The sequence below is a fragment of the Onychomys torridus genome, chromosome 5 (genome assembly GCF_903995425.1).
Source record: "Onychomys torridus chromosome 5, mOncTor1.1, whole genome shotgun sequence".
Taxonomy (NCBI): domain Eukaryota; kingdom Metazoa; phylum Chordata; class Mammalia; order Rodentia; family Cricetidae; genus Onychomys; species Onychomys torridus.
The window spans coordinates 39,873,080-40,015,628 of record NC_050447.1 but is presented as its reverse complement, the minus strand read 5'-3'; the positions used below and the strand labels follow the sequence as shown (position 1 = coordinate 40,015,628).

Genomic DNA, 142,549 nt, shown 5'->3' with positions numbered 1-142,549 from the left:
TGGAGGCCATTTTCATTCAAACCACCACAGCCTCCAAAACTGTAAATGTTGAAGGATGGACACGAGTAGTGGCACACATTTATAATTCTATCACTGTCAGAGGTGAGGTGCAGAAAGATCAGAAGTTCAAGGACTACCCTTAACTATATATATATCCACCCAGGACAGCCTGGGCTACATGAGACAAGGGTGGGGGAGAGATCGAGAGGGAGAGGGAGGGAGGAAAGGAGGGGAAGGGAAGTTCCAAGATGAGAAATATTTGATATATGATGAGAAAAATTTGTCTGTGATGATGGACTTAAAATTTGCTTATTGGGCCTGAAGTGATGGCTCAGCAGAGCTCAGAGTGCCTGCTGCTCTTCCAGAGGACCCAAGTTTGGTTCCCAGCACCTACATAAGGCAACTCACAACACCTGTAACTCCAGCTCCAAAGACTCCAACACACTCTTCTGGCCTCTGTAAGGCACATATCCACACACATCAACATAATCAAAAAGAAAATAAATACTACAAAAGAAAATATTTTTTTAAGATTATTGTTAGTCCTCCCATGATCTTCACCGTATTAAACCAAAAGAAAGTGCACCCAGAGTCAGTCACTCCGAGTGACTTAGGGACAGTTGATCAAAGTGATGATGTCAGCTCAAGTGTCAAGGTGGGAACCTGCACACTGAAAACCACGAAGAAAGCTGGAGACAAAGGTTGTCTGAATCAACTTTCAGAGCTTTGCAGATTAGCCAAAGGCTGATCGGAGTCGAAGAAGTATTTCTTTAAGAAAAACTAGTCACAAAAGCAAAAGGTCTTTGGTGGGTGTGGTGGTGCATGCCTGTGACCCCAGGCACTAGGGTGGCTGAGGACAGAAAAGGAAGGGCAGGGAAGGAGAGGGGAGGGGAGGAGAGGGCAGGGAAGGAGAGGGGAGGGGGAGGGGAGGGGAGGGGAAGAAAGGGCAGGGAGGGGGAGGGGAGGAGAGGAGAGGAGAGGGCAGGGAAGGGCAGGGAAAGAGAGGGGAGGAGGAGGGATATGGGAAGAAACAGCAAACCTTGTTATGGTGATATTTTATTTGTGCTGAAATGTGATTTTATTTGTATGTTAATAAATAAAGTTGCCTGGGGGGTCAGAGCTAATAGCAAGCCATAGCAGAAGCCAGGCGGTGGTGGCGCACACCTTTAATCTCAATCACATGACAGGCAGATCTCTGTGTGTTCAAGGACACAGCCAGCGTGGAGACAAAAGCCTTTAATCTTTAAAATACCAACCATAGAGACCTGGAAGTCTGTATAGACAGGCAGTGACAAGGAGGTCATGTGGTTGGGTTTACAACCAATGAGAAGGCAGAACAGAAAGTCAATAAAAAGACAGATACACAGGAAGTAGATCTCTTTCTGAGGGGAAAGATGGCAGTGGCAGTGAGGAGTAAGAAGTTGGTAAAACACTTGCCACAAAACCATAAGAACATGAGTTCGATCCCCTAGAACCCATGTTCTTAAGAGTTCAGCACACCAGTGGGTGGCCATAATCATGGCACAGGAGGCAGAGACAGGAGAGAGGGAAACTCTCTGAGGTTCTCTGACCAGCCAGACTAACCACAAAAGAGAACTCCAAGATCAATGAAAGAGACTGTCTCAAAAAAATAAGGTGGATAGAAATTGAAAAGATCCCCAGGGTTGACCTCTGGACTCCAGACACATAAGCACACATATGTGCACAAACTCATGCACCATACTATAAATATTCTCTACAGGAATAGGAGAAGATGCTTCAAGCCTTGTGTCTATTAAGTAAGGGAAAGTGTCTAGCATGAACAGTGGACTCTGAATTATAAGACAACACAAACAAAAAACTGAAAGAAGCCAGATAGGATAGCACATGCCTGTAATCCCAGCACTCAAAAAGCTGAGTCAGGAGGATGACCATGAGTTTGAGGCCAGCCTAGACTACATGGTAGGCACATAGTAAGTACTAGGGCAACCAGAGCCACACAGCAAGATCATGTCTCAAAAAAAAGGGAGGTATGGGGGAGGGGGTAAAGAGCTGGAGAGATGGTTAAGTGGGTAAGAGCAGTTCCTAACATCCATATGGCATCCCACAACAGCCTGTAACTCCAGTTCCAGGGGATCTGATGCTTTCTTCTGGCCTGTACTGCACCAGGCATGAGCATTATACACATCTTTGTGCTGGATGATTTTATGTCAACTTGACACAAGCTAAAGTCATCTGAGAGAAAAGAACCTCTATTGTGGGAAAGGCTAGGGGGCAGGAAGAGGGAGGAGACGGGGATCGGTGGCTGGTATGTAAAATGAATAGAAAATTTCTTAATAGTAAAAAAAGAAAGAAAATGCCTCCCTAAGATAGGGCTTCAGGCAAGCCTGTAGGTCATTTCCTTAATTAGTGATGATGGGATTGGGCCCAGCCCATTGTGGATGGTGCCATCCCTGGCCTGGTGGTCCTGGGTTCTATAAGAAAGCAGGCTGAGCCACTTAGAGATCTTTGGCAACAGTTAAATCTGCAGCTCTCACAAGATTGAGCCTGTATAATAATGAGTATTCAGAGACAGGTAATTCCTGGGGGGCACTCACCAACCTAAGACAGAGCCCCTGTGTGGCCTGCACTGGTGTCTCCATGATGGGTAAGGTGACCTGCTGACGTCCCACACAACCTAAGTCAGAAGCTCATTTTTTAGTAAAAGGTGGGGACCTATAGGGTCCTGGCCCCTGTTTTGGGTAACTGTTGCCTTGCTTGCTGACCTTGACTTTGATATCTTCCCTTTGCTAATTCCCTGCGAGATTCCACCCTCCTGAATCCTTAAAGGAAGTTCCTTGTCTGTGTATCCCGCATATTGGGCGTCAACAGCTTAGATGCACTTAGATGCAAGATTGTAAAACAATGGAAGTGAACTTCTGCCCTCCAGGGTTCTCACATTGTGCTGTAAGCCTATATTTAAGACCTCCTCTCTTTTTCAATAAAAGGCATTTGGCATTCAAAAATAAATAAATAAATAAAATAAAAAATTAAAAAGCAGGCTGAGTGCTTCCTTGGCAGCACATATACTAAATTTAGAACAATACAGAGAAGATTAGCATGGCCCCTGTGCAAGGATGACACGCAAATTCGTGAGTTCCAAGAAAGCAGGCTGAGCAAGCCATGGGAAAACAAGCCAGTAAGCAGCTCCCCTCCACGGCCTTTGCATCAGCTCCTGCCTCCAGGTTCCTGCCCGGTGTGAGTTCCTGTCCTCGATGCTTCTCATGATGGATTGTTATACAGAACTGTGAGCAAAATAAACCCTTTCCTCCCCAACTTGCCTTTGGTTATGGTGTTTCATCACAGCAATAGTAATCCTAAAACACACATAGGTTCGTGCAAACATTAATACACACTCTGAAGTATATACCCAAGAGAAGTGAAAATGTGTTCACACTAAAACTCGTACAAAAATGTTCATAGCAGTGTAATAGCCAAAAGACAGAAACAAATCAAGTATTTACTGAGTAACAAATGCATAAATGAAGCTGGGCGGTGGTGGCGCACGCCTTTAGTCCCAGCACTGGGAGGCAGAGGCAGGTGGATCTCTGTGAGTTCGAGGCCAGCCTGGGCTACAGAGCGAGTTCCAGGAAAGGTGCAAAGCAAAGCTACACAGGGAAACCCTGCTCAGAAAACAAATGCATAAATGAAATGTGGTACAACTGTGTCATGGGGCGTCATTGAAACATGAAAGGGAAGGGAACATGGCATGATACATGTGCCAGTATAGACGGCTCTTGAAACATTGTATTGACTGAAAGTATCCGACACAAAAGCCGGCTCACAGTATATGACTTCCTTTCTACAAAAGAACCTGAAAAGATAGATACACAGAAACAAGTTTGGGGCTGGAGCAACCGAGGTCAAGAGTGCTTGCTGCTCTCACAGAAGACCTAAGTTCAGTTCCTCACACTCATGTCAGACCACCTGTAACTCCAGCTCAAGGGCATCTCATGCCCTCTCCTGGCCTCCTCAGGACTGCACACAATGTGGCATACAGACAGACAAACAGACACATACCATACCATACACATAAAGAAAAAAATTATAAAATAAGTCTTTTTTTAAAAGTGTGGTCAGCCAGGCAGTAGTGGCACACACCTTTAATTCCCACACTCTGGAGACAGAGGCAGGCTCTCTGTGAGTTCAAGGTCAGCTTGGTCTACAGATCGAGCTCCAGGACAGCCAGAGCTGTTACACAAAGAAACCCTGTGTCAAAAAGAAGTAAAAGTATGGTTGTGGTTTCATCATTTTGAGTGCATGAAAATATTGTAAAATTAAATATTCATGACAGTTACATAACCTTGTAAAAGTATTCAAAATCACTAAATTGTGTACTGTAACATGGAGAATCTTAGAGCATGTGACCTGTATGTCAAGTTTAAAATTTTAATTTAATCAGATATTGCTACTGATTCTAAAACCCCTGAGCTAAAGAATGGGGCAAACATCAGTAAGAATGAGAGAGCACCAGCCCCCCTAATTTTGACACACATTCTCAATTCTTTGGAAGTCCAGTATTGCCATCAATGAAGGTTTTTCATTTTCAGCTCCATAATAAGATGGGCCATGGTTGTCATTGTTCCTCAACTGACATGTGATTTGCTTTTATTTCCACAACACAGTGAATTTTGATAGATCACAGTAATTTCAATCCAGAAGGATCTTTTGACTGTAGGAGTGAATTAGAAAGATATTTTTATATCGCCTATCTAAGATAACAGGTCTTAGCGCCACGCTTCAGGCAAAATACATCAAAAGAATGAACTGAAGGTTAAGTTTCCTTTTAGATCTTGATTTTTATAACATCACAAAAATTCTTGCCTAAAAGCAGTCGAATTATTCAACGGTGAGACATTCTATATTCACCCCATTCAGCTAGAAGGAAAGAATAAAGCCAGCGGTGAGATACCTCAAAGGTGAGGTGCCTTCTTCTTCCCATTGTGCCCCTGGAGGTCTCCGACCCCGGAACACCACACCAGAATCCCACCCCAGCAACGCAGGGAGAGGCTTTCTGGTCTCATGCCGTCTGTGCAAAGGTAATTCCCAGGTGAAGAGAAGCGATACAAATTCAAGTAATGAAGTGTAATTTGTGTCAAACAATTATTACCATTGTATCCTTACCAAATCAGTCAATTAAATATAACTGTGTGTCTAAATTAGTTTTAGATAGCTTTTAATCCCAACTTGGATTTTTTTAATTATCTTGTGCATATACTTATTTCCATGCAAGAAGTTCCTCTCTTTTTAATGCCGTGGGTTGTGCAGCAGTGTTTACACACAGTTTAAGGAGTGTCCGCGGGGATCTCTGCCCTAAGGTGTCTATTTACTGAACTACTCAGAGATCGTTACCGTAAGATGATTTCAAACATAAGGGAATCCACCGATGTATTGCCCAGAAGCAACGCTGTCGGCAAATTTCTGTTTGATCAGATCGTTCTTTGCTTGAACTTCTCCGGTCCAGGGCCTCATCCTGTACCACACAGGCAGAGCCCACAGGGAGGCTGCTGCCACCTGGTGCATGCTCCCGGACACTGATGATGATGATGACAAAGGACACGGCATGAGATTCTCCGGGGAATACTCATGTCATCACATGATCAAGGGTTTTGTATTTGATCACGCAATGTGTACCATGTCTTCTCTGAGCACGTGTGATGCAATGATGAACAAGAAAGACTGGGTCCCTGGCCTGGGGGTGTAGCTTGCTGCTAGAGTGCTAGCCCAGCATATGTGATCTCCAGTGACACACAGAAGAAGGAAGGAGAGGGAGGAGGGAGGGAGGGAGGTGGGGGGGTAAGAAAAGAAAGAAAGGAGGAGGTAAAGAAGGGAAGCAAGGAGAGGGAAGAAGGAGGGAGAAAAGAGGGAGTGAGAGAAAGAAGAGCGGGGACAAGGAAGGATAAAAGGAGGAAGAAAAAGAGAGCCCTGATCAGGCTGGCATACATTTGGTGAAGGGAAACTGCTGTCTAATTTCATGTCAACTTGCCACACGCTAGAGTCATCTGAGAGGAGAGAGTCTCAGTTGAGAAAATGCCACTATTTTGCAAGCCTGTAGGGCATTTTCTTAATTAGTGATTGATGTGAGGGCCCAGACCATTGTGGGTGGCGCTATCTCTAGGTTGTGGGTGCCATAAGGCAGCAGGTTGAGCAAGCCAGTAAACAGCATCACTCTGTGGCCTCTGCATCAACTTTTGCCTCCAGGTTCCCATCTGGTTTGCCTTCTCCATGAACTGTATGATTCAAGATAACGTGGCTCAAGCCTAGATAGGAGATTCCAGCCAAAAAACACCCTTTCCTCTCCAGGTTGCTACTGGTCATGGTGTTTAATCACAGCAACAGTGATGTTTCTAGAAAAAGACAGAAAGCAAATAGCATCAGCAAATAAGAGAATTTCAGAAACGGACAAATGATGTAAAGAAAATACAGTTGGTTGGGCATTTGTGGTGGTGGCGGTGGTGGTGGCAGTGGCAGCGTACGAATGCCTTTAATCTTAGAACTTGGGAAGCAGAGGCGGGTGGATCTCTGTGATTTCAAGGTTAGCCTGGTCTACAGGATGAATTCCAGGACGAGCAGAGCTACACAGTGAAACCCTGTCTCAGAAAGAGAGAGACAGAAAGAGAGAGAGACAGAGACAGAGAAAGAGGGAGAGAGAGAGGGAGAGAGAGAGAGAGAGAGAGAGAGAGAGAGAAAGAAAGAGAAAGAAGGAAATACAGCTGACTAGTGAAATGGCAGGGCTGTCTCCAAATGTTTACTAAAGCACAGGAAGAGAGCAGCCAGACTGTCCGGGCAATTGTGTGCCTCCAAAACCTAGTGAGGCTACTGTTCCAAGGCCCCTGAGAGAACATTAACTATCCCAGTCACTTCACTGTGGTCTGCTAAAACTGTGTGTGTGTGTGTGTGTGTGTGTGTGTGTGTGTGTGTGTGTGCGCGCGCGTGAAAACAAGTGTCCCCCTTATGTTTGGCAGGCATCCCTTCCAGCACACCCTAGCTCCATCCTGTTCAACCTGCCCCTGCATTTGGGGTGTTGTTCTGTTATATACTTCATGGTTTCTAGAAAACTCCACAGTACATTTAGCTAGAATTAGAGTCAGAAAAGCAACTCATGGCCTAGTGTTGCTCTTAAAATGGCATTTTAATATGGTGGTACACACCTGTAACCCCAGTACTTGGAAGGCAGAAACAGAATGGCCACAAGTTCAAGGCCAGCCTGGTCTACATACTGAGTGCCAGGCCAATCAAGACTCATAGAGAGACCCTATCTCAAAAAGCCAAGATTACGGAAAAAAATCCCAGTATTTGGGAAGTAGAGACAAGAGGACCAGGAATTCAAAGCCAACCTGAGACCTTGTCTCCAAAAGGAGCTGGTGCTGGAGAGACGGCTCAGCAATTAAGAGCACACATTGTTCTTGTTTGATTCCACATCAAATGTTTCACAACCACCTACAACTCAGCTCCAAGGGAAGCCAACACCCCCAGCATCCACAGGCACCTGTACATGTGTACTACCCACACACAGACACACACACATACCCATATATATATTTTGTTGTTGTTGTTGTTCAAGACAGGGTTTCTCTGTGTAACATCCCTGGCTGTCCTGGATCTCTCTTTGTAGACCAAGTTGGCCTCAAACTCATAGAAATCCACCTGCCTCTGCCTCCCAAGCGCTGGGATTAAAGGTGTGCACCACCATGCCCAGCCACACATACTTTTTTAAATTTTGTTTACTTAATCAATGCATATGATGGCCTGCATATATGTCCATGCACTGTGAACACACCTAATGCCCTCAGAGGCCATAAGAGATTCACCTGGAACTGGAGTTACAGAGTTGTGAGCTGCCATGTGGGTGCTGGGAATTGAACCTGGGTCCTCTGGAAAAGCTGCCAGTACCTTAACCTCTGAGCCATCTCTCCAGCTTCCATATATACATAATTAAATATAATAAAAATAAAACTTTTTTAAAACACTACAAATAAATAGATAAACAAATAAAGAAAGGTGGTTTACTTTGGTTTGGTTTGGTTTGGTTTGGTTTGGTTAGGTTTGGTTTGGTTTGGTTTGGTTTGGTTTGGTTAGGTTTGGTTTTTTGAGACAGGGTTTCTCTGTGAAACAGGCCTGGCTATCCTGGCAACTCACTTTGTAGAGCAGACTGGCCTCAAACTCACAGAGATCCTCCTGCCTCTGCCTCATTTTATTTTAATAACTAAAAGGGGACTGAAGTGGTGTATACTTGTTATTTATCATAGTCCTAACTGGGCTCTGCTTTTCTTAGACAAGGTTTCTTCCCCCTTTTTACCCTATGAACTGTCTTCCCTTGTATTAACTGGGATGGATGGATAGATGATTGCTAGACAGACAGACAGATAATTGATTGACTTATTTTTAAGTGTGAGGGTTCTATGTACCCAGAGTGACCCGGAACTTCTGTGCTCACAGCCCTCCCCTGTAACTGGGCCCTCAGGTGCATATAACCACACAGCATCAAGTCCCTGTCTCCCTCTGTGTGACACATGCATCCTTAGGAGGGCACTGTCACTGTTTCTTTGTCTTCGGGCTAAGACCAAGTGTAGAAAGACTGTCATTCACCTGTTTTCTCGAGTGGAAAATGTCTTCCCGAGCTTGCTCTGTGGTTACCCACTCTCAACGGCTTCCACATTCCTCTAGACAGTTGTGCTTTACGCTGTCGTTAGGGGACCACTCGTGTCTCCCCATGAAGACAGGCACCCACTTGGGACATGGGACACATTTTTTTATTCTGTATGTGTATATGCTGTGTGGAGGGTGGATGTATGCATGCCACAGCACATATGTGGAGGTCGGGGGACAGCTCTGTGGAGTCGGGTCTTTCCTTGCATCCTGGGGTGGGACTCAGGCTGTCAGGCTTGCCTGGCAAGTGCTTTCATCGCTGAGCCACCTGGCCAGCCCAAGGGACTGGACACTTATCATTCTTCCTGGGGTTGGTCTTATGCAACAGATCAGTGTCCTTGTAAGTAGATTTCAATCTCTTTGGAGGTTGGAATTTTCCCTGCAACTGTATCAGTTCTACTACTAAAGCCTAATGAAGAGTGAGTCATAAATCATTTCCATCTACAGTGTATATTATTTTAGGCAAAATATCTTAATAAATCTTACACTGACATTACAATCCCACAGACATAGCAATAAAATGGAGCTCAGCGAAACAGACCTGGGTACCCAAACCGAGACCAAATCTATCATCTCACTCAGGTATCTCAACCCAGAATCGCTTTTGCCACCTTCCTTTTCAGAAAAGTATCTCAGCTGTACAACACTGCCACCTAGTGGTTACCCTTCAAAGCGCGGTAAAGCAAACCAACTTCGCGGTTACAAAGATCAAGATTGGAAATAGGACTTAGCTGCTTAGCCTCTGTCCTGACAGAAAGGAAAATGGGCCCCAAGGGGAGTGGCACTATTAGGAAATGTGGCTTTGTTGGAGTGGGTGTGTAGCTTTGTTGAAGGAAGTGTGTCACTGTGGAGGCAGGCTTTGAGGTTTCATCTATGCTCAAAACATACCCAGGGTCACAGACCATTTCCTGTTGCCTGTAAGTCAAGATGTCGGACATTTGGCTACTTCTCCAGCACTAGGTCTGCCTGCATGCCACCATGTCACTAAGCCACTCCAATTAAATGTTTTTCCTTTATAAAAATTGCTATGGACGGGCTGAGCGGTGGTGGTGCACAACTTTAATCCCAGCACTTGGGAGGCAGAGGCAGGTGGATCTCTGTGAGTTCAAGGCCAGACTGGTCTCCAAAGCAAGTTCCAGGAAAGGCACAAAGCAACACAGAGAAACCCTGTCTCAAAAAACGGGGGGAAAAAAAAAAGCAAAAAAGCATTGCGATGGTCATGATGTCTCTTCACAGCATAGAAACCCTAAGACACAAGTTGGTACTGGGGATTGGAATATTGATGTGATGGGCCTGACCATGCTTTTGTTTGCAGGAATCTGGACTTTGGGAGTTTGGGTTAGGAAAGCAGTGGAATGCTTTAAGCACTGCTTAATGGGCTGAAATAGTAGGAGCATGGAAGACAGAGGTGCTAAGAGTGATTTGAACTGTGGGGGCCTGGGTCAAGAGGGTTCAAAGGAGAACTTTAGTGTGTTGCCTAGAGATCTTTCTTGTGATGTTTTGGTGAACAGTGTGGCTGCTTTTTAAGCCCTTGTCCAAAGAGTCTGCCTGAGGCTAAACTCAAGAGTTTTGGGTTAATTCCAGGAATTTGAGGAAATTGGCTTAATTTGAGGAAAATCTCAAAACAGCCTAGTATACAGACTCTGTCATGTGGTTATTAGTGGTCATCCTTATATAGATTTATAATGAAAAGGAGCAAACTGAGCAAATAAAATTACAAAATGTACAAATTGAGAAAGGAGGCATCAGAAAATGGAATACAGCTAAATCCTGTGTTCCAGGAGATAAACAGATTAAGAAATGAAATAAAGGGAGTGATGACCTCAGAGCATGATCCCACCCAGCTAAGTTTCCAACTTGTGAAAAGGAATTAAAGAAAAGCTTAGAGCCAGGTGTGGTGATGCATGCCTTTAATTCCAGCACTTAGAAGGCAGAAGCTGGCAGATCTCTGAGTTCAGAGCCAGCCTGGTCAGCAAGTTCCAGGACAGTCAAGCTTAGGGAGTGAAGGAAACTATTGAAAACAGAAAGCTGGTGAAGATGTAACTGAAGGAGGGGGCCATGTTCCAGCCCCAGCCAGCAGCAGAACTTGACAGCTTTGGCCATGTGGTTCTGAGCTTTAGAGTCAATGACAGAAGAAACGGGTTATGGAAGCTCCATCCAAGACTAAGGAAAGCTGCCAAGGCCGGGCATGTGTCAGGGGTGTCTCTGAATGGAGGCCAAGACAGGCCATTGTGTGAAGCTGTGAAGGTAATTCCTGGATTGCTTTGGAGACTCCAAAATATTAGAAATGCCAGGGCCATGGGCTACCTCCTGTGGAGAGCTGCTAACAGGGAGTGGAACCAGAGCAAGAGAAAGAAGTGTGTTTCATTCAACAAAGCTAAAAGGAGTTGCTGATCTCTGCAGAGCGTTTTGACATCAGACATAGAGATACAGGGTTTGAAGTTTGTCTAACTGGGTTTTCATCTTGCTTTGGTCCAGTATTTCCTCACTATGCTCCCTTTCCTCTATTTTGGAATGGTAATGTCTATCCTGTGCCATTGTTTATGTTGGAAGTATGTGACCTGTTTGTTGATTTTTATTTCATATGGGATTACAGTTAAGAGATTGCATGACTCTCAGAAGAGACTTTGAACTTTGGACTTTTAAAGATATTGAGACTGTGATAGACTATGGGGACTTTTGAAGTTAAACTAAATGCGTTTTTGCATTTGATATGGTTATAAGCCTTTGGGGGCCAGAGAGTGGAATGTGGTGGTTTGAAAGAAAATGGCCCCCAAAGGAAGTGGCACTATTATCAGGTGGGGCTTTGTTGGAAATATGTCACTGTGGAGGTAGGCTTTGAGGTCTCATGTATGCTCAAGCCACACCCAGTGTCTCAGACCACTTCCTGTGAGTCAAGATGTAAGACTGCTCAGCTCCCTCTCCAGCACCATGCCTGCCTGCAAGCTGCCATACTCCCAGCACCATGCTCTGCTCCCCGACATAGCAAGAATGGACTAAACCTCTGAACTGTAAGTGAGCCACCTCAATTAAAGGTTCCCCTTATTAAGAGTTGTGGTGGTCATGGTGTCTCTTCACAGCAATAGACACCCTAACTAAGACAGGGTTTCTATTTCTGTGATGAGACATCATGACCAAAAGCACCTTGGAGAGGAGAGGGTTTATTTGGCTTACACTCCCATATCACTGCTCAGCATCGAAGGAAGTCAAGACAGGAACTCAAACAGGGCAGGAACCTGGAGACAAGAGCTGATGCAGAAGCCGTGACGCGTGCTGCTTACTGGCTGGCACCTTAGCTTGATTTTTCTTCCTTCCTTTTTTTTTTTTTCTTGTTGTTGTTGTTTTGTTTTGTTTTGTTTTGTTTTTCAAGACAGGATTTCTCTGTTTGGTTCTGGCTGTCCTAGAACTCACTTTTAGACCAGGCTGGTCTCGAACTCAGAGATCTGCCTGCCTCTGCCTCTTGAGTTCTGGGATTAAAAGCAGGTGCCACCACCACCCAGCAGCTTGATTTCTTATATTCACCCAGGACACCTGCCCAGGAGCGACACCACCCACATCAATCATCAATCAAGAAATGCACCACAGGTTTGCCCTCAGGCTAATCTGGTAGGAGCATTTTCCCAAGTCAACATAAAACCAGCCAGCACACAGAGTAATTTAGAATGCCACTAACTTGTCATCTGGCCATTTTTCTTGAATAAACTGTCTGTATATCACTAGAGGCCTTTTATTTCTTTCTGGGGGTCTAAAAAGTTCATTCTAATAACTTTAATCATTTTTTTTTTCTCATTTCATTGATTCGTGGATGAGGAAAATTCACATTTTTGAAAGCTCTCGCTTTGCTAGTTCTGCTGATGCCATCCAAATTTTCCACAGGGGTCAGCCAGCAAAGCTTTCCGGAAAGGAGCTATGGTGACTAGTTTAGGTCAACTTGACACAGGCTACAGTGATTGGGTCAGAGGGAGGCTCCACTGAGAATAGAAACATTGACGAGGACACCCTGGTCCCGGCCCATTCTCCATTAGAAACGGGCTTTACAAAAACACTGGCCTGCGGGGCTCATGAAAGGACTCAGGGGGTTAAGGGTGCCTGCTGACCCATCTAAGCTGAATTCCAGCCCTGGAACCCACTTGGTGGAAGGAGAGAAGAGACTCCTGAAAGTTGGTCCTCAGCATCTACTGCCTGCGGGGCGCTCCAAGGAATCTGAGAAACCCACGGAGACTTGAGCAGAGATGCCGCAGTGGAGGGTGAGCGTGCAGAGCCCACAGTCTCTCCAGAACAACCAAATTAGTGACGTATTGGCTACAGGCATGGGAGGATGGCTGCAACAGACAAAGGAGCCTGCCGTTAATGACTGGGCCAGTCCCTGGGCCACCAGGAGGCTTGCCCACCTTGCGCCTGTCACCACCCGCTAAGCCGGTGCCTCCTCTTGACCTGCGGTAGTGGAGTTACCTCAGGGGCTGCTACCCGCTGCCCCAGCTGCTGGGGAAAGGGGAGCACTCAGGCCACTGAGCATCGAGTGATGGTCGTGCCCCTGGTGCCGCAGGGCATCCAATGCCAAGGACAGGGTGATGGACAGCAGCCTGGAGCTCGTCTAGGTCCTGCCCCCAACATGCCGCCAACCTCACTGACTGAACAAGATCTCTGAGATGAAAAATGGTTCATTTTTCTGGATTAAGTCTCCTCGAAAGACTTCTGTGGTCCTTGCTCCCATCAGAGGCAGTGTTGATATCTGTGATCCATGTTGCTGCCAGATGCCATGTTGATGTTCATAGCCTTGGTGCCTAGGATCCTTTTGCCTCTACATCTAGCTGGCAACTTCACCCTCCTTCTTCCAAGTGTTCTCAGTCTGGCTCTCCCACCTAACCTCTTCCTAGCTATTGGCCAGTTAGCTCTTTATTAAACCAATGAAAGCAACACATCTTTACAGTGTATAAAAGGATTATTCCACATCATTGAAGGTTTCAGTGACAACCTCTTCCCCACCCCACGCCCCAAAAAAGAAAGAAATAGCCAGACAGGAAGTTATTGAAGAGAGTCCTTTAAATCTGTGATAAAGATGCTGAAATGTAACAGTTTCAGAGAATGTGAATGCCCCTTCTGGCCTCCTCCTGTACTTGTGTGTTCCTAGTGCACATACAGACAAGCAGGCTCACACACACCTAAATAACTAACTTAATTAAAACATTTCTGGGCAGTGGTGGCACACGCCTTCTCAGCACTCGGGAGGCAGAGCCAGGCAGATCTCTGTGAGTTTGAGGCCAGCCTGGGCTACCAAGTGAGTTCCAGGAAAAAGGTGCAAAGCTACACAGAGAAACCCTGTCTCAAAAAACAAACAAACACAAACAAAAAAAAAAACACCTGTATGGAGGGGTTGGGGATTTAGCTCAGTAGTAGAGTGCTTGCCTAGCAAGCACAAGGCCCTGGGTTTGATCCTCTGCTCAAAAAAAAAAAAAAAAATTTAAGCAGAGAGTGATAAAATCCTTGAAATCCTTGAAGACCACTTGACTCCTCAGGAGCAGGAACAGGTGAGTCCACCTGCACACACACACACACACACACACACACACACACACCTGCTCATAGTTCACACTCATTTTGTCAGACAGTTTATAGTTTCTGGGGCAAGATATTTTCATCAGTGGTGTAGCCACCAGTAAGATGCCCATGTTATTGTAAACAGCTCCTCATCTAAGCTTCCTTAAGAAAGACTCACTGGTGAAGGAAGGAAGGAAGGAAGGAAGGAAGGAAGGAAGGAAGGAAGGAAGGAAGGAAGGAAGGAAGGAAGGAAACAGTTGCCTAATTCCCAGAAACCCCACAATTGTGTACAAAGGTCTAGGTAAGATTTCTCTTCATCTCATAAAAACCCCAGCTCCCTAAGAACTGGGGCTCCCAGCTACATAGCATATTACCCTCTCCAACCCCTCTGGGAGAACATCCAATGCCCTCTTCCATTTTTCTCAGGCACCAGACCCCCACATGATACACATACATATACACAGGCAAAAAAAAAAAAAAAAAAGCACTAAATCAATATAATTTGGGGGGGGGGTGTTTGTTTGTTTGTTTGTTTTGTTTTGTTTTTTGAGACAGGGTTTCTGTGTGTAGTTTGCGCCTTTCCTGGAACTCACTCTGAAGCCCAGGCTGGCCTTGAACTCACTCTGAAGCCCAGGCTGGCCTTGAACTCACAGAGATCCTCCTAGCTCTGCCTCCTGAATGCTGGGATTAAAGGTGTGCACCACCACCGCCTGGCAATAAATAGAATTTTTAAAAAGATAACATTTTGTCTTCATCATCTTTGGAAAGGGCCATGGTGTTGATGCATTCTTCAGAGTTCTCAGGACAAGACTGTGGAGTTTATTTTGTAGAATTGAGTTGGGGGAAGAATAACGGAGCCTCATTGCAACTGTCCTTTATAATTTGTATGAAACGTGTTATTTTCCTATGCCCTTGCTCCTGCTCCAATAATTTGCAGATTCTGTTTTTCTTTTATTCTGTGTTAGTCACAAAGTCTGTTATGCAGGAGAGGATAGTGTGATGTATCCATATACTAGCACATGCTGTAGTTACTAAACGAAATCGCTGGAGACAGAAAAAAAATTACCTCCCCTGTACCCCTCCCCCAAGGAGAAAAACATGTTAGCAACCACTAAAGCTAGTGTGTGCTTCCGCTGACATAAAACTGGAATATAGGGCTCTTTATTTCATGTTACTAAGTTTAAATTATCAAGTTTGGAAATAATATTACATCAAAGGCTGATTTTGCAATTGTATGGCTCATTTCATAGAAAATTAGGGAACTGGAACTAAAATATAAATGAGCTTCTTAATCCAAATATCAAGTAGAAATGTGTGGTTTCACATGTCCAAGGACCATAAATCAATCAATCCCATGTATCCTTCAACTCAGCTGAGGAACAGCAGCCAGTATTTATCATGCTGACTCCAGGAAAATAACTCCTCTTTCACGCAGCTTCCAAGAACATCTAAGGGGCTGGAGAGATGGCTCAGAGGTTAAGAGCACTGGCTGCTCTTCTAAAGGTCCTGAGTTCAATTTCCAGCAACCACATGGTGGCTCACAACCATCTGCAATGAGATCTGGCGCCCTCTTCTGTATACCTAGTAAATAAATAAATCTTTAAAAGAAAGAAAGAAAGAAAGAAAGAAAGAAAGAAAGAAAGAAAGAAAGAAAGAAAGAAAGAATATCTAAATTACACAGGACCTGACTGGCAATACAGTTCCACCAAGTAAAGATGCCTCCAAGCCTGACAGTCAGAGTTCGGTCCCCGGGACCCACATGGTAGAAGCAGAAAACTGACTGCTAGGAGCTGTCCTCTGACCGCCACACAAGCTGTGGCACACAGATAAATAATCTGGACGTTTAATTACACGGGCTAGGCTGGGGAAGTGGTTCAGTGGGTAAAAGCGCTTGCTGAGTGAGCACGAAGACCAGGTAAAACGTCAGCCATGGCCCCAGGCGACCCTGTAATTCCAGCACAGTGGAATTACACAACTCAGATACGGGAGCATTACTGGATGTAGTGCGGCCAGCCTAGTTCCAGGATCAGTGAGAAACCTAGGCAGAGAGTGCAGGACACCCTACATCCTCCTCTGGCCTCTGCATACATGCACAGAAAATGGATGTGCACATACAGCAGGAGGCGCGCGCGCGCACGCGCGCACACACACACACACACACACACACACACACACAGTATAATAAATAAATCACACATGGATTGTATGTGGCTTCTTTTAGTAAAATAATAAAATAATGCCAGGAGTAAATGGTGAGACGGTATTAGCACTGTCATCACACACACTGTATTGTGTTAGTGTTCCATTAACTACCACGAATTCAGCTTTTTTTTTTTCTTTTGTTTTTCGAGACAGGGTTTCTCTGTAGCTTTAGAGCCTGTCCTGGACTAGCTCTGTGGACCAGGCTGGCCTCGAACTCACAGAGATCCACCTGCCTCTGCCTCCTGAGTGCTGGGATTAAAGGCGTGTGCCACCACCACCCGGTGAATTCAGCTTTTGAAAATTGTCAAGAGCAGCTCCGATAATGAATGCCTGTAATCTCAGCACACAGGGGGCTGAACCAAGAGGACTGCCGGAGTTTGAGGCCATCCCAGGATATATAGTAAGCACCAGGTCAGCATGGGCTACATAACAATACCCTGTCTCGAATAAAAACAAATGTTAAAATTAAAACATCTCAGCCGGTTGGTGGTGGTACACGCCTGTAATACCAGCACTTGGGAGGCAGAGCCAGGTGGATCTCTGTGAGTTCAAGGCCAGCCTGGTCTCCAAAGTGAGTTCCAGGAAAGGCGCAAAGCTACACAGATAAACCCTGTCTCGAAAAAAACAAAAAACAAAAACCACAACTAAAACATCTCATCAGTACCCCACCAGTGTATGCAATTTTTCTTTTCTTTTTTTTTTTTCTTTTTCTTTTTTTTTTATTCTTATTTTGGAGACAGAGTGCTGTCTCCTGACAGCATCAGGGAGGGAGGCCTATCATCATTAGCTGTTGAGATCTTTTTGGTCCAGCCATATTGAACAATTATTAAAGAGAACTGCAATTATCTTTTGCTGAAATTTCCAAATGGTGAACATAATGAAAATTCCCTGGTTGTCTCTTCCGGTGTATTGTTTCTCTCCGGTCAGCTATTTCTGAGCTCTAGTTTGGTCTCTGGAAGCACGCAATGCAGGTGAGCCTGGGGTTTGGCCCAGAGTCTCCAGATCACCGCAGGCAGGCTGTGGCATTTTGTACCTTCCCGTAGCACCCTCCACTTGCTTGTCTCCTGCTCAGGTGGAGGATTCAGGTTTCAGAGAGTGTGAGTCTGATTCAGAGAGTTGGAGCATCCCGCAGCAACTCTGTGAGCGGAAGCTAGGAGGGAAAAAAACAAAACAAAACCGAACAGGTTTTAGCCCTGGATCCTGGCTTACTATTGACTCTAAGACAGCAGGAGTGGTTGATGCCCTATGGTCAGAGCCTCATTGCCAGCTAACCCTGCCCCAAGCCGAGAATCAGTGTATGCAATTTTTACACTTTATGTATCAATTTAAACTAAGTTTAATGAAAAAAAGCTTTTTTTTTTTTTTTTTAAACATCCCGGCCGAAGTTTCCCCTCCCTCCTCTCCTCCAAGTCCCTCCCCATTGAAAAAAGCTAAATTTTTAAATGTCAAAATCACTTTTGTTGTTCCTCTGACTTCTCACTTTTTTTTGTTTGTTTGTTGGTTGGTTGGTTGGTTGGTTGGTTGGTTGGTTGGTTGGTTTTTCGAGACAGAAAAAAAAAAAAGAAAAGACTTCTCACTTTTAACAAACAAAACCTAAAACGACAAGATGGTTGAGTGTGTACAGGCACCCGCTGCCAAGCCTGATGACCAGAGTCCCACATGAGTTCAAACCACAGGACTAACACAGTGAAGCTGACACTGAAAGTTGTCCTCTGACCCCCATTGCACTCCCATGAACACTGGCACAGCACTTCATACATATGCACACATTAGTAACAAAACACACACACTGTGAAATAGTGCTCTATATTGAGATAATTTTTAACTCTGTTAATAGTAATACCATCTGTTCATTTCATTAAAAAACATCAAGCTTCCACAAATAATGCATTTGTTCGCAGAAATCTAAACTGTCGTCAGGAAAGTGTGAAAAACAGTCCGGAGTAACTTGCTGTCATAAACAGAGCGAAGTCATGCCTCAGCCATGACCAGCAGGTGGCGCTAATACACTGACGCCATCAAGGAAAAAGCCATCAGCGACTGGAAACTAAGACCCCGCGAAGGGCACAAGAACTCCAGCGTCCCTGCCAGCTGCATGAAATTCCGCCCCAGGTGGACATGGTCTTGTGATCTTGGGTGGTATCAGAAGATATAGAGTGGAGTGTGAAAGGTTAACTAAAGAGGGGACTACATCTCTGCCTCCATGGGGAGGAGACTGTCGGTGACATGGTTTTTTCATATCACCCATATTTATTTTAACATAAAAACAGGTTATAATTCAAAAGTTCAGGGTTATTTGAAACTGGAAAATATTTTCTCTTTAGAAAATAGTAAAAATGATAATATTTCCCAAAAAGCCTTTTTAAGCCAAATAATAGCATATTATTTTTATATACATATAAATATTGATTCGATTCTGGGATACAGAAGAAACCTGTCTTCATCTGTTCAGAGAGCTGTGTTTTACTTAAGCTGTGTAAGTGAGATTCCTATTTATCTTCCCCTTCACTGTTTGATTTATGGTAGACATTTTTCTATAGGCTAATCCATAATCTAAAAAGATTTTAGCCTCCCCACATGAAAGTACAGCCAGCATATTCTTTCATCAGCTTGATACGGTATAAATTCTTATCCTAGGGCTGGAGAGACGGCTCAAAGGTTAAGAGCACTGACTGCTCTTCCAGAGGTCCTGAGTTCAATTCCCAGTCAACCACATGGTGGCTCACAACCATCTGTAATGAGATCTGGCGCCCTCTTCTGTATACATAATAAATAAATAAATCTTTTAAAAAAAAATTCTTATCCTAATAGTGAAATGTTTCACTGAAGCTTGCCTAGTGATTGGGCAAAACCAAAACTTATTATAAGCCACAGTCATCCTAGGGTCCCCCCTGCTAGGTATCCTTCCTGGATCTGTGGGTTTCAGTCTGATTGTCCTTTGCTTTACATCTAGTATCCACTTTTGAGTGAGTACATACCATGTTTGTCCTTCTGAGTCTGGGTTACCTCACTCAGGATGATTTTTTTCTAGTTCCATCCATTTGCCTGTAAATTTCATGATGTCATTGTTTTTCTCTGCTGAGTAGTACTCCATTGTGTATATGTACCACAACTTCTTAATCCATTCTTCAGTTGATGGGCATCTAGGTTGTTTCCAGGTTCTGGCTATTACAAATAATGCTGCTATGAACATAGTTGAGCAGGTATCTTTGTGGTATAATTGAGCATTCCTTGGTTATATGCCCAAGAGTATTACCCATATTCTGTAAACAAACCCTTATCCATACTATATAAGTAAGCCTAGTAAACTTATATAAATTATCTACCCACATCACTGGAATTCCAAATAATTGGCTCACTTGGCAGACTCATGTGCTGTCAATCCAAGACTCAGAAGGGGCTAGCTAATGGCAATATTAACCACATTAAGCCGGGCAGTGGTGGCCCTCCCAGCACTCGGGAGGCAGAGGCAGAGGCAGGTGGATCTCTGTGAGTTCAAGGTCAGCCTGGTCTACAGAGCTAGTCTAGGACAGATAAAAAAGACTGGTTTCTTACAATATACACCCCCATTGAAAAGACTTAATTGCAACTCTTCCTTAGATAATCTTTTTTTTTTTCTTTTTGGTTTTTCAAGACAGGGTTATGTAGTGATATATTGTATACCCTAATAAAAAACAGAGCCAGCCATAAAATTAGACATAGAGGTCAGGCAGGGGTGGCACATGCTTTTAATCCCAACACTTGGGATCTCTTGCTTTTGCTTGGGAAGCACACATGCATTTAATCCAAGGAAGTAATATGGCAGGGCAGAGAAAAGTATATAAGGTGTGAGGAAACAGGAACTCACTCTATTTAGGCTGAGGATTTCACAGAGGTAAGGACCAGTGGCTGGCTGTTCTGCTTCTCCCATCTTTCAGCTTTCACCCTGATATCTGGCTCTGGGTCTTTTAATAAAAGACCATCTAAGATTTGAACAACAGGCTTTCTCTGTGTAACAGCTCTGGTTGTCCCAGAGCTTGCTTTGTAAACCAGGCTGGCCTTGAACTCACAGAGATCGACCTGCCTCTGCCTCCCAAGTGCTGGGATTAAAGGCCTATACCACCACTGCTCAGATCTTCCTTAGAGAATCTTGCACTTGACCATCCCCCCTTCTTTCCTTTTCTTTGTATTATTCGTAAACCCGCTTTGCTTCATTCTTGCCTCACTCTAAAATTCATTTCTAGCCAGGTAGCGTTGGCACACACACTCGGGAGGCAGAGGCAAGCAGATCTCTGTGAGTTCAAGACCAACCTGGTCTAAAGAGTGAGTTCCTGGACAGCCAGGGCTACACAGAGAAACCCTGTCTCTAATTGAATAAATAAATAAACAAACAAATGAATAAACGTCTTTGCTGAAAGCACAAAACCATACGCTGCCTCCGGAGAGGTCTCTGAAAAGAACCCCTCCTCTGGCAGCTGCCATTGGGGCATGGAGCTGTGTTCCTGCTGCATGAGATGACACCAGGCACATTCATGAGAGTGTTGTGCAGGTTGCAAGACCATCACAGAGCCATTATCCTAGGCAAGCACACAGGTTTTTATTAACAAAACAAGCAAGCTTGGTCCCCATCCAATATCCCACACAGCACAGCGGGTGGAGGAGGACAGTCCTGAGCACTCACTTTAAGGGGTTTATATAGGAAAAGTTTACATGCATTTTGGGATTGGACGAGGGGGTTAGGGGGGTGAGGCAGTTCTTTGAAGTTACTGGCTGAACTATAAGCATGAGGTTACTGATGGCTAACAGGATTCAGGGTACCTTAGAGACATAAATTTTTACTCCCTATGTCCTGCTTTTCTTGAACCCAGGATAAATACATTCAGATTTATTATTCTAGTCCTGCTCTCCTCTGAGGTCAACTTCTGGTCAGTTGAGTCCATTACTCCCCTTATCTTGTTTTGCCAAGTCCAGGATACACAGATTGATTGTCCCAGCCTTAAATTCAACTTCTGATCACTTCTAAAACTGCTGCTGGTCAGCAAATAGCTTTGGAGGAGGGAAGGGGGAAGTGTATCTCAAGATGGCTACTGATTTTTTCCTTCATTCCCTCCTCTCCTAGTAACTTGAGGATACCCAATCATGGGTTGACAATACTTAGTTTGCAAATGTCTGCCTTGAGTCAGATTGCCCATTTTTAATATCTTGGTTGAGGATCTCATATTAAGTTTGAGTCCTTTGCACCATTAATTGGATGGTTCCCTACCTTTCTTTGATGATTTGCATCAACTTGTTGAGGCCTTTTCATACTTTGGTATAGAGTCCTTAACCAGCCCAGAGTGATCTACATAAAAACATCACTTTTTTCCCAGGGCTGCACATAGTCCCCCATGTCATAAGAACTGGAGGTCTAGCTCTAGCCTATTCTGTAACATGACCTCAGAAAGCGAGGTGAGGGTGTGGTGGGTATTGTGTTCCCTGAAATATTGTGTGTTCCCCGAAATAAACATATCTGGGGTCAGAGAACAGACAGCCACTAGAACAGAGCCAGAAATGGTGGCTAGAAAATGGGAAGAGCAAGCCATAGCAGAAGTTGGGCAGTGGTGGTACACACCTTTAATCCCAGCACTTGGGAGACAGAGCTAGCCAGATCTCTGAGTTCAAGGCCACTTTAGAAACAGCTAAGCAGGGTGACCCACGCCTTTAATCCCAGGGAGTGGGGGCAGAAAGGAAAAGGTATATAAGGAAGGCATGAGGACCAGGAACGAAAGAGGAAAAAGCATATAGTTAGTTTAAGCTTTGGAGCAACACAGTTCAGCTGAGATTCATGTGGAGGAGGACTCAGAAGCTTCCAGCCTGAGGAAACAAGATCACCTGAGGAACTAGCAAGGTGAGAAAGCTGTGGCTTGTTCTGCTTCTCTGATCTTCCAGCATTCACCCCAATAACTGGCCTCAGGTTTGAGTTTTATTAATAAGACTCTTTAAGATTCATGTTACATCTGGCGCCCAACGTGGGGCACAAATTCATGAAACAGCCTCTTGCCTGTGGCCTTGTGAGCCCTAGCTCAGGCCCGAGCTACACTGAGCTCGGCCGGTTGTGGTGGCACATGCTGGTAGGATTTACTGAAGAAGGCAGAGGCAGGAGGATCCTGAGTTTGAGGCCTAGGAGGCTTGCTAAGGAGAAGCTACGGCCGTCTGGGGACTAGTTACAAACAGTGTTGGTGGGACCATGGAGGCAGTGGCTGCTGCTTCGAGTTACCGGCTGCTTCTCATCATGTTGGTGACTTTGGTGATGCTGCTACCTGGAACAAAGAATTTACTGCTGCTTGTTCAGAGAAGAATCGCCAGGACCGGCATGTTACAAGAAAGCATCGGCAAAGGTCAGTTTGGAAACGTTTGGCAAGAGAAATGCTGGGGAGAAATTGCTGTGGAGATTTTCTCTTCTAGGGAAGAACGTTCATGGTCCCGAGAGACAGACATTTATCAGACTGTGATTACTCCAAACCACAGAGGAGGCACCAAAAAAAAAAAAAAAAAAAAAAAAAAAAAGGAACCATGATCATGCCTAACAGTGACTTTGAAATCTTCTAAAGGATGATGGGACTCCACAATGATGATGCCACATGGACTATGGTAAAGCCATTAACACCATGGAAAGATCGACTCTGGACTACAAACTGCTCAGGACAATTTCGAGATGACTGGCTGAGATGATCCAGCCTGACAGACTACTTGAACAAGGACGTGAAACAAGCCCTGCACTTTCTCATTATGCAGCGGTGGGACAAATGATACAGGACTTGACAATTAACCCCAAAATTTTCTTTTCAGGATCCTCTAAAGATGGAAGTAATTTTAAGAAGATGACGCCCACATCCCCAAAAAGTGGGATGGGAGGTTTTCGGTCGTTTAATGAGTTTTGGATATTGTCATGGTTTATGATGATTGGTTACAAGTTGTTAATTGTTAATGGTCAGGAAAAAAAGTTGAACATGAAGATTAGATTCAGAGGTTTTGTTAAAGAAAGAAAAGGAAAAAGAGAAAATAGATATGAGGTAGATCACTGAATCTACCCTGAGGAAAAAAAGACAAAGAAATAATAGGATAAATGGGTAGATCACTGAATCTACTCTAAAAAGAAAAAGGAGAAGATATAAAAATGACAAAAGGTAGACTACTGAATCTATTATGAAAAGAAAAGATAGGATAAGTAATGAAAAATTTTTGTCTGAGTTTTATCAAATGTTACTGGACTGGACATTATTATAGATAATGGAGTTTTTCACCTGAATCTGTCAAAAGTTAATGGACTAGACATCATTAATGTAATCTTGACTGTGTATATTGTATATACTTATTGGATATGATTTTTCTTGTATTAGTTATAACTTTTTTTTAATTTTAGACAAAAACGGGAAATGTGGTGGGTATTGTGTTCCCTGAAATATTGTGTGTTCCCCGAAATAAACATATCTGGGGTCAGAGAACAGACAGCCACTAGAACAGAGCCAGAAATGGTGGCTAGAAAATGGGAAGAGCAAGCCATAGCAGAAGTTGGGCAGTGGTGGTACACACCTTTAATCCCAGCACTTGGGAGACAGAGCTAGCCAGATCTCTGAGTTCAAGGCCACTTTAGAAACAGCTAAGCAGGGTGACCCACGCCTTTAATCCCAGGGAGTGGGGGCAGAAAGGAAAAGGTATATAAGGAAGGCATGAGGACCAGGAACGAAAGAGGAAAAAGCATATAGTTAGTTTAAGCTTTGGAGCAACACAGTTCAGCTGAGATTCATGTGGAGGAGGACTCAGAAGCTTCCAGCCTGAGGAAACAAGATCACCTGAGGAACTAGCAAGGTGAGAAAGCTGTGGCTTGTTCTGCTTCTCTGATCTTCCAGCATTCACCCCAATAACTGGCCTCAGGTTTGAGTTTTATTAATAAGACTCTTTAAGATTCATGTTACATGAGGGATTCTAGCATCATCAGTTTAGTGGAATTGTTATTTAGTTAAGACTTCAATGACATAAGAGCCAACAGTAATGAGCAGAAGCGCAAGGGCCAAAAGCCCTGTGATGGCTGACAGAGTTCCTTATCCCGACGGAACTTGGAAATGAGAATAGGGACCAGTTATTATTTTATCTCAGGTTCCCTATGATAGAAAATTTTCGTTGATCTAACATTTCAGGAATAAAGATGGCATTTTCACTTCTGTGATTACTTCCTGCTGATGTTGGGACATCATTTTCAGGACCCTAGGAAGTCAGAATGTTAGTCAAAAACAAGGAGGAGATTTAGAAGCATCTGGTTCATTAACCAGCTGAAGAAACAGCATTTATATTGGCTTTCTTGGTTTATATCAGCTTTCAGCAAGTCCATGTGTCACAGGTTGAAGTCAGTAGCTGATGCCTGGGTGTGTCTGCCAACCAAATGGAAGCCCACTGAAACAGATATAGACTAAACACAAAAGTTAGCTTACCTGGAATTTTTAGGCCCACAGCCTCAGTAAATATATTAGGGTTATAAATCAATAGTGAAATACATATTGTGAAAAAGCAGGTAACAGGTATCTGTCTATACATCTATATTCAGAAGATAACCAAAAGAAATCCAAGCTGGGCGGTGGTGGCGCAAGCCTTTAATCCCAGCACTTGGGAGGCAGAGGCAGGTGGATCTCTGTGAGTTTGAGGCCAGCCTGGTCTACCAACTGAGTTCCAGGAAAGGCGCAAAGCTACACAGAAAAACCCTGTCTCGGAAAAAAAAAAAAGCGGGGGGGGGGGGGGGGGGGGGCGTGGAGAGGAGAGATGGGTCAGAGGTTAAGAGCACTGCTTGTTCTTCCAAAGGTCCTGAGCTCAATTCCCAGCAACCACATGGTGACTAACAACCATCTGTAATGAGATCTGACGCCCTCTTCTGGCCTGCAGGGATATGTGCAGATAGAACGCTGTATACATAATAACTAAATAAATAAGTCTTTAAAAAAAAAAAAGAAAGAAAGAAAAGAAAAACCAAAAAAAAAAAAAGAAAAGAAAAAAAGAAATCCAAAATCTTGAGCTCATAATTCAAACAATAAGTAGTCATTGCTCTATCTACGTGTCAAAACTCTATTAATGTTAAATTCTGAACTTATTAAATTTTAATGAAATGACCCTGTGGTCTTTAATTAATTAATGCATTGATCAATGAGTTAATAAGGTAACTGCAACCTCGTGGAAGACTCTGATGTTTCTAAGCTGACAAAGCTAAAGCTAGCCCAGTGGTCAATGCCATCAGAGATCTGAGAAGGATAAATTTTACCTGAGTGTAGACTTTCAAATATATTAAAAAATGACATAGACTATCCATTGCCCAAACCGCCATCATCCCGGGCTCCTGTAGTCTTCATAGCATTGGCAGGACAGGTGTCAGGACAGCATCAATCTTGCTGCCGACCAGAATATGAAATTTCTCCCTGTGCAATTTGGTAAAGACTGATCTTATCTTGTCAGTGTCTCCATTCTGGGCCAGATCTCTGGCAGCAGGTGTTGAGTCGGGGCAACTTGCCCAGTGGTCGGTGTTGTCCGAAATTCAGGTGGCATCTTCTTGTCCTTGTTCCATATCTTCTTTGGAGACCTTGGGAGTCATTGCTAGGAGTTGGGAGTCTCTTTTATAATAAGCTTTTTCTCAAACAATTTAAATGCTATATTCATCAGATCTTTGAAGGGTTTGAAGACCAATATCTAGTGAATATATCTGAGCCAAACAAATCTAGGCCTAATTTTGAAAACATCTCTAAGTTTGGTAACAATAACCAGGCCAATTTGTTACCCTGTAGATATATTAGTCAAATGGACCTTCCAGGTTTTTTGTTTTTGTTTTTGATTTTTGTTGTTGTTTTTTTGTTTTGTTTTGTTTTGTTTTTCCGAGGCAGGGTTTCTCTGTGTAGCTTTGCACCTTTCCTGGAACTCACTTTGTAGACCAGGCTGGTCTCAAACTCACAGAGATCTGCCTGGCTCTGCCTCCGGAGTGCTGGGATTAAAGGCGTGGGCCACCACTGCCCAGCCAGGTTCTGGTTGTTGTTTTTTGGTTTTTGGTTTTTTTTTTAATAACTTATAATTAAATAAGATTTAACAGTTTATGATTTAAACTAGTATCTGGATAGCCAGATGACTATCATTAACTTGTATTCTTTAACATAGAGAACATGTAAACTCAGACATTCAACACCAAACATATATGTGGCCACATTTTCATTCATACCTACTGAAAGGACCAAGCAGATGCCATAACAGGCTGCTCAGTTTCTCTGAGAGATCAGGCCTCAATTTCAGTTTCCTGAGACTTGAGCAAGCAGTTTCTGGGAGGGCCGTGAACAAAAGACACAGTCCTTGCAGTAGCTCCCTTTCTGCACATACTCTGACTGCTCAAGGTTCAGACAGTTATTTACTGTCTGGGACCCCTCACTATGTCCATAGAAGCTCAAGGACAAAGCCTGAGACTTGTTCTGGACAACCCCCCCAAAATGACAATTGGAACCCCCAACCAATAAATTCAAAGGTTACATACCCTCACCCAATTAAAAGAGAACAGAGATAAAAATAAACCAATCCGGGTTGCACCCGTGCAAAACCCCCAATTCCCCCCCAAAACACCCTGAAGGGCTTGTGGTTTTTGCCTTTAAATAGCTAGCCTCACAAAGAAAAAGCAACTCCTCCCTGCCCCACTGTATTGGGTGTAGGAATGAGTTCCCTGTCTAGACTTGTATCTATAGAATAAACCTTGCTGTTGCATTCTGGACATCCACGGTCTTCGGTGATCTCTTTGGGGTCATGATCTGGGCATAACACCTACAGAGTAGACAGACATTTTTAAAACTGAACCTTTGGAGTTTCAGTGTAACAGCAGAGCAGTAAGAGGAAGAAATCCACAACATGTTTATCTTTTATAGTCACGTTCTTCTATCATTGCGTAAGCCTTTTTATCCTCAGACCTTCATAACTTGCCTTTACACACTCCAATAACTTGCATTTCACGTACTTCCCTTCTTTCCAAAACATGCTTTCTTTTATATTCCCATACCCAAAACTTTTACATCTTAGACCCCACAAAAACTTTACTTATGCCCGGTGGTGGTGGTGGTGGTGGTGGTGGTGGTGGTGGTGGTGATGGCACACACCTTTAATCCCAGCACTGGGAGGCAGAGGTTTTTTTTCTTATTTTACCCAATAATAATTTGTAACCAATTTTCTTAAATGATGGTGAGTATTTGTAACCCATTGAACTCAAATGGCCAAAATCAATGTATTTTTTTCACTGTGGAAACAAAAGCATATATTTTTAATTTATTTATTTTTATTTTTACGTGCGTTGGTGTTCTGCCTGTATACATGTCTGTGTGAGGATGTCAGATCTTGTAGTTACAGACAGTTATTAGCTGCCATGTGGGTGCTGCGAATTGAACTCGTGACCTTTGGAAGAACAGTCAGTGCTCTTAAGCGCTGAGCCATCTCTCCAGTCCCCAAAAGCATATTTTTAAACCTAATATATCTTTAACATTTTTAAAGTATTTCCAGGACAGAGATGGGTTAAAATGGGAAGCTAATGAGGACCTTGGCTTAGGAAGGAAGGAAGGAAGGGGGATTCAGATTCAAAGCATGGGGGCAGTGAACTCCCCACCCCACCCCACCCATCTCCCCCGTCTCTGCCTGCCTGTGGAGAGTTCATCTCTACCCTCTGTGGGAACCACCGGAGCCTCTCCTGCAAGCTAACACCATCCCTGCTTGTCCTGCTCCAAGCTCTCAGGAGGGAGGCATCTGCCCACCTAGGGCCCTCCAGCTTGGTCAGCCCACGAGTGGAGCCTTGCTCTCTGGGAACTCACCTCCCCGCTGGGGAAAGCCTGGTTAGGGCTGTTGGAGGTCCCAGTCTCAGATCTTCCCAGGGGCGGGGGAGTGTCGAGCACTCAGCAGGTGGCCCCGCTGAGGAGCTCCACCAATGCTCCAAGTGTGGTTGCAGTAAAGATAGCTGGCAGTCAGCAGCAGGTACATTTACATAGACATAAGAACCACTTTACTGGGGGGGGGGGGGGGCGGGAAGAGCGGCCCTTTATAGCCAGCTCTCCCCCTAGGGCAGAGTCTGCAGGAACCACAGGAAGAAGCTCTTCCTCCGGCACCAGGTTCCCTCAGGAGGCCAAGTAAACGTTGTTAGAGGCTCATTCTGCACTGTGAATCAATCATTCTGTTGTGAGCAGTGGCTCGCAGTCCTTCCAGTATGCTAGGCAAGGCTAGGAGAGAAAAAGAGGGAGACTATCCCATAGCATCCGTCTTAGTCAACAATAAGAACAATTAACACGCTACACATAAGACCAAGGGCACACCAAAACAAACTTTGATGTGCTCTAGGGGGAGTGACCCTCCAGGCTCAATCACACTAAAAACCGTTCAGACTTGAGGCTCTCAGTCCTCAGTTAAACAGACCGGGGGTTCCACAGCCCGTTAAACATTGAGACCCCCAAGATCCCGGCTCACCAACACATCTACTGGCTGCCTATCACAGGCACTGTCCGTTACCAGATCACATCACAGACCTTAGCGAGCCTCAGAAGATGAACATACAGAGTCACACAGAGCAAAGACAAAGTCACAGAAACTTACGGGGCCGTTTTGAATCCCTCGGATTAGGGTCTGGAGGAAGCAGGGGGATCCAGGATGAGCCCCCAAATGTTGTGCCCAGGACGCAAGACCCCAAAGCAAGACCACCACAGAGCCATTATCCTAGGCAAGCATACAGGTTTTTATTAACAAAACAAGCAAGCTTGGTCCCCATCCAACATCCCACACAGCACAGCGGGTGGAGGAGGACAGTCCTGAGCACTCACTTTAAGGGGTTTATATAGGAAAAGTTTACATGCATTTTGGGATTGGACGAGGGGGTTAGGGGGGTGAGGCAGTTCTTTGAAGTTACTGGCTGAACTATAAGCATGAGGTTACTGATGGCTAACAGGATTCAGGGTACCTTAGAGACATAAATTTTTACTCCCTATGTCCTGCTTTTCTTGAACCCAGGATAAACACATTCAGATTTATTATTTCAGTCCTGCTCTCCTCTAAGGTCAACTTCTGGTCAGTTGAGCCCATTACTCCCCTTATCTTGTTTTGCCAAGTCCAGGATACATAGATTGATTGTCCCAGCCTTAAGTTCAACTTCTGATCACTTCTAAAACTGCTGCTGGTCAGCAAATAGCTTTGGAGGAGGGAAGGGGGAAGTGTCTCTCAAGATGGCTACTAATTTTTCCCTTTCAAGAGGAGCTGTGTGTCCATGATCAAACCCACCTCTCAAGAGTCTCACTTCCTGTTATGATTGCCTTAGAGAGTTTTTTTGTTGAGTTTTGTTTGTTTGTTTTTGTTTGTTTGTTTGTTTTGAGACAAGGTTTCTCTGTAGCTTTGGAGCCTGTCTGGAACTCGCTAAGCAGATCAGGCTGGCCTCGAACTCACAGAGATCCGCCTGCTTCTGCCTTCTGAGTGCCACCACCACCTTAGAGAGTTTTAACAGATGATGGAAGCTCCATAAACACTCAGATTATGACAATATAGAATATTCCAGCAAGATCCAGGGAGTTACTAGGCAAGAATGAAGTCTGTATGGCAGGCCCTTGGAAAAGGCAGCTGGAACACAGGCAGGTGGTGAGAGTCTGTTGGTCGGAGCCATGCTCTATTTGGGTTTGGGGGTGTCGTGTTTTGTTTTCTGCTTTGAAGACAGTGCTTCATTAACTTTTCCTGGGGAGACAAAAACAAATGTCTTTTCTTCTCCCCTCCTCCCCCCCCCCCCCCCCGCTTTCTCCCCCCCCCCCAAGCTGAGGACCGAACCCAGCACCACTGAGCTAAATCCCCAACCCCAACAAATGTCTTTTTATCCCAGAAGGGCATCAATATCAGGCCAACATAACCATTCCACCAGAGATTTGGTGAACCAATAAACACTTTCAGAGCATGGCTGAAATAATGTGAGTGTCCCCACCCCCAGAAAACTGCTGCATCACAGCAAAGTCCCACCCCAGCATGGAGGATGACCTCAAGGAATCTGCATCTTGGAGTCCCCTCCCCCGCCCCTCTGCTAGCCAACCACTTCCTCTATACTCCAGTGTCTCCCGAGATCACTTACAGCTGGAGTAGGGCAGGAGGGAACATCAGCGTAACTTCCCCGAGGGTGTCTTGCCGCCCTCACTTGCAATGGCTTCATTACCATGACCACACACCTGCATATTGCTGTATTGTTATGCTCAGTTAGCTCAATTAGGTGTGTGGCCCACCTGACCAAACCAGTTTCCAAGATAGTGAATTTGGAGGGAAAAGCAAGCTACACTGGAACAGACAGGGCCTGTGCCTAGGCTGACCTGGAACTCTCAGTGATCCTCCTGACTCTTCCTCCCAAAGGGTAGGGGTTACAAGTGCAAGCTTTGCTGCTTAGAAAGGCTTATCACTGAGTATCAAGCATACTAAGATGATCCAGGATACCACCTTTTTTTTTTTTTTTTTGAGCTGAGGATCGAACCCAGGGCCTTGCACTTGCTAGGCAAGCGCTCTACCACTGAGCTAAATCCCCAACCCCCAGGATACCACCTTTACAGAATGTCCATGCTTAGATAAACCAACTGAAGCTACAAAGTGTCCTCTCCGATGATTGGGGGTTTTGTTAGCTTGTTTTATTGTTACATATGCAGTTATAGCTCTCACTTTTAAAAATAACTAAAAAAATTTTTTTGAACAGAACGATAAAATGTCTCCTCTAAACATATCCATGAACTTTAACTCAGACTATCTAGATATTGCAGAAGTAAAGACACTTTATTAGAGATGCCATTGCTTCAAGTTTCTCCCCTAAAGTGTTGAATATTTAAGGAAGAGAGAAACCCTACAAAAGGGGGCGGGGTCAACCTTTCTTAAACTGCCTGGGCCCCTCCTTTCCGATCACATTGCAGTCTAGGTCTTTTTAGGAACATGGCCTCATCTAGCCGCTCTCCCGGTAAGTGCTCACCGGTGTTTTCAGATTATGCCAGACACGTTCTGTTTAGAAATGGGAAGTGCAAAAGTGGTTGGTTAGGAAGGTTTTCTAGTGACCTATTGTTAGGGTTGGGAGGAAATGAATTTTACGTGTAAGATAGCAGCTGGGAGCCCACTAAGTTTATCTCTTACTTACCTAAACTTGGGTGTGTTTATTTCATCTCGTTGCTTTAAGTTTCAAACTTGTCACTTATAGTAAGGGGGGTGGGAGGGTGGGAGGTGCACAAACCACTTAATAGATTCGATACTTAATTGTATATTTTATTTTTATGTTTCATTAGTATCACCTCTTGCTTTTCATTAATTTTCCTCCTGCCTATTGTTTGTTTGTGATTTCTTTGTAATGTTGTGTGCTTTCTTTTTTTTTTCCTTTTTTTTTTTTTTTTTTTTTGTTGTTGTTGTTGTTGTTTTTAGAGACAGGGTTTCTCTGTAGCTTTGGAGCCTGTCCTGGACTAGCTCTATAGATCAGACTGGCCTCTGCCTCCCGAGTGCTGGGATTACAGACGTGCACCACCAATGCCCAGCTATGTTGTGTGCTTTCTAAATCCTTGTCTTTTGATTTTTTGAGATAGGGTTTCTCTGCAGCCTTGGCTGTTCTGTCTGTAGACCAGGCTGGTCTTGAACTGAGAGAGAATCTCTTACCTCTGCCTCCTGAGTACGGGATTAAAGGCATGTGTCACCTTGCCTGTCTCTAAGTCCTTTTCTTGATTATGTTTAGGGGTATGTGGTGTGTGTGTGTGTGTGTGTGTGTGTGTGTGTGTGTGTGTGTGGTGTGTTGGAAGGGCACATACATAGAAATCAGAAGAAAATTTACAGGAATAGTTCACTCCTTCTCTCATGTGGGTCCTGGGCTCGAACTCAGGTCATCAGGTTTGGTACTAAGCACCTTTACCTACCAAGCCATCCCACAGCCCTCAAATATCTTAACAATAGCTATATAGATCTTGGTGGATTCTGAAGTTACATTTTTCATAGGGTTTCCAAGTGATTTCCTCAATCACCCCATTTTCCACATTTTCCCCCCAAGACAGGGTTTCTCTGTGTAGCTTTGTAGCCTGTCTTGGATCTCCTCTATAGACCAGACTGGCCTTGAACTCAAAAAGATCTGCATGCCTCTGCCTCCCGGGTGCTAGGATTAAAGGCGTGTACCACCACCGCCCAGCTTTTTTTGCTTTTTTCTAAATGAGATCATAGCCTGATTCCTAGAGTATACTAGGTAGGATTGATTACAGACCAATAGGCTAATGAGATAAAAACCATACATTGAAAGGGTTGAAGAAACCCCTTCTACTATAACACGAAGGAGTTAGTTATTTATTTTTCTGTGAAAAGTTTATAGTCTTGTTTACAAAATTCCCAGAAAATGTGGGCTTACAGCTAGGGAAGGGCAAGGCCATACTTGAAGATCACACAAGCTTTCGGCTCTGACATTACATTAATATTCTTATTTGAAGTAGTTCTACATAAAAGTAATTTGGGAGCTGGAGATATGGTTCCACAGTTAAAAGCACTGACTGCTCTTGCAGAGGACCTGAGTTCAGTTTCTAGCATGCACATGGGGTGGCTCACAATGGCCTATAACTCTAGTTCCAGGGGACCTGAACCCTCTTCTAACCCCTAAAGACATCCACATGCATACACACCTGCATGCCACACACAAATAAAAAGCAAGCCCCGCCCCCTTTTAAAAAGGACTATTGTAATCTAGGCAGTATTCAGTATAGAATTTGTTAGTATCAAAATTCTCATCTCCACTAGCAAGAGACTTGAGTGAGAGAGCCTCATTGCCCCTCCTAGATCTCCTTAATTTCCCGTCTTCCTATCCTGCACCACTTCCTGTATGTCTGTGTTCAATTTAACATTGAACAATCACCAATGCCTAAGGTAAAAACATAGAATGGGATCTAAAGTGGTTTTGCTGGTGTTTTGAGACCAAGTGTCACTATATCTCCCAGGCGAGCCTGGAACTTACTGTGTAACACGGGCTGACCTCAAACATCATATCCTCATGTCTTCCAAGAGCTAGAAATGTGTTCAGACATCACAACACCTGGGTGATCTACTGGCTTTCAATCTGGAATCCGTATAAGACACATGCTCACAATATGATTTTTAACTTCTTTGCCCTTCTCCCCTACTCTCTTTTCTTTATCTGGTATACCACAAAAAGAATCCTTGCGACAAAGACAAAGAGTGAATTACACCCAGAGCCAAAAGAATATCCTCCAGGAATGGTATGAACGCAACCCATATCCTGATGCAGGTATCCTGAACCAGCTGTCCAAAACTATTGATGTTCCAGTAACTAAAATCAAGGTAGGAATCCAAACCAGAAGATGGTACATGGCAGTACCAGTGTTCAGAATGCTAGAGCAGGAGTTAGGAACTCATTGCTGGGTTCTAGGTCACTTGGGGGCTACATAGTGAGTTCCAGGCTAGCATGGGCTACAAAGGAAGTCCTTGTCTTTAAAAAAAAAGGGGGGGGGGCATGAAAAACCAGAGCCAGAGGTTGTGGTTGATGCCTGGAATCCCAGCAGTCAGGGAGACTGCTGACAGCTGAGTTGGCTTTGACTACTACAAACAGAGCTGAAGGCCATCCTGGGCTGCACAATGGAACTGTATCTCAAGATATTAATTCATTAGTCCAGGTAGACATTCAATCTCTATTGTCAGAATGAACAGAAAGAGACAGGCTGGGCTCAGAAGAAGGTGGTCATCTAATGTCAAGACTTCACTGGGCAGGCTTTTCCAGTTAAAACTGGAATTAAAAACAACCTGCTTTCTCCACCAGTGATGTGTTTGAGGGTAAAGGGAGACAGCTACACTGGCTCAGGCTGTCCCAGTTAGATCATATTTTGATATAGTGAAATGTCTTAAGATTTAGCAAATACAGGAAATTGGCTCACCAGCATGACAATGGTGTACTAAAGTAGTAGACTGCATACTACAGAATAAAGGCCTAATGTGTAACTGCAAGGGAACTGTGGGCTAAGGACTCATGCACAATCCTAATTTTTGAGGGAGGAGGGAGGCTGTTTCCACCTGCCTCTGCCTTCTGAGTTCTCTCTTTTTTTTTTCTCCTCGAGACAGGGTTTCTCTGTAGCTTTGGAGCCTGTCCTGGAACTCGCTTTGTAGACCAGGCTGGCCTTGAACTCACAGAGATCCACCTTCCTCTGCCTCCCGAGTGCTGGGATTACAGGCGTGTGCCACCACCACCCGGCTTGGTTTTATTTTAAATTACAAGTATATGTGTGTCTATATGGGTATGTGCACCTGAGTGCAATGCCTGCAGAGGCCAGAAGGTGGCGCCTGATCTGGTGCTGGAGATACAGGCAGTTTTCAGCAGCAGGACATTGGTACTGGGAAGGAACTCAGGTTTTATGCAAAGACCAGTAAGTACTCACTGTTAACTGTGGAGCCATCTCTCCAGCCTGTGAGTGTGTGTTTGTGGTTGGTTGGTTTTAACACTGGGACTCAAGTAGTCCAGGCTGGTCTTGAACTTTTTAAGTAGCTAATAAGAATAGCCTTGGAATTCTGGTCATCCTCCCTTTCCTTCCTCAGAGCTGAGATAATAGGTGTGCCTTACCATGCCTATTTTTTTGTGTGTACTGGGGACTGAACCCAGTACATGCATGCTAGGTAAGTAGTCTACGACCGAGCTATAATCCCAACCCCTAAATTACCAATTCTCAAGCTAGTGGGATTTTTTTTCAATATCCCAAATGTAATTCATATACATATGCAATGACTTTGATAAGAATTGCTTACATGAAAATGAAACCAAATGTCTTCATTTATCAAAAAGAATAGAATTAGGTGCAAAGAGTGATGGCTTAGCAGTTAAAAAGCATACTGCTCCTGAAGAAAACCCAAAATTGGTTCCCAGGAACCTTAACTCTAGCCCCAGAGGAGCAGACACTCTCTTTTGGCATCATGAGCACTTACACAGGTATACATACCAATACACATAATTATGTCATTCAAAATCTTCGACTGGAGAGATGGTTCAGCAGTTAAGAGCACTGACAGCTCTTTCAGAGGTCTTGAGTTCAATTCCTACAGTGGGATCTGGTGCCCTCTTCTGTCATGCAGGCGTGCATGCAAATTCAGCACTCATACATAAAATCCCTAGATACATCTTTAAAAAGTTTTTTGAAAAGAATGTACATATATTGGGTGAGAATAGTAGCATTATTCAAGAAAAAGTTTTGAAGGAAAATACTGAGTTTTGGGTTAAGATTTTTTTTTTAAGCTGAGGATCGAACCCAGGGCCTTGCGATTGTTAGGCAAGCACTCTACCACTGAGCTAAATCCCTAACCCTGGTTTAAGATTTTTAAAAAGATGGATGTGTGTGTGTGTGTGTGTAGAGGCAAGAAGAGGGTATTGGCTCCCTGGGAGCTAGGATTACAAGCATCGGTGAACCACCCAATGTGTGTGCTAGGATCCAAATTTTGGGCCTCATAGTTGAGCAGCGAGCCCTGTTAACTACTGAGCCATCTCTCCAGCCTCAAACATTTTCTTACACTTTCACAATTTCATACACATACATAATGTGCTTTGATCATAGGAGTTTTGGTCTTTATGTCAACTGCATGGTTTCAGATTTGGTGTACGGCCTTGGTCCAAGATGATATAAGAGAGGTACTGCATATTTATCTCGTGTATCTATACTGATTATTGTACAATATACTCAGATTGCAACAATAAAAATACATCCTGTGGGAATATCTGGTGACTGCTTTAGAAAAGAGGGTTTCATGTATTTGAAATAGCGGTAAGGTTGCTAAGTCTAAATAACAACATGGGGTAAGGCTGCCTGTGTTTGAATTTCCAGTTCCCAGCTAGGCTTATGATGTCTTACTGAAAACATTTTGATAAATTAACCTAGCGAAGAAGGTAGAACCTTCCAGCATAATTTCTGGGTTGTCATTAACAGCCTTCTGTAGAAGTATCAAGAATGTAGTTCCACTGGTAGGGTGCTTGCCTGCCTAGCATGCACACAGCCTCAGTGTCATCCCCAGCACTGCATCACTGTGGCTTGTAATCCTAGCACTTGAGAAGTGGAGGCAGGAAGATCAGAAGTTCAAGGTCATACTGCGAAAGGATGACTAGAAGGAAAGGGTGATGTGGGTACCTTTTGGTGGGCCCTGCCAAGATAACGCCACTAAGCAAATGCTTCAGGCACAACTACAGAGTTCCTGCAAGAGGTTTATTGGGGGAGGGGAGAGCAGAAGCGTGAAAGGTGAAAGGCTGAGTGGGGACAGGAGAGAGGCAGACAGACAAGAGGAAGAAGAAAGGTAAAGAGACCAAAAGCGGGCTGTGCTTGAAGGGTACACATAGCGACAGGTGATGATGTAACTGCTGTGGCAGCAGAGACTAACACAAACCCTGCTACACAGTGATTTCAAGGCCAGCCTAGGCGCTCTAAGATGCTGTCTCGAAAAGTACCAAATTACCAAAATAAAACACTTGGGAAAAATTAGAAACTAGTTTCCATTTTGACTCCAGTAACAAAGCAAACAACAAAGATCTGCTGTTTGCGATAGTTCCAGTGGAGACAGAGCGAGGTGTCTAGTCTCTTCGTTTACTGCTGACTCTGAAATGAAAACAACCCGCTCACATCCTCTCTTTCTATGTAGAATTGGTTTTGCAACCACAGAATGAAACAGAAAATCTTGGAGCAAGAACACTCTGAAGGTAAGAATCCACTGGACAAGCCTATTTCCAAGGGTCCCGCTGAGAGTAGAAATGACTCTGTTATCTAATTCTCCTAAAGTTCGCTCCATTGAGGAGCTTGTTATAGCTTGCTCTGGGCATAAGAGTTTCAAAGGAAACAGTAATTGTGGGGCATGATGGCTCACACCTTTAATCCTGGCACTCCTGCATCATCTCCGAGTTCAACATCAGCCTGGTCCGTGTAGCAAGTTTCTGGCCAGCCAGAGCTACAAAGTTAAGCCCCGCCCCCATCATGGCGCGGACCCTCCCCTCCCCCCAAACAAAACAAAACAAATCCTAAGCAATATTCCCCCAGTTGCCTGGAACTGGCAGATGCGCAGCAAGCTTAGCCTTGGATTTATGAAGAAGCCTTCTTTTCTCCCACGCCGGGGAGACTCAGAGAGTAACTGTGAGCGTGTTCTCCTGAGAACACGAAACTGACTGAAACGCCCCTTTTTGTTCCTGTCCTCTTAAGTCAGACCTCACCAGTCCTCCTTCACAAGAGCTCAAGTGAACTTCCTAAGTAAGGCCTTCAAGAAGAACGGGTTCCCTAGCCGTGCTGCCAGGACAAAAATGGCCATAAGACTGGGCATCAAGGCGTCAAAAATTCAAGTAAGTTGGGTTGGAGTAAGCAGTCCTGAGTCACTGTTGTTAGTAACACTGCCCCGAAAGACATAACTGAAACTTTGGGCGTCCACAGAAAGGGCAAACTTCTAGGTGGTTAACACACAGCAATAAATGTCACGTTCCAGCAAAAAAAAAAGAATTTTCAAAATTGAAATACATCCATATAGAATCACAAGCAAGGAAGCTGGTAAATGTGTAATTTAAAACTCTCCCCCTTTTTTTTTGACCAGGTAACTTTCTTTTGAGGGTTTCTGTTAAGGAATATTAACTAGGCAAAGATGTGTTACATTTATTTATGCTGCAGAATCTATTACTTTAACTGTGTAAAGGTGTGTTACTTTTGTTATGCTGCATTTGTTTAATTATGTAAAGATGTATTGCATCCATTTCACCTTGTCTGCCTAAGACACCTGATTGGTCAGTCAAGAGCTGAGCAGGCAATGGTGAGGCAGGAGAAAGGGTAGGTGGGGCTGCCAGGCAGAGAGAACTAATAATAGGAGAAATCTAGGTTTCAGAAAGAGGAGAGACTGAGGGAGATTACCGTAGCAAGAAGCCAGGCAGCCGCCTGCAGACCTTAGAAGCACTGAAAGTAGGATATGCAGCGAAAGGTGGATAAAGAGAGACAGTTTAGTTTAAGTTAAAAGAGCTAGCTGAAAACAAGCCTCAGCTAGGCCAAGCCTTCAAAACTAGTAAGTCTCTGTGACATGATTTGGGAGCTGGTTGGTGACCAAAAAGAAAAAAGCCTGGTACAGGTTTCTGTGCATGGTAGAATATTTTTCCCTAGAACTGGCCTCTGCCAAATGTATACCATGCCTACTTCCTCTAGCCTCTTGGTGACAATCAAGATAATTTATAGTCAAAATTGTCCCCATTATGCAGGGTGTGGTGGCACACGCCTTTAATCTCAACACTCAGGAGACAGAGGCAGGTAGATCTGTGAGTTAAAGGACAACTCAGGCTGTACAGAGACCCTATCTCAAAAAAAAAAAGCCAAAAACAAACCAAAACAAAACAAAAAGGTAGAGTGAAACAGGAAAAAGTAGACATAAGTATCTGACCTCTCTATGCCCTTGAATCCATCATACCAATACATGTGCGTACATACACACACACACACACACACACACACACACACACACACACACACCACGTGCACATGAAAGTTCACATGCACATAAAAGTAATATATGATCTTTTTACTTTGTTGTTAAATATTCATTTGTATATGCGTGTGTATGTGTGTGTATGTATGTATGTGTGTGTTATATGTATGTATACCCTATGATTCAGACTTCTGCCAGTAGCCTGACAGCTTACTGAATATGAGAAGCTGAGCTAGTGTCATGTGAACTCTCCTTAAATGCCAAATAGGACATCAACAGACCAAAGTACAGTTTCACCACAGTTTTGTCTGGGGAACCAGTGAGTTCGATGGGCTTACTTACAGAGCCTGGGTGACCCCAAAGCAATTGTTTTCCTGGGAAGTCTCACCCCAGAGTAGAAAACTCCCTGAAGCTGTAGTTAGCTTCCACAATCCATATAGCCTGACACTGCCTGAAGCCACAAGCCATAGCTTATCACTGCCTGAAGCCATGTGCAGTTAGGGCAGAATTGTATATAGCTGATTGGAGGTGCAGGAAGACAGGCTGGAGTCTCTGGTGAGGTTTTGCTGACCTGTCTGTAAAGGAATGTCAATAGGCCCAATCATGTGACTCTTGTAAATTAGTCACAACAGCCCCAGGAAGAGAATGACTTCTTCCCCTTCCCTAACTCTTCCCAGTTCCTCTCCACCTCCCCTCCTCCCATCTCAATCCACAAATAGAAGACCCAAAGAAAGAAATACAAGAGACACAAACACACACACAAACACACACACACACATACAAATCCCATAAAAACATAAAACTGGAAGCCACAATATATACTCAAAGTATTTTTGAGGTTAAAAAAATTGCCCTGACAGAATATCCTGAGACAGAAATGCCACTGAATTCCTTTTGTGTAGGCCACCACCTGCTCTCAGGAGTGGTTTGTACCAGGAGGTGGGTGGTGGTGGTGGTGATGGTGATGGTGATGGTGGTGGCGGCGCGCACGCCTTTAATCCCAGCACTCGGGAGGCAGAGCCAGGTGGATCTCTGTGAGTTCGAGGCCAGCCTGGTCTCCAAAGCCACAGAGAGAAACCCTGTCTGGGGGGGGGGGGGGGAATTTGTGTTCCCAGTGAGAGTCTGGCTGAAGAAAATTTTCATTTGTGACAGTTATGAATTGGAAATAGCTCCTGGGTTAGGGATGGGGACTTGGGTCCACTTCCCCTCTCAGTGCTTGGGACCCCATCTGGCACAGGCCTGTGCAGACCCTGTTCGAGCTGCCACAGCCTCTGTGAGTTCACATGTGCATCAGTCCTGCTGTGCTCAGAAAGCCTTGTCTCCTCAGCATCCTTCATCCCTGAAGATGCTGACGTCTATGCTTGTGGGACAGTTTTGCAACAGCTAGACTGACTTGTTTGATGAATGTTACATCTTGTTTTCCTCAGGCATGGTTTGAGAAGCAAAGATTTCTAAATACTGAGTATAGAGAAGAGCCCTCGAATGTATCAGATAGGACAAATGAAGGACCGAATCCAGCTGCTCAGCAGCCGAACATCGACCTAGCCGCTCCCACAGCCAATTGTGTCCCTTCCTCTGAACCCTGCAGTCATGTCCAGACGTCCCCACTTGCCCCACTGGAATCCCAGGTATTCATTCCTGGGGATTCCTTTAGGGTCTCTGGGAGCCGAGTGTCAGGCACTATAACCCTACAGGCCACAGAAACCGTGCGGGAAGAGCAGAACCTCGATGCTCCTCTGACCTCCATGAATCCCTTGCCAGAACAGCCAAGTCCAGGACAGGATTTCTCAGGTACCCAGGCTCCCTTCTATTCTCAGCCTGATGCAGAGCCTGAGAAACAACCGTCTGAGGACCCAGATGACACCGACATATCTTACATTATGCAGTGGTGGGACAAGGACCGCCTGGATCTCATTGCACATTGGGACCCTCAGAAAGAGGCGTAGTTTGCTCTGTCAGTTTACCAAAGCCGTATGCTCCTGCAGTTTGTTTCTTTTTCTCTCTTTCTCTCACTTTTTTTTTTTAACCATAATTGTTTTTATTTGTGGGGGGCACAGTCATGCATGTATGGAAGTCACAGGATGACTGGGAATTGGTTCTCCTCCACCATTGGTTCAAGGAATCAGGCTAGGCAGTAAGAACCCTCGTTAGCTGAGCCATCTTGGCAGGATCTCATTATGTGGCTCTGGTTGGCCTGGAATGCCCCTTGTAGACCAGGCTGCCTTTGAATTCACAGAGATACACCTGCCTGCGCCTTCTGAGTTTGTCTGGAACAAGGGCATTGTTCTGTAGCTTAGGCTGGCCTTGAACCCATGGAGATGTAGCTGCTTTAGACTTGATTAAAACAGTTTTGGTGGGGAAGTGAGTGCCTTTAGGTTTGCCTAGGGTTGGTCAGTGTAAGAGTTCCTTATTCAGGTTCCTGAACCTTAGACTAGGTTAATTTACCTTTACCCTGCTTATATCTCTTCTTTCCCATCTTCACATTTGCCTCTTTTCTAAGGCCTGGCTGCTTTTATTATTATTATTAGTCACTTTTAAGATTTATTTATTTATTATGTATACAGAAGAGGGTGCCAAATCTCATTGCAGATGGTTGTGAGCCACCATATGGGTGCTGGGAATTGAACTCAGGACCTCTGGAAGAGCAGTCAGTGCTCATAACCTCTGAGCCATCTCTCCAGCCCTGGCCTAGCTGCTTTTAAATGTCTCCATCATTACATTTTCAATGATGTGAGAACAAGGGCCAAATTGGTTCTATTCAGTTTGTATTAGCTTCCTTGTCACACAGCAGCAGTTCGTTTCTTGATGTGTGTGTAGCCTGAGGGACATTTGTGTTAATTCCTCAGTGAGCTCCTGATTGTTACTATGAACATTTGTGCACAAGTGTTTGCATGGACATGTTTTTATTAGTAGTAGTAGTAGTATTATCAGATATGTGTAACCAGAGTGTAAGTATTGGGTCTTGTGGTAATTTAGTGTATGTTACTGAGGGTTGGATCTGGGGTGGCACTTTGGTTTCGTCAGGCTCTCCAGTTGCTGGGATTATGGATGTATATCATTATATTATGCTCTTAATTTAATCTCTGTTTGAGAATTTCATACGTGCATGTACTTTGATCAAGTCCAACCTCTACTCCCCTCCAGTAATGAACTATTTTTAATAAATGTTCTTTTTTTTTTCCTCCCGAAAACCACAAATGACCCATTTTATTTAAGAATAGTAATTGATGAGCTGGGTGATGGTGGCACACACCTTTAATTCCAGCAATCACTCCAGAGGCAGAGGCAGGTGGATTTCTGTGAGTTTGAGGCCAGCCTGGTATACAGAATAAGTTCTTGGAGGATAGATTCCAAAACTACACAAGAGAAACCTTGTCTCAAAACAGAAGCACAAGAATAGTAATTGAAAGCTTTTCTCAATGGGTATTGGTGGTTCAGTCTCACATCTCAGCACTCTGGAATGTGAAGAAGGAATCACAAAATAGTGCTAATGTTGGCTACACAGTTCGAAGGAAACTGGGGTACATAGCAAGACCCCACCTCACAACAACAACCCCATGTGGTAGCACATACCCACGATGTCAGCACTCGGGAGGTGGAGGTAGGAAGATTAGGACTTCAAGGTCATCCTCTGCAACATAGCAAGTTCAAGACCAGCCTTGGATAGATGAAACCCAGTCTCAACCAAAACAACACTAACTAATGTAAAGAATAATGTACTTAGATGATGTTTTAGATGCATTTCAGTTATGGTGGTAAAAATATTCTGGTCAAAGCACCTTTAAGGAAGAAAGGGCTTATTTGACTTAAAATTCCAAGCTACAGTGTGTTGCCGAGGGGAGTCTAGACAGGAGCAAGCAGCTAGCCATACCCATAGTCAAGAATACATACATGCTTACTTGTGCTCAGTATCTCTCTCCACACTTAACAGAGTCCAGGATCTAAACCCAGGGGATGGTGCCACCCACAATGGGCACTTCCCTACAGACATGTCCCTAAGCCAACCTGATCCAAACAATTCCTGATTGAGACTCTTCCCAAGTGAGTTTAAACTCTGTCATGTTGACTGTAAAAACTAAAGATCACACCTTGTCCCCAAAGTCTCATGCTTCTCTCATAATGTAAATAAAATACAGTCTCATTTTTAAAATCTCTCCACAAAGTCTCATGCTTCTCTCATAATGTAAAATACAGTCCAATTTTTAAAATCTCCATAGCTTAAAAAATTACAATTCTTTAAAGATCCAATCTCTTAACTGAGCTCACTCCTGAAAAACAAACCAAAAAGTTACGTGCTTCCAAAATATACTAGCAAAGACCAAACATTCTCATTTCAAAAGGGAATAACAGAGAACTAAAATGATCACACCAAAGCAAAACCAAAACCCAGCAGCAGCTATGCTGGCCATCTGGGGCTCACAACACGATCTTTGGGCGCTAGAATGTTTGGGCAGCCCTATTCCCCCATCCTTGCTACCTGAAGTACACGGAGCTTCTCTCTGAGGCTTAGGTCAGTTCTACTCTACATCTACAACTCTTGGTAGGCAGAGGTCCCAGGGTCCCGATCCTCACCCAGACTGCTGCTTCACTTTCACAGCTTTACCGGAAAGCTTCTTAGAGCTTCCAGTCCGGCCACGCAGTGCCCGACCCTGGCAGTTCTCTGTGACCTCCTGCTTTTAAGATCAGTGTCACATGGACAATGCTTATTACATTGCCAGATTCTGCTGCCAGCTGGAGGTGTAGCCCAGACCTTTTTTTTTTTTTTTTTTTTTTTGGTGGTTGGTGGTGGTGGTTTTTTTGAGACAGGGTTTCTCTGTGTAGCTTTGCGCCTTTCCTGGATCTCACTCTGTAGACCAGTCCGGCCTCGAACTCACAGAGATCCGCCTGGCTCTGCCTCCCGAGTGCTGGGATTACAGGCGTGCACCACCTCTGCCCGTCTAGCCCAGACCTCTTGAGCCACAGCTCTATCAGCTTCTATGTGCGGACAGGAGGGAACACTGTCCTATGTAGTTGCTCCTGAAGAACAGGGAAACCCTATTCTTTTTTTTTTTTTTTTTTTTTTTTTTTAATTTTCTGGAGCTGAGGACCGAACCCAGGGCCTTGTGCTTGCTAGGCAAGCACTCTACCACTAAGCTAAATCCCCAACCCCTGGAAACCCTATTCTTTAGCTTAGTATCTCCACAACCTCCAGAGTGAGGCCTTGACCTCGGTGTATGGTTCCTTTTATTACAGCATAGCACTGATGTTTTACTTCAGTGGTGCTGATCTCCATGGGCCTAAAATGGCAAACAATTGAGTTTATCATCTCTCAATTGAACTTTACTCAGATTTTCAGGACACAGGCAGAACTCGGCCAGATTCTTGGCCAGAATATCACACAAATGCACCATCTAACCCAGTTCCTGATATAGCCCCCATTCCTTTCACAGCAGTGACCCCTCCTTCTGGTACCAATTTCCGCCTGAGTTTTATTTCTGTTGCTGTGAAAAAATACTCCGACAAAAAGAGGCTTAGGAGCCGGCCAGTGGTGGTGCATGCCTTTAACCCCATCACGCCAGAGGCAGACACAGGTGGATCTCTGTGAGTTCGAGCCCTGCCTGGTCTACAGAGAGATCCAGGACAGGCTCCAAAGCTACAGAGAAACCCTGTCTCAACTTCCCCACCCCCAAAAAAGAAGAGGCTAGGAGAAGAGGGGGTTATGTTTGTCCACAATTCATCATAACAGAGAAGTCACAATAGCAGACACTTGAGCATAGCAGTTGAAAATATAAGTTGTGGGGGAAAAAAATGAACTGTTTTGTTTTTTTTGAGACTAGATCTCAAGTACTCCAGGCTGGCCTTGAACTCAAGATATAGCTGAAGATAATCTTGAATTCCTGATCCCCCTGTTTTTACCTCCTAGGATTCTACTTCTACAGGCTCAGCACCAACCACACCATGTTGACTTGGTGCTGATGAGTTTGGTGTTTGTCTGTGGTATGTCTGTGTACCACATGTGTGCCTAGTGCTTGCAGAGGTCAGAAGACCCCCTGGAACTGGAGTGACAGATAGATGGTTGTGAACAGATGTGAGTGTTGGGATTGAACCCATGTCCTCTGGAAACGCAGCCAGTGCTGTCAGCTGCTGAGCCATCTCTCCAGCCCTCAGACAGGTTTTAAACTAGTAAAGTCCCTAAAACAGCTTTCCTGAAGGCTGCTTTACTGCCCGTGCAACTAAGAGTCCAGTAACACTTTTTTCCCTTTATTGAAAAATAGGGATTTCCCCCTCCATTCCTCTCCTCGTTCCTACCCACCCCCCTTCCCATCTAGACCCACTCCCCTTCCGACTCTCATTAGAAAACAAACAGGTGCAGGCTGGGCAGTGGTGGTGCACACGGTTAATCCCAGCAGAGGCAGATGGATTTTTGTGACTTCCAGGCTAGCCTAGTCTAGAGGGCAAGTTCCAGGACGGCCAGAGTTACACAGAGAAACCCTTCCCTGAAAAACAACAAATGAACAAAACAAGCTTCCAAGGATGCCACACCCACGACAGTGTCGCCCGAGTGACAAATGCCTTGGATGAGGTAGTTACGTGGGAAAGGGGGGCTCTCGGCCCTCAGGTCTATGCCCCTGGCGACCCCTTATCAGTCTGCCCAAATCGTGGTGCCAGGCTACACGGAACCACGCAGATCTGCTTGCAGAGGCTGGCTGGCACTCTGCCTTTTTCTCTTTGCAGCTGTAATTATTGCTGTTTCCTTGTGTATTGATTCCAGGAAGTTAACTCTTAATGTTCCTGGATATGCCCCATAATGAGAGTTGTGATTCCTCAAAAGTGGCTTCAATACCCCCACCTATGACTCAAGCTCTTAGACAAACAGTTCAAGAGGGTGCCAAAAGTTTGGGGAAATTCATGAATGATTTAAAACAAAAAGAACTTATGATTCAGAAGGACAAAGACTCTAGCGAAGAGAAAATAAAAATAAAAGTTCAGGGACTCATAAACAATCCATACGCGCAGCCGACAGCAGCTTCCAGGAAACAGTTACAGGAATTAGCCATTCCTACAAGAATTATCCAGGGGCAAATAGAGTTTCTCATCAAGGGTCGATGGTGACAACCCCCTAACTTTATTCCTAGACATAATAATTATTTAGAGCCATTACCTTTTACGGGAGCTTATGATAAACATGGGAACTGATGGGTGAATCATAATGGTATGAAAACAGAATGGCATAAGTTACAGTTCATGGAAAGATTAGCTAGGTCCCGACCCCCCTGGTGCCTTCTCACCAGGCAAAGGTTAAAATATTCTTACACAAATGAGACCATGGTTAGAACAATGATGGGAAGGGTTTAATTTTGATACAGAACAAAGGTTTAATACTTATGTAGAAGGAAAACTATAGCTAGGGCCGTAATGTTTTCTGTCTGGATGAGGAACCACAAAAGAAAAAATAAAGGCTATACTCATGAGATCTGTTAATCATTCTGAGAAAATTGTATAACTGCATTGTTGATTCTATGTCTATTACCCTACTGGCCGATTGCCATGTTTCCTCAAATAACTGTGTAAAATTCACTGCTTGGTCTGAGTAAAATTGCAGCAGCTTCACAACATACTCTCGTGTCTGTGTCTGTCTGTCACTCGCCGAATCCCACTTATCCTGAGTACCTTCACCCCGTTCTCCCTCGGTCTGGTGGTCCAGCTGAGATCCAGTCCGCGGCACAAGGACTAATAAAATGTAATAAAATTAAACAAAAACTAACACATCAGAATAGGACGAAACAGAAGGAACAGAACCCAAGAGATGAGAAAGCCCACGAGAAAGAGACCTACTCACTAGCTCATACAAGAATCCCATAAAAACACTAAACTGGAAGCTAGAACATACACACAGGACCTGGTCAGACCTCACGCTTATGCAGCCTCAGTCTCTGTGAGTTCATTGTGCATCAGTCATGCTGATCTAGAGGGCCTTGTGTCCTTGGTGTCCTCCATCCCCTCTGCCTCTTACACTCTTTGCCTCCTCTTCTGCAGGGTTCCCTGAGCCCTGGAAGCGGGTGGGTGGGGTTGTTGGAGCCATCCCATTTAGGGATGAGTTTTCCAAGGTCTTGTACTCTGTATAATGTCTGCCTGTGGGTCTCTGTATTTGTTCCCATCTGCTGCGGGAGGAAGATTTTCTGATGATGGCAAAGCAAGGGCAAGGGGCTGATCTGCTTCCCTGGCCTGAGTGTTTTACCTGTATTAACTCTTTTTTTTTTTTTTTTTTTTTTGGTTTTTTTTTCGAGACAGGGTTTCTCTGTAGCTTTGGAGCCTGTCCTGGACTAGCTGTGTAGACCAGGCTGGCCTTGAACTCACAGAGATCTGCCTGCCTCTGCCTCTCGAGTGCTGGGATTGCAGGTGTGTGCCACCACCACTCAGCCTGTATTAACTCTTTAAGAGTATGCTTTTAGGCTCTCCTTCAACTTGGTATGCCAGACTTTGCTGACTACCATGGGAGGTCTTACCCACTCTGAAGAGTGGATGTGGGCAGAGAGTGAGGGAGGTGAGGAGGCGGGAGAAGGGGAGGGAGGGGAAACTGGGGTTGATATCTAAAATGAAAAAAAAAATTAATAAATAAATATATTTAAATACAAAAAAAAAAAGAGTATGCTTTTGTCCCTCATAATCAAGTCTCCTGTTAGATAATACAGGAGACTTGGGTCTTCCTGGCAGTTCAGAAAATTGTATTTCCGTCCCATCTGAGGCCAAACATACAATTCAGATCCTATTATTTTGACCAACAATCAAAGTGCTATTTCATTCTTACTTTTACAAGGTGCTGATTATGATCTAAGAGCCTGTCCCCATTAAACTTCAAGCCTAATAATTTACTTTAAAAAACTGGTGGTAGTGAGGTACGGTAGCCTTTAATCCCAGCACTTGGGAGGCAGAGATGGGTGATCTCTGTGAGTTCCAGCCCAGCTAAGGCTATACAGGGAGATAAAACAACAAAAATTTAGGGTGTGTATGTGTCACAGCACACATGTAGTGATCAGAAAACAACTTTAGGGATCTGGTTCTCTCCTTCCACCATATGAGTTCCAGGATCAAACACAGGTCATCATGCTTGGCAGCAAGCACCTCTATCCACTGAGCCATCTCACAGGCCCCAAGCCTGATTTCTAACTGGCTATCTAACAGTAAGTAGCACAGCAGCCTGACTTCTTGGGAGAATGGGAGAAGCAGAAAACCAGGGATTCTTCTGAAGTAGAGTGCTTGAAGGGTCCAGGAATAGGAATAAAAAAAAATATATAAAGGAAATGGGAACAGACTGTTGTCAGCTTTGGATTAACTTTTAACAATGGTTTTCTTTGCTTAACAACCAGCAGCTCCGACTACGACCAAAGGTTAGCTTTTTCCAATGGTTCTCTGCAGCTAGGGGTTAGTTTTTATAACTGCACAAGCAGTTTCCAGGCTCTGTCTTGGGACACAACCTCTGAGGAGTAGGTATTTAGTGAAGATCTGTCCAAAGCAGGAAACCAGTACACCGTGGATAGCATTTTGGTTTAGTTAGATTTCAGTTGGGCATGCTCCTTACTAAGTCCTTGTTTTATGTAGGCAAATAGTGGGGAGTGTGGTGGTGTAATTCAGATTAATCAGATTGACCTGCACAACCATCCCCACTCACCAGAAGACCCAGGCTTCCTAGGGCCTCTGTTGCTGTGATAAACACCATGAACAAAAAGCAGCTTGGGAAAGAACAGGTTTATTGCAGCTTACAGCTTGTAGGCCATCATCCATGGAGGCCAGGGCAGGAGCTTGGAAGCAGGAATTGATGCAGAGACTATAAAGGAGTGCTCTTACTGACTTGCTCAGCCTGCTTTTCTTAGATCCTAGACCTGCCCAGTGGTGGTACCACCCACAGTGGGCTGGCCCTCCTACATCAGTCATTCATCAAGGACATAGCCTACAGACTTGCCTACAGGCTAATCTGATGGAGGCATTTTCTCAATTAAGGTATGTCTAGGCTTGTGTCAAGTTGACAAAAGGTATCCAGCATGCCAGAAGACCCAACAATCCTTTCTGCCTGCTTCCTCAGAACTCTGATGCCTGGGAAGCACAGATCTGAACAGTCAAGAATGAGGTCCGTGATTTGGCAGGCTAGTTCCAGTCCTGGTCATGTGGGTTGAGAGTGACAGTAATGGCCGCCAAGGGGAATTAAACATCAGATTAAATCCCAAGTTAGTCTTGGAGAAATGCTACAGCCTCAATTATGGCCCTACTCCCAGTTCATATGCTGAAAACCCTTAGGACCTCCAAATGTCCTTGTACTGTATTAAAAGTGGTAACTAACATAAAATGAAGCCATTAAGGTAGGTCCTATTCTAATCTAACAGATGTCCTTAAAAGAAGAGACTGGGCGGTGGTGGTGCACGCCTGTAATCCCAGCACTCAGGAGGCAGAGGCAGATGGATCTCTGTGAGTTCAAGGCCAGCCTGGTCTCCAAAGCGAGTTCCAGGAAAGGCACAAAGCTACACAGAGAAACCCTGTCTCAAAAACAAAAAGAAGACACCAGAGCATACATACTAAGAGACAAAGCTAGAGGGCATCTGACAGTTCAGAGAAGAAACCAAAGTTTTTCACAACTTGATCCTGGACTTCTAGCCTCCAGAACTGAGAAAACATTGTTTAATCCATCTAATTTGTAGTATATTTAGGTAGCACTATCAAACTAAGACAAGGGAGAATGGTAGACAGCATCAAAAGACAGATAACAGGTTTAGGAGAAAGACTGGGGTGAGATGGGGGCTTGTTACTGGTAGAGGAAGGGCACAAGCAGAAATCCAGCATTACACCTATATTAGTCAAGGTTCTCCAGAGGAACAGAACCAAAAGGATGAATGTGTATTATACAAGCCTGGATGGCTCAGCTGTCCCAGTCTGAAGCTGAAGTCCTGGAGGATTCCTTGAGCCCACCTTGGAAAGCTAAAGAAGCTAGGTTCTGGTGGCAGCAGCACCAGCAATGGGATAGATGTACTCACCAGCAGTGGGAGATGATGTACTCGCCAGCAGGAGAGATGATGTACTCTCCAGCAGTGGGAGACATGTACTCACCAGCAGTGGGAGATGATGTACTCACCAGCAGGAGAGATGATGTACTCACCAGCAGGAGAGATGATGTACTCACCAGCAGTGGGGGAGATGATGTACTCACCAGCAGTGGGGGAGATGATGTACTCACCAGCAGTGGGAGATGATGTACTCACCAGCAGTGGGAGATGATGTACTCACCAGCAGGAGAGATGATGTACTCACCAGCAGGAGAGATGATGTACTCACCAGCAGTGGGGGAGATGATGTACTCACCAGCAGTGGGGGAGATGATGTACTCACCAGCAGTGGGAGATGATGTACTCACCAGCAGTGGGAGATGATGTACTCACCAGCAGTGGGAGACATGTACTCACCAGCAGTAGGGGAGATGATGTACTCACCAGCAGTGGGGGAGATGATGTACTCGCCAGCAGTGGGAGAGATGATGTACTCACCAGCAGTGGGGGAGATGATGTACTCACCAGCAGGAGAGATGATGTACTCACCAGCAGTGGGAGATGATGTACTCACCAGCAGTGAGAGATGATGTACTCACCAGCAGTGGGAGATGATGTACTCACCAACAGTGGGAGATGATGTACTCACCAGCAGTGGGGGAGATGATGTACTCACCAGCAGTGGGGGAGATGATGTACTCACCAGCAGTGGGAGATGATGTACTCACCAGCAGTGGGAGATGATGTACTCACCAGCAGTGGGAGAGATGATGTACTCACCAGCAGTGGGAGATGATGTACTCACCAGCAGTGGGAGACATGTACTCACCAGCAGTGGGAGATGATGTACTCACCAGCAGTGGGAGAGATGATGTACTCACCAGCAGTGGGAGAGATGATGTACTCACCAGCAGTGGGGAAGATGATGTACTCACCAGCAGTGGGGGAGATGATGTACTCACCAGCAGTGGGAGATGATGTACTCACCAGCAGTGGGGGAGATGATGTACTCACCAGCAGGAAAGATGATGTACTCACCAGCAGGAAAGATGATGTACTCACCAGCAGTGGGGGAGATGATGTACTCACCAGCAGGAGAGATGATGTACTCACCAGCAGTGGGGGAGATGATGTACTCACCAGCAGGAGAGATGATGTACTCACCAGCAGTGGGAGATGATGTACTCACCAGCAAGAAACCAAGGCAGGAAAACAGCAGCATTGTTTGTCCTCTCCTCTTTGTGTCCAGGACCACTGTGGGGGATGGTGCTACCCACTCTGAGGGCCTTTTCCCTTCGGTTAACCATTCCTGGAAATGACCTCAAACCGACCCAGAGGCATGTCTCTTAGTTGATTCCAGATGCAACTAAGTTGACAATCCAGATAGACTGTCATAACATATAATATATAGCTGTATAATGCATTGTGTTTTGATTATCTTTTGAGATTCAGGGTGTCACTGTAATATTTGACAAAACTGGAATTCTAGCTCTGTAAAACCAGTAGATGACAACTTTACATCCTAAATGGCATATCAAAAGCAGTAATTTTAACCACTTTAGAGTTCTAACAAGACGGTATACATTTTAAACAAATCCCACCATATAGCCCCTCTCAATTCCCATCTAAAAGTCACTACTGTAGTGAGAATTCTATCTGGAAGCATGTCATATGCCAAAAACATCCTCAGAAGGGGGTTAAGATTAAACACTTCACTTACACAGATTCCACCAGAAGTAAGCTATACAGAAAGTATTTGAGATATAAACTCTTTTTAAAAACAAAACAAAAACACATCTGTTTTTCAGTGCAGCTTATTCCAAAATACATTTAGGTGGTAAATGGAGTGAGACCAAGCTGAGTACACTTCATCCTCTGATTGCCAGCCCCCAAAACATGTGACTGCTCCTGAGAACATTAACTCTACAGTGCTTCAAGTAGGAAGGGCCAAGCAGATAGGACTCCTGTTGGTGGAAGGCGCCAGAAGTGAGTGTCCGGAGTGTGATAGACAGGGCTCTCACACCCGCTACACAACCTCTGGTTCTCTTCCCTCGGACTCTCAGTAACTTCAACCATTTCTGCCACTCTGCATAGTTCTGATGCACATCTTCCCTTTGCTCCATCCAGAAAGGTCATCTTTTCATGATTTATTAATTCCAAAATGACAATTTACCTAAACCATTTCCTGGATAAAACCAAAGGAAACACTTGTTGATAAGACTCGAACACAGCCCAGGCATTGGTGGCACACACCTTTAATATTAATCCCAGCACTTGGGAGGCAGAGGCAGGCAGATCTCTGTGAACTGAAGGCCAGCCTGGCCCACAGATCGAGATCCAGAACTGCCAGGACTACACAGAGAAACCCTGTTTTGAGAAACCAAAAACAAAACTCAAACACAAAATTGTATTTATTTTGAATGATATAAGCAACACAACAAAGTGGACCAATCCGCTAAATTTTAAGTCTAGCACAATTTTTCAGCAGAAAACTTACGTTTGATAAAATTCAAAAACACATCACAATTAACAGTATCCAACCAGCAGCCCCCTTGTGGCTGGGGATAACTACAAAAGGGAGCCGCAGAATTCTAGACTTATAGCACTGAGGTTTTTTGAGGGTGTGTGTAACTTGGTGTTTTTTTTTTTTATTCTTGCCTGTGAAGTTCGTATATTACATCTGTTATCGTGTCAAAAGGCTGGACGCTCCCCCACAACTCTAGGATTTTATTGTACTGAGTTAAACTGAGTTAAGTAAGCAAATGCATTCTAGAGACTTGACGGAGAACTCAAAACAAATAACAGCCAGGAGAGGAGCAGAGTTTTCAAATACTGCTAGCAAGCTGAATGCGGGATTTTTCAACACAGTAGAAATCAGAGCTCCCTGGGAGATGGGATGGTTTGGAACAGTCCATGGTATAAGCTTTGCAATTAAATCTTATTTCTAGACTCATGGTTTGGGATTCTTCATCTAAAACAACTTCTGCCAAAAGAGGAGGAGGTTTTTACTCATCAAGAGTGGAAGGATCTATGCCTTTTCATTTCCAACTGTGATTTTGTCAGTAGGCTCCTGACACCAATACCACTGGGGTCGCTTTCCAACAAAGGATCACTGCTGTACACTCCAGCCTCTCTGATTTAGATTTCCCTATCATAAACACAGAGATGCTTGCCAGGGGCCATTCTACATCCAATTCTTTTGTTTCATCCTGCTACATAACACTGCTTGGCTACAAAACCTGGGGCTCACAGAGCAGCAGTGTTGGTCGGTTTCAAGGGTCCCAAGATGTTTGGTATCATCCATCACCTGCCACACCTCTCTCATTATCTTGTCCACTATTTCTTTCGGAATTCAATCCTCCGAGCAACATTCTGAGCTCCGAATTTTTTGACCAATGCATTTCTAGTGTCTTCATCATCCTTTTGCAAATCTAAATCATCTTGCCAGGACCAGATTGGATAACCATCAGATCTTCGGCCAGACTCTAAAAAGGAGGAAGTAGCCTCCACCTCACCACTGTTTTTCAGGAAGGCCTGTGTAACTGTTGACAGATCCAAGTTAAACTTTCCCATCAGTTGCCGGATGATTTTGATGGCAGTTCCCACTTCTTGTGTAGAAACTTTTGGTTCCTCTTCCTCCTCATCTGGCTGTGTTTCGGAATCTTCCTCAGGTGTGGGAGGATCATCGTCACACATCGTTATATGTATTTCAAAGTCAGGGCTCTCACCCACCTATAAAGAATGAGGGGGGAGACCAGTTTGTATTTACTTAGCCTTGAACTCTTGCAATATGTATCTTTCCCAACTACCATTCCCTGGCTCTTCACACATCACATGGGCCTCCTCCCTTCAGTTCCCCTCATATATCTTTATTCATGATGACATGTGCACATACATATATGTGGGTAATATATGGAAGGAAAGTACACATCCATACATATATATTATCTGATTAAAACCCCAGCATTCCTGGCAGAAGGGACACCCACCCATAAATTTAGGGCAGTTTTGGCTATACAGTAAGAATGTTTCATGTAGTCTAGCTGACCTTGAATTTACTGTGACCTTTAACTTTTTTTCCCTCCCTCCACTTTCTGAATTAATTTTTAATTTTTTAGATTCTTTTATGTGTATGAGTATCTTGCCTGTGTGTATGTATGTGCCTCATGTGTATGCCTGGCGCCCACAGAAGTCAGAAGAGGGCAATAGATACCTGGGACTGGAGTCAAAGATGGTTATGAGCTGCTGTATGGGTGCTGGGAATCTAACCTGAGTCCTCTGCAAGAGCAACAAGGGCTCTTAACCACTCAGCCACCTCTCCACCTCCACCTGTTTGATTCCCCTTCTCGGACCCCCATGTGTTGTGATAATAGGCATGTCCCACCACATTCACTGAGACAGTGTGTCTTTTTTTTTTTTTTTTTTTTTTTTTAAAATTTGAGACAAGGTAGCCCGGGGCTCCATCAGAGATAATAGAGCCAAGGGTGAATCATAACCACTTTCTTTTGTTTTGTTTTCTTCTTCTTTTCTTTTTTTTTAAGATTTATTTATTTATTATGCATACAGAAGTGGGCATCAGATCTCATTACAGATGGTTGTGAGCTACCATGTGGTTGCTGGGAATTGAACTCAGGACCTCTGGAAGAGCAGCCAGTGCTCTTAACCTCTGAGCCATCTCTCTAGCCCCTTGTTTTGTTTTCTTTCTTTTTTTTTTTTTAAATGTGGAGCCGAGGATGGAACCCAGGGCCTTGCGCTTGCTAGGCAAGCACTCTACCACTGAGCTAAATCCCCAACCCTTGTTTTGTTTTCTAAGATAGGGTCTCACTATGTGGTTCTGGCTGTCCTGGTCTCACTATGTAGACCAGGCTAGCCTGGAACTCACAGAGATCCATGCACCACTATGCCAAGTTTCATAACCACTTTCTTTTGTGTTAATAAGCTAGATTAATTCAGGACCAGCAAAATAGCTGGGCAGGTTAAAGCACCTGCTGCCAAATCTGACACCTGAGTTCAGTCTTCAGGATCTACACGATGGAAGAAGACAGGCTTACTATCCAATAAATAAGATTGTAATAAGGGGCTGGAGAGATGTGCTGTGGATATTGCTCTGTGTAAATAAAGTTCTGATTGGCCAGTGGCCAGGCAGGAAGTATAGGCGGGACAAGAGAGTAGAGAATTCTGGGAAGTAGAAGACTGGAGGGAGAGACCGCCTACCACCGCCATGAAAAGCAACATGTAAAGACACTGGTAAGCCACAAGCCATGTGGCAAAGTATAGACTAACAGAAATGGGTTAATTTAAGATAAAAAAGGTAGATAACAAGCAGGCTGCCACGGCCATACAGTTTGTAAGCAATATAAGTTTTTGTGTGCTTTTTTGGTTGGGTCTGACTGTGGGACTGGCAGGTAAGAGAGATTTGTCCTGACTGGGCCAGGCAGGAAAACTCTAACTACAGAGATGGCTCAGTGGTTGAGAGCACTGACTGCTCTTCCAGAGTACCTGAGTTCGATTCCCAGCACTCACAGGGCAGCTCACAGATGTCTGTGGCTCCAGCTCCAAGAGATCCAATACCTCATACAGACAAACTAATTTACACGAAATAAAAATCATAAATCATAAAGATTGTAATAAAATTTTTAAATGTTTTTAAAAAGTTAATTCACAAGATATTTATTCTTACAGAAGATACACAAATATAATTTGGATAAAAAAATTAGTTGCAGCTGGGCGGTGGTGGCGCACGCCTGTGATCCCAGCACACGGGAGGCAGAGCTAAGTGGTTCTCTGTGAGTTAGAGGCCAGCCTGGTCTACAGAGTGAGTTTCAGGACAGCCAGGGCTACATAGAGAAACCCTGTCTTGAAAAATAAAACAAAACAAAATCTCCAAAGCTCTGAGCACACAGAAACCTAAATGCTTAAACAAAATTATTAGAAATTTTTTGAGAGTTAGATTTATGCTCCTGAGATGCATAAGAACATTCTAAAACAACCAAATAAACTGTTCTAACTTCGAGAAGCACACACTCAGATCAAAGTGGTTAAAGCAGAATACTTTACACTGTTTAAAATACAGCCATTCCTTGGCACACGTCTTTATCCCAGCACGCAGGAGGCGGAGGCAAGCAGAAGATCTCTGTCAGTTCAAGGTTAGCCTGGGCTACATAGCAAATTCCAAGCCATCCACAACTACATAGTGAGACCCTCTCTCAAAGTAAAACAAAATAAAAATAAAATAAAATAATTGTGCCTATCCAGTGTGATTTTTCCTCTACCACTCATAGTATCCTGCCAAATGCTAAAAGCTCTGTGAAGCCTAAAGCCAGATCACATCTATTTTCTCTCCTCTTCGATCCTGAACTTGTCTCTCCCATGTTCTCAGCCTTGGGTGAACGAAAATGTAGTTTAATAAGCAAACAAGAATGGAGGCAAGGGGGAGAAAGGCTAAGTTGAGCTAACATACCACAGCGTCTTCAAACTCCCGAGTGGCTTCCTCAAAGAGCTTCTTGACAGACTCGTCACTCTCCTTGGTCTCTCCCTTCACACACTCTTCTTCAGGCAGGTCTGGTGTTCTCTTGTTCTGAGGTTCTGTTCAAGAAAATGACAGAAGATCAGCACGGCTCATCTGCACAGACCATCTGTATCGGTCCCGTGAGCACAGACTTTTTCCTTTCAGAAAATACCTCTTTATTATTCAGTATGAAGAGCACAAGACATACATACCCAATAATTCTCACACTTGTTTCCAGAAATAACCTACAGTTCCGACACTCAGGAGCCTGACGTGGGAAGATTAGGCTACCCCAGGACTATAAAGTGAGTTCCAGGTCGAATGAAATAATGAATGAGGACATGATGATTCTAGGTATGGTGGAGAAGATTTATGGTAGATATGAGGGAGATCATCACCAGAGGCATTTGGAAGGGTCCAGACTGAACCAGGCCATGAGGGGAGAAAGAGGAGGAGAGAGAAAGAGGGAGCAAAGAGTACCTAGGGACCCAGAAACCAAGAGGCTGGCATAGCCAAAATGGCTAGGTTATATAGGAATCGGAGAATCTCCAGGGCTAGAGAGGTTGAGGATAGGAGGTGGGGGGGGGGGGGGGGGGGGGAAGGTGGTATGTCAGCCAGGATGACTCTGTAACTGGTAATGAGAGATGCTGGGAGAAGCTGGAGGCCAGCATCTGCTTTGACATGTTAAATAGGCACCAAAGTTAGCCATTTGTCCCAGGTAGGGCTAAATTGCATGATTCTACCAAAAAATAAAATAAAATTCTGACAGCTGTTACAACATATATTGCGCTAAATGATGTCAGCCAGATACAAAAGGACAGATGTATGATTCTGTTTACATGAGGTACTTAGAGAATGAATTCATAGGGAATGCACAATGGCAGAGCTGGGGTGAGGGAAGAATGAAAATTCAGTGTTTAATGAAGAGAGTTTTAGTTTGGGGAAATGGCTAAGTTCTGAAGAGGGACAGTGGTGATAGTTGTACATCTGAATGTACTTACTGCCACAAAACTGAATACTTAAAACAGCTAAAATGATCAATTTTACATTCTTTACAATAAAAACTCTAAAACACATATAACTACCCAGCAAAAATTCAATTTTACTGTAAAATTTATATATAGCAACTAAAACATCTTTTAGAGATATCTGCCTAAATGATGAGAAAGACACAATAGAAAACAAAATAGTGCATTTCTGTGAGCATAACACTAAATATAAATATGGAAGACAAAAATGGCAGACATTTGGGGCTAGAGAGATGGCTCAGCGGCTAAGAGCACTTATTCCTCTTGCAGAGGACCCAGGTTTGGTTCCTAGGACCCACACACCCGGTCATGACTATCCGTAGCTCCAGTTGTAGGGATCTGATGCCCTCTTCTGATCTGCACAGGTACCAGGCACATGGTGCACAGACACACATAGAAGTGAAACTCATAAAATGAATATGAAAAGTTTTTTTTTAATGTCTGACATTTGTTTCACAATCCAGTAAATTGGGAAGAAGGGTGGGTATAAATGTCAACAGTGGCCATGAAGTATAAACATGTAATACAGTGAAACTCATCATACTAGTCTACATTTATAAATGTTTGTACTTTTCTATACTAAAGCAGGTTGGGAGCATATGCACAGAGCATGTGTTCAACATGCACAAGGTCCTGGCCGAACACAAGAAGGAAAAAAAGGAAACCCATCATGTTGAATTCACATAATGGAATGAAATGCAAATGATGGAGAAATAAGGCAAAGCTCTCTATAGACACAGAATTCAATTAATTAAAAAACAAATCTGGTGCAGTAGTACATGCCTTTAATCCCAGCACTAAAGGAGGTACTGTGGAACAATCTCTTCGTATACTGAATATTTGTTGCTCTCATTGATTTAATAAAGGGCTAAATGGCCAATAGCTAGGCAGGTGGAGGCTAGGTTGGACTTTCGGACAGAGAGTGTGGGGAAAGAAGGAAGGTGGAGTGGCCAGTGAGAGGCAGAAGAAGCAAGAGATGAACATGCTGTGCTGAAAAAAGTACCACCATGTGGTAGAGTATTGATAAAAAAAATATGGATTAATGTAAGTTGTAAGAGCTAGTAAGTGACAAGCCTAAGCTATCGGTGGAGCATTTATAATTAATAAGTCTCTGTGTGGTTATTTGGGAGCTGGCTGGTGGGACAGAAAAGTCTGCCTACAGGAAGGCATCTAGATATCTGAGTCTGAGGATAGCCTGGTCAATATAGCAAGTTTTAGACCAGCCAGGGCTAATGACACTCTGTCGTGAGACAGACAGACAGAGAGAAGCAAGCTGTAAAACAAACTGTTATTTAGTTGCTAGTATTACTATGAGCAAAGGGGGCAAGAATGAACAAGACAGGACAATAGCAGTTATTCCCAGGACAGAAGCCAGGAAAAGGGTATTTTAGAAGAGGGGAACTTCACTATGCACTAAATTTAGAATAAACTCCTCAAAGCACAACTGCCATTTCAGAAAACATTTTTGGGGGTTGGGGATTTAGCTCAGTGGTGCAAGCGCAAGGCCCTGGGTTCTATCCTCAGCTCTGGAAAAGAAAAAGAAAAAGAAAAGATTTTTTTAGCCAGGTGGTGGTGGCTCACGCCTTTAACTCCAGCACTCGGGAGACAAGAGGCAGGTGGATCTCTGTGAGTTTGAAGCCAGCCTGGTCTACAGAGCAAGTTCCAGGACAGCCAGGGCTACACAAAGAAACCCTGTTTCAAACAAACAAACAAAATAAATAAATAATAAATAAATTCACCTCACCTAAGATCACAAAGTAAACGTCTTTCCTATATGAAAGTACATTCAATCATATCAAAGCATGGAAAGAAACTCATCTGCCATTCCTTTCACCTGGCGTATATTGAATAGACCAGAATATGGGCAATATCTTTTTTTTTTTTGGTTTTTCAAGACAGGGTTTCTCTGTGTAGCTTTGCGCCTTTTCCTGGAACTCACTTGGTAGCCCAGGCTGGCCTCGAACTCACAGAGATCTGCCTGCCTCTGCTTCCCAAGTGCTGGGATTAAAGGCGTGCGCCGCCGCCGCCGCCGCCGCCGCCGCCGCCGCCGCCGCCGCCGCCGCCGCCGCCGCCGCCGCCGCCGCCGCCGCCACCACCACCCGGCTGGGCAACATCTTAAAAAGGAAAAAAAAAAAAAAAATACAGGCAAGCTGGGCCATGGTGGCACACGCCTTTATTCCCAGCACTCGGAAGGCAGAGGCAGGCAGATCTCTGGGAGTTCGAGGCCAGCCTGGTCTACATAGTGAGTTGAGGACAGCCAGGGCTACAACAGAAAAACACTGTTGGGGGTGGGGGGGAAGCATGGTGGAACGCGCCTTAATACCAGCCCTCGGGAGGAGACAGAGGCAGGCGAATTTCTGTGAGTTCCGGGACAGTAAGACCCTTTCTAAAAAACAAAACAAAACAAAATAAAACAAAACAAAAACTAAGAAAAAGAAAAGAAAGATCTCTGAGAAACAGGATCCTCTGTTACTTCCTGGAGGAACGCTGGGTAGCTGGTGGGCAGGAAGGATAGAAGATTCTCATATATACTATGCTCTGAATTCCTTCTGAACACAGAACCGTTATTATAAACTAGTTACTGTCCTGTAGTCCCCCCACTCCGGGGGCTAAGGCAGGAAGATCGTTTGAGCCTCGGAGTTGGGGGGCAGCCTGAGCAACAGAGCGGGACCTCAAGTTCCCCGCCCTCCCAACCCCAAACCAACCGGTCAACAACATCCAGTCAACGCGAAGGAAACGTCAGTGAGAAGGGAAATTCAAACCAGCGAGCAGGGGATAGGAGAAAATAATGCACTTTCACCCCGACCTCAACAAAGGAGGGGCTGGGCTCTGACCGTGGCGCCAAAACGGACGCTGCTGGACAGGCAACCCCGGCCCCAGGGCCCTGGAGGTGCAAGCCTCACCCCCGCTATCCGCGGCCTCGGGGTCCTGCTCCGCCTTCCGCTTGAGCTTCTGGGAGGACGGGCTGACGGGGGCGTCCCCTAGCAGGTACTTGTGCTCCTGGCCCCGCAGGTGCTTGAGGTAGCGGTCCTTGAGCGACTGCCAGGAGTGCTGCGTGAGTGAGCTCTTCTCCATCGCTTTCCACAAGGCGTTGCCTGTGACCGAGTTGGGCGAGCGGGCGTTTTCCTTCACGTAGGTCAGGATGGCCACGTCGTCCGCGTCTGTGTAGGCGATGCGCCCAGTCAGAGGCTGCGGCTCCAGCTCCGTGCAGCCCTCGGTGGAAGCCCCGGGCTTCGTGTCCGCCGCCTGCTCGGTCAGTCCCAGCCGGTATGCCTCCAGGTCCAATCTTTCGTTGCGCTCCACGCAATCTAGGATGTACTGCGTGGAGATGAAGTCGCCCGACGCCTCGGCCAGCGCCTCCCCGGGCTGGGCCAGCAGCACGGCCCCGGGCTCCTGCACCCTGCACACGGTGCCGCCTCCGTGCAGGATGAGCGTCGACAGCCGGCGCTTGGCCGGGCTGGGCCGCACGTAAAACGACATAGCGCTGCCATCTCCTTTCACGAACAGAGTGGAGGAGTGAGTGGGTCCATTGGGGTCTTTACCCAGATCCATTGCCTCCGCCATACCTGGCACTCGGCTAGACAAGAGCCGGCCCCAGACTTTGCGCTCGGAGAACGAGGAGATTGACACTCCGGCGGCGGAGCCCAGCACCGCGCCTGCGCCGCCAGAGCCCAGCCGAGTGCCCGCCCTCTTCCCAGGAAGAGGCGGGGCTTCGGGTCCTGACCTGGAAGTTCTAGCTCTACGCTGGTCATTTCTCCCCCCCCCCCCCCCCCTTAGGTCTAGCCGGTGGGGAAGATGGCCACGCTGCAGGAGAGTGAAATAAAAGTGGATGGCGAGCCGAAACTAAGCAAGAAGTAAGTGTCGCTGAAGGTCGTGAAGTGTCTCTGTCGCAGTGGCCCGATGGGAAGTACCTGGAGTCTTCCCTCCAAGGCGACTGTGCCAGGGGCCTCTCTGCCCGCTCCGGTAGGTGAGCACATGTTGGGACAGAGATGTAGCGCCCTGGAAACTACAGCCCCCGGGATGATCTGGGGTCAACGATCCTGGCTGGTGGGTTCGCTGGTCCTAAGTAGGGACGAGCATGCGGAGGGAGGGAAAGCCCGCACAGAAACCGGGAGGTGACAGGAAAGCAAAGTGAAACTAACTTTTCCTCTCCCTTTTAAGAAATGCGTTTTTTAATTGAGCCACTCTCCCAATGAACAGATTGGAAAATGGCTAAATATCTACTCTTCAAAGAAGAACCTGTTGTGTCGGGTGTTCGGCTCACGCGGGTCCGTGGAAGGCAGGGGGAGTCAGCTTCTGGGGAACTGACTGTACCTTCTCAAAAGGCTTTTTTTTTTTTTATTGTTATACGATTATCTGAAGCTGCCCAAAGAGATAAATGCCAAAGCAATTCCCAGTCACAGGATATCTCAGTTTGCTGTGTCCTCCCACAACCGAGTTTTGCGTAGGCTTTGAACCGTTTAGGACCAGACAGGACTTAACGTACTTCAAACAGAAGGTAGCAGTCACAACCCCAGGTGCTAGCAGCGCTCTGGAATCAGGCCAGCTGTAATGCTTTGCGGGAACTCCCGTTACAAGAACCTTACAATTTTTTCTTGGCCTCTCCAAGGTCATTCTACACCTTACATGTTAAAAGAGGTCCATTGTGTAACTGTGGTGCACCTTCTCACATGTGTCACTCAAAGGACCTGAGACAAATGAGCAAATGGTCTTATTCAGTTAGATACACCGGGCTCCCCTTTGCACTGCTGGAAGTATCTTTGTAAACCACCCCAGATCTGAGTGTAGATGAACGTGGACAGGTAGATTAACCTCCCTTTAACTGGCTGTTACTACACTTTCTCTAGTCCAGGGTTCCTCATTAGAACCACAGAACACGAGCAATGACTTGACTGTCTTCTGAATGCCTCGAAGAACTACATAGTGCCCTCCAGAACTGTGGAAGATAGTTTAAGCTATTACATACCATAGCTTCTTTAGTTAGGGCTCAACAATAGGGCTGATTGCTAGTGCACTGAGGGAAATACTAGAGACATTCTAGGTAAGAGCTGATTTTTCCTCTTATGTCTAGGCTTCTGCTTTGACTATTTTAGAATGATTTTAAAGGAAATGTTTAAATGTATGGGTTGCTAGCTCCCTAATAGGTTGTCGAGAATGATTTGATGGATTCCTTAGAGGAAGTTGGGTGGAAGTTATTAAGTCATAAATAAAATTTTGAGCAATCAATGAAAGTACTTCCATTTTCAGGTAAATTAAGAAAGCCTTATCGCTCCTTTCAAATGACCTTTCTTAAATACACCTACCACTTTTTTTTTAAATACACCTACCACTTTTTTTGAGCATGCTGGCACTGTATAAATTGGCTAATCTCAGGAGTAATCTTGCAAGAGAAATATTAATGTCCACTTTTCAAATTCACAAACTATAGCAGCCCTGGGTGATTTTTTTTTTTTTTTTATGTACAGATTTATGGTCCTAGGGCTTGGGAGGGTGGTAAAATGCTTGCTTCTATGCGCACGACTCCAATAATGAAAGTATATGTTCCTGATGTGTCTTCTAGCACTGTTCTGAAGCACTGGAGCAGGAACCTAAAGTGACGTCTGTGTCAAGTCTGTGATCCTCAAGTTTCTAAAATAAATCATTTGCTTTTTGTTTGTTTGGGGAAGATTGGGTTTTTTTGTTTTTCGAGATAGGATTTTTCTGTGTAGCCCTAGCTGTCCTGGAACTCACTCCATAGACCAGGCTGGCCTTGAACTCAGAGATCCACCTGCCTCTGCCACCACCACTTGGCAAAATAAACCAGTTTTGATGCATGTTCCTAGAATTATCGTGGACTAAATTTGGGGGGGGGGGGCGCGTTTTCAAGACAGGGTTTCTCTGTGGTAGCTTTGTGCCTTTCCCGGATCTCACTCTGTAGACCAGGCTGGCCTTGAACTCTGAGGCCAGCCTGGTCTACAGAGTGAGATCCGAGTAAGGCGCAAAGCTACCACAGAGAAACCCTGTCTCGAAAAACCAAAAATAAATTTTAAAAAATTCCCTTATTTTCCTTAATTGTTCTTGGAATTTCTTGATCTGAAATCTGAGGACCATTTTATGCCTGATATTGTCCCCAAAGTTAAAAACTGACGGGCTCTCTGCTCAAGTCACTCATGTTCAAATGAAAAATTCCTCTTCAAATGATTTAAACACAGTGGAGTGTGGTCCTGGTAGATCTCATGCCATCTAGTGTTAAAGATACGTAAACATGGTGCTGTCTAAGGGCCTGTCTTCTTTTCTCTTTGACTCGAGTGTTTGTGTGGTTTCTTTATTTTCCAGGGTGGGAGGGATTTCACTGTAACCCCCAGGCTGTTCTCAAACCCTTAGACTCAAATGATTCTTCGCAACCTGACAAGTAACTGGGAGTGTCTAAAGTTTGCATTTGGTGTTTTCATCATCATCCAGTAGCCAGACTTCAGAACCCCACATTTTGCCTTCTATATTTTAGGATGTTGTGAGCATTTTTGCATCTATAAGCTATTGATTGGCTTGCCTTTGAATTCTTAATCCCAGATAGAAGCTTTTTGTTTTCCATAGTCAGGACTGAGAACATTGCAGATGTTAGTCAGGAGGGACTGAGTGCATAGGGACATTGAACGTTAGTACAAGCCATGGCTCCCCTTCTCAGGGGTGCAGGTTGAGTGGGTGTATACTGTGTGTCCCCTCTGACTACACATCTCTGTTTCCTGCTAGGTGGTGGTAATCATTAGTTCCAGGGTGCTCTGCCATGTTGATGCAAGCGGCTGTCAGGCTTGTTAGGGGGTCCCTGCGCCAAACCTCGTGGGCAGAATGGGGTCAGAGGGAACTTCGACTGGGTCGACTTGCTCCTTTTACGACGCTCCACAAGGACAAGCCACTTTCTGGTAGAAGGAGGTTGGTGCCCTTACCTTCTTTATTGCTCTGGGAGCAGAGTCTTCCCTTTGGTGTCGGTTAGCAGGTTAAGTCTCTGGACAGATCTTTATTGCCCGAGCCAAGAATCCCTTCTTACTTTATAAGTTCAGAGTCCAGTCCTGCAGTCCCTTCTCCTCTCTTCTCTTTCACTCCTTTGCCTGGTTCTTGTTTATTGGGACAGGCTGTCCTCAGACTACTGTGTAATGGAGGCTGGCCTTCAACTCAGGTCTTTCTGCTTTCACTTCCATTACAGGACTCCAGGCCTGCGCTACGTCACTGCCTGGAGTGAGGTGTTCTGCTGCTAGCTGTTCCCTTTCTTTCTGGGCCTGTTTATCAGCGCTCTTCAGTTTTGGTGCCACCATTAGGGTCTTTTTGGACTGTCCTCATAATCTACAAGAGCAAAACCCGAGTGAAGTAGAAAACAGATTTCTCTTAATATCGGGGTGGGGTGGGGGCAGATAGTAGCCTTGCTCAATGAATTACAGAATGATAGACCTAGCAGACTGTTAGAAAGATGAACAACTTACATGACACATTGTGTCTAGAAAGAGTTGTCTTATTTTGAAACCATCATAATTATTTTGCATCTGAGACAGGATTTCTCTGTGTAGTCCTGGCTGTTCTGGACCAGGCTGGCCTCAAACTCATATCCACCACCTCACTTCTCAAGTGCTGGGATCATTAAAATCGCTGCCACCACCACCTGCCTCCAAGCCTCCCCCCCCCCCCCAGTAGATTCATATTGAAAATGAAGGATACAGCAAAGAACAACAGTGCATGGCTATAACCCCAGGGACTCGGGAGGCCAAGGGAGGAGGGTTGCAAGTTCAAGTCCTGATTGAACAATTAGCAATCCCATCTCAAAATAAAAAAAGGAACTTGAGGGTATTCAGTGTTAGACCTTTCACCTAGCACACTTGGAGCCCTGGTCCAGCCTCCAATACTAGAAACAAAGAAAAGAAAGTGAAGGGTGTGTTTTAAAGCCAGACATTGGGTGGCACACGCCTTTAATCCCAGCACTCAGGGAGGCAGATGCAGGCAGATCTGAGTTCGAGGACAGCCATGGTTTCACTGAAAAACAAGACAAAAAGATAAAGCCAGATATATGCAAGCATGATTTAGAATCTTTTGCCATGATTCACTATTAAAGAGTTACCAGCTGGAAAGAATGATCTGTGAATTCTCTTTGAATAATGAAGATATTCTTGTCTATCCAAATAAGTTTAGTTTTCCAGGATTTAAATAGCAAATTCAGATCATAAGGGTCACAGACTTTCCCCCATTGTTTTGGTTTTTTAGTTTGAGGTAACATGTACAAAGTTTGGATAATGAGAGACTTGATCAGAAATATATCCAAATTTGTTTAGTTTCTTCCCTAGAGTGGGAATAGTAAGAGATAAGTAGTGAAAGATACCCAAATTTCACTTTTGAGTGCTAACTAAACTCCGGGACCAGTCATTTCCTTTTAACATCTCAGTCCTCACAGCTGGTGAGGGCATCCTTTTTTTTTTTTTTTTTTTTTTGCCAGAGCTGAGGACCGAACCCAGGGCCTTGCACTTGCTAGGCAAGCGCTCTACCGCTGAGCTAAATCCCCAACCCCTTCTTATTTCCTTCTGCATGATGAGTCATTTGCTCAAGACCACTCAAGTGGTTAGTGTTTTAGAATTTAGCTCAAGGCAGTGTGACTACAAACATGGCATGATATCCACTGTATTGTGCTGCTTTGTATAATATTCCATTCTGGTGTTAAAGTCAGAGCAGTTTTATTTTGTTTTGTTTTGAGCTGGGTCTCAGGCTGGCCTCAAATTCACTATGTAGCTGCAGATGACCTTAAACTTGTGCTCTCTGCTTCCACCTCCCAAGTACTGGGGTTACAGATGTGCACCATCACATCTGCAGTGCTAAGGGTCAAACCCAGGGCTTCATGCATGCTGGGCAAGCAACCGAGCCACAGCCCCCGCCTCCAGAACAGTCTTTGACAGCTGTTCTGAGTGAGATTGTTACTGGGGAGTCTCTTAAAGCTCTGAAGACCAGCTCTCTCCACAGCCTAACTCACTTCTCTGGGAGAGCCATGGGCTGACAGGGTTAGAGGTTTGCCTTATCACAGCCTTGACTATACTGTAGGGACTTGTCTTCTTCCAGGGATACCAGACTACCAAGATGAAGTTTCTGGTGTCAGGGAGCTTAAAAGTTTATCCTACAGACTTCCTGGGAAGTCTCTGTTCCAGTACTAAACATAAACTGGTACATGTGGGCCTCTTAGCCCTTGTATATCTTGGTTCTGGTTGGTTTCTGATGCCAAGCGGATACTGGATACGAGAAATGATCTGTTGCTTCTTTGTTCAAAGCTTAGGTTTTCTTTTTGTCTTGTTCACATATGGAGTTTAGTGACTAACAGGTCAGAGTTGGGGAGTGAAATTACTTAGGGGTGTGGGACCGAGCAGGAACACTCTCCACAGGCTGCTCATACTTTTGAAAAGTGGAATGGAGCTTCTCGTGGTCGAGGGTTCTTCGGGTTCTTTCACACTGTGCTGTCATCTCCCAACAGTGAACTGAAGAGACGCCTGAAAGCCGAGAGGAAAGTGGCAGAGAAAGAGGCCAAGCAGAAAGAGCTCAGTGAGAAACAGCTAAGCCAGGCTGCTGCCGCCACCAACCACACTGCTGACAATGGTGTGGGCGCTGAGGAGGAGACTCTGGACCCAAACGTGAGTTCCCCGGGGCCACTGTGTGAGTAGACGCAGGAAAGCTTCGGAGAGGCTATGGCAGACAACATGAGAGGCCAGTGACTAACAAGATAATTAAGAACTTGAACCAGCAAGGGTCACTGTCTGGATTGGGGAGGGCAGCGCGTGCCCTTTTATTTGGTTAAAGGCATAGGCCCTGTTATTTTTATTTTTATTTGTTTATTATTTATTTATTTATTTATTTATTTATTTTTTAATTTTCAGGCAGGGTTTCTCTGTTAAGCTTTGGAGTTTGTCCTGGAACTCGTTTTTTTGTAGGCCAGGCTGGCCTGGAACTCACAGAGATCCTCCTGCCTCTGCCTCCCAAGTGCTGGGATTAAAGATGTGCTCCACCACACTCAGCTCTGAATTTTTAATGTCAATTCCAGTAGACAATTTGGAGAGGCCAGTCCTCCTTAGAAGTAGCTGAGCCTGTAGCAACATCAGCGGAGGTATCTTCCCTCAAGATACACTAGAGCTTCTGTTAGTCAGCAAAATGGATGTCCACATGCCAAATCTACCTTTCCACTCTCCCACTTCATCCTCCCTGGGTTTGTATATAAACACAGCCGTGCCCATTTGTGACACTTAAGGCTAATTTTCTGCTATTAGAATTTTAGAATTTCTTGGTAGAATATTCCATATTTGCACCCTATAGGTTCCATGAACCTGCCCAAGGGCAGGAAGAGTCTAATGTGTGGCCAGGAGAGTGGTTAGGAAAGCGACTCCACCATGCAAATAGTCCGCAAAAGAGACCCCCTGTAACAGTTAACTTACCGTAGATGCGCTCTACTTTTTTTTTCTGTTCTGTTGAATCTTGTATTTTGAATTCATTCTGTGGCTCTATGTATTTTATTTTTCATACGAATCTTGTTCCATAGTCAGTCCTATTTCAAGAATGCAGGGGGTTGGGGGGACTGGAGAGATGGCTCAGCGGTTAAGAGCACTGGCTGCTCTTCCAGAGGTCCTGAGTTCAATTCCCAGCAACCACATGGTGGCTCACAACCATCTATAGTGGATCCAATGCCCTCTTCTGTCATTCAGGTGTACATGCAAGTAGAGTACTCATATGCATAAAATACATAAATAAATAAAAGATGGATGGCAGGGACTTTACCTCTTTAAAAAAAAATTGAGTTGGGAATTTAGCTCAGTGGTAGAGCACTTGCCTCGCAAGGGCAAAGCCCTGGGTTCAATCCTCAGCTCAAAAAAAGAAGAATGCAGAAGGCTTGGTTAGTGTTATGGCTGTGCCCCCTGCAGGCTCCTGTGTCCTCTTAGTCCCCAGATGGTGCTGCTTCTTTGGAAGATGGAGGAAGCTTTAGGAGGTGGAGCCTGCTGGAGGAGGTGGTCGCTGATGGTGGGTCTTAATGGGGTGTGGTGTAGCCCCATTCATCCTGACCTGCTTGTCTGCCTCACCTGATCTACAGAGATGAAGTTGTTCCCTAAGTCTGTGATGGCCTGGACAAGCTGCTCCAGCTGCCGTGCCTTTCTGCCTTACTATATCCTCTTAAACTAGAGTAACCTTCCTTCCTCCTTCAAGTGGTTCTGGAAGGTATTCTGTCACAGAGACAAGGAGAGTCATGAGTGCGATACTCTGCCAGACGTTCAGCTTCTGAGGACTGGCTCTCTTCTTTCACAGCAATACTACAAGATCCGCAGTCAAGCAGTCCACCAGCTGAAGGTCAGTGGGGAGGACCCGTACCCACACAAGTTCCATGTGGACATCTCTCTCACTCAGTTCATCCAAGAGTACAGTCACCTGCAGCCCGGGGACCACCTGAATGACATCACCTTAAAAGTGGCAGGTAGGAGGATCCACCGGCAGCTCACTTGCCATCCTCATCTTTGCTAACACAGAGGAGGGCCTGGGTTGCTCTTTCCTGTACCTTTTGATTTTTTTAGAGTCCAGATCCTGCTGTATCCCCTAGGCTGGCCTCAAACTTGACATCCCCCTGCTGCCCTGTCCCCAGCTGGTGTTGAGGCTGCTTTACTGGAGAGGGTACCTTCTGTCTACTCACAGAAGGCAGAGCAGCTCTGAGGCATGGGTGGCATTCTAGATAAGGCCATCTTCTGTAGAAGGGATTTTCTCTGGGCCCTCCTGGCTGAATGCTGCTCCTAGTTTATAATCCTCTAGAGAAATTTCTTTGCATCCCCCAAACCATGGCCCAGTCACCTAATTTAACTTTTTGTCTCTACTCTCAGGCATGTATTTCTAGAACATTACTTATGGATTTGAGATTTTTTAATGTCCTTTTCTTGCCTTAGCCCCTAAAATAATAAAACTACTGGTTGGAGAAAATGTAGGGCATTCACAGAAAATAGAGAGAAAAAAATTACCCATAATCTTACTACATAGGTAGAACCTTTGCAGTACCTAAATGTCAAAAACGCGTTCATTTTCCTAAAGTGTGTGTGTGTGTGTGTGTGTGTGTGTGTGTGTCCATCCATGTACTCAATTCCTGTGTGCATGGGCATGTAGAAGTCAGAGGTCAACTTCAGTGTCAATCATCAGGCTTAAATTCCATTTTAAGATTTATTGTGGGTTGGGGATTTAGCTCAGTGGTAGAGCGCTTGCCTAGCAAGCACAAGGCCCTGGGTTCAATCCTCAGCTCAAAAAAAAAAAAAAAAAAAAGATTTATTGTTTATTTATGTGTACCTCAAATATGTGTGCAGGTGCCCACAGAGGCTAAAAGAGAATGTCAGGTCCCCTGCAGCTGGGATACAGGCAGTGGTGAGCCTCCCAATATGGGTGCTGAGAACCGGAACTCAGGTCCTCTGGAAGAGCAGTGAGTCTTCTTAACTACTGAGCCATCTCTCTAGTGTGCCCTTCCCGCCTCTGCTATGATTTCTAAGTATTGAGTTCAGTTCCTCATGCTTGTGAGGCAAGCACTTTGTCATCTAAGCTTTCTGTCTCATTAGCCTCTGATACTATGTTTTGGTTTTTGAAACGGGGTCTCATGAAGTTCAGGCCAGCTTTAAACTCTTGCCAGGTGCTGGGATTACAGGTGTCACTACCATACCCACCAAAACCTTTTTTGATGATAGTTATTCTGGTTTAGTGTTTATATGAATGTGCTTTTAGATACAAGATTTTCAATTTGTTTTGTTTTTAGATTTATTTTGTACTTACAAATGTTTTGCCTGCATGTATGTGTGTGCACTGTGTGCATGCTGGTGCCTGCAGAGGTCAGAAGATGGAGTCAGTTCCCCTGGAACTGGAGTTACAGATGGTTGTAAACTACCTTGTGGGTGCTGGGAACCAAATCCAGGTCCTCTGGACAAGCACAAGTGCTCTTAATTGCTCATCCATTCTCCATGTCGTCACCCCCATTTTATTTCAGGTATTTTTCTTGGATATAATTTTGGGTGTTTTTTTTTTGGTTTTTTTGTTGTTGTTGTTGTTGTTTTGGGTTTTTTTTTGCTTCTTGCTTTGGATTTTGTTTTGAGACTCTATTGGAAGATAGTGGAGTGGACTATCAGTTCTTTAAAGTAATTGTGATCATTAAATCTTTTTAAGCTTTTAAAAAAAAATACATTTATTTTATTTCATGTGTTTGAGAATGCAGCTGTGCTCATAGTCAGAGAATACCTTTTCTGGAGTCTGTTCTTCCTTCCCTGTTTTGAGACAGGCCTCTCTTGTTTTTTGCACTGTGTGTCTGTCTGTGTACTCCAAGCTAGCTGGCTTCTGTCAGATTCTCCTGCCTCTGCTGCCTCCCACTGAGCCACCAAATCCTGGTTGTTACGTGGGGTCCTGGAATCAATTGTGTATCACCACCATCTTTGTTTGATCAGCTTCATGTCACCACCTTGGAATGCTGAGGCACCCCGCAACCCACCTAATGCTTCTTTGTTGCTTCATTTTTATGTGAAATTCATGCTGGATTTGTTTTTTGAGACAAGGTCTCGAGTAGCTCAGGTTGGTATTGAGCTTACTATGTATTCAAAGATGATGTTGAACTCCTAACTCTGTTGCTTCTGCCTGGGATTACAGGCATGTGCCACCACACTTGGTTTATGTGGTGCTGGGGGATGAATTAAGCTTTGTACATGAAAGGCAAGCACTCTACCCACTGAGCTACATCCCCAGTCCTCATTTTCTGGTGTGTTTAAAAGAAGATTGGTTTCATTCTCAACTTCCCTGTACTCTTGGGGTTTTGTGACGTGTTCATAAACATAGTAGCTGGTTACAATTCTGGGATTTCCTGGGTTTCTTCCTCCTCCTTGCTTTGTAGTGCCTTGTGGGGCCTTCTCCTGGAAAGGAACCTTTGTGTTGAGCTTAGAGAGTTTCATGGCTTATTGTTCCATCCCCTCTAGGTCTTCTTAGATCTATAACATTATATTATTTATTTATTTTTTACTTTTTGGTTTTTTGAGACAGGGTTTCTCTGTAGCTTTGGAGCCTGTCCTGGACTAGCTTTGTAGACCAGACTGGTCTTAAACTCACAGAGATCCGCCTGGCTCTGCCTCCCGAGTGCTGGGATTACAAGCATGCGCCACCACCTCCTGGCTTATTTTTTTTACTTTTGAGACAGAGTCTCACTATGCAGTTCTGCCTCTGCCTCCCAAGTGGTAGGACTAAAGGAATGTGCTACTTTTTTAGCTTAGCCTATCCAATCATACTTTTGTTTGTTTGTTTAGGTTTTTCAGGACACAGTTTTTCTGTATAACAGCTCTGGCTGTCCTGGAACTCACTTTGTAGCCCAGGCTGGCCACTAGCTCATAGAGCTCCACCTGCCCCTGCCTCCTGAGTGCTGGGATTAAAGACAATCACCACCACTGCTGGTGAAGACCACTGACATGAAAAAGAGGGAGGCTGTAGACCTTGGGCCACGGTCATATTGCCGTGGTTGGTGTTGCTCCAGGAGCTTCAAGGGTTTCTCATTCCATTGGTGTTTTTGCGGTTTTCTTTCTAGGTCGGATCCATGCCAAAAGAGCCTCTGGGGGAAAGCTCATCTTCTATGACCTTCGAGGAGAGGGGGTCAAGTTACAAGTCATGGCCAACTCCAGGTACATAGAAATAGTCAGTTAAAGACCCTATGTCCTACCCCAGAGTAACAGGAACAGTTGAAGACACAGCTAGTGTGATCCTATTTCCCCATTGCTGTTTAGAGGGGGTCGGGGAGCAAGGGTTGGGACATGGTTGGGTACAGTTGAGTAGAATGTGAAAAGGTCTACAAGTGAATGGCTGTTCTTACTTTAGGACAGTAAGCATAAAAGGAATCCAGCAGTTGTCCCTGAAGCAGGGACTCTACTTGGCCTGGCTCATAGTAACAGTTAGGGACGTTTCCTGAGTAAGCCAGTAGTCTGTAATAATTTGAAGAACTATACATTAAGTTACATTCCTTTCACTCAGGAATTATAAGTCAGAGGAAGAATTTGTTCGTATCAACAACAAACTGCGCCGGGGAGATATAATTGGAGTTCAGGGGAATCCTGGGAAAACCAAGAAGGGTGAGCTGAGCATCATCCCCTATGACATCACACTCTTGTCTCCCTGCTTGCATATGTTGCCTCATCTTCACTTTGGCCTCAAAGACAAGGTAGGCTGTGCGGTTCTGGGAGCTCTGCTCTAAGATGCATGTCACTTGTGTCCTGCCGTCTCCTAAAACTGATTTCTAACCGCTGCTTTTGGTTTAGGAAACAAGGTATCGTCAGAGATACTTGGACTTGATACTGAATGACTTTGTGAGGCAGAAATTTATCATCCGCTCTAAGATCATCACATATATCCGGAGTTTCTTGGATGAGCTGGGGTTCCTAGAGGTGACTTGAGGGCCAAGGGATTTTACCTGGGATGGGGCCTGCCTTGCCGTGCTTGCCTGTGAGTGCCTGTCTTTACACAGCACATCCTGCCAGTGTGCTTCATGCCTCAGGAAAACACCCCCTCCCTGGTCAAGTGTCTTTGTTCTGTCTTGTTTAGTGCTCATTAGGAAGCAGGACCTGACTCCCAGAACAGTGCCCACCCACATGCTAATGACACCATTTTCAATCATTTTTAGAGGGTTTGTAGCCGTAAAATAGTCTTTAGTAGCCAGCTATCGTGACACACCTAGGAGGCATAGGCAAGCAGATTTCTGTGAGTTCAAGACCAGCCAAGGATACACAGTGAGACCTGTCTCAGCCCAATCCCCTGTCCCCCGAAATTGTTTAGAGGCTGGGCATGGTAGTGCATCCTAGCATGGAAACTGAGACAGACTGATTAATGTGAATTCAAGTGCAGCCTGATTTACATAGTGACCTCCAGGCCAGCCAGGGCTACACAGTAAAACTCTGTTTCTCTCTCTGTCTCTGTCTGTCTCTCTGTCTCTCTGTCTCTCTGTCTCTCTCTCATACTCTCTCTCACACCACACACACACACACACACACACACACACACACACACACCCCTTTTAATTGCATGAAAATGAAAGTACATGTAGTATAGATTCAGGTAAGAAATTAATAATATAAACAAAACCGAAAAGCACTCTGCTTTTTTCACCTGACTTCCCTTCCTAAATTAGAATTTGATATAGATACTCTGTCACTTTTACTGTGTGTATGCACATATATGCACACATAAATACACTACATATGTATGCTTGCTACATGTAAATGTTTCGGGGAGTTTATTTTTATTATACAGATTGCAGTCGTGCTGTATGTACTGTGATATGCACTGCTTTTTTTACATGCTGGAGTCACAGGTATTTTGTTTTTGTCCTTCTGTATTTGTACTGTGTATGTTGTGGATTGTGTATGCCCATGTGTGTGCAGGTGCATGCATCTATGTACAAAGGATAGAGGAGGAAGCCTGGTTTTTGGTTTTTTGTTTTTGTTTTTGTTTTTTAATTGTGTGTATGTGCCTTTGGAGACCAGAGGACTGGGATCCCCATAGAGCTGCAGTTACAGCGATTGTGAGCTACCTGACATGGGTCCTCTGCAAGAGCAGGATGTGTTCTTTTTTGTTTTTGTTTTTGGTGTTTTTGTTTGTTTGTTTTGTTTTTTTGGGGGGTTGTTTTTGTTTTTTGTTTGTTTGTCTTTTGGTTTTTTTTTTTTTTTTTTTTTTTTTTTTTTTTTTTGGTTTTTCAAGACAAGGTTTCTCTGTAGCTTTGGAGCCTGCCCTGGACTAGCTCTGTAGACCAGGCTGGCCTCGAACTCACAGAGATCCGCCTGCTTCTGCCTCCCGAGTGCTGGGATTACAGGCGTGCGCCACCACTGCCCGACCACTGGATGTGCTCTTAATGCTGAGCATCTCTCCAACCCTCTACTGCTTTTTTTTTTTTTTTTTAAATAATTTATTTATTTATGTATACACTGTTCTGCCTGCATGTATGCCTGCTGCCAGAAGAGGGCACCAGATCTCATTATAGATGGTTGTGAGCCACCATGTGGTTGCTGGGAATTGAACTCAGGACCTCTGGAAGAGCAGCCAAGTTCTTAACCTCTGAGCCATCTCTCCAGTTCCCTCTATGCCTCTGCCCCCTACTGCTTCTTAAAGAGCATATTTGTTTTCTGTATTGATACTTTGGAATTATTTCTGGTTCTCTTTTTTTGGGTTTTTTTTTTTTTTTTTTTTTCCGAGACAGGGTTTCTCGGTAGCTTTGGAGCCTGTCCTGGACTAGCTCTATAGACCAGGTTGGCCTTGAACTCACAGAGATCCACCTGCCTCTGCCTCCCAAGTGCTGGGATTACAGGTGTGTGCCATATGTTTCAGTGAATATGGCTAATATTTTTTTAATTTGGATTTTTTAAAATTAGTTTATTTATTTTTGAGACACAGTCTTACTGTATAGCTCTGGCTGTCCTGGAACTCACAATATAGATCAGGCTGGCCTTGAACTCACAGCTGACAGATCTGACTGCCTCTGCCTCCTGAGTCTTGAGATTAAAGGCAAGTGCCACCACCTGGCTTATATTTGAATTTCTAAACACAGAATTAGTTAAAGAATTTAAATTGTAAATCCTGTAAATATCTTAGGTACTATTCTATTGCTGTGAAAAGACACTGTGACCAAGACAACTTTTGTTTGTTTGTTTGGGACAGGCTTTCTATGTGTAGCTTTGGAGTCTGGCCTGGAACTCACAGAGATCTGCCTGCCTCTGCCTCCTGGGTACTGGGATCAAAGGCGTATGTCCCCACAACCTGGCATCAGTGCTGTGTTATTACTAGAAATATACTTGTAGAAAGCCAAGCAGTCTGTTTTCCATCAAGCACTTAAGTTACGGAGTTTTACTTTTGGTATATGACAGGCCTAGACTATGCTACATACAAAGGATGACCTGTCCTCAAAGCTTCTGGTATCTGAGAACTGTTTGTTTATGTCTGTTGTAGATCGAAACTCCCATGATGAACATCATTCCAGGGGGAGCTGTGGCCAAGCCTTTCATCACCTACCACAATGAGCTGGACATGAACTTATATATGAGAATTGCTCCAGAACTCTACCATAAGGTAGTCAATAACCACACACCCCATTTCCTTCAAGCAGCAGGAAGCTGGAAGAATCACTGACTAGCCTAGTATCATCAGAAATAAGGAACATCAAAGGTAGAATGGCCAGGACAGTGTTCCAGTTCTTCAGGTTTGTTGGTTGTGGTTCTTGTAGAATTTCCTTGTAAGCAGCTGAAGATTGAAGGCATTATACAAGTGTGTACCACCTTTCCTTCAGCCTCTGAAGGCTTTAACCTCAGTCTTCTTTGCATTAGTTCTAGTTTAGTTTTGTTTGATTTTTCTTCTTCAGAAACTTTACAACTGGCCAGGCATGGTGGCAAACGCCTTTAATGCCAGTACTTGGGAAGCAGAGGCAGGCAGATCCTGTGAGCTTGAAGCCAGGCTGGTCTCTGTAGTGAATTCTAGGTCAGCCAAGGCTACACAGGGAGATCCTGTCTCAGAAGAAAGAGTCTACCTCTGAACTACATCCCAGCCCTTCTAAGTTTAGTCTTTCATAAAAGGACTTTTGATGATTTTAACTTCTTCCTAGAAATTAAAAATAAATCTCTTCAAATTAGCAGTGTAAATACCAAAGACTCGTCCAAGATTCTTAGTTGCAGACACGTAACACATTAAAGCAAACTTACCTGTGTTAGGAAGCCACAGTTACCTTGATGGTCAGAGAGTTGTGCCTGAGTCGGTGACCGGGAATGATGCCAGCTCCTACTGCTGTGCTATTGTCACAGGGGACACCACCTCCTACTAAGCACAAGTCACTGCGCTAGGATCTCTGCAGATGACCACCTCTGGTCCCCTTCACCAGAGTGAATTCTGTCTAATTCTACACCTCCCTTTAGTGGCTTCTATGACATATCATTTGTGCGTCTGGCAGGTGGAGCAGGGTCACTTGCCTGTAACCTAACCCCAGAAGAGGCTTTGGAGCAACTCAGATTACCAAATAGCAAATAACAAAGACATAGGGAGAGACTCTGGAGTCCTGCACAGCCAAATAAACCAAAATGATGTCTACTACAGGAGTCTAAAGACAGCGGGGTACTGTTTTGAGTGAGAACATACCTAAGCTCTGAAAACTAGTTAGTGCACAGAAGCTTATCGGGGCTGTTCACACATGACTGTGGCCCTGTGTTTTTGGTAGATGCTAGTGGTTGGTGGCATTGACCGGGTTTATGAAATTGGGCGCCAGTTCCGGAATGAAGGAATTGATTTGACTCACAATCCTGAGTTCACCACCTGTGAGTTCTACATGGCCTACGCAGACTATCACGACCTCATGGAGATCACAGAGAAGATGGTATCAGGTGAGTCCTGCTGTCTTCAGCTCTGTCTGGGAGACTGCAGTGCTGCTCTCATAGGAGAGCTTCCTGTCTTCAGCCCCTGAGATGGCTGCTTTTTCTCCCAGGGATGGTGAAAAGCATCACAGGCAGTTACAAGATCACCTACCACCCAGATGGGCCAGAAGGGCAAGCCTATGAGATTGACTTCACCCCACCTTTCCGAAGAATCAGCATGGTAGAAGAACTGGAGAAAGCCCTGGGTGTGAAGCTGCCGGAAACCAGCCTCTTTGAAACTGAAGGTTAAATACTACACTCCCCTCCTTCCTGTCAGCTCTGTGCTTGTTGGCTCAAATGTCTCACATTTCATATTATAGATACTTTTCCTAGACCACAGTGATGTTCCCTGTCCTAACTTGTACATTTCTGTCTCAGAAACTCGGAAAATTCTTGATGATATTTGTGTTGCAAAAGCTGTTGAATGCCCCCCACCTCGGACCACAGCCAGGCTCCTTGATAAGGTGAGATGGCACACTTGTGGTCATCCAGTGCTCACTGGTACCTTAACCCTAGGAAATGGGTTCATGAGGAGAATTTGTTCCTGCAGCTTTACGAGAAAGTCTTACAGAGGAGCAGGAGAATTAAGAAGCGTTGAACTAGGTAGGGTTGGGAAATGGAGCTCAGTGGTAAAATACTCACCTAGTAAGTCAAGGTCTGGGGAGGGGGTGGTTAAATCCCCAGCCCTGTGAGATGTAAACAGAAAGAAACTTTGAACTATAATATGCTCTGTGCCAATAGTTCATGTATATTATCTTAGTTAATATTCTGTCCTTTGAAAAGGCTCCAAGATGATCCCAGCTGCACTGGAGCTAAGGCCCCCCTTGGGCTAGATTGTCTGTCAGTGATACTCAGATGCCATGTCTACTTCTGCTTTGTTTCTCACTAAGCTTGTTGGAGAGTTCCTTGAAGTGACATGCATCAGTCCTACATTCATCTGCGATCACCCACAGATTATGAGCCCTCTGGCCAAATGGTGAGATACAGTTTGTTGCTGCATAAAAACCCCTGAGGTAGGCTGGGGCTGCTGGGTCTGTACCTATGTAGTAGAACATTTAGTTCAGTCTTCAGTGGTGCTTTTCACAAACAAAAACAGAAAGGAATGGTGTGAAGTGAGAGATTGTTTGGATGCTCTGCGAGCAAGCCTCAACAGGCAAACATGCTAGACCTTTGCTGATCACTCCTTGACCAAAGCAAGTGGGCAGCCTAGGGTATGAGAGCAAAGCAGAAGGGCATGGATTCAGTCAACTCCACTGCTTGTTGGGAATATCATCAAATCTTCTGGTCTCTCACCTTCACTCTGAAGCCAGTGATTGGTGCTGAGCCTTGATGAGGCTTCAGGTTTCAATTTTTGAGTCAGGTTATTACCAGAACCCTGAATATTCATCCTCTGCGGTCTCATGTTCCAAGGCACCGCTCCAAAGAGGGTCTAACTGAGCGCTTTGAGCTATTTGTCATGAAAAAGGAGGTCTGCAATGCCTACACTGAGCTGAATGATCCCATGAGGCAGCGACAACTGTTTGAAGAACAGGCCAAGGTAAGGAAGGAGGGTGAGCAGTGGTATCTGTTTCATCCCTGAGCTCACTCAGAGGAAGTACTGGCCTTAACCCTCTGTTCACGTCCACTTTCTCGGTGTCTCAGCCCAAGCTAAAGGAGGGCACCACTGCCCGCCTAAATTTTTTTTTTTTTTATTTTGTCTTATGTATATGGGTGTTTTGTCAGCATGTGTATCAGTATACCACGTGCACACAGTGCTCAAGGAGGGCAGAAAAGGGAGTTGGATCCCATGAAACTGGAGTTACAGATAGTTGTGAGCCACTGTATGCGAGCTGGGAATCAAACCTGGGTCCTCTGGAAGAGCATCTTCTAACCACTGAGCCAATTCTCTAGCCTATAAAGAGGCTTTGCAGGAGGAAGTCACATTCAAAATAGAGCTGCTCTTTGTTTTTTTGTTGTTGTTTTTGATTTATTTAATATGTACACACTGTTCTGCCTGCATGTATCCCTGCAGGCCAGAAGAGGGTGCCAGATCTCATTACAGATGGTTGTGAGCCACCATATGGGTGCAGGGAATTGAAATCAGGACCTCCGGAAAAGCAGTCAGTGCTCTTAACCTCTGAGCCATTTCTCCAGCCCTGCTCTTTGTTTTTGAGATAGTATCTCATGTAGCTAAGGCTGCCTTTGAATCCTTGATCCTCTTGTCTCTACCTCTAAGGGCTCGGATTATTAGGGCCACACAGCCATACCCAGCTGAGACTCAAGGCTTTGATTATATGATGCATAAAATGAGTTTAAGATAACCTCTGTGGAAAAGGGCGGTTGTCTTGCAAATACATTCGTTTAGCAAGAACATACTTTTCTCAGGCTATACCTTCCCCCCCCCTGGGGGGGGGAGGTGGTGGTGGTAGTTTTTTTGTTTTGTTTTTTTTAAGTCTCTCAATGAAGTCCTGGCTTTCCTGGAACTCTCTCTGTAGACTCAGGCTGGTTTTGAAACTCAAAGTGATCCCCCTGAGTGTGCCACTACACCTGGTGTAGATTGCACTGTTCCTGAGATGGTCAGAGGATGCATGACATGTGAAGATCTAAGGAAGGCAGTGTCCAAAGCTGTCTTCACTACTCTGACATAATGGTGGCTTCTTTAGTACCATCCTATAGGAGCTGAGGACTCATCTATTTGGAGTCCCAAATCCCCAAGCATTTTTGTTCAGAGAAATTTGCCCACATACTGAGACAAAAAAATTTAATTACTGTATATTATTTCTATAAAATAATGAGCGATACCTGCCTCTGTTGGCTTTTTGAGACAAGATCTCACTGTTTAATCCTGGCTGGTGTGGAATTAGTTATGTAAACCAGACTAGCCTCCAACTCTTGTCAATCCTGCCTCAGCCTTCCAAGTGTTAGAACTACAGGTATTTAAAATGAGGTATGCTTTGTCAGTCCTAGCCTCCAGGTCCTTGGAAGAATTAGCTAAATCCTAGAGCTACTGGGAAATCATTCCCAGCAAGTCTTGAGTGCCAGGAGCATCTTTGGCATCTCTTTTGAAGGTTTTGATGTGTTTTTGTGACTACTAAGATGACCTAGAACAGCAGCTCTCAGCCTGTGGGTTGCCACCCCTTTGGGATCGCATATCGGAAACTTACATTACAGTTCATAACAGTAGCAAAGTTACAGTTATGAAGTAGCAGTGAAAATAATTTTATGGTTGGGGGTCAGCACAACATGAGGAACTGTATTAAAGGGTTGCAGCACTGAGAAGGTGGAGAACCACTGGGCTAGAGTATTACATTTGACCCTATTTATTCTAGGCCAAGGCTGCTGGTGATGATGAAGCCATGTTCATAGATGAGAATTTCTGCACTGCCCTGGAATATGGGCTGCCCCCAACAGCCGGCTGGGGCATGGGTATTGATCGAATCACCATGTTTCTCACAGATTCCAACAATATCAAGGTATGCACAAACTTCCCAGTTTCCCCAGAACTCCCCTGTACTGGAGGCAGAACATGGTGGGCCAGGAAAATAAAGGAAATGCTGAAGATGTTCCATACCCTACTCCTCAGTGGAAGGCTGAAGTAAAACCCTGACCCTACAGGATTTTAGTTTTTCCTACCTGAAATGGGGGGGGGGGGGGGGGGCACGACACCACGACGACACACAACACGACACTGATAGTTTGCTTTTCTTTAATATCCAGGGAAATGCCAAGTCCTCTCAAATGTATTGCCTCATACCAGTCAGTTCTGTAAGGTGTGAACACTGGTTTTATTGTGTTTTATAGAGAAGGAAATCCATTTGTTGTTCATTTATTGTTACTGTCTTTTAGACAGGGTCTCAAGTAGCTGGGCTCAATACCTCATCTCTCTGTACTACCCATCCTGCTTCCTCCACACTGGATGGCAACTCTCTCACATGCCTAGATACCTCCTACTTCTTCTGTCTGCCTGGAAGTCCTGCCTGGACCTCCTGCTTAGCTATAGGCCGTTCATCTTTGTATTACACCAATCACAGCAACACACCTTTACATAGTGTACAAATATCTCACAACAGGGCTCTCTTGGATCTCCAACTGTAGTTTACAGTGACTTTGAACTCCTGATATTCCTGCCTCTACCTCCAGAACTGAGATTATGTTGATGTGTGCCTAGGAGGAAGTTCATTTAAAAAAAAAAAGTTTTTAAAAATTATACATATGATTGCTTTGCCCCACAAGCATACGTTGTGCCTGCAAAGGCTGATAGTCAAATCCTGTAAAAGAAGTTACACATGGCTATAAGCCACCATGTAGCTGGGTCCTCTGCAAGAGCAGCAAGTACTGCTAACTGCTGAGCCATCTCTCCAGCCTCTGAAACTCACTTTTACTAGAACCTGTGTTGATTCATTCCTTTGACATGGAGCCCTAGGTTTTGTGCTAGGGTGTGTATTCTCTGGATTTGGTCAGTAACAACAGAGATAAGCAATGAGGATAGCTGCAAAACAACAACAAAAATATTCATGGGACCATTTATTTAGTCATTCGTTTGTTTTCGAGACAGAGACAGGGTTTCTCTGTGTAGCCCTGGCTGTCCTCCTGGATCTCACTCTGTAGACCAGGCTGGCCTTGAACTCACAGAGATCCACCTGCCTCTGCCTCCTGAGTGCTGAGAGTACAGATTTGTGCCACTACACCAAGCTCCTGGTGCTTCTTCATTTTGAAGTCTGTTTTGCTCTTCTGTAGGAAGTACTTCTGTTTCCTGCCATGAAGCCTGAAGACAAAAAGGAAACCACAGCGGCCACTGAAACGCCAGAGAGCATGACAGGCGGCCCCTCTGCCTAGAGGACAAAGAAACCGGCTTCTCTGCATCTCAGCAGAGGGTCTGCTGCTCTGAGGGCTCATGTGTGTTGCCGGCCATCTGGCCACTGCAGTCCAACCACCAAAAGAGAGAAAAATTAAAGAATTTCTTTTTATTCCTTGTTACCAAATAAACCATTTCTCTCTTTACCTATGAAATGTTACATTTTTTCCCTCAGACTGCTGGTCTAATGAATGTTTAGACCATGTTATTGTAAATTAATTTTGTTTGGTTTGGTTGATTCTTTTTTATAGCTTTATTTATTTATTATATATACAGTGTTCTGCTTGAATGTATGTCTGCAAGGCAGAAAAGGGCACCAGATCTCACCATAGATGGTTGTGAGCCACCATATGGGTGCTGGGAATTGAACTCAGGACCTCTGGAAGAGCAGCCAGTGCTCTTAACCTCTGAGCCATTTCTCCAGCCCGATTTTGGTTTTTCAAGATAGCATTTCTCTGTGTAAGAATTCTGACTGTCACCAGGCACTCAGGAGCCAGAGGCAGGTGAATCTCTGTGATTTCAAGGTTTGAGGCCAGCCGGGTCTACAAAGCAAGTTCCAGGATAGGTTCCAAAGCTACACAGAAAAACCATGTCTTTAAAAAACAAAACAAAACAAAAAAAACCTCTGGAGGTCTTGGAACTCACTTTGTAGACCAGGCTGGCCACAAACTCACAGAGATACACCTGCCAGTATTAAAGACGTTTGCCACATCACCTGGCTTGTAATTTGGGAGGGGGGGGAATGAGAGGTGGGGGAGACAAAGTTTCTCTGTAGTTTTGGTGCCTGTCCTGAATCTCGCTCTGTAGACCAGGCTGGCCTTGAACTCATAGAGATCCACCTGGCTTTGTCTCCAGAGTGCTGGGATTGAAGGTGTGCGCTGCCACCGCCTGGCCGTAATTTTTTGGTTTGGTTTGGTTTTAATTTTTTGACAGAGTTTCTCTGTGTAACAGTCTGCCTGTCCTGGAACTTGCTTTGTAGACCATTCTGGCCTTGAACTCACTGAGATCCACTTGCCTCTGGGCAATGCTGGGATTAAAGAGGTGCAGCACCACTGCCTGGCTCTATTTTTATTTTTAATTATGTGTGTGTGCATTATAGTACAGGTGCCCTCTGAGGAACCTGTGTTGGAACCCCTGGAACTGGAGTTACAGGCAGTTGTAAGCTGTCCAACCAAATGGATGCTGAGAACCAAAGTGCAGTTCTGAAAGAGCAAGAAGTGCTCTTTTTTTTTTTTTTTTTTTTAAATAAAGATTTATTTATTTATTATGTATACAATGTTCTGTCTGCATGTGTCTCTGCAGGCCAGAAGAGGGCGCCAGATCTCATTACAGATGGTTGTGAGCCACCATGTGGTTGGTGGGAATTGAACTCAGGACCTCTGGAAGAGCAGTCAGTGCTCTTAACCTCTGAGCCATCTCTCCAGCACCACAAGATGTGCTCTTAACTCCTGAGCCAACTCTCTTAAGTCTCATCTGCAGCTGTAGTTTTTGAACAGATTTATATTAATGTCTGTTCAATACTAGGCATTGTTCTGAAATATTGGAAACACAGCAGTGAACAATCAAATCACTACTTCCATGGAAATTACTTCTGTTTTCAGGGATTGAGCAGCAAGTTGATAGAGAACCGGACAAGATCAAGTACATGTTCTTTTTGGTGTGGGCGCACACTAAGAAAAAACACCGAGGTCTGGAGAGATGGCTCCAGAGGTCCTGAGTTCAGTTCCCAGCAACCACGTGGTGGCTCACAACCATCTGTAATGAGATCTGGCGCCCTCTTCTGGCCTGCAGGCACAACACTGTATACATAATAAATAAATCTTTAAAAAAGAAAAATAGAAACACCGAGCAGGGGGTAAGAGGACTGTGGTGCTATTTTACATACAGTAGACAAGGGGCAGGATATGTATTCATATGTGTACATAGAGTAACAAGGGATGTTACCCCGAAGAGAAATGAGCGAGGAGCCATGTCATCCGAGCCCACGATAGTCATGCAGGATTTGTCAGAGGATCTGATCATACTCCTGTTCAAAATTCAGACGAGTTTCAAGGTAAGTCTGTTTTGAAACCTTACCTCACTGCACAGGCAGGCGGCTTCCTCCTCACCTCAGCACATCTTGGCTAGAACTGAGAGGACTTGGCTCCGCTCCAACCCAAGGACTACAAAGACCAGCGTGCTTCGCGAGCGGAGCTTGCGCGAAGCTGTCGTTTAGCGCGTCACTTCCGCTGCGCAACCGAGTTCTTTGGCGAGCGTGGCGGTAGAAAGGGGTTCGTGTGGCGGGAGTGGTGGAGGGTGTGGGCCGTGGCGCGCGGATCACAGGGTCTCAGGGCCTCCAGATCGGCGTCTCGAGGCCGGGTCTACACAGCTGGCCTTGTGCGGGAGGAGGCTGTGAGGACACGCGTCCTCTGCTCCCGCGGGGAGGGGTCTCAGGGTCCTGCTCGGAGCTCCCGTCCCTTGGAGCCCCACCTCCGGGGAAGGAAAGCTGGGAATAGAAGTGGGTTTTTCCGCTTTTTACGACTATTATTTGTGGACAGAGAAATGCCTGTTTGAGTTCCTTCGTATGAAGGAATTTTTCAAGGTCTTTAAATAGGGTTTGTAGACAAGCGTTACAGAATATGGAAACATTCAACAACCCCGAGCGTGGTCCTTCAGTCTGCTGCCTGAATGACGGGATGGAGTTTGGGCTGCTTTCTCCCGCTTGGCTTTTGTAGTTTTTAACATGCACCTCTAGTTTAATTGTCAGTTGATGTCAGGTGTCTACCTTTATAAAATAAACTGTTCTGTGCTGCCTCCCTGGAGCTAACAGGATTCTAGGATCTTCCATGCTTATGTTCCTAGAAATACAAGACTTTCCCAGCACTCAGGAGCAGAGGCAAGCGGATCTCTTTTGAGTTCAAGGCCAGCCTGGTCTACAAAGTGAGTTCCAGGATAGCCAAAGATACAAAGAGAGATCCTGTCTCGAAAAAAAAGAAAGAAATACAAGACTTCTCTGCGTTGGACTTTAAAGTAACTATCTGTCAGTCCCTGCTAGAATAATCATTACTATTTACTGCAAAAATAAATGCAACTTGCAGAAGTTGTAGAAATTTCTTGCAGAAACATCACATCTGAGCTCAGTAAAAACTATACTGTTGTTTGTGCTACAAATGCTCTGCTGTGTCTAGCCCTCATATCACCTCGTCTAAGAAGCTTTTCATATAATCACGTAAAGTCAAGCTATATCCAGTGAGCACTAACAGAGCCAAGAGTGGGAGACTCTGCAAACCTCTCAGGCCTCTTTCAGATCTGATCAGCTAATGTTTTGTTAGTTTGTGTCTAAGTGGCTTTATGTGCCCCTTACGGTCCTTCCCCTACCGACTCAAGTGTTCCAGATCACCAAATGTATTTCGTCATGTCAGTCTCAGCCGACATTGTTAAAGACGTTTGCTTTTATAAGTATTTATAAAATATGTTAAGTACTGGCCAGGTGGTGGTGGCACACGCCTTTAATCCCAGCACTCGAGAAGCAGAGGCAGACAGATGTCTATGAGTTTGAGGCCACCCTGACCTACAGATCGAGTTCCAGGACAGCCAGGGCTGTTACACAGAGAAAACTTATCTTGAAAAATCAAAAAGAAAAAAGTGTTAAGAACTATTATCCATGATTTCTTTTTTTGCCGGGGGTGGGGTGGGGAGTTGTTTGTGTTTTTCAAGACAGGATTTATCTGTGTAGCATTGGCTGCCCAGGAACTTGCTCTGTAGACTAAGCTGGCCTTGAACTCAGAGATCTGCCTGTCTCTTACCCCTGAGTGCTGGGTTTAAAGGCACTCACCACCACTGGCCAGCTATAATCCATGTTTTAACAGATGTGAAAACTAAAATAATCTACCCAATAATCACACAGTTAATCTGTGGTAACCCTGGAATTGAAACCTAGAAAGTACATACAGCTCCATGCCCACACCCTTAAGTACAACTGTTGTGAAAACACCCAGTGAGAGACTTTGGAAGTTTGCTAGAGTGAGTAGGTTGACTTGTCTGTTGGGAAAAAAAGGAAAAGAACATCTGTCCAGAAAGTAACTTTGTAGGGTGAAGATCTGCCCAAAGCAAGCTAATATTTGAAAGGACAGTGTAGAACATAGTAAATCCAGATTCATTCACTGGTATAACATAAGTTGTTTTAATCTTGAAGCAGTAACATGTCTTGTGGGAGTTTTGGCTCTCGCCTGTTTATTAAAGATGGGAGGGAGGGAGATTAGTAGGCAAACAGGATCCTTAGTCTGAGCACTCCGGCTACATTCGAGACTGCTGAGGCTCTGGAGTGAGGCTCTGCCTTACACTGGTTTTCCTTTCTATTCTGATAGCTTTGGCTTTTATGATGGCCTCAGCTCCAGCTCCAATGTGGACAGCAGATGAGATTGCTCAGCTGTGCTATGCACACTATAGTGGCAAGCTGCCCAAGCAGGGGAAGCCTGAGCCGAACCGTGAATGGACTCTGTTGGCAGCTGTGGTGAAGATACAGTCTCCAGCTGACCAAACTAGTGACACCAGTGATAAGGAAGTGCAAGGTGAGACCTTTCCTCCCTGTCAGCAACCACAGACTGTGCCAGGTCAGTGCCAGACTGGATGTGAACACTAGTGTTGGGTGTTTTCCCACGATCTCCACCAGGTGGCGCAAGACTTCTGGCGGTGGCAAACTCAACTGTGGAACTGCAGTCCTGGTAGAGTCCACCTGTGGGAATCCTCTAGAGAAAGGAGAAATATGGACGTATTCAACCTGGACACTGGGAAGCATTCAGCCACTGAGACTTAATGATTTCTTTTTTTCCTTTCAGTGACAAAGGAGGTCGTCTCAATGGGAACAGGAACAAAATGCATAGGCCAGTCCAAGATGAGGAAGAGCGGTAAGAAGGAAGGGCTCTCAACAGTTATCTCTGCACAGGTGTCCACACTGACCTTTAGTCTCCTTGTCAAAGAAAAGGGGCTACACTGGTTAGAGTGGCCGACCCCTCATTTCCTACTGATCGTCCTTCCCATTGGAAGACTATTTGTTTTTTAAAACGAGAATTCAGAGCCGAACTTGGAAGTGCATGCCTCTGATCCAGCACTCCAGAGGCTGTGGCAAGAAGTTCGAGACTAGCATAGTAAACATCTTGCCTCGAGGGGAAAAAAAAAGAAATAAGTCCAAACCAGAGCAAAAATCACCAGGAACATGCTTCTAAAAATCAGTAATTGAATGTTTAAACTGAAGGTCCCCTGAGTTTAATTGTTCCACGTTCTATCTAGAAGGAATTAAGGCAGAGTAGAAGGAGGGGGAAGCAGCCTGAATGGTTTCTGAAGCCCCAGAAAGCAATCTTGAATTCAATAGACCTTTGTGGATGTCCCTTACATCCTCCTTGCCATATCTCCTGCATATGAGGGAACCATCTCAGGTCCCCAATGGAAATGTATCACCATGAGCATGAATACAATACCATAGTATGAGTATACTCCATCCCTGATGTACAGATGGAGGATTCCTGTAGATGGTGGCTACAGAGCCCACCAGCTACAGATAAAGTCTAAGAAGAGCTTAACCAGCTTAGTGAAACCCCTTGTCAGGGTTGGTTGCCCAGGCCTTTAAGCCCAGCATTTTGGAGACAGAGACTGATGGATCTCTGTGGAGTATCTAGTGAGCCCCAGGCCAGCTAGAGCTACACAGTAATACCTTGTCTGTCACCAAGCCACAAGCTAAGCTTGCTTCTCAGGACTCACATAGTAGAAGGGGAAAACTGACTTCCATCCACATGCATACTGTATCATGTGTACACGTCATGGCACATGTATACAAAATAAATAGATGACAATAAGGTATCTTTTTTAAGAAGTTGAAGGACGTTAGGACATAGCTCGGGGCAGTGCGCTTGCCTAGATGCATAAGGCACTGGACCCAGTCCTCAAGCACTTAAACAATTGTCTCTAGAAATCAACCAGAGGTTGCTGTGGAATTCATTCATGCTGCGGAATATTTGTTTAATGATGCAAAGATGTGCTGCATTCTTTTATATTGTATTTGTTTAACTCTATGAAGCTGTGTTACTTGGCCTGTCTAAAACACCTGATGGTCTAATAAATAGCTGAATGGTCAGTAGCTAGGCAGAAGAAAGGATAGGCGGGGCTGGTGGGCAAAGAGAAGGAGAAATCTGGGAAGAAGATCAAGGAATGAGAAAAGAAGGAGAGAGGATATAGAGGCCAGCCACAGCAAGCCATGGAGTAAGGAGTAAAGAAAGGTATATAGAATAGAGAAAGATAAAAGCCCAGAGGCAAAAGTTAGCAGTGGTGGTGCACGCCTTTAATCCCAGTACTCAGGAGGCAGAGGCAGGGGGATTTCTATGAGTTCGAGGCCAGCCTGGTCTACAGAGTGAGTTCCAGAACAGCCAGGGCTACACAGAGAAACCCTGTCTTAAAAAATCAAAAAAAGAAAAAAGAGGGGCTGGAGAGATGGCTCAGATGTTAAGAGCACTGGCTGTTCTTCCAGAGGTCCTGAGTTCAGTGCCCAGCAACCACATGGTGGCTCACAACCATCTGTAATGAGATCTGGTGCCCTCTTCTGGTGTGCAGACATACATACAGGCAGAGCATTGTATAGATAATAAATAAATCTTAAAAAAAAAAAAAAAAAAAAAGCTGGGTAGAAACAGGCCAAGCTAAGGCTGGGTATTCATAAGTAAGAGTACATCTCTGTGGGACTATTTGGGAGCCGGGTGGTGCCCCCCCCAAAGGAGTGAAATAACAACTACAAGAGGTATTTTGTTCGCTTGATTCACTTGGTTTATTTGTTTTTTGGTTTGTTTGTTTGTTTGTTTGTTTTTTATTTAGTATTTTGAGATAGGATCTCAGTATGTAGCCAAGGCTTATCTAGAACTTGCTATGCTGTTCATCATATTCCTGCCTAAGCCACAGATTATAGGCACCATGATGGACCCAGCAACCAATGGCAATTTTGTACCCAAGGTACTTCAGCATTGTTCAGAAGTGTTTTTAGTCATCACCACATAGGGTGGGGTGGGGTATTCTTGGCATCTTGTGGGTAAAGGATCCTGTACATCCTAAATATTTTGTTTGTTTGAGACAGGATCTCTCTATGTAGCCCTAGTGTGTGTGTGTGTGTGTGTGTGTGTGTGTGTGTGTGTGTGTGTGTGTGTGTTTGAGACTAGGTCTCTCTGTGTAGCTCTGGCAGACTTAGAACTCACTGTGTAGACCATGCTGGCCTTGAACTCACAGAGATCCACCAACCTATGCCTCCTGAGTGCTGGGATTAAAGACATGCACCACCACACCCACCTCATCCTATATTTTATAGGCTTTCCCCCTACAACAAAGAATTTTATTGTCCCAAATGTTGAGAAACTCAGGCTGCAAGTACATCACCACTAATGACTGTGACACTTTCTCACAAAACCCTCGAGGAGGTAACATGGCCATCCTGAGTGCTGGCAGGGTACTGCTGTATTCTGCCTGGTCCCCGAGATCCCTGGCTTCATTTAATCCACATCTCCTGTCTTTGCCACAGGAGACATTCTCAATGACAGTCATGCTGAGATCATAGCCAGAAGAAGTTTCCAAAGGTAAAGTCATACTTCCAAAGAGTAGTTGAACATGTCTGGGGGGTGGGGTTTGCATTTCTAATGAGCTCGAAGCTGATATAGATTGTGTCACTCTGAATTGCCAGAGTCCAGATTAGTGTTCCCAAACTTGAGTATGCCTCAGAATCACCTGTTAAAACCCAGGGTTCTTGCCAGGCAGTGGTAGTGCACACCTTTAATCTCAGCACTGGGAGGCAGAGGCAGGTGGATCTCTGTGAGTTTGAAACAGCCTGGTCTACAGAGTGAGTTCTAAGACAGCCAGGGCTTTTACACAGAGAAACCCTGTCTTGAAAACAAACAACAAAACAAAAAAAACCCAGGTTTCTGGGGCCAGAGTTATAAGCTTAGTAATGGAGCTCTTGCCTAGCACATCAGACCTTTGGGTTCAAACCCTGGCCCGGGGATGGGAGTGGACAAGATAGCTGGACCTACCTCCAGAGATTCTGATTTCAGTAGATCCAGGGCGAAGCCTGCAATCTTCCTGACCTTTACAAAGGACTCATTTCTATCAGTCTTAGAATGCCAGATCATTACCAATCTCATTGTTCTTCTTTCCTGTAATTGCCCAGCAAGAGCTCTCTTTACCACAGAAATTTGTTTATTCTTTGTCCTCCATTTAACTCATTTTATAGTGCTGGGAGTCAGGCCAAGGGTGCTGCATATGCTAGGCCCTCGGTGTGTGTGTAAAGTAGCCTGAGCTGCTTCCCCAGCCTAAGTGTTCATTCTGCTGTCTTCCAACCCTCAGGTACCTTCTCCATCAGCTCCATTTGGCAGCCGTCCTGAAAGAGGATAGCATCTTTGTGCCAGGAACTCAAAGAGGACTGTGGAAGCTCAGACCTGACCTGTCTTTTGTGTTTTTCTCTAGCCACACACCCTGTGAGTATAGTCAAGCCTTAGGAGTAATGTTGCATTGACTGCTTCCTTTGGCTTATCTCACTCATAGAGATATTTCTCCAAAAACCTTGTGGCTGGATAATAGCTACAACTAATGGTAGTGATTATTTATATACATTCTACCAGGGGAAAGCAGAAGGCGGGTATAGGGAGGTGAGAAGTCATCTACTATTAGTTCTCAAAGTCAAGATTGGGCAGCTTCAAGCTTAACCCCACAAAGTACAACATAGTTATTGGGGCTCAAAAGCCCAAAGTCTTACTACAGTAACTTATCCTAAAGCCCATTTTATTCACTGGAGACAGATATTTTATTGATATATTTAGGGAGAGGCTGTGTGTATGTACATGTCCACTATATACACGTGGAGGTCAGAGGACAACTTGTTCTTGGCTTCCACTAGGTGGGGTCTACAAGTGGAACTCATCAGGCTTGGCAGCAAGCACCTTTACATACTGCGCTAGCTCACCGGCTTTTGAGACAGGTTTTTACTAAGTTGTCCCTGCTGGCCTTAACCTTAATATGCAGGCCCAGGTTGGCATCGAGCTTCAGCAAACTTTCTGCCTTGGTCGCCCAAGTGCTGGGAATGTAGGTGTGCTTCCCCACACCTAGGGTTTTTTGGTGTGTGTGTGTGTGTGTGTGTGTGTGTGTGTGTGTGTGTGTGTGTGTGTTAAGATAGTCCTGCTGTTAGTCCACCTTGCCTTGAACCCCTGAAGTTACAGGAATGTGGCACCATGTCTGTCTGGAACAAGTGTTCTCTATTACTCGACACAATGGGGCGTACTAAGTGTAAAGCAGTGAATAAGGGCTGGGGAGAGAGCTCAGTGGTAATGTGCTTGCTTAGTGTGAGTAAAGACCTGGGGGGTAGATCCAAGGTGTCAGCCTTCTAACACACTACACGGACCAGCGGGCCCAGGGGTGTACTGATCTGTGAGCAGCTGCAAAGCAAGAAGAATCCAGACTGTGTAGTGGATGATTCAAAAGTAAAGGTTTCAAGGGGTTTTTGTCTTGCTTTAAGTGAGGGGATGACCGTTGGAGAGAGGGTAGAGGTCATTCATGAGAGGTAGGCGACCGAGTAGATGGAAGGGAGATTTAGGAGGGCAGTGGTCAGACTCTGCGGTGTTGTGAAGGAGGAGGCAGAGATGGCTTTGGAGAAATGGCGACAGTGTGCTGAGAGCGGGAGAAGAATCGCTGTGGAGTGGGCGGAGGCTCTCTCTCCGTTAATTGTGGTAACTGGCTTTTTGTTTTTAAAGATCTTAAATAAGAAGTTGGCAACCCTCTGTTAATCTTAAAAACTCTGGAAATTGTTTTGCTGGAAAAAAATCTTCAGTCACTGATGTAATCCCCTGCGTTCATGAGTAATCTGCATGTGGCGCCCCCTCCCACCCCACCCGTGGTGTATCTGCAGGAAGGAAGCACACTGCCTAGCAAATGTGACTCTCTGGCTCCCTTGACATTTACTTCTCATTACTAATTAATAATTTGGTGTCTTGGTTAGCTACTTTAGACTCTCTCTTTTGTATTTTATTAGTGTGAGTCAGCCTCTTGAACTCAGGCGGCTGTCAAGATCACATCTCTGTGCCTACAGAGTAGGTGGTGGACCCCGGTGAATTCTCCAAAGTTGCTGTCACCTTGCAAGGTCCCTGGAAGTCAGCCAGGCAGCCTCTCCTGCGGCATTTCTCCTTCTGTATCCCTCTAGTTTTTCCCACTCTCGGGTTATAAAGACCACAAGGATATTCTTTACGCACTGAAAAGGCAACACACATTGGGTTGGTTTGAAGAAATAGCCCCTTCTCAAGGGAGCACTGTGCGTTCCCCTGACCTCAGGTTTTCTCGGGTTCCTGTGGGCACAGAATAGATTGCACATCTGTAAACCAGCAAAGGGAAATCCTGGAGGTTTTGGAAACACTGGTGTGTGTGGACTGGAATTTGCAATTTATTGTGGGTTCTTACTGTAGGAATATACATCATAAAATCCCTAAGATGAGGATATTTTGAATAATGATTATCAAGTTTACTCAACCATGGAATAAGCCACTACTGTATTCCAAGGCATTTACAGGATACCAGTCCTCAAAATGCCCTTGGGAAACTTTTCTCATTGCAAATCAGTAGTTCTCAGGCTGAGGTATGTAGCTCAGTGGTAGAGTGCTTGCCCAGTATTCACAAGACTTGGTTGTGATCTCCAGTGTCACAAAACAAGTCTTTGCCTAAGGCAGGTGAGGTACTCAGTGGTTAAGGACACTGACTGTTCAGTTCCCAGCACCCATCCTGGGCAGCTCAAAACTGCCTGCAAGTCCCGTTTCATGGGACCCAAGACCCTCTTCTGGCCTCTGTAAACACCTGCACACATGTGAATATGAGACAAACACATATACTTCTTTAAAATGTCTTTTTTTTTTAAAGGCTTCCCTTAAAACTGTAGTTCTTAGCTGAGGATAGTTTCACTTCAGATCCCATGTGTTGGGATTACATGTGTGTAAACAGACCAGCTCTGGAGACACTTTTGATTGTTGGGATTACATGTGTTCATAAACAGACAGGCTCTGGAGATACTTTTGATTGTTGGGATTACATGTGTGCAAACAGACCGGCTCTGGAGACACTTTTGATTGTCAGACTGGAGGACTGTTAGCTCTAATGTATAGAGGCCATCATACAGGATCACTCCGTGGCAAATAATTACCTGACTCACAGTTTCATTAGACCCAGGCATGGGGACACACTTGTGATTGCAGGACTTGGGAGGCAGAGGCAGGAGGTTCAGACATTCGAGGCCATCCTCAGCTAATAGGGAGTTTGAAGCCAGTCTGAGGTACAGGAGGTGTTGTCTCAAAAGAGAAAACAAAAATTTCATGAGTGTGGAGATTGAGAAACCCTAGTCTAAACCAGTGTTTCTAAAACTTCTTTGTGGTAGAAATTTCCATAATTCTCTCATCAAGAAGTTTTAATTCATGGAGTCTAGTAAAGAGGTTTCATCAAGACCTCAGTGCGTTTTGTTTGTTTGTTTGTTGTTTTTATTTTTAATCTGAGATAGGGTTTCTCTGTGTAGCCCTGGCTGTTCTGGAACTCACTCTGTAGACCAGGCTGGCCTCGAACTCAGAGATCTGCCTGCCTCTGTCGCCCAAGTGCTGGGATTAAAGGCGTGCGCCACCACCAGCCAGCTGACCTCAGCAGTTTTTATTAGAACTTTAGCACAGGCACTGGTTTTTGTTTATTTGTTTATATATATATATATCATTAATTTTGTAAAATACTTATTATTTACTTATTGTTATGTGAATATGTGTGTGCTTATGTGAGTTTATGGGTACCACTTGCATACAAGTGCCAGCAGAGACCAGGGGTGTCAGATCTCCTGGAACTGGAATTAAAGGAGGTTAGAAACCACCTGATGTGGTTGCTGGGAACTGAACCTGTGCCCATGGGAGAACAGCAAGTGCTCTTCAACACTGAGCCATCTCTCCAGCCCTAATGTTAATTTAGTGTTGAAGAGAGAAGCATGGCTGTGGAGGTCTCATGTGTAAAGTTTTTGCCATACAAGCTTTCCACCATTTATGGCAAGGTTGCATTACTAGAACCCATGTAAAGCCAGACACACCAGCACATGTCTATAATCTTACCAATCTTATGACAAAAAGGATTGCTGCCATATGCAGCAGGGAACATGATCCCGTGTCACACAGAGGAAGGTGAGTACCAATGCCTGCAGGTGTCCGTTGACCTCCACACATGTGCCACAGTTCGTGCATACCTGTGTGTTGTGTGTGTGTGTGCGGCTTTTGGTTTTGTATGTACTTGTTTCTTTTCTAGTGGTGGTTACAATCACGCCCGGGCTTCATGCTCATTAGACCTGTGCTTTACCACTGAGCTTATCCCCTCTCCCTCTTTTCTCACCTCAGTTCAGCAGGGAAAACAAATTGACCTTGGTTTGAGGACACGGTTCTCTAACTTGAGCTTGCATCAGAATGGCCTGCTCAGCTTATGAAAACAGACTTCTGGGTCCCACCTTCAGAGTTTCTCATTCAGCATGTCTATTAAGTCCCAGTAATTTGCTACACACACACACACACACACACACACACACACACACACACACACACACACACAGTGTTGAGGATTGAACTCAAGGTCTCCTGCATGCTAGACAATCACTCTGCCACTGAGTTATCTCCCCAGCCTTACAATTTGCATTTCTAATTCCTGTGGGACATTCCTGTCACTGGCTGGGGAGGCTCATTCTGAGAATTCCTGGTTAAAGGGTCCCCTCTCATGCAGGTGGGGATGCCTCCATCATTCCAATGCTTGAGTTTGAAGAACAACCTTGCTGTCTTGTCATCAGAAATGGGGTCAACAACTCACCTGTGGAAAGGAGTGATAATCTAGAGGATTCCAAAAATAAAAGGGATTGTGAAGACCCTGACAGCCCTGTAGCCAAGAAGATGAAGCTTGGAACTCCTGCCAGGGTGCTCTCCAGTGGCATCGCTCACCATGGGATGCAGGAAAGTGGTACAATCAAACCAGATGTCAGCAGCTCTAATCTCACCACGGAGGACCTGGATGCTGCCAATGGAATAGCTCCAGGTAGTTTCAAAGTGGTAGATGTGTATAGAACAGGAGCCAAGTGTGTTCCCGGAGAAACTGGAGACTTGAGAAAGCCAGGTGCTGCCTACCACCAGGTGGGGCTGCTTCGAGTAAAGCCCGGCAGGGGAGACAGGACGTGCTCCATGTCCTGCAGTGACAAGATGGCAAGGTGGAATGTCCTTGGATGCCAGGGTGCACTGCTGATGCACTTCCTGGAAAAGCCCATCTACCTGTCAGCTGTGGTCATTGGGAAGTGCCCATACAGCCAGGAAGCCATGAGGAGAGCGTTGACTGGCAGGTGAGGGGCTGTGGGGAGGGCACTAGAAGGTATGCAAAGAACCAGGAGAGTCTCCACCTGCCAACTCAGCAGTGGCACATTTTGGCACTTTTTTCTAAAGTAATATGTAAGAAAGTATAAGTCTTAGGTTTATATATACAGTAACTTAAAAAGAAAAGGAAACCAGAAATGCTCTGCCATTGGAAATTAAGTGATTTCTTTTGTTAAAAATAGCATTGATGAATATTTTATGTAGAAAGATGTTTGTGATGTTTAAAGAGCAATTTAGAAGATGAAGTGAGCTCCATCCTGGTCTTAAAATATGGATGTGCACAGAAAGATGTAGGAGGCTGTAGATCGATAATTATCTCTGAGTCATGGTGTTATGGGCTGTTCTTCTCTGTTATTGCTGTACATTATCATTTTTCTACTGTGCATTTCTACAGTAAGCAGAATAATTGCCAGAGCTGGGGAATGTATCTCAGTTAGAAGAGTGCTTGCCTAATTTGAAGGAAGCCCTAGGTTGAATTTCAGCACTGCATAAAACTGGCCATAAAGGCATAGACTTCTAATCTTAGCGTTTGGGAGGAGGAAACAGGAAGATCCCAAGTTCAAGGTTACCCTTAGCTACATAGGGAGTTTGAGGCCAGCCCAGGCTACATGACCATTATACTTTAAATAAAATTTAAAAAAAAAAAAAAAAAAAACCACTAAATAATCTCTGTGAATTTGAGACCAGCCTGGTCTACATAATGAATACCAGGACAGCCAGGGTTACACAGAGAAATCCTTTCTTGAAAAAAAAACAAAAACAAATATTAGTTTGTTGTTTGTTGTTTCTGGTTTTTTTTGTTTGTTTTTTGTTTTTTGGTTTTTTTTTTTGCTTTTCGAGACAGGGTTTCTCTGTGTAGCTTTGCGGCTTTTTCCTAGAACTCACTTAGTAACCCAGGCTGGCTTCGAACTCACAGAGATCTGCCTGGCTCTGCCTCCCGGGTGCTGGGACTAAAGGCATGTGCCACTACCACCCGGCCAAATAGTAGTTTTAATCTCAGTACTCAGGAAGCTATAATGGGGGAACTCAGTTGAAGGCCAGTCTAGGTTTCATAGCAAGATTCTAAATCTTGGCAAATTAAACAAAGATCCTGTTTCAAGAAAAGATAAACAGTGATTGCTGTACACATGACACAGGTGTGTGCTATAGTAGATGAGGGTTAGAGAGGCATCATGGGGACATAAGTCTGGGCAGCAGATTCCAAAAGCAGCACCCCAGACAGATCCTAGTGTTCCTACTCCTAGGCACACACCCAAGAGAAGTGGAAATGTACAATCCCACTAAAACATTCACAGATGTTTATAGCAGCATGCTAGGAATAGCACCAAACAGAAGCAGCCCAGTACTGCTCAATAGATCCATGAGCAAGAAAGACTTCATGTATGTCCAGAAATGGTGGCGCAGGTCTTTATTCTCAGCTTCTCGGCACTTGGGAGTCAGATGCAGTTGTATCTGTGTGAGTTTCGAGGCCAGTCTGGTTCCAAGACAGCCAAGACTGTTACACAGAGAAACCTTGTCTCAAAAACTAAAACAAAACAAACAAGCAAACAAAAGCAGTGTATTCAAACAAACAAGCAAATACTGTTCATTGTTAGGAAGTCTTGGAGTACGAAACATGGTGGTACTCAGCCTATAATCCCAAAACTTGGACAGGAGGATCAGAAGTTACATTAAGGTCAAGGCTAGCCTGGGCTATATGAGATCCAGTCTCAAAAAAAAAAAAAAAAGACGAGTGTGCTGATACATGCTACAACATGAGCAAACTATTAAAATACCATGCTAAGTGAAATAAGCCATGCATGTTTGATTCTGTTGATGTGAAATAACCACAAAAAGTAATTACAAGCCGGGCAGTGGTGGCGCACACCTTTAGTCCCAGGACTTGGGAGGCAGAGGCAAGTGGATCTCTGTGAGTTCGAGACCAGCCTGATCTATAGAGTTAGTTCTAGGACAGTTAGGGCTGTTACACAGTCAGGTACATAGAGATCCAGATTTGTGGTTACCTGTGGCTGGAGAAGGGCATGGAGCATAGTGGAGGCTGCCAATGGTTATAAAGTTTCTGAGATTTGAAGTTCCTATCTGTGTATTAGATTTGCATCATATGAGCAACTGGCTTGTTCAGAAAGCGGGGGTGGGGGGATGGGGTGGGGGGAGGGTGGTAAGTTTTGAAGGATTTCTTAGGAAGCCTGTGTAAACAAGGTAAAGTTTAAGTTTCTCAAGTGAAGAATGAAATTTGAGATTTCTGACACCACTGATGGCTATTAACTCAGTTTTTAGTTATGCCTTTAGACCAGTAAAATGGGATCTTTTTAAAGTCATAGAATTCCTGCTGGGGCTGGGGATATAGCTCAGTTGGTAACTGCTTGCTAGCAGACGTAAGACTGTCTGTTTGATCCCCGACACCTCGTAAAAAGGGTGGGTTATCCTGTACACCTGTAATCCCAGCAGCACTCAGGAGGTAGAGGCAGGGGGATCAGAATTTCAAGGTTGTACTCTGCTGTATTTCAGGTTGGGGACTATACTAATTGGGATCCTGTCTCAAATAAATAAGTAATAAAATTCAAAAGTTCCTAATGTGTGGTATCTTGGCATTCTTCACTCCCCATTTCAATAAGTAAACTTGTAGATTCACTCGGCTACTAAGGTCTTTGTCTCTCCTAGGGCTTGGGGATGATAAGCTACTCTCTGAGTCTTCTTCTCTAGGTACATCTAAACTGAAGGCATTTCCCTCCTCTTTAGGTGTCAGGAGATCTTGGATTTACCCAGAGGCTTTGGAGTTCCTGAACTGAAAATAGAGCAGTCGAGTTTGCTGTTTGCACAGAGCCGCCATGCAGTGCAAGGGCAAAGTGCTGATGGACCAGGCCGGCTCGCTCCTTGTGGGGCAGGTAAGGGGTCCAGGTTAGCTGACCCTGGAGTGACTGCTCTGACAGACTGTCCTAGGACGACAGTGCTGACTAACCCGTGTGTTCCTTGGTAGACACCCACATAGGGTTGAGTGTATGCCCTGTGAGATCCTAGCCAGGTTAGGTACCTGTCTTAGCCTTCTTTATGGCCTTTATTCTTCAGATGAGAAGAATATTGCTTGTCATGCCTATTATGAAAATTAAGAAATTATATTTACACATTTATTCTGTGTATTTATTAAATGTTTTAATCCCAGAATTCCTCTCTTTACAGCTAATAAAATTATCATACATTTTCAATGAAATTATAAGCTAGGAGCCAGTGAGATGGCTCAGCAGGTAAAGGCACACTTGCCAACAAACCTGATAACTCGAGTTTGATTCCTGGAACCCACAGAGTGGGAGCAAAGAACCCAGCTCCCCTCAGGTTGTCTTCTGACCTCCACATATGCACCATGACATACATATGCCTCTCCCAATAACATTCAATTTAAGCTATAATAATCATCATCATGAACTACTGGGTATGGTGGTGCATATCATAAATCCCAACACTTGGGAGGCAAAGGCAGGTGGATCTCTGAGTTCAAGGCTAGCCTGGTCTACAGGACAGCCAGGGCTACACAGAAAAACCCTGTCTCAAGGAAGAAAATGATGAACCGTTTGATATCATTGAACCCTGAGGAGCCAAGCATCAGATCCAACTGGGTTTTGCTGTCACATCTAACTTTCATGGTGCTGTAGAGGCAGAGAAATACTTTTGTGAGTGAAAATATTGTAACATTCATGGGAAACTACAAAGGTTTCTATCTTTTATTTTGACCCCAACTCTCCAAACATGTCACCCTCCCTCCTCTTTCATGTATGTGTTTGCGCTCTCGCGCTCGCTCTCTCTCTCTCTCTCTCTCTCTCTCTCTCTCTCTCATTTGGTTTGCTTTGGGGTTTGTTTGTTTCTTTTGCTGTGGCCTGCTGAGTCCAGGTAGTGCTGCCTGATGAAATGTTGACTCATCTTAGCTGGAGTTTTGCAGGTAACCATAGCTACAGTAAGCTCCTGAGTGTGGCAGCCATCAAATGTCTAGAGAAGAACATTTCACAGCCCTCCTCCCCATCCTCCAGCTCTCTCCTTCATTTCACCTCTTCTTCCGTGTTCCCTGAGCCCTGGGGTGGGGATGGAGACAATTGTATGCTTGCTCTCAACACTGTGGCCAGTTATGAGTCGGTATTAATGGCTGCCCACTGCACAGAGGAAATTCTCGGGCCGAGATTGAAGGCAGCACTGATCTAGGAGTAGAAAATGTTTTGTTTTTAAAGATGTATTTATTTATTTATTATGTATACAGTGTTCTGCCTGCATGTACACTTGCAGGCCAGAGGAGGGCACCAGATCTCATTACAGATGGTTGTGAGCCACCATGTGGTTGCTGGGAATTGAACTCAGGACCTCTGGAAAAGGAGCCAGTGCTCTTAACCACTGAGCCATCTCTCCAGCCCCCAGAAACTGTTTTAATCCCAGAATTCCTCTCTTCACAGCTATCAGCTGGAGTGCTGTTCCTGAGCATCCTTTGGATGTGACTGCCAATGGTTTTCCACAGGGAACAACAAAGAAAGAAATTGGAAGCCCTCGGGCCAGGTACAGCTCACTGGGGCTGGGGGGATGGTATCTGTAAACTCACTCTTCCCTATCCACCTCTGAGACTTTTTCATTTCCCCTAAAAGGAAGCTGCCTGCTCCTCCTCCTCCCTAGCCCTTGGAAATCCCTCATTTGCTTCATTTACTTTCTCCACATGCTCCTGTCCTCTGGACACTTGTATAAATGAATTGATTTACTGCGTGGTCCTTTGTGTCTGCTCCATCCACGTAGCATGTTACCGCGTGGTCCTTTGCCTGCACAGTTCACTCATGTGCTGTGGATTGGCACTTCCTTCACAGATGGCTAAGTGGTGTCCGCTATATAGCAATGCCTCATTTGACTTACCTCTCATCAGTGATGGCTTTTGGGGATTTTTTTGCTTTGGGCTAATTATGAGTAGTGCTGGTGGGAACAACTGGGTGCCTATTTTTGTATACTTTAATTTCTCTTAGGATTGTACAGAGGAGTGGAATCGCTGGGTCTGTGGTAACCACATGGATAGCTTTTCAGGAATGAGTGAACCATTTTCCTAGCAGCTCCACCATGGTCAGGTCCCAAGAGGAGTTGCCTTGCATCCTGTCTGACGTGTAATGACTGTCTGTTAAGTATGAAATGCTCTCTTCTTGTCTTTCTCTGCATTTCCCCCAATGACTAATAGTATGGGCATCTTGTTACATGCTTACTAGCCATTTGTGTATCTTCTTTGGAGAGATATTTGTTATCATTCCTTGCCCATTTCATAATTAGTTTGTCTTTAGTTTTAATTTATAAGTTACGTTTATGAGTCATGTCAGAAGACATTTTGTCTGATTCAATTCTCTGCTTCCACCATGTGGGTCCCAAGGACCAAACTCCTCAGGTCTCTATGGACCAAGTTGGGTTTGAACTCACAAAGATCCAATCCACCTAGGTATGTGCCACTGTACCCAGACCTTTTTAACTTTTTGTTTTGTTTTGTTTTGTTTTTCAAGACAGGGTTTCTCTGTAGCTTTGGAGGCTGTCCTGGAACTTGCTTTGGAGACCAGGCTGGCCTCAATCTCCCAGAGATCCACCTGCCTCTGCCTCCCCAGTGCTGGGATTACAGGCATGTGCCACCACCGCCTGGCCTTTTTTAACTTTTTAGAAAAGATTTTGTTCATTCTATGTGTATAGGTGTTTTTCCTGCATGCATGTGTGTGCAGGGCCCACAGAAACTAGAAAAGGGTGTCAAGAGTCCATAGAACTACAGTTGTTACAGACAGTTGTGAACCATTTTATGGGGGCTAGAAATTGAACCTGAATTCTTTGGAAGATCAGCCAGTGTTCTTAATCCCTAAGCCATCTCTCTAGCTCCCTTCTTTTTTTTTTTTTTTACTTTTGATGATGCTCTTTAAAGCACAAAAATTTTGAAATTTAATGAAGTCAAATTTATGTACTTTTTTCTTTGGTTGTACTCTTGGATTCTTATCTAAGGAATCTTATGTAATTCAGAGTTACAAAAATGTACTACTCAATGTTTTTGTTTTGTTTTGTTTCCAGCCATCTTTTGTACTTGTTAGGAAACCTGTGTCAGCCTGAAAGCAGGATGTGTGAGCAGAGCAGGTCATGAGAGGTCAGGCCTGCAGGCTTCTTGCTGCACTCTGGCTCTGTTGTGAGTGACAGACTCAGGCTCCTCATCGGCCCCACTGTAGCTTCCATTTGCTCCTTTGCTCAGAGTGGGGGAGTGTTAGTCTGCCTAGAGTCTTTACCTTCATACTTTAAAAGCTCAGCTCAACTCCCAACACCTCCTGAGTTAAAGGAATCATTTCTCTCTAGATTCTTTTTTTCTTTTTTTGGTTTTTTGAAACAGGGTTTCTCTGTGTAGCTTTGTGCCTTTCCTGGAACTCACTCTGTAGCCCAGACTGGCCTCGAACTCACAGAGATCCGCCTGGCTCTGCCTCCCAAGTGCTGGGATTACAGGCATGCGCCACCACCGCCTGGCCTTCTCTCTAGATTCTTATGGTGCTGTTCTCCAGCTTGTCACAGTACTTACTGTATAATGAGGGTCTGTGGATAGACAGTGTCTTAGCTAACTTTCTGCTGCTGTAACAAATCGCCATGACCAAGGCAACTTAGAGGAGGAAGGGTTTAATGAAGGCTCACAGTTCAGAGGGTGAGTCCATGGCCATCACAGTGGGGAGCGTGGCAGCTGGCAGGCTGAGAGCTTACATCCTTGTGTAGAAGTAGGAGGCAGAGAGAGAATGTGACTGAATCAGAAGGTAGACTCTGCAGGGCAGCAGGGATAGATGGCCCAGTATTTAGATCCTGTCACTGTTTCTTCCAGGTGTATCTGAGCAGATCACTCCGCTTGTGAGCTTACTTGTCAACTGTAAAGCAAGGTTAGCCAATGTGAGAATTAAGGTAGACAACTTGAAATGGCATCTTGCTAAAATTGATCTCCCTTTTAACCAGCTAATGATCTTTGTAACATTATTGTGTTCAGGAATTAGAGCTCACTTTTTTGTTTGGTTTTTTTGTTTGTTCTTGAGACAGGGTTTCTCTGTAGCTTTGAAGCCTGTCCTGGACCTTGATCTGTAGACCAGGCTGGCCTCAAACTCACAGAGATCCTCCTGGCTCTGCATCCCAAGTGCTGGAATTAAAGGCGTGCGCCACCAACACCCAGCTAGAGCTAACTTTATACTAAGACCTTCAGCTGCTGGGAGAAGCAGGCTCCTTACTGCTCATCTCTTAGTGGCTGTATTGTGAGGCCACCTCTGGGAAACTCTGGGGATCTCAGATGGCGTTGTTAGAGATGCAAGAAAGGTATGTTTACAAACACTGGGATAATAACAGGAATCACATAAAAGATGCTCATTTTAAGAAGCTTGACTTTACTCTGCCTCATAGAGGCTAATTCTCTTTATTACAAAGAAAAAACTCTGTGCCATTTGAGATACTAGAATATACTGGAAAGATCATGAAACAGCTTAGTGAATTGAGAAGAGGTTTATAGCCATCTCCCCTATCCAAGCCATGTACATGCCAGCAATCACCCTACCACTGAGCTATACTCCCAGACTCTAATTTGCTTTATTGGCTAACTCTTTCTTTGGAGTGGAAGGGAGCTGATGATATAGCTCAGGCAGGCTTTGGGCTGGATCCTGCCTCAGCCCCTGAGTGCTGATATGTGCATGCAGTATCTTACCATTACTAATGAGATGACTTCAGTGGGCAAACATTCAGAGTTCCTCCTGGTTCTCCAGGGAACAGACTATTGAGAGCCTGTACAGGTGTGTTCCCAGGAGGGTATTAGGCTGCCGGCACTAGCCTCGGCACTGTGCCACCATGATGGAGGTAAATAGATCCCAGTAGACCTCCTTCCAGTGAACTGGGTGACATGTTGAGCCTTGATGTGAATCTGTACTCCGGGTGGTATAGTATAAATGAAATGTCCAATATACTTCACTAATACTCAGTAATAAACCGGGCTTGGGGGTTGGGGATTTAGCTCAGTGCTAGAGCGCTTGCTAGAGCCCCTGGGTTTGATCCTCAGCTCCAAAAAAAAACCCAAAAAACAAAAAAAAAAAAAACCAGGCTTGGTGGTGCATGCTTTTAGCCCCAACACTTAGGATGCAGAAACAGGCAAATATTTTTCAAGCTGAGGTCTTGACTAACATGATTTTATTAGTAAATACATATAGCCAAATGATAAAATCATTTATAATAAAATTACTAGATACATGAAAATTTAACATTTTTGTTGCCTGCCTTTGCGGTATGCTCTCCCTAATGTTTAACGGGTGACTGTGTTCTTGAGTATTAATTTTCTGTGTAGTAATTAATTAACCTGGGCTTGACTGGCACTGTTAGATGAACATGTGCCAGTATTTGGTTATATGACTTGTCTCAGTCCCAGGAGACTGTCTCAGCTGCAGAGTCTCTGTTGGTGCATAGATTCTTTGGGCCACTCTATTCAGGTGGGGAGAAATAAACTTTCTGAGCTCTAGGAGGTTTGAGGCACATCTTTCTGGTACCCCTGCAGTCACCCAGCACTTAGTTATATCGAAAGCCTCCTGTTTGCAGTACTGACTTCCTGCCAGACAAACTCACTTTGTATTCTTTATGGCAATGTAAGCTACTGATTTCTGAAAATCCACATGCTTTAAGTGGGATTTGCGGGGAGGTGGTCAGGGGTCAAAATAGGTTTTCTCTGTGTAGCCCTGGCTGTCCTGGAACTCACTCTGTAGATCAGGCTGGCCTCTGCCTCCCAAGTGCTGGAATTAAAGGTGTAGGCCACCACTGACCAGCCTACATATACAGTTTTACACACACACACACACACACACACACACACCTATTTATCTTCTTCTGTTGTTCTATTTATCCCTATAACAAAACCATACTCTTTATGCCTTTTTAGATAGTCTCTCTCCCCACCCTTCTCTCTCCCTGTCCTAGATTGTCCTTGAATGCACAATTCTGCTCATCCTACCAAGTACTGGAACTGTATGTGCACCACTACTCCTGACTCAAAACACACACTCAGCTCTAGCTTTAAATAAGACCACCTCTGTCAGAGGAAGTCCCCATGGCATGTCCTTCAAGAGTGTCCTGTCTTGGCCATTCTTGGATTTTAAATCTAAAGGTCAATTTGAGAAAAATAGGCATATTTCAGCATTGCCTTTCAGACCAGAAACAAGGCCGCTCTGCTAACCACTATCCCGATAATGGCTCATCGGAACATGGACTGTGGCTGTATGTAACACTCCTGCCAGTCAGCGCCTTGTTCCCCAGATTGGGCAGTTTTAAGTTCCCACTTATTTAGGACTTTCGTTTGTTTGTTTTGGTTTTTGGTGACAGGGTTTCTCTGTGTAGCTCTGGTTGTCCTGGAACTCACTCTGTAGCCCAGGCTGGCCTCCAACTCACATATCCACCTGCCTCTGCCTCCCAAGTGCTGGGATTAAAGGCGTGCCGCCGCCACCACCAGCACCTGGCTATTTAGGACTTCTTGAAATTTTTTATTACATTTATTTATTTTTGTGTCTGTGCATGTATGTACTTACTGACACTCACGCCATAGCATGTGTGTTGAGGTCAGAGGACAGCTTTTGAAAGTTGGTTCTCTCCTACCATGCAGGTCCCATGGGTCAAACTCAGGTTGTCATGGCTTCATCCACTGAGCCATCACGCCAACCCAAAACTTAGTTTTCTTTTTTTTAAAGATCCATTTTTATTTTATATCTGTTTTATTTTATGAGTATTTTGCCAGAATGTATGTGTACCACATACGTGCAGTGCCCACAGAGGCCAGAAGAGAGCATTGTATCCCCTGAAACTGGAGTTACAGACAGTTGTGAGCCATTCTATGGGTCCTGGTAACTGAACCCAGGTCCTCAGGAAGAGTAGCACATACTCTTGATGGCTTAGCCGTCTTTTCCGTCCAAGGTTTATTTATTATTTTTCATTATTTATATATGTTTATGTATGTTTGTGAGTATGTGCACATGAGTACAGGTACCTGCAGAGGCCAGACAAGGGTGGCAGACCCCCTGGAGCTGGAGTAACAAGACAGTTGTGAGTCACCTAATACGGATGCTGGGAACCAAACTCAGGTTCCCTGCAAGAGTAGCAAGTGCTCCCAACCACTGAGCCATCTGCCTAGCCCCAGTTTTTCAGTTTTCCTATCAGTAATGAAGAATGAACCTAGAGCCTGATACATGTGCAAGGTAAATGCTCTAACCCTGAGCAATACCCAGCCAGCCCTCAAAAAACTTTCATAATTTCATTTTAAAAACTTTTATAAATTATTTTAATTTTTGTAATTTCCTTATATACATCTTTCATACCCCCATTAGATTTATTCTATGAAAGTTTGTTAGTTATCTGTTAATGTTTAACAAATTATCTACAAAAAAGCTGCATTAGATAACAATAGACCTTATTCTTCAGTTTCCCCTGACTTGGAATAAAAAAATGAATTTAATAGGTGATTGTACCTCGGAATTTGAGAGGTCAGTAATTATCATCTGGGGTTGCAGTCCCCTGTGAGCCTGAATGGGGTGGAAGGATTTAATTTTAAAAATGCTTGGTCATGTGGCTAGTAGGTTAGTGTCACTTGCCAGCATTCACAACACAGATCTTTAGAGAGGCAGGGTGTGGTGACCCATGCTGTAATCTTAACACTTGGGAAACTGAGGTAGGAGGCTCATGATTCAAGACCAGCATGGCAACATATCAAGACGTTTTGTCAGAGGAGGAGGCAGGAGGGAAGAGGAAGAAAGAAGGGGGGAGGGACTGATGAGACATTTTGGGTTGGATGGGGGATCTGGCACATCCTCCTGAGCACTGTGACGGGGCCGAGTGTCTCTGATAGTGGCCTGGCACCTAGTTCTTAGTGAGTGATGTTACTTTCTTTTTCTGAACAGATCCAGAATCAGCAAGGTGGAACTCTTTAGATCATTCCAGAAGCTGCTGAGCAGCATTGCAGAAGACAAGCAGCCGGACTCTGTCAGGTGACACTGTCCATCCCTCTGTCCTCCTGTCTGTAAAGACTTCTGCTTGGTTCTGGCTTGTGCATGGTGAGACATCCGGCAGGTGACTCACCTACTCAGCAAGCCTGTGGGTGCTTACTACTTACCAGAGAGTGGGCGCTTGTGTTTGTGTCAGTGTCTTACCTGAGTTATGGAGGAGAGGCTGTTCTTGCAGTAAACACAAAAGGGTAAGAGGAAGGTTCTGTTTTAGTTTTATCTACTTACACATTGATATACTTATTCTGAGATAGGATCTCACTGCCCTGGTTGGCCTGAAACTGAAACTCACTATAGAGGACAGCTTAAGCTCAAACCCACAGCAATTCTCCTGCTTCAACCTCCCAAGTGCTAGGATTACAGGCCTGATTTCTTTTTCTATTTTATCATTTGACTGATTGGCTGACTTTATGATGCTGGGAATGGGGCCCAGAGCCTCTGTTAGAAAGCTACACCTGTTTTTCAGGAGCACAGAACTTAAATACAGCTTGAAATTATCAAGTTCATGGGTCCCACCTCTTTACTAACAACAACAACAACAACAAAAACTGATTAAAATAAAACTTAAGTCAGTATTTACTGCAAGAACCCTCAATCTCCTCTTTTTCTCTTTCCATTTTTTCTCTCTACCTAACAGCCCCGCCTATCCTTTCTCCTGCCTTGCTATTAGACGTTCAGCTCTTTTTTAGACATCAGGTGTATTAGAGAGGCACAGTAACACAACCTCACAGAGTTAAACAAATGCAACATAAAAGAATGCAACACATCTTTGCATCATTAAACAAATATTTCACAGCATAAACAAATGTACCACATCAAAACGTCTTGATATGTTGCCATGCTGGTCTCAAATCATGAGCCTCCTGCCTCAGTTTCCCAAGTGTTAAGATTACGGTTGTAATATTCTACAACAAATTACAACTGTTCAGAGTGTCAGACATTTTTCAGCAGTCAGAGAGGTTAAAGGGTGTGAATGTTCCATAATGTTCTTATAAAAAGAAACAGAGCCAAGAAGGTTCTTAATCTCTAGATCCTCTGGAGGAAACTTTAAGTCAGGGCTGAGGTAGACAGCTCAGTGATGTAGGAGGAGACTGTCTAGCATACTTGAAACCTTGTATGATCCCCAACACCACAAAGAAAAGAAAATTTTATCTAATTGGACAAGAGCCATACATACTAGTGTTCTGTGATTCCAACCTGCCTTAGCATGTATTGCTTTAACCCGAATTCCCTGTAGAGGGAGCAGAGTGTTGTCTCTGCTCCTGCTCTGCTGTTTGAATCTGTCCAGTTGCCCTCCGGGTGAGCACTCCAGTGAGAACTGTGCTTGCTGACATGTGTGCATTAGGGTGCAGAAGCTGGACACCTATCAGGAGTACAAGGAGGCTGCTTCCACCTACCAGGAAGCCTGGAGCGCACTCCGAAGAAAACAGCCGTTTGCATCCTGGATCAGAAACCCACCTGACTACCACCAGTTTAAGTGAAATCTTGCTCACATCAGGACCCTTCATATTCATCTGCCTCCCTTCATGCTGAGCAAACCTCTGCTTTTCTGGTGGTCAAATCAGAGAAGAAAGAAATGCCTTCCCTCAGTGCTGCATCTCTTTGGTGTCCTACAGATGGAACCTGGACCTTACTTGATTGGAGTAGCTCCTTGCTAAAGTGGTTTCTCGATACTGACTGTGGTATCTGCCTTCAGTAGTGCTTTATTGGTGCTCTGTACTGCAACATCAGAGTTTGGAACACGATGCTTTTTAAAGTGATCTGCAGCAGCTCTGGGTATGTTGTTCTACACTGATTGGGCAAATATTTATTGGGCTGAAATATTAGAATGTCTGGAAACTTTGCAGCTTCTCCTGGAGTAGTGAACATGTACACATTCCCAGCCTTCCTTTGGGAACCATCATTTCTCAGTCCTCAGCAATCAGATGTAGTTGAAGTTAACTTTACTCTCAGACTCAGCACAGGACTAGCCTTGGAAAGCTCTGTCCTCAGACTATCAAGAAAGGTTTGGTTGGGTGGTGGTGGCGCACGCCTGTAATCCCAGCACTTGGGAGACAGAGCCAAGTGGATCTCTGTGAGTTCGAGGCCAGCCTGGTCTCCAAAGCGAGTTCCAGGAAAGGCGCAAAGCTACACAGAGAAAACCAAAAAAAAAAAAAAAAAAAAGGTTTGTTTGGTTTGGGTTTTTGTTTTTTTAAGACAGAGTCTTACTTTGTAGCCTACACTGTCCTTGACTTTCAGCCCTGCATCAGCCTTCCAGGTGCCAAGATGATAGGCATGAGCCACCATCATAACTAACCCAAAATATATCATTCTCTCTTTCCCTCCCTCTCTCCCTCTCCTTCCTCTTCTTCCTACTTTTCTTTTTGAGACAGGATCCTTTCTATAGCCCAGGCTGGCCTTCAGCTCACTATGCAGCCAAGGATGACCTTGAACTCTGATCTTCCTGCCTCTGCCTCCAAGTGTGCCACCATACTTTGCTTCCGGTATTCTCCTCTGATCGGTGTTGTGAGAGCCACTATAAATGTAACTGCCAGTAGTCGCCATCCTTTCCTACCACACAGAGACAGCCAGCTGAGCATGAAGGCAGCCGGCACGCACCACTGCTGCTTGACAAAGTCCCAGCATTTGAGTGTTGCAGAGCACACTTCTCCAGCACCTTTTCCTTTCACGTTTAATGAGTCTCAACACTAATGCCTTTCCTTTTGGGAACTTTTGTTCGTTCAGGCTTTGGTAAAGGGTAAAAATGTGTACAATGGTAGCCTCTCTAAACAAAATAATTCTTTGGAAAAAAATCCCCACCACGGTGGAACCAGGAATTCCATTGTGCCCTCTTATTTACACCAAGAACCGGAAAGTTAGACATTTACTAGACACACCTGATCCCAAGAATGAAATGCCTACAATTCAGACCTAGAGCCTGAGGCCATTAAGGGCAGTTTTTTGTTTTTTTGTTTTTTTGTTTTTTAAATATTTATTTATTATGTGTACAGTGTTCTGCCTGCATATATGCCTGCAAGCCAGAAGAGGGCGCCAGATCTCATTACAGGTGGTTGTGAGCCACATACGGTTGCTGGGATTGAATTTAGGACCCCTGGAAGAACAGTCAGTGCTCTTAACTGCTGAGCCATCTCTCCAGCAGCAGCACCACCACCACCACCCCACTTTATTTTTTTGCAATTGTTGTATTTTGAAAATGGTTCTGCAGTTGCATTGGCACACAGAACCAATGTGCCCTACAGCAGGTGAGAGAGACACACCATGCAGATATGGTAGGTGGCGGCCAAGAGGACATGGCAGAAAGTCACTCACACTATGCACCCATGTGGAAAGTTTCATTGGGGGAAGGGAGAAGGAAAGAAAGGAAGAGAGGACTTTACTTAAGATGATGTGGTCAGGACGCCGTGTGGATCCTGAGGGGCGGGTCTGAATGCTAACATTCCCTGACGTTAAGAGTTCAGTTAGTGAATACAGAGACGTCGGAATGGTACAGTATAATGGGAAAAGAGTAAGACATCAGGACCTCCCTTTTGGGAGTGTATGAGGGGAACAGGCCCATGTAGTAAGATTAAGAAACTAGTATAATGTCTGCTCCCCAGAAGTCCTTTTCCCAAGGTCAGGCATATGGATGAGGGTCTCCATTCCTTTGGGGGTTGAAGAAAATTCCTGCTTGCTAAAGCAGTCATTCTTCTTACCTCTAGCAAGAGGAATTTGTGGTTTTTCCATTAAGATAGGACTGGTCCTATTGTCAAGGTCAATGCTAAATTCCTCAACTGCACCCCAGCTCACATGCCCCTTGTCTCTGTTTAATCCCCTGTGCAGCTATACAGTATAAAAGGTGTAGCCTTGGGGCTGGAGAGATGGCTCAGAGGTTAAGAGCACTGGCTGCTCTTCCAGAGGACCTGAGTTCAAACTCCCAGCACCCACATGGTGGCTCACAACCATCTGTAATGAGATCTGGTGCCCTCTTCTGGTGTAGAAACAGTCTGTATACATAATAAATACATCTTAAAAAAACAAAAAGACAAAACAAGCAAACAAAACGGTGTAGTCTTTTTTTCAACTAAATGCTGCTGGCAGCCATCCTGATTCACCTTCAGATTATGTCCTTCTCCCCACCCCCCCCACAGACTACACACACCTACCCACCCAAAGGGGAACCTCGGCAGGCAGCAAAGGAGGAAACAGCCAAAGCCCTAGTATCCAACCTGCACCCAAACTCAAATATGAGATGGGTGCCTCTTTTGTTTTTAACTTATTGATGGGCACCCACACATGTCACAGTGTATGTGTGGTGGTAAATACCTTTATTGGCTGAGACATCTCATCAGGTCCCTGTTGTTTTGATTAAGCTTATTAGTGCTGTTTCCTTTTAACTCATTTCCAAAATGCCTTAAACTCCTACAGACCTAGCAACTGACCCTGTTGAACTGTCACTGAAGAGCCCACTGAAAATGGCAGCTCTCCCCTTTGTTACTCAAGGTCACCACTTTTTACAGCTTTTTGGTTTTGTTGGGGGGGGGTTGTTTGTTTGTTTGTGTTTGTTTTTGAGACAAGGTTTTTCTGTGTAGCCCTGGCTGTCCTGGAATTTACTATGTAAACCAGGCTGACCTCGAACTCAGAGATCTGCCTGCCTCTGCCTCCCAAATGCTGGGGTTAAAGGTGTGTGTCTCCTCTGTCTGGCTCTTTTATGAGATTTTTAAATAATAAAGACTTGAATGAAAACGTGAAGGAAAAACACCGTAAATAAACTAAAACCGTAGACACTGGGGTGGGTACGGTAGAAAGCCCCAAAGGCTAGACACCAAAGGCAGCTTCGTCTTGACCTGCGCCTGTTTTCTCAAGAGCTCAGGGGGGAACTTGCACGTCCAACAGCCTACTTTTTTTTATGCTCTTAAGACCCAAGTTTAGGATTGTATGGACATTTCTAGTGCTGGCAGGTGCTTGCCCACTTTCAGATTGTGTCTCCTGAAACCTAGGCTGCCCTTGAACTCCTTACCTTCCTCAAGTCCCAGCTGTGCTCTCCATGTAGTTGTCCTCTCTGTCCCCTGCCACCAGCAAGTCTCAGGTCTGAGCCATGCACCAATCCCATGAACACCTCTAGAACAAAGTGGCTTCAGAGCATCTGACTTGTGCCCCTCTTAGGGTCCTCTCCAGACTCTGGCTGCAGCCAGCCTGCTTTCTCTGGTGACATCAGAGGGTATGAGTCACACTGCCCCCACATTCCTGCATGTCCCTGCCACCCACCCACCCACCGACCTCACTGGGTTTCATAGACCAGCATGGGGCACAGGCCAATCAGCAGGACAGTTTGCCCTAATCAGAGAAACTAGGAAAGGCAGAGGAAACCTGGGGCCTTACACTGCTGCACAAGGGCTCTACCACCCCACCCCATTATTCTTTGTTTTAATTGATGGATAGGATTTTGCACATTTATTTATTTATTTATTTATTTATTTATTTATTTTTAAAGATTTATTTATTTATTATGTATACGGCCTGTATGACTGCAGGCCAGAAGAGGGCACCAGATCTCATTACAGATCTGCTGGGAATTGAACTCAGGACCTCTGGAAGAGCAGTCAGTGCTCTTAACGTCTGAGCCATCTCTCCAGCCCAGATTTTGTATTTTTAAGCAGCTCTACCCATAATCCTGCAAAATTGTGTCTTCAGTGAAAAACGTCATCCAAATTTGACTCTGGAGGGACGATTTTACTCACTCACCATTGCTGCTTCTTCATCCTGCATTCGGAAGTAGGGTCTAAGGTTATGACTGTGTGTGTGAAAGGGTTCTCTTCCTTAGGGTTTTTAGTTTGATTAGTTTGATTCAGACATGCAGTGTACATGTTCACATAGTTCTGCTCCAGGATGGGGTTAAATGCCATGTTTTATTGAATGCACCACTGCCAAGCATGAGCTCACTGTCTGAGGACATGAAGCTGCTGTGGAGAAGATGGCCTGCCCTGGCTGCCAGTGCGTTGCTGGAGAAGTGCAGGCCCTGTTTGATTTGCTTGTGTCTGTGGCTGCTGAAAAGCTCTCCCCACCCAGACCTTGACATTTTTGGCCTTAAGACAATGTTCCAAAGCTAGAGTTTCCAGTTTCTAAACACCGCTCTCTCTTGGCTAGTTTTCAGTTACCGCTTGCCTTGTGTGTTGGTGAGAAAGCCAGAGCTGTTGGGAGCCCCACCGCTGCTCAAAGGTCAGTGCAGTAGGAACTGGCCTCAAACAAAAAGAAAAGTGTGTGTGTGTGTGTGTGTGTGTGTGTGTGTGTGTGTGTGTGTGTTCCCCTTCATGGGTCCAAGCAAATCTTCCCATAGGAACGAAGCCGGTTAACCGGGAATGGCTTAGATTAGAGAGGCCTGGGATTCCTCATCTACAGCCACACCATCTTGAATGTGCCTGATCTCAGAGCCAGGGAGGCAGATACCTTGGAGAAAGTGTCCTTGTTTTCTGAAGAGTTTATTTTGTACCTCATTTTGAGGAATTATAATTGGCCTTGACTTCCTATACAAAAGAATCTCTTTAATTGTAAAAACAAAAAAACTGGGCAGTAGTGGCACAAGCCTTTCATCCGAGCAGATTAAAACTGAAGGCCAGATCCCTGAGTTGAAGGCCAGCCTAGTTCCAGAACACTGAGGGTTACACAGAGAAACCCTATCTCAAAAAAAAAAAAAAAAAAATCAGAAACTGAAACTAAAACTAATTGTGTCTGTAATCATAATTGGGCCAGCTGTTTTCCTATAAAGCAGTCCAAGTAGATCTGAAACCATTTTTTAGTGGTTCTGTAGTCCGAAGAGAGAGGGAGCTAGTCAGAGGTACTTCAGCTGTAAGTTGAATTCAGTGTCAGAGGGTAGCACTCAACACTTGTGAACATGTACAAATTGCTGATTTCAATCTCCAGCACTGGAAAATACAAAACTACAGCCTGAAAGTAAATGGAAAGGAATATAAATCAGAGTGCCGTGCCCAGTGTGCTGACTGGAAGGGAAGAGACTCAACAGGTCTCTGGAGGGTAGAAATCAAGCTGTTTTGTCCATTTGTTTGGTTGGTCACTTTTTAAGTTTAGGTCCAGGCTCACCTCGAACTCCTGATGTTCCCATCCCATTTTCTGAAATGTTATTACAGATGTGTGCCACCAAGCCTGGCTAACAGTCTGGGGTTGGGGCAGTGGGGAGTGTTTGTTTTGAGGCAGGATTCCTCTGTGTAACAGTCTTAGCTGTCCTAGATCACTCTGTAGACTATGGTGGCCTCCAACTCTCTGAGATCCGCCTGCCTCTGCCTCCCAAGTGCTGGAATTAAAGGCGTGGGCCACCACTGCCCGGCTTTAGTCTGGGTTTTAACTAAGGTATTAAATACAGGAATGCAGGAAGTTTATTAAGGTCTAGGGTTATGTTCTGTGCACTTTTTAAAATGTAATTATACCTTGATTAGAATGTAAAGGAAAAAAGTCCTTGTTAATTACTTGAGATAGCAGAATAAACTTGAGAATGGCCATTGAAGCAATTACATCTTAGTGCCACATCTGCCATCAGCTCCAGTTGTGTGTAGGGAAGGTGTTTAGCCTTTAACTTCTGACCTCTATTCTGTTCTACAAAATAAAGTCCCAACAATTAGGATGCTTGGCTTTTTTCAAGTGTAAGGTAGGATTTCTCATTTTAAAAAATTGTGTGAGCCTGGCAGTGAGGGCACACATCTTTAATCCCAGCACTTGGGAGGCAGACGCAGGCAGATCTCTGTGAGTTCGAGGCCAGCTTGGTCTACAGAGTGAGTTCCAGGACAGGCACCAAAGCTACACAGAGAAACGCTGTCTAAAAAAAAAAATTAAAAAAATGTTTGAGTATGTATGCGCTGCTAGGAATCAGACTCAGCCTCTTGCACATGCTAAGCAAGTGCTCTCTCTCCCTGAGCTACTCCCCTAGCCCCACTAAAAACAAAACAAAAAAAACCTTCAAGTGGGTGCAGTGTGGTTGCACAAATCTTTGATATGGGCATGAGAAGCAGAGGCAGACAGATATCTGTGAGTTCAAAGCAAGCCTGTCTACATAGTGAGTTCTAGTGCAGCCAGAGCTACATAGTGAGACCCTGTCTCAAAAACAAACAAAAAGCAAATTAAACCTCTAATTGGATATATAAAGCATTCGACATTTTCTTCAATCTACTGATGATGTGACATGCATATGACCTGAGTTATATTAGTGACAGGGGACAGGCACTCGAGAGTGGGGTTGTAGGGAAAACTTCTGTATTACTCTAGCAACCTGGGGGCTCTGAGTTTGGATTTGCTATTTTGCCCTTATCCAGAGGAGCCATCAAGGGTTAAGAATCAACATTTCAAACCAAATCTGTTTGGCACTGCTTTTAGGTGACCCAAGTGTGGCAGAGGCAGAAAATCCCTCCAAGTAGGAACCCAGATTGCCAAATGTTGGTCTCAAGTACATGTTCCCCGAAATTGGCCCCATTCCAAAGGGAAGAGCTCACAATGGAAACAGTGACAGCCATTTGCTCCGGCGGCCAAGAGAATGAAAAGCACATTGAAACCCAGCGTCTCCAAGGGAGAGGGGTGGTGGGCCCCTCGTGGTGAAACCAACCTGACAATGGAGTGGGACCACAGAGCCCTTTCCCAGCATCTGTCTTCAGTTCAACAACAGGCCTTTATGTGAATCCCTCAGGGAATCCATGAGAAAGGACACGGAGCAACTCGACTTCGCTACCAGTAAATGCATGCTCAGTCTTGGTTCCCACTTGTGTTGAATTAGGTTTTGTTGAGAAAGAAAAGTGTTCTTGATGTCTCAGGACAGGACTCTGCTCCTTCCAATATTTACACATAGGTTACACATTCCTCCTAAACAAGGTTTCAACAACTTTCTGGTTTGGTTTTGGTTTTGCCTCTTAGGAGCTATTTTGGCCTCTGGGGAATGACCTTCCCACTGGTATTTTTCTGCAGTAATAATGTAGTCCAACCAACCCAGTGCCACCAGGAATAGCCTATTAGCATCTAGCATAGTAGCTGCTGCATTGAGAGACTGGCAGGCCGAGGGTGAGTGTGTGAGAGAATGATAGAACAGACCAAACCAGCCCCAAGAGAGCTCTGCTAGGGACATTTCGATCACCTTCCAAGTCTACTTGAAAGTCCAGCTCTGCCTTGCTCTGTTTGCCTCCTCCCCAATCCTTATGTTGAAATCCTGATTCCCAGGATGATGGTGTTGGCACATGACTGTAGCCTTGAGGGTGATCAGGCAGGGCCCTCATGAATGGGATGGATCCTGTATAAAAGAAGACCCAGAAAACTAGGTGTGATGGCACCTGCCGTAAGACTAGCAATCTGGGGGTTGGGGATTTAGCTCAGTGGTAGAGCGCTTGCCTAGCAAGTGCAAGGCCCTGGGTTCGATCCTCAGCTCCACATACCCCCCCCCCCAAAAAAAAAAAAAAAAAGACTAGCAATCTGGAGGTAGAGGCAGGAGGACCAGGAGTTCGACTCTGTCTCTATAAACTCAGTAGCTTTAGAGCATAGTGAGAAGCCAGCCATCTATGAAGCAGGGGCTGGACCTCACTAACTCTACCCACATATTAAGCTTGTTCTTCCCAGATTCCATCTATTGAGGGATCAATCTGTTGTGTCTAAACCACTTGCCTTACCATACTTTAGTATAACAACCAACCAAATGAAGACAAGGGCTATAGCCAGGCAATGGTGGAATACATTTTTTGGTCCCAGCAATCAGGAAGTAGAGGTAGGTGGATGTCTGTGAGTTCCAAGACAGCCAGGGCTAAACAGTGAAACCCTGTCTGGGGCGGGGTGTGGGGAGAGAAAGCAAAACTCATATTAAACAACTGGAATGTCCTCCATGTCCAGAGCAGAGCCATTTTGTCCCAGCTGACTATATGCTGGATCCTAAGACACCTATGTGCATCTCTGTGGAACGCACACACACAGGCCTTCTTACCATCTGACCGAGCAGTACAAGGGTGAGTTTGACACTGGATTAGAGCTGATGTGGCCCAGGATGTACTGGCTTGTGATCCTGGGAAGGTAATAAATCCGCCTCAGAGTCTCGAGGTCTTCACCCACTAGCTTTGGGTCTGTGGGATGAAATGGGATCACATGTAGCACAGGTCTGAGGTGAGAGCTGTCCACTGCTCTGACAGTGACTTGAACATGGGAGCTTCCAGTCTGGGTCTGCCCTTCAGCCCAGAAGCAACTGTATCCAACCTGCTGGCTAGGCTTACAAACCTAAAAGCTTACCCTCGGTGGAAGCCTCCTGGACGAATCTGGTTGTGGAGGCAGGTATGCACTACAGGCTGGCAGGCACTGCTCAGCCCACAACTGTGTTCCTCCAGGACCGGGGAGGGGAAAGCTGCTGATCACAGAGGGCATGTCTCCTCCTACTTAGCTCAGTGGCTTTGCCTCCAAGCCACCCACAGGGAGTTTTTGGTTTGGTTTTCTTGGCTGACTTCTTACTCCCTGAGAAATAAAGATATGACGGAGAATCAGCTGCACTTTGTAAATCTTTCCACAATTCAGTCCAAAGGAGTCTTTTGAGAATAGGAGCGTTTCTATTGGCTTCTTCCAAATGCTGCTGAATTGAAGTAAGTCCTCAGAAGGAAGGGAAGAGGAGAGGGAGAGAAGGATGTGAGGGGAGCTCTGCATCCTGAGGTCCAGGACTCTCTTCATGATGCTCCTTAACTCTAGGGAAGATGACTCCACAGAGGCACAGCACAGTGGGGGTGGCTGTGATGGATGCCAATGCCCCACCTGAGAGAAGGCCCCAGTCACCTTGGGAGTTCTGAGTTCAGGGAAGGGCTGAGGGTTGTGGCACACACGGGAACATGATGGGAGGCATTTGAGGTAGAGGGCATCACATGGAAGGGCAGAGATGAGGACAGAGCATGGCCGGACTGGCAGGAAGAGTTTGGGAGGATGCTGACCATGCATTTGGGTCACAGTGAGGAGGAAGTCCCACAAGAGGGAATGGTCTTATCCTGACAACTCAGCGCTTTGGAGACTTGGGGAAAGGTCATGGGGTAGAAATTATACCTAGGAAGCTCACTCTCTGTCATAGAGATATGGGCTACAAGAGAGAGCTGATACCCAGGAGGCCATGATTTTTTTGGGGGGTGGGGTACAGCAGTAGTTGGAAGACAACTGGTGGGGTGCAGACAATGGTGTCGTGAGGGAACTGACAAGCTCATTGAGAGACTCCAAGTCAACATATTAGAGGTACTTGCATGTGTTGATTAGAGTAGTATTCACAGCAGCAGAATTATGAAACCAATCTGTGTCTACTTATTTCAGCCATTAAAAAAAAAACAAGCTGGGTGGTGGTGGCACATGCCTTTAATCCCAACACTAGGAAGTAGAGACAGGAGGATCTCTGTGAGTTCTAGGCCAACCTGGTCTACAGAATGAGTTCTAGGACAGGTTCCAAAGCTACACAGAGAAACCCTGTCTTGAGAAAAAACAAAAACAAAAAACACCCAAACGGTTAAAGGGTTATGTCATTTGCAAGATGATGGGTGTAGCAGGACAAGGCCCATAGGGTCAAGGATATTGGCTCAGACCAGTTGTCAAGGAATGCACATAACATACTTCCTTATGAGCCAACCTGGAGTCTGCCTGAGGGTCTAGCAACAGGTGCTGTCCGAGTTCCTGGTCACTGTCAGAGTTCCTGATCCTAAGGCCTTCAACTGACTCCCGGTGTCTGTGCGTTGAGTTGACTCCGTGCCTTCTCATCCCCTCCCCTGAGGGAGCTGTTAGGATCCAGCAACAGATGAGTACAACAGGAAATAATCATACTAAATTATTTTCTCTATGAGATCACATACACATGTGCAGAAGACAACGTAGAAACAAAACTGTCTGGGAGAGCAGAGAATAAAGGGGGAGGGTGGCAGAGGATGGGGGGAGACAGGCCCCAAGTACTTTATAATCTTGCATAATAAAATGGCCTTATTTAACCCAATGAAATAAAAAATTTAAGTGTTGGAGTTTATGACCCCAGCCCATAAGGTACTTGCCACCCAAGCATGAAGACCCAAGTTCAATCCCCAGGACCCACATAAAAAAGCCAAGCACGGTGACTCTAGATGTGATGGTACACACCAGTAACCACGCAGTGAGGAGGCAGACACAGGAGGGTCCCAGGCCCTCTGGCCAGCCAGCAAAGCCTAAACCAGGTCGATAGCACCTGAGAAACAACACCCAAAGTTGACCCCTGGCTTGCATAAGCACATGTACACATATCCACATGTGTGCCCAGGATGCACACACACAAAATCAAAGCACACCAAGGCACAGTACCAAAGGTGATGCAGGTGACTAGAATTTCGGGCATGTACCATTACACCCAGCCCCTGTGCTGTCTATTGTGAATACTCAGTTTCTCTTGTGTTCTACTTTGTACTACACCACACCATTGGGTGGTTTTATTCTCCAGAGCCCAGACTGACCTCAAATCTGAACTCCTGTCTCAGTCTATGACGTATTAGATTACAGTGCTGTTAATTACTGTTAGTAAAGATACTGTCATGTGTCTACTGAAACTGGTCTCCACAGCTTCTTTTTATTCTTGGCCTTTCCTGTTTTTTTTTTTTTTTTTTTTTTGGAGCTGAGGATTGAACCCAGGGCCTTGCACTTGCTGGGCAAGTGCTCTACCACTGAGCTAAATCCCTAACCCTTTCCTGGGGTTTTTATTGAAATGGTATTAATGACTCATGATCTGGAGACAGCACGCACCTTCACTCAGCTGTGCGCTGCTGTGTCCTTTAGTCTCGGTCTGTTTCTCCCCGAAGGTCTTGGGAGTCAGTGTTAAATTTATCCCTAAATGCGTCTAGATTTTACTCCCATTAGCAAGTCATTTCTCCTCTCCCGTCCGCTAGTTGGCTATAACTGGTACAGAAAAACATCAGAATTTGTAAGTGTGGGCTGGGGTTGGCTCTGTGCCTATGAAGCAAATGTGAGGCCCTGGGTTTGCTCCCAGCACCACACATAACAGCTGCTTTCGGCAGCCACGCTCCACTTCCTTCCAATTTTTATACCGTCTCTTGATATTTAAGACATAAAAAAGCAGTTGTGGTCTGTGTACAATTAAGGTTTGCTCTTCATTTATGTTTTATTCATTTTTATATGTATTGTATAAAATGAGGATTGTTTCCCAGGCTCCTCTGTACTGGCATTGCTGGGCTGTTGTTTTTTCCAGCTTTTTTATATGGGCTGCTGAAGCTGGCTCTGCATTGGATCTGAAGCCTTCCACTTATCTTCCTTTTTGTTGTTATTGGGTATTTGTCTCTCTCCTTTAAAAAAAACTGTAGTTCAAGCTGGCCTCAGCTTGTGGCAATCCTCCTGCCTCAGCCTCAGTGCTCGGTGTACTGGCATCAGTTTGATGACACAGGTTTTTGTTTCTTTTTTTGTATCTTTTATTTGCTTTTAGTTTCACACATGTGTACAATGCTTCTTAATCTTATCCACCTCAACTCGCCCTTCCCACTTTTCCTTTTTCTTTAAAAAAATTTGTGTATAAACATTTTGCCTACATGTATATATGTACACCTCGTGGGTGCCTGGTACATGAGACCAGATGTTTGATATCCTAGAGCTGGAGTTAGAGATGGCTCTGAGCCACCATGTAAGTGCTGGGAACCAAGCCCAGATCTTCTGTAAGAGCAGTTAAGTGTTCTTAAACACTGAGCCATCTTCCCAGCCTTTCCTATGGTACTGATTTTACTATCAGAATATTGAGTAGTAGTGACTGCAAGTTTTTTTTTTTTTTAATGTAGGAATTGAATTTAGGATTTCATGCCTATAGATATCCTAGGTCTGAATTGTAGCCCCAGATCTCTATTTTTAAAAATAATTTTGAGACAAAGTCTCACTCCATGGACACAGGCTGAACGTGTGACACTCTACCTCCCAAGTAGCTGCGATTATTACAGGTCCAGATTTTTTAAAAATTATTTTGTGTGTATGGGTGTTCTGCCTATGTCTGAACACTATGTCTATGGGCAGTGGCCAGAAGGGGATTTGGAGCCTCTGAAACAGGAATTACAGATAATTGTGAGCCACCATGTGGGTGTTAGGAACCAAGCCCAGGTCCTCAGCAAGAGCACCCAGTCCTCTTAACTGCTGAACCACCTCTCCTCCTCCTAAAGGTTTTATTTTTATTTTTTATGTGTATTGGTGGGGGGGAGAGAAGATTTGTGCACATATGAGTACAAGTTCCTTTGGAGGCCAGAAGAGAGCACTGGGTCCCATGGGGCTAGTTACAGGCGGTTGTGAGCTGCCCTATGTGGGTACTAGGAACCAAACTGGACCCTCTGCCAAGAGCCGTATCTGCTCTTAAACACTGGGACACCTCTCCAACTCCAGTGGTGGGTTCTGAAGCTGATATTCTCTGTGCTGTTTCAACACTTTAAGGACTCATTTTTTACTTTTAATTATGTATATGTGTGTATGCATGTAAGTGCACGTGGCTTCAGAGCCCAGAGGTGTGAGAAGCTGGAGTTAGACAGTTGTGAGCTACCTAATGGGTGCTAGGAACCAAACTTGGGTCCTCTGCAAAAGTAGTACTCCTTAACCGCTGAGCCACCTTTCCAGCCCACTTAACAGATCCTACCATAGCACTGACAGCCTTGTCTGTAAGCTCAGACAGGATGGGGTAATCCTTTATTCATATTGTGCCCCAGTGTCCAGCACAGTATAATCCTGAACTGTCCACATGACTAAGCAGAAATTCACTACTGCACAGGTGGGGCTGCTTGGTAGTCTAAACAAGGCCAAGTCCTCCTGGGCACATTGGAAGCAGAAACAAGCATGAAATGATTGAAGGTGGTCAACCATATCATTCTTCCTAAATCTCATCTAGTGTCTCAGTTCTGTCAACTGTAGCAATATGGCTGTGAAAACTGTATTATTCACCTTACAGGCCTTTTGGGAAAACTGTGGTAATGTGTGTAAATTATCTAGTATCCAATAGGTGTTCCATAAACACTAGCCATGAACTACTTAACAAGATAGTTAGGGGTAGGGATGTAGCTGAACTTGCCTAATGCATAGCCCCATGCTCCATCCCTAGCAAGTCACAAAGCCAGGTGTGATGGTGTGTACTTGTAGTGCCAGCATTCAGGAGGGACAGGAAGATCAGAATTCAAGGTCATCCTTGGCTACTTAGTAAGTTGGAGACCAATCTGGGATATATATATGAAACTGCCTTTAAAAACCCACAGCCAGCTTTGGTGACTTGCCTTGAGATTTTCTTGCTCTTCTCCTCAGGTGCATTTGTGGGTTTGTGGTTACAAGCAGAAATAGATCAAAATGTCTGGAAAGCTGCCTCATCTCCCGTTTGTCCTGTCCTGTTCCAATGGAGACTTCCCATCCCTGCCTACCTGTCCCTGGCAAAGTTGTGTGTGGCCCAAGGTCAGAGTCCTTCGAGAGACTTGAGAAATGTCTGTTACTCCAACTTGGCCTCAGTGATACTCCTCCTCATCCTCCCAAGAAGCTGAGTGACAAGCTGTGCCTTCATCTAACTCTATCTCCTCCAAGAGAGGCCACCCCACTCCTTTGCTTTTCCCCTGAGATAAGGTTCCTATATGGAGCGCTGGCTATCCTGGAAGTCAGGCATCTGCCCATCTCTATCTCCAGGATTATAAAGTGTGTCCAAGGGGCTTCTGTTTGTACTAGAAGTGTTTGCAGGGCAGTAGTGGTATATACCTTTAATCCCAGCACTTTTTATCTCAGGAAGGCAGAAACAGGCAGATCACCGAGTTCTGAGGTCAGTCTAGTCTACAGAGCAAGTTCCAGGACACCCAGGGCTACACAGAGAAACTGTCAAAAAACAAACAACAAAAAGTGTTCTTCCCAGAGCTGCTAAACTGATGAAAGTATCTTTGCCATCACATGCAAAGAATCTGCCTGAGAACCCCCGAGCTAGGGAACACTGGGGCCTTTGTCAGAGTCTGGCTACCTGGGGCAAAGGCAAGAGCTTGCTGTTTGATTCCAGGCCTTTCCCTCCTGCTCCCTGATCTAGAATACCCTTCTCACTAGTCTCTAAAGGCCAGAGCCCGACACTGCACCAGGGGAGCTGAGGCAGGAAAATTGTGAGAGTAGGTAATCCAGGGATTCTCATGGGCTCCAAAAACAAAACAAATAAATTGGTCCAGGTGGCTCATCCCTGTAATCTCAGCACTTAGGGAGTAGATACAGGAGACAGAAGTTCACAATCATCTTTGGCTACATAGTAAGTTTAAGGTCAGCCTGGTGTACAAAAGACAGTCTCAAGAAAACCCCCACAACAAACTTGACCAATCCATCAATAAATCAGTAAAGGTCATTCCTCAAAAAGGATAAAAAAAATAAATAAAAAGATCTGCCTGAGAATGAAATCAATACACAGGAAAACAAAAGCAAGAAATGAGGTTTTAATGTTATCATGCAATGCCTACAGCCAATGAACCTCCCTGTGCTATCTCAAACAATAAGATGTCTTTCTGTTGCTTAGGCCTGTCTCAGGTTAGTGCACATGACCACAAACAAGTCTCCTAGGTAACAAACTTGCTATTTCCTGTCCATTGCTCATCCAAGGCTAGTGTCAACTTGCTTCCAGTCTGAAATTACCAGCAAAGACAAGCATATATTTTACTTGGCCAAATTTGGGGAAAACCTACAAGTTACTTTTTACAAAAATGTTTCTTCCAATTCCAATTCCAATTGAGAAACTCATCAAAAGAGAGCTGTGAGGGTTGGGGATTTAGCTCAGTGGTAGAGGCCCTGGGTTCGATCCTCGGCTCAAAAAACAAAAAACCCAAAAAACCATTTGTTGCCGGGCGGTGGTGGCGCACGCCTGTAATCCCAGCACTCAGGAGGCAGAGGCAGGAGGATCTCTGAGTTCAAGGCCAGCCTGGGCTACAGAGCTAGCCCAGGACAGGCTCCAAAGCTACAGAGAAACCCTGTCTCGAAAAACCAAAAAAAAAAAAAAAGAGCTGTGTCAGCCTGCTTATATTCTGGTAAAGGTAAAACAAAATCTTGACAGTGTGGTGGCACATGCCTTTAGTCCCAACACTCAGAGGCAGGGGAGGCAAGTGGCTATTTGCTCCCAGCCCAGCAAGGGATACAAAGTGAGACACTGAACAACAGAAAGGAGCTAGAAATGGCTCAGCAGCTAAGAGACTGCCTCCAGAGGACCCAGGCTTAGTTCCCAGTACCCACATGGTAGCTCACAACCACTTGTAACTCCAATTCTCTCTGGCTACCACAGGCATACACATGGTACACAGACATACATCCAGGCAAAATACCTATACACATCAAATAAAATAAAATTTTAAAGTTGATGATTATCATTGTAATTACATGTCCTGTAATCACTGGGTGATACTGTTTCATTTTCTGTTTGTGTTTTCAAAACACAGGGTCTCAAATTTAGCTCTGGCTGTCCTGGAACTATGTAGACCAATCAGACACTCACCTGCCTCCTCCCCAGAAGTCCTGAGACTAAAAGCAAGCTCCTTTATTCCTGGCTGGTTTCCTTAGTCTGATGATTAATATAAGATTACAGCCACCAACCTAGTCAGTCTATCTGTGGAAGATTTAGATACAAAGCCATGTACTCCAAGTGTCCTGACATGCATACACATCTATGCTAATTGTGAGAAAACGATGCACCTTAAAGAACACAGGTACAGGGCTGGAGGAGAGATGCCTCAGTGGTTAAGAGCACCAACTGTTCTTCCAGAGGTCCTGAGTTCAATTCCCAGCAACCACATGGTGGCTCACAACCACTTGTAATGAGATCTGGTGCCCTCTTCTGGCCTGCAGGGATACACAATAAATAAATAAATTTAAAATAGAAACAAACAAACAAAAAAAAGAACACAGGTACAAAACTGGGCGGTAGTGGCACACTTTTTTTTTAATATATTCTTTTTTATAATTTATTTATTTTTATTTTATGTGCACTGATGTTTTGCCTACATGTATGTCTGTGTGAGGTTATCAGATCCCCTGGAACTGCAGTTAGACAGTTGTGAGCTGCCATGTGGGTGCTGGGAATTGAACCTGGGTCCTCTGGAAGAGCAACCAGTGTTCTTAACCTCTGAGCCATCTCCTCAGCCCCATGGCACACACTTTTAATCCCAGCACTCTGGAGGCAGAGGCAGGCATTTCTCCGAGTTCCAGGACAGGCTCCAAAGCTACACAGAGAAACCCTGTCTTGAAAAACCAAAAAAAGCCAGGCAGTGGTGGCACACGCCTTTAATCCCAGCACTCGGGAGGCAGAGGCAGGTGGATCTCTGAGTTTGAGGCCAGCCTGATCTATAGAGCGAGATCCAGGACAGGCTCCAAAGCTACACAGAGAAACCCTGCCTCAAAAAAACCCAAGAAAAAAAAAAAAAGAGCACAGGTACAAGCCGGGTTTGGTGGCACACACTTTTGATCCCAGCACTCAGGCATAGTGAGCTTCAGGACAGAGATCCTATCTCAAGCAGAAGAGCACAATTACACAAAAAGGATGAATGGACGTCTGTCAGGTTGACAACTATAAATGAAACCCTGTCTTAAACAAAACAAAAATGTAGTGTATAAATATATGCTTTATTTTATGTAAACAAAAATGTGTATACATGGTGGTAGAGAGATGGCTCTGTGGTTCAAAGCACTGGCTGCTTTTCTAGAGGACCCGGATTCAATTCCCAGCACCACATGGCAGCTCATAATTGTCTATAACTCCAGTTTCCAGGTGATCTGAAACTCTCACATAGACATACATAAAGGCAAAACACCAATAAATAATCTTTTTTAAAAATGTATCTGCATATATTCATACTTAATTATGCTACTAAAATAAATAATGGAAAGAAGCCCCTACAAGTCAATTTCCCATGAGCAGTAGAGATCAGAACAGTGGGAGAAGCGAGCCTTTGAAATGTATGCCTTTTTACATAGTGTTGGTACCCAAATCTTGTAACTGTATTTATTAGCCACTGGAAAAATAAACAATCCCTTTTTATGATAGCAGCCACCACTTCCCATCCTAGGCTACGCTGACATGGCCCATAAGCCCTTCTCCAGGACTGATAAACAGGAACCATTTCTCTGACTCATCCAAAAGAAGGTGAATAAAGGACATGGTCACACTGTAATGCCTTTATAAGAGTAAGTTTTATTGTTAATTATTTACCTTAATAGTCTCAGAAAGAAGAACAGATTAGCTCAGTCCAACATGATTTGCAGTTGGCAAAATCTAGTGAAGCAAGTGTGTTCTGATTGCTAAGGATTTAATTTGGGTGCTTTTAATACTTAGCTATCTAACACTTGGAACATAATCCAGAACAAGCATCACCACTCCCTCCTTTTCACTTTAGTACCACACCTACCTCCCTTCATTATGGAAATATCTTCATTAAATATGATTCCCAGAGGACGGGTTCCCTGGAGCATATAGCCATGAGGACAGTGCACAAAAGAAAACTGAAAATAAAACTCTGTATAATTTACTAATCTAAGGAAACAAAACCTTCCAATATATCAAGAAATAAATCCAGTTACAAATGCACTAGTAGGGTCTATGTGAAGAGGCTCTGGCAGAGCAACTGAAAACAGCCAGTTATTTACAAGATACACAAGCAGGAACGGTGCACCTAGCAAGCACTGGCCCTCAGAAGCCAAAAGTGTTCTCTCCGCTGTAGGCCACATACAAGAATCCATCTTCATCTTTTTCCTTCTCGTAAAGCTGTCCCATAGTTAGGCTTGAAAGAGAAAAAGGAAAAAAAAATCATTGAGAATTGAGTCCAGGTATCAAGTAGAAAAATGAGACTTTAAGGATGAGAAGCATTGTGGTTGATGGTTGGGAGGCAAAAATAATTCAGGTTACCTGCTGTGCCCTGCAATCTGTTCTACTGAAAGAATACAGAGCATGAAAAAAATGAAGATGGGGCTGACGGGTGGCTCAGTGGTACAGCCCTTACAGCAAGCACAAGGTCCTGGGTTCAATCTCCAGCACCACAAAAAAATGGGGAGAGGATTACAACAAGCCAGGAGCCAGGTCCAGTGGCAGGCAGTCACCAGAAGTCCCTGCACACTCTGAAGCCTCTCAAGAAGCCAACTCCTCCCAAAGGCATCTAATGACTTAAATGACCAGAATGATGGGCAACATAAGCTAAAGAAAGAACAAAAGGACCGTCCCCATGAAAGACCCCTGTAAGCAAGAACGTGTTGGCTTCTCCTCTTCAGGGTATTTATTTGAATATTTATAATTTAGACTCAGTATCAAAGGTACAGGTGGATACTTACTATGAACAATACTCCCAGGCCACAATCTCTGAGACCCCAGAGATCTATACAGAATGATCAAAGAGACCCTTGTGTACAATGCCCAAGTTCCCACTGTATCTGGGATCTAAAGAAACCTTCCCTAGGCCAGGGATGTACTTCAGTGGCAGAGTGCTTGCCCAGCAGGGGTGAAGCCCTGGGTTGGATCCCCACTACTGCAAAAGAATAAAATGCAATAAAAGATTGCTCAAGCTTCCAAAGAGCCTCCAAAAATAAGATTCCTTAAACTAAACATGTGGGTGGAAAATCAGATTTCCCTATGCTGTGAAACAGACTGCAGTGGAGAACTAATCCAGTTCTCTGCCAGGGAACTGAGTTGTCTCAATGAGAGTAGTAACACCTACTGCAACCTCATGCAAACCCTGGCCACGTGACCATACTCATGCCATCATATGACCACAAGTGCTGGGTCAACCAGAACCAGCAGTAAGATGCTGATCCAAGAACGAGCCCTGGTCACAACAGTTGTTTAAATACGGACATAGCAGGGGTGTAGCTCAGCTGGTAGAGTGCCTACATAGCATACCCACTGCGTGGGTTCAACCTCTCACACTGCACAAAGCCTAGGTATGGTGGCCCAGACCTGTAATCCCAGCACTGAGGACGGGATGATCAGAAGTTCCAGGTCACCTTTAGCTACATATCAAATTCTAGGCCAGCCTGGCTACATAATATTCTGTCTCAAAAACAAATACATAGCCAACCAAGGACCAGTGGAGAAAATGAGGGATCCAGAACCTCAACTCTGTGAAGCAATGACTCCTCCCTGGCTCTGCTGCTGGTGCCCCTGCTGTCTGAGACCAATGCGCAACATCGACAAGGGGAGTTTTTGCTTTCCTGCTTCACTTCCCACCCCATTTGCATGGTTCCTTGGATGGCTATGTGGGTAGATTATTAAGTAATAATATGAGGGATGAGTATGCATAAGAAAAAGTCTCATCTTCTGCAATCACAAAATCTCTCCATGTGAGCCTCTCAATTTGGAATATGTGAAAAAACTCTAGATTGGCTGGAGAGATAGCTCAGCAATTAAGAGCACCTGTTGCTCTTCCAGGGGACCCAGGTTCTGTTCCCAGTACCCACATGGCAGCTCACAACCATCCGTAACTCCAGTTCTAGGGGATCTGACACCCTTTTCTGACATGGTGCATACATATATATACATGTGGATAAAACTCATGCATATAAATAAATCTAAAAAAAAAAAACAAACAAAAAGAAAATAAGCCAACTTCTCTGAACAGCACTGCTTAATCAAATCCCTGTTGTTTTTGTTGTTGTTGGGGTTTTTTTGGTTTTTTTGAGACAGGGTTTCTCTGTGTAGCTTTGTGCCTGCCCTAGAACTTGCTTTGTAGCCCAGGCTGGCCTCAAACTTAAAAAGATCCGCCTGCCTCTGCCTCCCAAGTGCTGGGATTAAATAAAGGTGTGCACCACCACTGCCACCGCCCGGCAAATCCCTATTGTTAAGGAAGAATATTCTATACGGCTGCTTTGAAAACAGATTACTATCTCTATTCAGCAACTGCAATGTGCCATCTGAACTGGATGGGCTAAGTGTAAAAACACAAGATTTCAGAAATAAAACGGCGAGTTTGGATACACATTGAAATGACAATTTTTTTACATTTTCTAAGTTAAATAAACGGTTAATTTCACCTATTTTGTTTTTCTCTGTAGCTTTGGAGCCTATCCTGGAACTCGCTCTGTAGACTAGGCTAGCCTGACTGAACTCACAGAGATCCTCCTTCATCTGCCTCCCAAGTGCTAGGATTAAAGGCATGCTAACTTTTTGATACAAGGTCTTGCTATGTAGTCTTAACTGTCCTCAAACTCCACAAGTAGACCAGGTTGGCCTTGAACTCAGAGATCCTCCTGAGCAGCTATAGAGGTCGACAAAAAAAATCTTATCTACCCTAACGCTCTAAGCTCTATTCTAAGTACTGTACATATTCTTTTTATCCTCACAACAACCTGAAGTCAATACTATCACAACCCATAATTCAAAGGAATAAAATACATAGACAAATAATTTATCCACAAAACTAGAAAATATTCTTATCACCAACCTGTACTGCCTCCAAGTGAACACACAGGTAGGCTTGTCCCAATGACCTAGCATTAGATCTTTGTACCTCTGGCAAGGACCTTCCTCAGAACAGCGTTTCTCAAACACATACTAACAAATGTCTCATTCAAAGTTTACTCAAATGAAGCACAGGCAGGAGGCAAAACGCAACCTGTACAGGAGAATTTGTAGCAGAGGCAGGCATTTGTCAATTGAGGACATGTTCTATATACCTCAGGGTGGATGAGTGTCCCTCTCAGAAGCAAGGCCTGAGCACCTGCACTAAGCAGGCACTGTTAAAATGGTCAGGGTTCCTAAAGCACAGAGACAGACCTAAACCTATCTGATAGGCAAGCTGCCCAAGCCTGCAGGATAGTTAGACCAAGGAAGTCAGACCACAGTTCCAAGGCTTCCTACCTAAGCTACTGGGAAGTGTCTGTAGAGACCCAAAGCCTTAAAGTACACTGCATTCTAGTGCTGTAGTATCCAGTACTACATGAAGGCATCTGGAAAGAATTCTGCTCTGGGCACAGGGGGCACTTCTACCTTCAAAACTCTTGGTTCTGACTAGTAAAGAAATGGAAAATGCCAATGGCAAATGCAAACCATGGAGTCAATCTAAGGTGAGATGGAATTCTGAGTGCTGAGTAAAGGGAATCACAGTTGTTCCCTAGAGGATGCTCCCATGCCTCCATTTGGGGTCACGAAGATCCGGGCAGCCATTTCTCCTGTGGAGGAACTGACCAACAGTAAAGTCAAGTCCTAAGAAGAACCAGGCCCAGGATTAGCTATGACAACCAAAGGCAAACATTCGCTTTCTGCTTCTCAACAGCCCTGTGGATGGAGGGGGGGGGGGGGGGCGCTGACCTAAGACTCAGGTGGGTGCCCAACCCCAGTGGAACTGCCTTGACTCCCAACCACAGGCAGGGCATGGAGGAATGAGTCATAAATGGGCTGGAGTAATGAACACCTGGCCAGCCATCTGCTGTACAGCTCATGTGCTTCCCTGTCTCTCAGCAAGGCAGGACAGTGGGGTGAGGCAGGAGTCAATGACCAGTACCGAGGAACCTGAAAGGCATTGGTTGTCAAGTGCAAACCTAATGGACCCAAACCAAAACACACAGAGCTGACTATTCCTTCCTATCATGTGTTACTCTTGCACAAATCTGCCATTCCTAAAACACACCTTTCCTTAAAAAAAAAAAAAAAAAAAAAAAAAAAAAAAACAAAAACAGGACTCAGTTCTCTCCTTCCACCATGTGGATTCAGAGAGCAAATTGAGACCATCAAGCTTAGTGGCAAGTACCTTACCTGCTGAGCCATCTTCACCAGACCAATAGCCATTTCTGAAGAAGTATTTACCCAGAAATGACCAAAATTTGTAAGTTTAAGCACACTTCTGAACAAAAGATGGACCCTAAAATCATCATCCTTTAAGACCTCTTTCCGACCAAGAAGCCACCAACCAAACACCATATTCAGCAACACTGGTTTCTCCAGGCCAAACTGTCAACATGTTGAAGATATTTATTCAATAACACATTTCTGTTTCTTTTGTTTGTGTTATTTTTCAATATTTTTCAGGACAGGGTTTCTCTGTGTAGCCCTGGATGTCCTGGAACTCAGAAATCTCCCTGACTCTGCCTCACGAGTGCTGGGATTAAAGGTGTGTGCCACCACCGCCCAGCCACATTCCTGATTCTATGTTTTTTTTGTTGTGGTTTAGTTTTGTTTGAGACAGAGCCTCACTATGTAGACCAGGCTGGCTTTGAACAGATATCTGCCTGCCTGTCTCTGGTGCTGGGATTAAAGGTGTGAACCACAACATCCAGCTTTGTTTCTGTTTTAAACAGGGAACTAACATTCTTGTCCATGCTTTAAACAAAGAACAAAGATCAGACTTGGGTTCCCCTCCACTACAACGACTGGGAAACTTTTTCCCAATGTCTTTCTCAGTTCTGTCTGCATCAAGGGGTAGTTCCTCTTCTGTGCAGAACCAGATTCTTGAGGCAAGCACCTAGGCAGAGAACTCAACTTTCTAATGCAACAAGAAAAAGGCAGTATGGTGGCTTTTAATCCCAGCACTCAGGAGGCAGAGGCAGGTGCATCTCTGAGTTCAAAGCCAGCCTAGTCTACATGGCGAGTTCTAGAACAGCAAGAGCTATGTAGAGAAACCCTGTCTCAAACAAACATAAAACCCAGGAAAGAAAAAGAAAAGGCAGCTGAGATCCAGATCCCACTACCTTTCCTTTACCTTTCTTTTTTTCTTTTCTTTTTTTTTTTTTTTGAAGAAAAGGGAACCTATAACTGTATTTAGTACTAACTACCACTCTCCATGCTTAGCACCTGTGTTCAGCTTGACACATAACCCGTGTACTGTTGAACCTGGCAACACTTCTAGGTGAAGCTGTCACCACCAGGTATAGGAAAGAGACTCTTGTGGTGCTCTGGGCTATGATAGGTGTTTACATTTGCATGGGTCTGACTGATGGTGTCCCCTGCCTCTTTGTTTATAAACAAATTTGGGTTTCGGTTTTGATTTTTGTTAGGAGACAGGGTCTCACTGTATTCCCCCAGAAGGCTTCTTCTTGCCAACAGCTGGAATTAAAAGTGTATATCACCGGGCGGTGGTGGCGCACGCCTTTAATCCCAGCACTAGGAAGGCAGAGCCAGGCAGATCTCTGTGAGTTGGAGGCCAGCCTGGGCTACCAAGTGAGTTCCAGGAAAGGCGCAAAACTACACAGAGAAACCCTGTCTTGGAAAAACCAAAAAAAAAAAAAAAAAAAAGTGTATATTACCCCAAACCTGGCTAACAAATGTTTTTGGGTGTTTTGTTTTGTTAGATTTTGAGACAGGGTTTCTCTGTGTAACAGCCCTGGCTGTCCTGGAACTGGCTCTGCAGACAAGGCTGGCCATGAACTCACAAGGATCTATCTTTATCTGCCTCTTGAGAGTGCCGGGATTAAAGGCGTGTGCCACCACTGCCCATCTCTAAATCCACTTTTGTTTGTTTGTTTATAAGATGGGGTCTTTTTTTCCCCCTTTGGGTACTGAGAATTGAACCTAGGTCCTCTGGAAGAACAGCCAGCGCTAATCACTGAACCATCTCTTCAGGCTGTCCTTGAACTCAGATCTACTTTATATGCCACCACTGCCCGTCAACAATTACCTTTGTAATAAAACTCCCAAATGAAACAGATTGGCCTGCATCAAGCAGGGAAAGAAGTCATTACCTGGGACCTTCAGTGCTAAGGGTCTTGGTGTTCTCTTCATCCTCTAGAGTCAGAATTTGATTTCTGGGGTTCTGGTCACTCAGTCCTAAAATCCTAACTTTGGTCGAATATAATCTGCTTTAGGATAGAGTCTTACCAGACTAGAAAAGCAAATGGGAAAAATGACAGCCCGTTTGTTTTTCTAGAAAGTACTCTGCTGCCCTGAGAACCACTTTCACTTCCAACTCAATTTATACTTCAGGGACAACAGGGAGGAAATAGGTAATGAGACCTATAAACTGTTTCAAATCACTAGATTCTGTGGTGCCAGAGAAATCTCAATGTCTCTAGACATTAAGTCCCGGGGACTGAGAATGTGGCTAGTAGAGCACTGGCCTAGCAAGACAAGGCCCTGAACTATGCCAGAGGCTCAGCATTAAGGAAAATCAACCTATGCCATTGATCCTACTTCCTCCCAGGAAGCCACCATCTCCAGGAAGGAGAAAACAGAATCTAGGTGCTGTACAGGTTTTAAAAGCTATAAAGGAAGATTTACCTCCTCCTTTTCTTTTTTTTTTTTTTTTGTTTTTCAAGACAGGGTTTCTCTGTGTAGCTCTGCGCCTTTTACTGGAACTCACAGAGATCCACCTGGCTCTGCCTCCCGAGTGCTGGGATTAAAGGCGTGCACCACCACCGCCTGGCCTCCTCCTTTACTTGAAGGAGAGCCAAGAGTGACCCCATGGATAGATGCCTGGCCTTCCTCCCTTGGTAAAGTACATACCCAACAACATACTCCCCAAAAGCCTGTGAAGGAAGTCTAGGTAAGGGGGTCTGGACCCAAGGATGACAAAATCACCAGAGCTATAGGTATTAAAAGACCAGTAGCACCCAGTGGGCAGTCCCTGGTCTTTCTCCTATGTCCTCAGACAAATACTGGCTTTAGAGAAGCTTCCAGCATTCTCCTGTACTGCCTCTCTACCAGAAATATAGGTAGTAGAGATTTGCAAAGAAATCAGACCAAGAGAATATAGCCAGAGCTTTTCGCCTTCAATAGAAATAAAGTCTAAAACTCAGCATAAGCCTCTTCTGGAACTTTCTTTTTGAAACAGGGTCTCTGTATAACTACAAGCTCTCTTTGAATTTTGAAATCCCGCCTCAGGGTCCTAAGAGCTAGGGTTATAGGCATGTGCAACTCTGTAAAGTGTCTTTTGTAGTTTTCAGTGAGTTATATTTTGACAAACTAGGCTAGTTCCCAGAACTCTGAAAGCTTAACCTGTTAGAAATATTACTTCTGGGGTAGTATGAAACCTAGTTTGGGTCACTAAAATCAGATGTGACAAGAAACTCACACTGAGGGAACACATGAAGACCAAAATCTGGCTCAGGTTTTTAAATGCCCAATCAATAATGGGAAAGGAGTAACCAAATTTCAACTAGCTAGTCTATTTTCTTCTTTCCATGGAGGACTAAAGCCAGGCTGTGAGTTATACCAAGAGGGAAACTGTAATGGCCCCTGCCTAAATTCTAATACCAATTTATATTACAAAGATCACTTCTAAAGCCAGGCATGGTGGTACATGCCTTTAATCCCAGCACTTGGGAGGCGAGGCAAGCAGATCTCTGAGTTTGAGGCCAGCCTGGTCTATAACTCGAGAGTTCCAGGATGGCCAGGGCTATACAGAAAAACCCTGTGTGGAAATACAAGAACCACCACCACCAAAAAAAAAAATTGCTCCTAGGCTACATAATAGTCAAGTCTTACTGGCCGTCAAAGCAGGTGGTACCAAGGAAGGTACTGCATAGATGTCACTCACTGCTCCTGACTGGACATAGTCACTTTATCAGACTTGTGGAGCTGGGAGATACTGACTTTCAAAAGAGCAAAGAGCTATGTTTAGAGGTAACTGAGCAGAATGATGAGCTACAGATGAGCCTCTTCCGGACCTACAGGTTCCTGATTAGAGAGAAATGGGACCAATTTACATGAGTCATTAGGTGAAAACCTCACTTCAGGTCTCAGTTCTACTATGATTTAAGCTCAAGAAAGTTCTAAATGGTTTTAAAGAATTTCTGAGAGTCATTTGTTTAGGGTATGGGGTATGCCTGTGTATGTGGAAGCCAGAGGCCAGGAGGCTCCAAGGGGTACATTTTTAAGTCCAGATCTGGTGGCGGGGAGGTGACTCGGTACACTCCCTGCTGTGTGAACACGAAGACCTGAGTTTAGATCAGTCAGCTCCAAGTTCAGTGAGACCCTGTTTCGAGCCTTACAATTGTCCTCAGTGCCAATGGTGGAAGGGGACAATCAACTCCAAAAGTTGTTCTCTGACCTCCACATGCACCTACATGCATACACAATCACAATTTTTTAAAAGTGAACAAAAAATAAGCATTAGTCTAAAAAAGTAAATAGGGTAAAGAGGTAATTGAGGAAGACACCCAGTGCTGACCTCTGGCTTACACACACACTGTTCCATTCTCTTAACAGAGTACATACATAATTGTGCCCCTATGTTTTTTCCTGAAGCTACTGATAGACAAAAGAGTTTCAATTGGAGCCAGGCATGGTGGCACACGCCTTTAATCCCAAGGGGGCAGATATAGGTTTGAAACTCCTGAGTTGGAAACCAGTGTGGTCTAGAAAGTGAGTTCAGAACGGCCAAAGCTACACAGAGAAACCATGTCTCAAAAAAACCAAGTTGGGGAAAAAAAAGGAGCTGTAGTCAGAACTCTTAAGCTTTTATACCTCCTAAGGTTTGCGTTTTACAAGCAGCAAATGAATTTCTAAGCCAGAGACATAGCTAGTAAACACCTCTCACCTGGACTGTGGGACTGTCTTGTCCACAAACAGGAAGATGGCCTTCTCAGAAGGAAGCTGGATCCTTTTCCTGATGATCCACATGAACTGGGCCACAGTGATGTCAGAGGGAACCAAGTACTTCCTTTTGTCAATGTCAACAATCTGCGAGCCTGAGACTTTTTCCACAATCACCTGGAAAAGTCAAGATATGTCAGCAGGGGAGGTTGTTCTTCAGCAAAGAGCAGCACTTGCCTCGCATGCACCAAGACCTGTGCTTGATTCCCAGCACTGTCACCAGATGAGAGGGGAAGGAGGGGCGGGACAAGGAGCACAGTGCAGTAAGCACAAAGCTCTGCCTTCACAGTCTGATGAGCACACTGTGGGCAAGGAAATGCATGGGAAACTGCACGGCATGAGTAATACTCCTATGTCTTAATAAGCCACACTCTGGAGGTCCAGAACTGATAAAAAAAAAAAAAAAAATGTTATCTTTGGTCAATTACATCTCTCCTCTCTGACCTCAGCTACAAAACTTTCCACCTTTCCAACTAAGAGATCTGCCTGCTTCTGCCTCCTGAGTGCTGGGATTAAAAGTGAACACCACAACCACCCGGCAAACTTTCTAACATTTTATCTAAGCAGATGAAAGATTATCTGGCCAGAGTTTCATCTGTAGTCTGTTAATCCAGGACCCCAGAACAGATCCACACCACTGGAGAATTATAGTCCCAAGCAAGAGTGGAAAGAAGGAAAGATGAGTTAACGGCAAGGCTCTACAATCGCAGCCACCCAAGAACCAAGGTATTTATTTGGCCTGTTGCTTCTCTAAACAGGTTAGCATTTGTCCTCCTAATTCTCTCCTCAAAGGAACTGTTTACAAGCAAAGAGCTCCAATAATAAGACTTTGTGTCCTTCAAAAATCAATAAGGATAGCAGAAACCATCTCCCCAACTACGGCAGAAACATAGCATCATACTTATTGATTAAAGACAAAACGGTGGCATTTCAAATTTATTGGTAAAGCAAGGATGACAGAATCAGGGTGAACAGAAACTACAAGTTAAAGGCTCAAAGTGAAAGATGAATGTCCTGTGACTATGGTACCATATCAAAGACCAAGTGACAGTCTCCCTCCACCACCGTTCCCCAAAGTGGAAGTGACCTGTTGCCCTGTCCTAGAACACGGTTCCTTACATAATTGGCGAGGGAGCCTAGAGGCTGCAAGCAGCTTGCTGCCCTAGATCGGAAGATTCAGCACTGATGCCCCTGAACAGCACCACCCTCTTGCGCCCCAAGCTTGGGCCGGCCCCAGCCCAAACCCACCCGGTCTCCGGCTACACTTTTGAGACCTTATCAACTGTTGCATGGCCTAGCGATCCAAGACTCTAAGGGTGACAGAGGGGTGAGGAGACAAGGAGTCCACACTCACCGGAACCCGGTCGGGGTACTTCGCTCTGATCTTCGCGGATTCCACGCATCTGTGTTCTGGGAGAGAAGTACACCGAGCTGACTGTCGCGTCTGCCCGCCAGTCGTCCCCTGGTTCCCGGAACCCCATCTTCCTGTCCGCCCTTCGCCACCCGCAGACGCCCCGAGTCCTCGCCCCCCGATCCCCGGCCGCGGCCCCGGTCACGGACTTCAGCAAGGTCCGCGGTGGGTGGGGGGCTACACGGGTCCGTAGGAGGCGCCCCGGCTGGCGGGGCCTTGGCGACCCAGCGGCCCGGCGCGAGTGGGGGAGGGGCCGCGGCTCGGGGCCCGGTCAGGCCGACCGCGCTTACCCAGCGAGTGATCCTCCTTAAACATCCACTTCATGGCGGCGGGAGGCGACGGAGGCGGCTCTCTGAGCCGCGGATTCGGAGAAGCGACCACAACAACAACGGAGGCGGCGGCAGCAGCAGCAGCGACGACTCCTCGGCAGGCGGGACTTCCGGCTGCCGGAGCCTAGCAACTACCAGGGGCGGGGCTTCCGGCGCGCCTGGGCGATGTACCAGGGGCACGAACTTACGTGAGGGGGCGGGGCTTAGGAGGACACCCCCCCCCCAGGGGCTCTCCGGTGAATGGTGGCCGACGTAGGAGTCGGTGCCGGGCGGTGGAGGCTCGAGGCGTTAGTGAGTGGAATGGGGGTCTCTGGACGGTGCGTGATGGGCAGGTTATAGCTTAGAACGCTTATAAAGGACTCCGGTAGGGGAAGTCTGGGGCTTTGGAGAGACATGACTATTAATGTTTGGCCTGGTGACAAGGCTCAGAATCGAGGCACTGAGTGGCAGTCAGTAGTTGGTGACCACCTAGAGTTCTAGTATCCAAGGGTTTTCGCACCTCAACTTTGACTGAAACAAAATTCATTTCCCTTTGCTCGTGACTACATATTTAAACATTCATCAACATTTATGAACAAGTATCACAGATATGCATTGAGTCAACGGAATGTCCCCGATCACAGAGATCCTGCATCGTCAGAAACTGTCAGAGTCTAAGTGTGACTGCCAGGCACGGAGCATTCCCCCGAGAGCTGGTCATGAGACAGCCAAGGCGACAGAGCGGAGTGGGAGTGGCTCAGCAATCAGCACGAGTCGCTGGTGTCACCTGCCCAGGCATTAAGTCTTGAGGTTCACCCATAGGCGAGTCGCAGCCCAGTCGTCGGAGCAGCCCGCTCTGGGTCACCATCTGTTTATGCACTGGTGAACATGTAACACTGGTGAATATGCACTTAATTGGCATCTGACCACGTGCGACTGTGTCTGAACGTTGTCATCCATCATTTCCTACAGCCGAGATTCCTGATGGATGCTGTGGCTATAGCTTCTTCATTCTGAAAGTATTTTTGTTATTTTAAATAGGCGGGGGGGGGGGGTGGTTTGGGATGAGGCAGCTCAGCAGGTAAAGTTGCTTGCTGCCAAGCCTGAAAACCTTTGAGTTCAGCACCCAGAACCGAAGTGGTGGAAGAAGTCCTTTCAAAGGTTATCCTCTGGCCTCAACGCGTGCACTGTGGCATGCCTCTGTACACATACACACACCCAGATGCACACACAAAAAATGTAAATAGGAACGAAAATGTAATTTAAAAATTTTAAAGACTATGTGTCTGAGCAACTAGGTGTTTGTCTCTCGTGAAAGGAGATATCCTTTGAATATTATACTTAGACATTGATGTTGCCTACAAGAATGCTGTTGGAGGGGGGCGTTTGGGGATTTTGCTCAGTGGTAGTGCTTGCCTAGCGGGGTTGGGGATCAAGGCCATGGGTTCGGTCCTCAGCTCCGGAAGGGAAAAAAAAAAAAACAAAACAGAAATTTGCGGGGCAGTGGTGGCACTCGCCTTTAATTCCAGCACTCGGGAGGCAGAGGCAGGTGGGTCTTTGTGAGTTCAAGGCCAGGCTAGCCCGGTCTACAGAGTGAGATCTAGGAAAGGCGCAAAGCTACACAGAGAAACCCTGTCTCAAAAAAACAAACAAACAAACAAACAAAAAACAAAAAAAAAAAGAATGCTGTTCTGGAAACTGGGAGAAATCATGAGCAAAACAGACAACACCCATGCTGTAGCAGAGTTTGCATTCTCATGGGAGAAGACAAAAAACTAAATGTTCGGTAATGACAGGTGATATTTAGAAAAATAAAACAGTGGATGACTAGAGCATGATGGGCTGGTGGGATGGAGTGATTATTGAACAAATTGTTATAAGCTAGGAACACAAAGGACCCCCTGTGGCTAGAACTAAATAAACAAAGAGGAGGATGCTAGGAGACAGATCAGAAAGACCTGGAACAAATTGGGTGGTGCTTTGACATGCATGCAGACGACTTTGGTTTTTTTTCATGTGATGAGAAGTGAAATTTTAAAGATCTGTAATACACTCAGACTTTTTTTTTTTTTTCAAGACAGGGTTTCTCTATGTAGTCCTAGCTGTCCTGGAACTTTCTCTGGAGATCAAGGTGGCCTCAAACTCAGAGATCCTCCTGCCTTCTGGGTGCCTGAACTAAAGACATTTGCCACCAAACCTGGCTCATCCAGACTTTTTAACTGATCAGCCTAACCTGGGAATGTAGTTCAGTAATGGAGCATGTGCGGGCCTGGATTTAATCCCCAGCCCAAGAAAGAAAAAGAGACAGAAAGAAAAAAAAAATCATTGGGCTAGGGATTTAGCTCAATTGGTAGAGAACTTTGTGCATGAAGCCTTGAGTTCAATCCCTATAATCACTTAAAAGAGCTGGGTGGTGGTACACATCTTTAATCTCTGTCTTTTTGTTTGTTTAGTAGGTTTTGTCTTGTTTGTGTTTTTGTCTGTTTGTTTTTTGAAACAGGGTTTCTCAGTGTGACAGCCCTGGCTGTTCTTGGAACTCCCTTTGTAGATCAGGCTGGCCTTGGATTCAAAGAGATTCGCCTGCCTCTGTGCTAGGATTAAAGGCGTGCACCTCCACACCTGGTTCACCTATAATCTCAATACACAGGAGGTGCAGGCAGGAGAATCAGAAATTTAAGATTGTCCTCAGTTACACATTGAGTTGAAAACCAGCCTGGGCTAGAGACCCTGTCTCAAGTATATCTATCAGGGCTGGTGAGATGACTCAGCAGGCAAAAACATTTGCTGCCAAGACTGAGGAACTGAGTTAGGACCCACACATGATGAAAGAAAAGAACTGCCAGGCGGCGGTGGCGCACGCCTTTAATCCCAGCACTCGAGAGGCAGAGCCAGGCAGATCCCTGTGAGTTCAAGGCCAGCCTGGTCTCCAGAGCGAGTTCCAGAAAGGCACAAAACTACACAGAGAAACCCTGTCTCGAAAAACTAAAAAAAAAAAAAAAAAAAGAAAGAAAGAAAGAAAGAAAAGAAAGAAAAAGTAAAAGAAAGGAATTGATCAGGCAGAGGCCAGCCTGGTCTACAGAGTTCCAGGACAGCCAGGACTACACAGAGAAACCCCAAAACAAATAAACAAACAAATAAATAAAATAAGCAGGGCTTAAGAAGCTGGAATTTAGCTCAGTAGTAAAGTACTTTCCTACTGTATGCAAAATCCCTAGTTAAAATCTCCAACAGTGCAGAAAGGAGAGGGGAGGGTATAGAAAAGAAATTAGACTTAAAACTTCCACTTCCCAGCCAGCGGTGGTAGCGCACGCCTGGCGAGAATGTTGTATTTGTTAAAAAACAAACAGGCAGAGGCAGGAGGATCTCTGTGAGTTCGAGGCCAGCCTGGGCTACTAAGCAAGTTCCAGGAAAGGCACAAAGCTACACAGAGAAACCCTGCCTCGAAAAACAAAACAAACAAACAAAAAACTCCCACTTCTCGCCTCAAGGTAGTGGCACACACCTTTGATCCCAGCACTCAGGAGGCAGAGCCAGGCAGATCCCTGTGAGTTCAAGGCTGGTCTGGCCTACAGAGCGAGATCCAGGACAGGCACTAAAACTACACAGAGAAATCCTGTCTTGAAAAAAACCAAAATAATAATAATAATAATCCTGCTTCTCGTGCTGCAGAAATGGCTCAGTGGTTAAGAACACTGGCTGTTCTTCCCCAGGTCCTGAGTTCAATTCCCAAGAACCACATGGTGGCTCATAGCCATCTATAATAATCACCTATTCCGTCTTCTGGCATACAGGAGTACATGCAGATAGAGCACTCATATACATAAAATACATAAATAAATATTTTTAAAAAATACCTCCAGCTTCTCTTTATAAATCTGGTCACTGTGTCCTAGTCCAAGACACATGTATATCACTTACAAGTGTGTAAGAGCTATGTACAGTTCTCAGGGAGGAAAATCCACTGTTCATCAACTCATAGGCATGTCCCCTGACACTTATGATGACAAGCAATGTCTTTTTGTCTTATTTGCTCACTTGATTTTTTTTTTTTCTCAGTTCATCCTCTAATTGGCTTCTCTAATCTGCCGTGATATGCATCCATGTGTTGGTCATTGCATTTAGCTTTCCTGAGCATTCTAAGGGCACTAGATGTCTTCTAGAGCAGGTGGAGAACTGAGGAGGTGAGTCAGGAGGAGTGGTAGGATTATCAACACAAGCAATCACACTTCAGCAGACCTACGAGACAGGCAGGATGTCTCATGTAGCCAGGACAACCGTGATCTCACAATGTAGCCAAGACTGGCCTTGAATTCCTATGAGTGTAGTATATGTACACATGTATGTGGGTGCCCATGGGATGATCCATGTATGCCTATGTGATGGTCAGAGTAGGATATTGAAGGGAGCAGGCAAAAGCACCTTGTCCTAAGTACTGTCATTCTACCTGTAGGGTGAAAAAAAGTTCAAGTTTCCAAGCCCTAGGGGAGTTGAGAACTTTCCAACAGATGACTAATGTTCTCTTTAAACAATAGAAATAGTCTATTATGCCCCTTAGTTCTCTAAAACATTATGGCTATTCCTAACCACAGAAAGAAGAAATGAATCTGATTGGTTGGACGGCAAAGCTGACATTCGGCATCGGTGGATGGAACATACAAAGAAAGTCCCTAATCCCTACTCCTGATTGGTGAAAATTGTAACTTTAACTTGGCAACAAATGTTTGTGATTTTTGTGCTCATAAATCCCACTTCTGCAGGTGCGTGGAGCCCTCAGGAAGAGCAAGGCTCCCAGTCCTTGTCCTGCAGCCCTGATTGGTCAGCGACTCTGCTTATGTATTAAGGTCTTTGGAACCCATATGTGTTGTCTCCCTCCTTGTGGTACATAATGGACTAGATGTAACAACATCGGGGGGCCTTCCCTATCATACTTCACCTTATTCCCATCTGGAGCTAGGCCAGCAGCCATCAAGTCCCAGCTACACTGAGATCACAGGCACACACATCCTGATCTGACTTTTTACCCAGGTGCTGGATTTTGAACTGGGGTCCTCCTGATGTTTGTGCTATGAGTGCTCTTTCCCACTGAACCAACCAGGTTGGGATTGTTTGAGATAATCTCATGTAGTCCAGGCTGGTCTGAAATTTGTAGTCCAAGATTGGTCCCTGAGCCTCCTGTCTCAGCCTTGCAAGTGCTGGGATTCCAGGCATGCGCCACTATTCCCATCTAAAATGTGCAGTTTGAAGGAAATGACTTTGTCTTTTGAGGCAAACTGCAGTAACAGGAGGACATTCTGGTAATGGGCACTGAAAAGCCCATTATGAACATACCATAACATGAACATGTGCAAAACTTTAGCACTCTAACATGTAATATTTTAATACACGTTAATACACACCTTGAATCCCAGCACTCAGGAGGCAAAGGTGGGTAGATCTCTGTGAATTCAAGACCAGCTTTGTCTGTAGGCATAATTTTCTGTCCTGCCGGCTAGCTCCCAAACAACCACACAGAGACTTATTATTAATTATAAATCCTTGGCTGATAGCTTAAGCTTGTTTCTAACTAGCTCTTATAACTTAAATTAACCCATTTTTACTAATTTACTTGCTGCCACATGGTTCATGGCTTGTTAACTCACCTTGTACATGTCCTGTTTCCTCTACATCTAGTGTTAACTCTGCCCTTTTTCTTCCCAGCAAGCTCTCTCCCTTTCCAGAAGACCCACCTAACTTCTTCCTGACTAGCTATTGGTCATTTAGCTCTTTATTAAACCAATGGAGAGCAACACATCTTCACAGTGTACAAAAAGATTGTTCCACAACACTTATCTACATAATGAGTTCCAGCAGAGCCAGGGCTACATTTAAAATCCCTGTTGGGAGGTGGGATGGGGATGCAATATTCAGGGGCTGGAGAGATGGCTCAGAGGATATCTGACCTTCAAACCCAAACCGTGGCACATGCACACTTGTACACCTATACACACATAATAAATATATTTATAAAAAGCATTTTAGGGGGTTGGGGGTTTAGCTCAATGGTAGAGTGCTTGTCTAGCAAGCATAAGGCCCTGGGTTCGGTCCTCAGCTCTGAAAAAAAAAAGCATTTTAATATTTTCTTTTAAAGAATTGAAATAAAACCACAGAGTCTAGCTTCCTGAAATCAAGGCAAGAAAGAGGAACAGCTAGCATAATTTATTCCTAATTATTATTATTATTATTATTATTATTATTATTATTATTATTTACCAAGTATATGGCCTTTCAGGGGAGGTGGAACCATTTCTT

General features: G+C 44.8%; 4 protein-coding genes and 1 non-coding gene across 10 annotated transcripts; 3 read left to right on the top strand and 2 right to left on the bottom strand.

Annotated features, from left to right (window-relative positions):
• The first annotated feature begins 3,024 nt into the window (after window positions 1-3,024).
• LOC118584989 lies at window positions 3,025-3,130 on the top strand. Its single transcript, XR_004945143.1, has one exon. It is a non-coding gene; the product is annotated as a U6 spliceosomal RNA (small nuclear RNA).
• Window positions 3,131-52,261: 49,131 nt separating this feature from the next.
• On the bottom strand, window positions 52,262-61,096 carry LOC118584049 (TERF2 interacting protein). Its single transcript, XM_036187986.1, has 3 exons — window positions 60,308-61,096; window positions 56,329-56,453; window positions 52,262-53,600 (listed from the first exon to the last, which is right to left on the bottom strand). Exons 1-3 carry the CDS (start codon window positions 60,966-60,968, stop codon window positions 53,205-53,207), a joined length of 1,182 nt encoding a protein of 393 aa, XP_036043879.1. The 5' UTR covers window positions 60,969-61,096; the 3' UTR covers window positions 52,262-53,204.
• Window positions 61,097-61,151: 55 nt separating this feature from the next.
• On the top strand, window positions 61,152-81,734 carry Kars1 (lysyl-tRNA synthetase 1). 4 transcript variants are annotated; one of them, XM_036187981.1, is made up of 15 exons: window positions 61,197-61,258; window positions 64,134-64,313; window positions 66,880-67,036; window positions 68,694-68,859; window positions 71,968-72,061; window positions 72,408-72,594; window positions 72,692-72,817; window positions 75,369-75,488; window positions 76,624-76,786; window positions 76,888-77,061; window positions 77,195-77,280; window positions 77,707-77,792; window positions 78,227-78,353; window positions 80,125-80,268; window positions 81,533-81,734. In XM_036187981.1, exons 2-15 carry the CDS (start codon window positions 64,168-64,170, stop codon window positions 81,629-81,631), a joined length of 1,875 nt encoding a protein of 624 aa, XP_036043874.1. In that variant the 5' UTR covers window positions 61,197-61,258; window positions 64,134-64,167; the 3' UTR covers window positions 81,632-81,734. The 4 variants fall into 4 exon arrangements, with proteins under 4 accessions (XP_036043875.1, XP_036043874.1, XP_036043878.1 ...); XM_036187982.1 differs by lacking the exon at window positions 64,134-64,313 and having other exon boundaries at window positions 61,152-61,258; XM_036187985.1 differs by lacking the exons at window positions 61,197-61,258; window positions 64,134-64,313 and adding an exon at window positions 61,284-61,367.
• Window positions 81,735-83,878: 2,144 nt separating this feature from the next.
• Adat1 (adenosine deaminase tRNA specific 1) lies at window positions 83,879-108,137 on the top strand. Of its 3 annotated transcripts, none has more exons than XM_036186853.1 (10): window positions 83,879-83,920; window positions 85,997-86,200; window positions 86,468-86,536; window positions 89,185-89,239; window positions 90,003-90,133; window positions 94,428-95,031; window positions 97,802-97,947; window positions 99,496-99,595; window positions 105,979-106,065; window positions 107,426-108,137. In XM_036186853.1, exons 2-10 carry the CDS (start codon window positions 86,008-86,010, stop codon window positions 107,559-107,561), a joined length of 1,521 nt encoding a protein of 506 aa, XP_036042746.1. In that variant the 5' UTR covers window positions 83,879-83,920; window positions 85,997-86,007; the 3' UTR covers window positions 107,562-108,137. The 3 variants fall into 3 exon arrangements, with proteins under 3 accessions (XP_036042746.1, XP_036042748.1, XP_036042747.1); XM_036186855.1 differs by lacking the exon at window positions 83,879-83,920 and adding an exon at window positions 83,977-84,147; XM_036186854.1 differs by lacking the exon at window positions 83,879-83,920 and adding an exon at window positions 84,599-84,659.
• A 17,067-nt stretch (window positions 108,138-125,204) lies between these two features.
• Window positions 125,205-136,399, bottom strand: Gabarapl2 (GABA type A receptor associated protein like 2). Its single transcript, XM_036189097.1, has 4 exons — window positions 136,244-136,399; window positions 135,897-135,952; window positions 134,487-134,659; window positions 125,205-125,810 (listed from the first exon to the last, which is right to left on the bottom strand). The coding sequence occupies exons 1-4, from the start codon at window positions 136,275-136,277 to the stop codon at window positions 125,720-125,722; spliced, it is 354 nt and encodes a 117-aa protein (XP_036044990.1). The 5' UTR covers window positions 136,278-136,399; the 3' UTR covers window positions 125,205-125,719.
• Between the last annotated feature and the right edge of the window lie 6,150 nt (window positions 136,400-142,549).

Excerpts from the sequence above, each read along its gene's own strand:
- LOC118584049 (XM_036187986.1), bottom strand. The coding sequence starts at position 60,968 with ATGGCGGAGGCAATGGATCTGGGTAAAGACCCCAATGGACCCACTCAC. Across the intron at positions 56,454-60,307 it reads CGAGGCCGCGGATAGCGGGG|AACCTCAGAACAAGAGAACA; the intron begins GTGAGGCTTGCA and ends TTTCTTGAACAG. Across the intron at positions 53,601-56,328 it reads GGGAGTTTGAAGACGCTGTG|GTGGGTGAGAGCCCTGACTT; the intron begins GTATGTTAGCTC and ends CATTCTTTATAG.
- Kars1 (XM_036187981.1), top strand. The coding sequence starts at position 64,168 with ATGTTGATGCAAGCGGCTGTCAGGCTTGTTAGGGGGTCCCTGCGCCAA. Across the intron at positions 72,818-75,368 it reads ATGAGCTGGGGTTCCTAGAG|ATCGAAACTCCCATGATGAA; the intron begins GTGACTTGAGGG and ends TGTCTGTTGTAG. Across the intron at positions 78,354-80,124 it reads TGTTTGAAGAACAGGCCAAG|GCCAAGGCTGCTGGTGATGA; the intron begins GTAAGGAAGGAG and ends TATTTATTCTAG.
- Adat1 (XM_036186853.1), top strand. The coding sequence starts at position 86,008 with ATGATGGCCTCAGCTCCAGCTCCAATGTGGACAGCAGATGAGATTGCT. Across the intron at positions 90,134-94,427 it reads TTTCTCTAGCCACACACCCT|GTGGGGATGCCTCCATCATT; the intron begins GTGAGTATAGTC and ends CCTCTCATGCAG. Across the intron at positions 106,066-107,425 it reads AAGCAGCCGGACTCTGTCAG|GGTGCAGAAGCTGGACACCT; the intron begins GTGACACTGTCC and ends TGTGTGCATTAG.
- Gabarapl2 (XM_036189097.1), bottom strand. The coding sequence starts at position 136,277 with ATGAAGTGGATGTTTAAGGAGGATCACTCGCTGG. Across the intron at positions 135,953-136,243 it reads TAAGGAGGATCACTCGCTGG|AACACAGATGCGTGGAATCC; the intron begins GTAAGCGCGGTC and ends CTTCTCTCCCAG. Across the intron at positions 134,660-135,896 it reads AGTACCCCGACCGGGTTCCG|GTGATTGTGGAAAAAGTCTC; the intron begins GTGAGTGTGGAC and ends TGACTTTTCCAG.